The following is a 144,179-nucleotide window of genomic DNA, read 5'->3' on the forward strand; positions in this document are numbered from 1 at the left end:
TGTTACGTCTTATTTTCGGGGGGTGCCTTATATTTCTCAAATAAGACAAATTCACAGGCAGAAAAGCTGACACCCTCAAAGAAAGTGTACCGTACGGTACACTGATTATGGTATGGTACCTGTCAGTATGGCACCCACACACACAAACGATGGCACTTATATGGTACAACAGAATACTCCCGCTATTGCAGCTTCCAGCCACCAGAGGAACTACAGTCTACGCACTGTAGTGGAGACTGTAATGGCGGTGAGACAGCAGCAGACTGTCTGCTGTACTGGACGGTACAAAGCGATGGAAGGGGCCAGCAGGGGACGCCACATTATTACAGTGCCGCTATGAACAGCTTTGAATGGTACCATATGTTTTTCCACCGTACTGTATGTAAACTTGACTAGGCCTTATTTTCGGGGGGTGCCTTATAAGCAAATTCTGCAAAACCTCTGATATGCCTTACTTTCGGGGTACGTCTTATTTTCGAGAAAACAGGGTAGGCACCTTAAGTTATAAAACTAACTTATGTAGTTTGAACTTCAATATATCATATATATGACTATCCTTACGGTTAAATGCATATAAAAATACAGTGTTTACATATAAGCTTGGTACAAGGGTTTTAATTGATACTCAGCAATATATTATCTGTGATATAGTTCTGTTAGTCCTTAACCATTTTCTTGATAAAGAATAAAAATTTGACAACTTTGTTTTGAAGTAAATTGTTTTTTCAGTTAAAATTATCACAACTACTATCAGTAAACTGAAGTTGGTTGTGATTTGCAAATCTAATAAATAAATAAATAAATAAATAAATAAAAATTATTTCAACTCTTGGTCAGATCCAACAATAGATAAAGACAATCAAGTTACAGCTTTAAAAGACAATAGTTATATCAAAGGTAATTTATACCAGTGAAACAAGGCCAATAAGAGCATGCATAGCACAAAAGCTCTATGTATTCCATCAACACTACCTAGAGAGAACTCTGGATGTCATTTGGCACAAAAGTGGAAATTGGGTGGAACACGCAAAATGGGCAACAGATGTTAAAAGCTAACTTGCAGACAATAGATATCAAATTGGAACATGCCCAAGATGCTGCCGTGTTTAGGATTCATTGGGTATACGTTTGCTGCCCTGTGTGCTTTGGGCAAAAGTAACCAATGATGATGATCTTCTTATACCCCGGGTGTCAAACTCGCAGTATCACATGACCATTATGTGACGTTTCACGGTGCTTCTCCCCTTCAGGGAGCTGGGGTGGGTACGGCCTGCACATGATGTATTCAGCCTGTGGGCCACCAGTTTGACACCCGTCTTATACATATAAGTTGCATTACAAGTCACATTGTCTCATATTCAAGATGCAACCCTGTGTTGTATGCAGTACTCAAAATATGCATCTTATACTCTGAAAAATATAGTATGTACTATTATGGATTACATCCTTCAAAATAAAGAATGTACAGTTATTTTCTCCTGAAAAGGTGCTGCCTACATTGTGACATTATTTTCTGCCATAAAAACAAAGCAAAACAAAAATATGTTTTCAAAAACAAGAAATGTGACAAAATTTAATTTTAATGTAAACATTACCTGGAGTATAGGCCAGACTTGATCCCACACCAACAATGATTCCATGAGTGAAAAACAGCATTGATAAATTTTTACTATATGCGGACCACACTAGACCACCCATGGTCACTAGATTTCCAATGATCACCACTTTTATAGATCCATACTTCACCAGAAGTTTTCCAGAAGCAGGACCAAAATAAAAATAATGAAGCAATGGGTGGAGACTAATCAAAGAGAGAAGCAACTTGGAACCAAGAAGAAAGTTCTTTACAGTTAGAACAATTAATCAGTGGAATAGCTTGCCTCCAGAAATTGTGAATGTTCCAACACTGGAAGTTTTTACTTCCAGAACCGTGTTCTGCCGCACGAATCTCGGCGGCCGATTAAGTCCCACAGAGGACCTTCTCCGGGTCCTGTCGAATAAGCAATGTCGTCTGGCGGGACCCAGGGGAAGAGCCTTCTCTGTGGCGGCCCCAGTCCTCTGGAACCAACCCCCCCCCCGAAATCAGAACTGCCCCCACTGTCCTCGCCTTTCGCAAGTTGTTGAAATAATAATAATAATAATAATAATAATAATAATAATAATAATAATAATATTTTATTAGATTTGTATGCCGCTCCTCTCCGCAAACTCACCTTTGCCACCAGGCGTGGGGAAATTGACATTTCCCCTAACTGCTTTGGTTTATGTATGGTCTGATTGGGTTGTGTGATTATTTTGTTATAAGGATTTTTAAATTGTTTTAAATACTGTATTGGATTTGTACATTGTTTATTATTGTTGTGAGCTGCCCCGGGTTTTTGGAGGGGGGCGGCATGCAAATCTAAAAAATTATTATTATTTTTAAGAAGTTGGATAACCATTTGTTTGAAGTGGTATAGTTTCTTTCATAAGCAGGGGGTTGGACTAGAAGACCCCCAAGGTCCCTTATAACTCTATTTATTATTATTATTATTATTATTATTATTATTATTATTATTATTATTATCACAAAAAAACTAATACACAGCAAATGAGATTGACATGCTGGATCTTGTATCACAAGTTGAACAAGCATCTAGAACTGTGATGTATTTTTGTATGATGTGCGCAGATCCAAGTACGTGGCCTTTTGCAACTGACAGGTTGTGATTTTGTCAATATTGTTTTCAAATTATTATTATCATGATGATGATGATGATGACATTGCTTCTCATTCAAGAAGCTTTTTCAGCTCATTTCTTGGATGTGAAGCAAAACGTCTTCAAAGAAAAGGAGAGGGGGGACCCAGAAAGTCCAGTTGACTCTTGTGGGGGGGGGAATCTCCTTTGAGACAACCCTGACTCGGATGAATGAACATCTCCATACAGCGATCGCTTTTTCGCTTCCACGTCCACGTCAGCGTTGAGTCCTCACAAAAATTGGCGGCGTCGGTTCCGCCCCTATTGTGGCCGCAAACCCGGGATAAGCCCCTCCCCTCCCTTCACAGTTTCCCGCTCTTTTCCTGTTGCCTGTGCTATGGAACTCCGGCGAGGCTTAAGAGTTCGACGCTCTCCAGCGCCCCCCCCCCCAACTCCTCAAGCGAGCGTTCTAACGGGAGGGCTCGACGTCAATACGTCACAAAGCTTTCGCTTTCCTTTGGCAAACTGGAGCCGTCCCCTTTTTTCCTGAGTCAGCGTCTTTCGCTGGAGAATTTGAAGGCTGCGGGCGGGGGCGAAACCCGAACTTCGCAGGGAAGGCGCTGGAGGGCTGCTTGCATCCCATAATAACGGGGCGACCCCCGTTGTCTAGGCTAACTGGTGGGACAAAGAGGGATATGGAATAGCTCAATAGAAGGAGAATAGCGGTGGCATTATCGTAAGGTATAAGGAAAAGGTATTAAGATAGGCATACAATACTATTATAGGTATATGGGTATAATATGGTATATTATAGGTATATGGAAACAGGAACGGGATGCGAACTGATTTGGACTTTGTGGGACACTGGATTTATTCCGCTGAAGCACATTCATTGAGAAACTCAACTTTGAACTGATTGGCCACAGAGCTTTTGGCATCATTTATACGTGTTTATTTTAAAACCCCTGTTGTTAACGTTTAATGGCTTTGGTTTGGAGATTCTCAGCCCTCCAGGTCATGGTTGGCCCCTTTTTCAAAAGGCAACTGCATTTTGTTTTGCTTTGAAGATCTTTCCTACTCAGAACTGATGAAGGAAGAACTGAAGAATCCTCTTGGATGAGATAGGGGGAAAACAAAGTCCAGTTGCCTTTTGTAAAAGTCCCTTTTTGATTATTAACAACTGTTAAAGATTATTGGATATTCCTATTCTATTAAATAGAATTCTATTCTATTCTAAAATTATTACAGAATATTATATAAATATAGAATATTATATTATATAATAGAATATATTATATAATTATTATAGAATATTATATTTTATAATTACTATAGAATATTATATATTATTATAGAATTCTATTAAATTCTATTTGGTTAGAAAGGAATAGACGTTGGTTGATTATTTACATGATACTTTTAAACTGTTGACACATTCAGAAAATTGGAACAAGATGCTTTTGAGCACCTACATAATGCATTCATTTGGTAAATTAAGTTCTGCCTTGAGGTTGGGCTAGATCTAGAAGGTCTTCAAGGTCCTTTCCAATCCTATTCTATGTTCTAAATCAGAGAATGTGACTATGATTTTATTGTTGGACTATAGACTAGAGTCAGGTAAGTGCCTTGATACAGGGTGCGTTCCAAAAGTAATGCAATTATTTTTTTAAAAAAGTAATTTATTGAACAGATTTGCACAAAAACTAAAAATTCTTCAAAGTACTGTCCTTGGGCCTCTACACATTTTTCCCAGCGACTCTGCCATGACTGGTACGCACCCTGGAAGGCATCTTCGGGAACCTCTGGCAAGGTCTTCGTCATGGCTGATTGGATCTCTTCTATGGACGAAAAATGGGTTCCTTTCAGGGCTGGGAACAAAAAGAAGCTTGCTGGGGTGACAGCAGGATTATAGGGGGGGGGGCAGCATTGGCACCTGGTGTTTGGCCAGGAACTTGCGGACCAGTAGCGCATTGTGGCAAGGCGCGTTTTTCGTCCATAGAAGAGATTCAATCAGCCGTGACGAAGACTTTGCGAGTGGTCCCCGAAGACGCCTTCCAAGCCGGTACGGTCATGGCAGAATCGTTGGAAAAATGTGTCGAGGCCCAAAGACAGTACTTTGAAGAATTTTAAGTGTTTGTGAAAATCTGTTCAATAAATTACTTTAAAAAAATAATTGCATTACTTTTGGAACGCACCCTGTATGCTAACACAATAACTCCATTTTTTTATCTTGAGTATGTGTATACAAAATATTTAGAAGTATATTGGTCCATAGATTTCAGGAGGAAAATATCAGATTTCATAAGGGACAGTTTTCTCAGAATTATATTCTCTACTTTTATCAAAAAACAATTTACAGTTTTAAAGTACAATGGTACCCCTACTTAAGAATGCCTCTACTTAATAAATGTTCTAGATAAGAACCGGGTGTTCAAGATTTTTTTGCTTCTTCTTAAGAACCATTTTCTATTTAAGAACCCGAGCCCGGAAAAGTTTCCTACGAAATTTGAGAGAGCACAAAAGCCCGGCCAGTTTCTGCTATTTCTCTCTTTGGTGCACTGTATGGGAGGCAGCCTCGCACCGGGTGTATGGGAGGCGTGTATTCCTACTTGCCGCCTCAGAATCCCTTTTTTTTTTAAAGCTTTAAAGTTTTGGATTTTTTTTATTCCCCTCACCTTACCTTCTTTTTTCTGCACAACTGTCCTCCTCTTCTTCCTCCCACCCAAATTCCAAGCTTTTATTTCTTTTTCTAATGGGTTTGCATGCCTTATTTGCTTTTACATTGATTCCTATGGGAAAAATTGCTTCTACTTAAGAACTTTTCTACTTAAGAACCTGGTCATGGAACGAATTAAGTTCTTAAGTAGAGGTACCTCTGTATTTAAAGTTAGCAAATTGAAGTAGAAGATATTTTAGTTACATACTATGTATGCTTTAAGAACATTTGTCTGGTATTAGAAATAATTGTATATAACCAGGCTAAGCCTGAGGAAATGGTCAAATGTATCATAAGTCATGAGTCCCTGTAGGCCAGGGGTGAAATTCAATTTCCCCCCCTGCCGGCTCTGTGGGTGTGGCTTGGTGGGCATGGCTTGGTGATCATGTGATTGGGTGGGCATGGACTTTTAAAAATCTTTTTAAAATCTTAGGTTGCTTTTTGAAAAATTATTCTATATGGATTAAAATATTTTTATATATTAAAAGCTGACAATCTTTAATACATTTTCTTATACCCTTGAACAGAAAAATGAGCACTACTGATTTAAGCGGGACCTACTTTCAATAGTAAATACAATTCAACTTGTCACTTGAAAGCAAAAAATAAACTGATCAGTTTCATGAAAAATGGCAATCACAACTTACTTGAGATCCCAATTGCTCACAACTCCTAATTATCTTATTTTTGAATTATCCTAGTTAGAACTGTTGGTTGGATGATTTATTCACTTGTGCTGACAAATGTACCAACTCATTGATTACTTATTTAAAACAAATGGATAGCTTTCCAAAGCTTATCACAAATTATCCCTGTGACTAAATCGAGTTATAATATTAATTTTGCCACTAAAGTTTAAGACTGGAATACTATATTTTTTAAAAGTCCACACCCCAATACTTACCCCCAAACCCCAAGTATCTGCCACAGTTCATCTTTCTTTCCCATTTCCTGTGTCTGAGGCCCAGATTATCAGTAAAGGAAAAGAGTACAGGGCCTATTTCACTGCTAAAAGGACTCCAAGCTGCTTTGGAGCAGAGTAAGATACCACTTTCCCCTGCGTAGAACATCTTTTGTAATTACAGAGAGTTTTCTTGCCCAGTTAAGGAAATATGTATTACCTTTCTGAATCAAGACACGTGTCAAGGGTGAATGCCACATGCTCTGATTCAGTTCCCATGAAGCACCCTGAATTACACTCTCACAAGTATTTTTTTTCCAGAAACACAGGTCTCACAATTGTTATCCGTGACAAGGGCAGAAGCTGCAAACCTTTTACCATCTCCTACCTAGCAAAGTTACTTACAGTAACGTTAGTGAAATGATCCCGAATGAAGTTCCCCAAAGGACTATCAGAAGAAGGACCGACCCGGTGTGCGTGGCAAGAGAGGGAACCGCTCAAATGCATGACTTGAAGTAGCCACAGCTGACCTAACCTTCTCCGCCCATCTCGGCTCTCGTCCCCAGCCCCGCCAGACCTACCTTGCTGGTAAGATCTCTGGCTTTCCACTGAGCAACTTGCTGTCCTTGCTCCAATGCCAGCTTTTGGGATGCCACCATGAGGCCTAGATAAAGCCACCACTGTCCTACCATGAGCTCTCGGATGAACATGAAGGCCAGAACTGGTGAGCCCCTTCATCAGAGTAAATTCTTTCTGTTGCCATCTTGGCAGTGCCAGCATGCATAGTATAAACCCCGCTCACTCACGCAAAAATTATTTTCAAAGAGCCAGCAGGGCTTCTCTTTAGAGTACACATCCAAACAGGTGGTTTAGTCATTGAGCCTTTCGCCCACCAATCAGGGAGAAAAGCCATCAATAACCTTTTTCTGTATTGCTATGTTGGCCGTGTTAGAATCAATATGTATGAGCCACGCCTCTTTCAAATATTTTATTTCTGCTTTTTTTTCAGGCTGGAAGGAGATAGCAAGGTGGCCACATAAACACACCTCCCACAGCCAAATCACGCTGGGTCCCAACCCTGGCAACAAGCAGCCAGAAGAGGTGAGCAATGACAGGGTGACTGGGCGGGTGAGGACATGGCCAACCACAGGGACAATTTCTACTGGCTCAGCAAACCAATTGAAATTGTCCCTACCCCCTCACCGGGCAGAGGTGGTTGAATTTTATCCCTGCTGATATAAGATATAAGTCTAGCACACCTTGAATGCTTCTATTCATTTCCCTTGACTGTTAGTGGGTCAGATTTTTGTAGAGAGCTTAAGTTTGCAATAAATACTCATTTGAACTTCCTGAGTGGCTTGATTTCCACTTGATAATATTAGCAAAAAGAAGAAAAAACATTGCGAGGAGAGGATGTGGCCAAACACCGCGGCGACACGGAGTTCCCATGGGGGAGGGAAGGAGTAAGAAAATAGGAAGAGGAGATGAAGGTTGAGGGAGGGGAGTTTAGAGACAGACTAAAGAATAGGAGTTGAAGATAGGTGCAAAATAAGATATTGGTTCATGGAAAATTGAAAATGTATATGTATGTCATTGATATATTTTAAGGAATATTGTGTATTATAAAAATGGAGTTTGTAGAGAAAAATAAAAACTTTTGGGGAGAAAATTGTGTTACACCTAGCATTTCTCCGATAGTCAAATGATGAATGCAATATTATTATCATTATTATTATTATTACTACTACTGTTGTTGTTGTTGTTGTTATTATTATTATTATTTAGACTTGTATGCCGCCCCTCTCCGGGGACCTGGGGCGGCTTAATTTTATAGTGTTATAAAATTAATGGTGAAATTATGCTTCTAGGGATTGACATGTGTAACATCTTTTGGATAACTTATGAAAAGTTGTAAATAAATAGAGAAGTCAGCTTTGCCAGCAGGCTGTACCAGCGGGTTACGAAGACAATTGAGCCTGGAATTGCCATTTGCAGTGGTGCATCTTCATGTGACTGTGCTGCTTAGGGATGGCAATCCTAGTTGCCATCGTTAAGAGACCATGGTGTGCAGATCATTAAACACATACCTTACATGACAGTGACTTCCAACTTCCTGCTCGCTTCTCCATTTACTTTCCTACTGAAAAGTCAGCAGGAAACTTTGGAAATTGCACTATAGCTTGATAGCAGCTATAGCAAACCAATAGCCAAGAACTCAGATCTCAATTGTGTAACCGCAGAGATGCTGCGATGGCCGGAATTCTGCAGACCAATCATAAGTGCCCCTAGTTGAGCACTATCATGAGTTTGAACTATCGCTGACAACATGGTCATAAGGTAAAGACCACTTGTATGGGTATGCTGTTTTCGTAAGAAAATTGATTATTGATAGGTGTACTGAATATTTTCTATTTAAGAGATTAATGATACTTTTTTTGTTTCTACAATTCTTTGTTCCCAGTCATGCCTACCTTGAAAGAAATCCGTGCTATGGTTACTAAGCGGAAATTAAGAAGAACATGTACTTTGGCTGAGATCAAGGCAGATGTCTCTTTTTTATACCCCCCTCCTAATGGGGGTTGGGGCTGGGTTGTAGTCTTTGCTGCTGCTACTCACTGCTTGCTTGTCAGTGGATTTCATAGCGCCTTTGGTGTATACATGTTGCCCCTTCTTGAGACTTTTAAATCAAGTAACTCGCAGATAGGTAGGTCATTGTTACATTATGATTTCCAGCATAGCTTTAATATATTTTACTGTGGTTCTGTTTATAATTATACCTTGCTTAACAGTATGTAAGCAAATAGTTTAAATGTCAGTGCTATTGAAAACCACAAGAATTAGAGTCATTTACATCAGTAAAACATACAAGTGATTTGATACTGAAAGAGCCGAGGTGGTGCAATGGGTAGAGTGCAGTACTGCAGGCCACTAAAGCTGACTGCTAGATCTGCAGGTCAGTGGTTCAAATCTCATCACCGGCTCAAGGTTAACACAGCCTTCCATCCTCCCGAGGTGGGTAAAATAAGGACCCGGATTGTGGGGGCTATATGCTGGCTCTGTTTAAAAAAAGAGCTATTGTTAAATGTTGTATGCCACCCTGAGTCTAAGGAGAAGGGTGGCATAAAAAAAATTTAAAAACATAAATAAATAAATAAGTAAATAAATATTGTTTTTAATATGTTTAATTAAGTACATTTATCTTTTAAAGCTTGGATTGGATCTATCAGCTATGCTTTCATTATGATTTTTGGTCCTGTTTCTGGAAAACTTCTGGTGAAGTATGGAGCTATAAAAGTGGCGATCATTGGAAATCTAGTGACCATGGGTGGTCTAGTGTGGTCCTCGTATAGTAAAAATTTATCAATGCTGTTTTTCACTCATGGAATCATTGTTGGTGTGGGATCAAGTCTGGCCTACACTCCAGGTAATGTTTACGTTAAAATGAAATGGTATATAAGTCAAATGCTATTGCTAAATGCGAAATGCTATTTATAGTTATTGACTTACCTCCTTGTATCCAGTTTCAGCAGTCTGATTAACACAAAATAAAATTCTACCTCTGCCTCCCAGCAATTTGCCTCTTTGCAGCTTTAGTTTTACTTTCAGTTTTGGCACGTGGCCTGCCTGCAGCCTTAGTCAGCTGTGGGTTGGGAAGCTGATGATGAGTTGCTTGGCAATAACAGGCTCTGTTCTGTTTGCTGCAAGGGGGTAAATTGCTGGGAGGCAGAGGCCAAAGGTGGGGGGGGGGCTGGATGGGGCTACATTTGGTGTATAAGGAGCATCCAAGCTTTCACCCTCTTTTGGGGTGGGGATAAAAAGTGCATCTTTTTTTTTTTGGTATCTTATACTCTGAAAAATATGGTATATAGAACAAGGTATCTAGGGGTGGGTTCCACTTACCTTCCCTAGTGGTTTGCATCGCAATGGAAGTGCGCGTTTTTCTACGTCACTTCACGGAAATTATCCTCTGTGCACAAGCAGAAGCCTTTGCACATGAGCAGAGGGATTTTTTGCAAGCTGCGGTGACTGGAGGAGCGGTTCGGGAGCATGGAGTGCTGGTCATTGCTCCCGGTTCTGCAAGCAGCAACACATTTTTGTTACCTATTCTAAAGAACCAGTCCGAGCCAGCAGGAATCCACCACTGAAGGTGTCATACATGTCTCATCTAGTATCTAGCCTGAGCTAGTTTGGTTCTTAGTTTGAGGAATGCTGAGCAGACATAATCTAAACTAGGCTTTAGGAAATTCTACTCCTGGGTTATTTTCTAGAAACATAGAGACATAGAAGATTGACGGCAGAAAAAGACCTCATGGTCTATCTAGTCTGCCCTTATACTATTTCCTGTATTTTATTTTAGGATGGATATATGTTTATCCCAGGCATGTTTAAATTCAGTTACTGTGGATTTACTAATCACGTCTGCTGGAGGTTTGTTCCAAAAATCTATTACCGGTACTCTTTTAGTAAAAGTTTTCTATGAATCCAGAATGTATTGTTAGAGAAGGCTGCAAAAGGCTTTAATTTAATTTGATTTTTTTAAAAAGTTGAAATAAATGTAGCAAGTCTGTTAAGTCTGATAAGTTTAACATGCTTGTTTTAGCCCTTTCCATTCCATTGGTATTTGCCACCTTGCTGTAGTTGCTTAAATTACAGTGGAGTGGGTGGTAAGTGGGGGCTAATGGAGAAACTATCCAGGCTTCTGGAATGATTTCTAAGTGGATTTAAAGGCTAGAAAAATAGTCCACCAAACCTTGCATGCTTATAAAGTGTCATCCTGCCCACCACTAAGGGAGTAAATCCCAGTTATTTCATTCATCAGATTTAAAATTAGTTTGGCTTGCAAATGACCCCAGCATGCATTATCTAACTGAGAGCAAGCCTTACTAACTATAAATAGTAGCATGGTATTGAATTGGGTCCAATGAAAAGCAATGACCGTGTGTGTAAGCTTTCTCCTTTCCCAGATAACTTTCTTGTGTTAAATAAAACTGAGTGAGATGTGACTGGATTTCAATATAAAATAACTATTTTAAATTACTATTATTTCTTGATAGGCCTGATAATGGTTAGCCTTTACTTTACTACAAGGCGTTCATTTGCCACTGGATTAGTGATGGCTGGAGGGGCTGCAGGAACTTTCGTACAGAATAAACTTCAGTATTATCTAATTCAGAAACTTGGATGGAGAAAGAGTTTGCGTGTGTATAGTGTAATTCTATCCATATGTATTTTTGCTGGATTTGCATACAAGCCTCTTCAAAAACGTATGTAATTGTTTTGGACATTTTTAATTAAATACATCCATTTGTGTGGAGAGGAAGGGAATCTGTACTGGGTAAAATGATAATACAAAATAAAACAAATAGTTCTTTTCATGCTTTCAAATTCCCCTACACTTGTGATGGCTAACCTATGGCAGCTCCAGTGTGCATATGAGTGCGGGCCAGTTGATTTTCGGCCTTGGGAAAGGCTGTTTTGTCCTCCAGATGCTTCAGGGAAGCTTCCTTGAAGCCCCGGGGACAAAAAAATATCCCCCAACAGATAAACCGGAAGTTCAGGAAAACATACTTCCAGTTTACCGTTGTGCTGTTTGTTGCACTCCGGAGGATTCCGGGAAGCTTCCTGAAGCCTTGAAGTGCAAAAAAACAACACAATGGGCAAACCGGAATGCTTTTTCCAAACTTCCTGTTTGCCCATTGTGCTGCTTCTTGCAGTCTGGAGCTTCAGGAAGCTTCCCTGAACCCTCCGGAGTGCAAAAAACAGCACAAAAGGAAACCGGAAGTGTGTTTTCCCAAACTTCCGGTTTGCCCGTTTGGGCATTTTTTTCAGCTACTAGGCTTCAGAAAAGCCTGTGTGTATGTACGGGGGGCAGTGGGTGTGTGTGTGAGCATGCATGGGGGGGGAGGGAGGGAAGGGTGGGTATGTGCACACCTGCTCACGCCCTTTTGAACCAAAAAAGGTTCACCATCACTGCCCTACACAATGTCTCAGACAAAACACAACTATACATCCCCACCCCACCCCAATAAATAAGAAACAAAATGGGAATAAAAAATAAGCTAATCCAATGTTTAGGACAAACTGTTGCAACCATATTTGTAATTTGATCTCAAATTACTGATAATGTTTTAAATTATATTAGGATTTTTATGGTTTTTAATTGTATTAATTGTATTAGATGTATTATTATGTCTTTTATATATGTTGTGAGCCGCCCCGAGTCCTCAGAGAGGGGCGGCATACAAATTCAATAAATAATAATAATAACAATAATCTGGGATGCAAGTTGTAAACTGAATGCCCCAATGGATAGCGTCATGTAGCAAATGGAAATTATGTACAAGAAATTGTCCATTGCTTAAATGAAAATGTGAATTCTGAATCTTCAGTTTCTCTATATTCCTTTAAGTTTGCAGATGTTCTATTTTCTCCCCCCCATCTTTTTTTGTGATATGCTTTTTATTTTATGAAGGTTGCATGTAGCTATTGTATTTATTGCTGTCAGATGAAATCCACCAGTATTCTAAGACATTTGTAAATAGCAGCAATAATTTCTCTTGTTTTTACTTTGTATTTTAAAGATAGAGCTCATCCAAGTGTTGTTGAAAAATTTAAAACATCGCCATTAAGAGGTTTTATAGTTGATTTAGGTTTATGGAAAGATCGTATTTTTGAAGTATGGGTCAGTTCTCTTGGATTAGCAAAATTTGGATTCTACATACCTTTTGTGCATATGGTAAGTTGTCATTAACTTTTTTGTTTGTTTTTTCTGTTATAGCTTGAAACAAGTCCCCCGCAACCTGTGAGCCATAGCCCACTAGTGGGTTGTGAGGGGTTTGCAATCAAGCTGGGGTAATGGCCAGAGAGCGTGTGTGCGCTTGTCGAGTGCATGCGTGCACTCCATTTAAGTGAGTGGAGGGTGTGTGTTCACAAATGGAGCTGCCGGCCACTTGTGTGGAATCATCTCCCCTCCCACTGGTCTTTGCAGACCAGTTCCCCGCTGGTCTGCAAAGCCAGAAACATTGGAGAACTCTTGCTTAGAATGCTTATTTTTGTAGCATATGTAATAATAATAATAATAATAATAATAATAATAATAATAATAATAATAATAATAATAGTTTCAAGTTTCAAGTTTAATCAGATTTGTATGCCGCCCCTCTCCGCAGACTCGGGGCGGCTCACAGCAATAGCAATACAATGTACGACAAATCCAATATTTAAATTACTTTAAAAAACACCACAAATTAAAACCAATCATACACACTAGCGTACCATGCATAAATTTTATAAGCCTAGGGGGAAGGAACATGTCAATTCCCCCATGCCTGACGACAGAGGTGGGTTTTAAGGAGCTTACGAAAGGCTAGGAGGGTGGGGGCAACTCTGATATCTTGGGGGAGTTGGTTCCAAAGGGTCGGGGCTGCCACAGAGAAGGCTCTTCCCCTGGGTCCCGCCAAACGACATTGTTTAGTTGACGGGACCCGGAGAAGGCCAACTCTGTGGGACCTAACTGGTCGCTGGGATTCGTGCGGCAGAAGGCGGTCTCGGAATAATAATAATAATTATTATTATTAATTAAATTTGTATGCTGCCCCTCTCCGAAGACTCGGGGCGGCTCACAACAATAATAAAAACAATATTATAGTAGAACAAATCTAATATTAAAAAACATATAAAACCCTATCATTATTTAAAAAACCAAACAACACATTCATACCAAACAATAAAACAAAGTATAAAAGAGCCTGGGGGAAAGATGTCTCAACTCCCCCATGCCTGGCGGTATAAGTGAGTCTTGAGTAGTTTACGAAAGACAGGGAGGGTGGGGGCAATTCTAATCTCTGGGGGGAGTTGATTCCAGAGGGCCGGGGCCGCCACAGAGAAGGCTCTTCCCCTGGGGCCCGCCAAACCTGTATATTCTAAATATTTTAAGACATGTGGGTAAACATTTAATCTTTTCCAGTCTTTTAATCCTTAACTCCGTTTTGGAGATGGGTTACATCAATCTGGGCCAAGTTGATTATTTTTTGGTAGCTGTAAGATGTCTCTTTGTGCATAATAGATAAGTGGTTACTATGAACAAGGGAATATTTATTTCAATAGTGTCAAATACACCAACTGCAGTAACTTTCAAAACTTTAATAATGTGTGGTCAATTACTTTTGAGGAATATTTTTTGAAGAAAACGTGGCGTCTTTGCCTCAGGATCCAAATTTGGTGCCCTCTTTATACATTGGATCAAATCCCATAATCTCCTCTCAATTTGATTTTTGGCAATGCATTATGGAGGCACCAAATTGAAGAAGACTATGTATCCAATGAAGCTAGAAGCATCGAGAGAAGTATGAAAGGTTTGAATTGTCAGTTACTCACATCTAGTTTTTTGCTGACTATTTGCATAAATCTTTGAACAAGTGTCACTGAATTTGCTAGAATAGCTTAATTATGGCTAGTGTTCACAGAGTACTTTTTAGCTGACATGTTAAAAATCGCTGTTGCTTTTTTTTTTTTTTTTTGCAGATGAAACTTGCAGCTGATTTGAATATTCCTTTGGAAAAAGCATCCTACATTATGGTAGGACTTGGAGTAAGCAGCATGTTTAGTTGTCTTATGTTTGGAAAAATTTGTGATCTTGAAAATATTGACCGACTTTATGTTAATCAGGCATCCATATTATCTGTTGGTAAGTTTCACAGTAAGATCTGAATGTGTTTTGTCTGAAAAATTATGTTTTTAGACCTGGGAACATCTAGAGCCATGATGGCAAACTTATGGCTCACGTGCTACAAGTACTGTGTGGAGCCATATTGGTGGGCATGTGAGCTGAGGTCCGGCGCAATGGGGACGGCCGTTTTTGCCCTCCCCAGGCTCCTAGAAAGGCTCTGGAGCCTGGGGAGATTAAAAAACAGGCATGCAATTGTGTGTCGGGATGGGTGGGTATCGTGCACATGTGCGGGGGCAGCGCATGAAATTATGGGTACGGGCATGTACGCACACACACACACTGTGGCCCCCTTTTGGCACGCGAACCAAAAAAAAAGGTTTGCCATCACTGATCTAGAGTATCACTTGGCAGATTTGAGTTATATCAGCACAACTGCAAGTTAACGCTGTGCCTTCAGTTTACTGATGCCAAATCTTTCTGAGGCCATTCTTGTGATGGCTTGGACTTTAGTCCCCAGTCACTGGTGAACATGATGACTAGGAATTAGGGAAATGGAAGTTGACACATGAGGTGGGTTCTAGATTGGGAGAACTTAATTTCCTTATGGTACTCTAACCGAAGACACTGGGCACTTGGAACCAATGCATAGGTTCCTCAACATATAGCATGGAAGATCGCGCACTATTACCATACTTGAGAAGAAAACAATTTGGTAACCAGAGGTAAACTATTGGAAATTGTTCTGCCTGACAGGGCTCAGGTGATAATTAACAGTCCAGGAAAGAAGGTCAGACACACACGTGCATTGCTAATCAGCAAACTTGTATTAAACAGAGAAGAAAAGGCTAAAGAAAAGTGTCCTTATTTTCAGGAGTAAAACACAGTTCGAGGCGAAAATTCAGCTAGATACAAAGTTCATGAAAAAGCAAACAAATACAAAATTCATGTAGCAGAAACGTTCCAAGAGTTCTCTGAATTCTCGAGGCACGAGAGCAGCAGCTAGTCCCAGAGTTTTCAACTCCCACTTGCCTGACAATGCTGAGTTGAAATCCAAAGGCACAGAGCAGAGGCTTCAAAGCAGGAACCGCAAAGCCACACAAACCACACAGATAAACATCCACAGTTTGCCTCTGCCTCTGTTCCCTTTTGTAACTGTAGCCCTCATTATGGGAACTACACCCAGCCCTCATTCTGTGGACCACACCCAAACACAGGTGACACCATAATCACCGTTGATAATCCCTTAATTGAGCCCTACGTTGCATTGCTCTACGGCTACGCATATTAATTATCTGTTCAGCATCCGAATCCAAAGAAGAGAGGCTATCTGACGGGCTGCCTGCTAAATCCCCTGGGCTGTCTGCCAGGTCCTGTGGGCTGTCTGCCAACTCCTCTGAACCATCTGCCTCATCCTCTGGGCTGTCTGCCACGTTTCCCTGGCTGTCAGCTAGGCTTTCACAATCACTCTGTGACGCATCTCTCACATATGTGGGGGCAACAGCTGGCCCAGGCCCGAACATAACAGAAATTAGAAGTGGCAAAGTCTGATGATTGTTGTTCTATCTCAGTTTATATTATAGGCAGTGAAGGGCTACCAAAATTTGTACTACCACATTGTGGGTGTGGCTTATGCAGGACGCCCTGCATTTTCTTTCGATATCATTCAGTGCAAATTGGGTGCTCTGGGGTGGAGCTCCATTTTCGCTACCCCACTGTGTTGCCCCCCATCTGGGCAGTAGCCCACCCCTGATTATAAGGTAAATATATACATTGTGTTCATATTGAAACATACATCCTTCATGTTTTATTTTTCAGGTGTGGTCTACTTTCTTATTCCTCATTGCACGTCTTTTGGTGCTCTTCTAGGCATTTGCTCCCTTTTGGGATTTTTTGATGCAGGAAACTATGTTCTCCTACCTGTTCTTACATTTGATTTGATGGGAGCAGAGAAAATGCCTATTGCATGGGGATTTATGATGGCTGTCAATGCAATTAGCTGCTTTGGCCCACCCTTTGCAGGTAAACTAGTAGTGTGATTGTGCGATTTGTCTGTAAAGAATATTGTTAGCCTAGAGAAAATGTGCTACTGTATCCAAGAACAAGGCTTGCCTGCTTATTTGCTTATTATATTTGTATGCCTGCAGACGTCACAAGTATAGCATACAGCAGTGATTTAAAAAGAAAAAAAAACAATAAATATCTAAAAACAGTTATGTTGCAAAACAAAAAAATAGCACCAAAGCGGGGAATTATATGAGGCTGCATAGCTAGAGGTATAACAAGCAGGAAGAGGGAGATTGTGATCCCGCTGTATAGAGTGATGGTGAGACCACATTTGGAATACTACTGTGTTCAGTTCTGGAGACCTCACCTACAAAAGGATATTGACAAAATTGAATGGGTCCAAAGACGGGCTACAAGAATGGTGGAAGGTCTTAAGCATAAAACATATCAGGAAAGACTTAATGAACTCAAATCTATATAGTCGGGAGGACAGAAGGAAAAGGGGGGACATGATCGAAACATTTAAATATGTCAAAGGGTTAAATAAGGTTCAGGAGGGAAGTGTTTTTAATAGGAAAGTGAACACAAGAACAAGGGGACACAATCTGAAGTTAGTTGGGGGAAAGATCAAAAGCAACGTGAGAAAATATTATTTTACTGAAAGAGTAGTAGATCCTTGGAACAAACTTCCAGCAGACATGGTTGGTAAATCCACAGTAACTGAATTTAAACATGCCTGGGATAAACATAGATCCATCCTAAGATAATATACAAAAAATAGTATAAGGGCAGACTAGATGGACCATGAGGTCTTTTTCTGCCGTCAATATTCTATGTTTCTATGTAATAAGAATTTCTGTTGCTGGCTGCTCACAAAATCAATGGAGAATCCAGCAGGAAATTAGAAGCTGTGATGAGGTTCTCGCTTACATCTGCACAATTCTCACTTAATGTTGGTAACTGGGGATTGCAAAAACTGTTGCAGCTAAGCAGTATGGTCACTATTTTTCTTTTTTATTTTACGTAAAACTGTTGTTAAATGACAGCGTTTTCAGTTCCAATGAGCAGTTATACAAGGACCACCTGTATAGCTTTTGGGACCAGGAAAGTGTGTGCTGTAATTATTTAAATCTTTTTGATACTGGAATGTATGGTATCATTTGAAATAAAATTCTGTTTTGGAAAAGGAAGCAGAAAAGTAAACATATTTTTGTTTCAGGTGCAATGTATGACATATATGGCAGTTATACCATTGGCTTTATAGTAACCGGGATTTGCAATATTGCAGCAGCTGGCATACTCGCTTTAATACCCTGGCTGCAAAGAGAAGCAGTCCAGTCAACAAAAAACTACATTAATGCTTCTGTATGTATAATAACCAATACCATAGTGCCTTGGCAATCTCCAAGTCCTTCATTAGGGGTAAGGAGTATTTGACGGCATTTCTTTTTCTAAACAAGAAAATTTTAGCCACCTCCTCCTTTATCACCACCACAAGCAATATGTTTGGCTAATTTCTCCAGAGATTTCCCTCAATTCTGTTATTTTCTTTTTTGTCATTCATTTTTATTTGTTCCTAGACAAATGCAAAGAAGTACAGTTTCATTGCCGTTTGCCTTTAATATTCTTGAATTTCCTTTTAATAAATTCCAGTAGTAGGGAGTAATCCACCCTGAAATACCTCATGCCCCTTTTGTCTGGAAAAAGTACAGTCTGTTAAAAAATATCAGATTTTTATATACTTAGTTCTTGTTTAGTAGCCACAGTTGGGACCAGCAACTCGGTCATTAAGCACAGTAGTTGCTAAATGTAGAATCATGTGACTGTTATGGCATATGATTTTACTTCAGCCTTCCTGCCTAGAGTATCAGGCGGATACAACTCCACTTGTATGGTTAGAAAGGGCTCCAAATTTGATTCATGAGGGAGCTGGGTGAAAGATTGGATCTTATAGTCCTTTTCCTTCACTCCAGTGCCATCGGGAATGCTCGTCTTCACACTGCGATAATTAGCAAAGAGGAAATGAATTTTTATATTTACAATCTTTGGAGAGGAAGTGATTACAACAGAGCAAGGCTTGAGTTTTGGTTTGGGATTACAGTTCTTACAAGCTGATTTAGGATCTTGGGAATTTTAATAATCTCTCTATATATACAGTGATACCTTGTTTTACAAACTTAATTGGTTCCAGGACGAGGTTCTTAAGGTGAAAAGTTTGTAAGATGAAACAATGTTTCCCATAGGAATCAATGGAAAAGCAATTAATGCGTGCAAGCCCAAAATTCACCCCTTTTGCCAGCCGAAGTGCTCGTTTTTGCGCTGCTGGGATTCCCCTGAGGCTCCCCTCCATGAGAAACCCCACCTCCGGACTTCTGTGTTTTTGCGATGCTGCAGGGGAATCCCAGCAAGGGAATCCCAGCATCGCAAAAAAGAGCGCTTCGCTGGCAATGGAAGTCCAGAGGCGGGGCATCCTAGCGGCGGCGGTGGGTTTGTAAAGTGAAAATAGTTTGTAAGAAGAGGCAAAAAAATCTTAAACCCCGGGTTTGTATATTGAAAAGTTTGTATGACGAGGCGTTTGTAAGACGAGTATCACTGTATTTTAAAATTGTCCCAAAGCAGAGATTGAAGGTTATGTGGAAGGATGGTTTATAGAGAATGAATCCGGAGATTATTTAAATTATAGATTTCAAAAGGAATTTGAACAATGATCATGATTAATAGATGATAGACTTTTAAAATCAAATGTACACTGTCTTCATCATAATGCAAATTCAGATTACAGAGTGTTTGGTGTAAACTTCCGCCTTACCTATTTTCTCCCATCTACCTATTTTCTATCATCTACTTCAATGTTTGTTTATTTCCTTTGTGGGAAGAAGAGGTGATTATGCCCTGTGTTCAGATAATGAAAGGATGCTGTTGAACAGCCATCATTAATACCGTTTTTCATAATGCATTTATTTGTTTTCTTACAGAGTATTACTTCCTCGTTCACAAAATCTATGGTATCTCCTCAGCAAAGTGTATCAGGCCATTCAAAAGGATTCAGCATGAAGTCCTTTAAGAGCATACTAAAGTCAGATACAACATCTGGTAAGAATGTGACAACAGAACATAGAACTTCTGCGAGTACTGTGGAATATATGAAGGGTCTCCAGGAGCAAGAGGACAGTACAGCTGAGAACTTAATTACTTCAGAATCTCTTCCAAGTCAAGCTTCAGTCTCGATGACCCAGGACCTACGCATACCTTGTAGAAAAGAAGATGGTGTTGTTTTGAGTGAGTATGAGGGAGAAGAAGAAGAAGCTGAGATTATAGCTGGAGTAAGGCCTTCACAAGAGCTAACTGTGCCAGAACGGTTAATGAGAAGGGAAAGGTCAGACTCCAGACAGTCGGATCGTTTTCCTCACAGAGTGGCTTTCTTAGATGAGTATGAGGAAGAGGAAGAGGAAGAAGAAGAAGCTGAAATTACAACTGGGGTAAGGCCTGCACAAGAGCTAACTGTGCCAGAATGGTTGATGAGAAGGGAAAGGTCAGACTCCAGGCAGTCGGATCGTTTTCCTCACAGAAAAGAATATGGAGTGGCTTTCTTAGATGACTTTATTAGTGATGAGGAAGAGCATTTGAGAGATATGCCTTCTGCCTCTCACAAAAAAGAAGATGGGACGATGCTCTTGGAGGATATTGATGACCCTAATGTTTATCAAGAACAGCTTAAGAGCACAGCTACATTGAGTCCAATGGAAGATGTAACCAAATCTGAAATGGCGTCTGAAGAAAATGAAACGCCTACATCGTTGAAAGACTCTGAACACACTTCCCCACAGAAAGAGCAATAATGTGATATTTGCTAAAGATGAAGTTAGCAATTTACCATTGTAAGAGAGGAGATAACAAGAATTCATCAGTAGTATTAATGGCATTTGATTTAGCACATCTGTATGACTTACTAGTAGCAATTTCTTTGTATTATTCTGTATACTTTTTCAATGCTTGTTTACGTAGCTTTTACAAATAATTGTTTCTAAAATAAATGTTTCTTTTTCATTATTTTATAACTTAGGTGTACAAACAATTTCAAAAGAACTGGATTCCCAGTTCTTAAACTCCAGTAAGACGCCCATCTCGCGGCACGCTCGGCCCCTGCCGGGAAAAGAGTGGCAGGAAAAGGAGTGAGCGGGCGATTAGGTGGACATGGGCGGCGGTGTGGGGACAGGACTAGTGAACTACCTGCTGCCCACTGGCTCCTCTTAGCGCCTCCCTTCCACCAATTTTGCCTCTTAGCGCCCTCCTAAGACATCCCACTGCCCCCCGGGGGGCACTACCACCTACTTTGGGAACCATTGATGTAGGGGATGACAAGGGAGGGAACAAATGCGATGTCAGCCATGAGTCCACCCACCAGAGATCTAAGTCCAGTCCACTCCAAATTCCTTTCTATTCTTATCTCCCATGAATTTCTCTTGACCATTAGTAGTTCAGATTCTCGTAGAGAGTTCAATCTTGCAATAAATCTTTACACTCACTTGAACTGCTTGAATCTCCTGATTTTTCCTGTGCTTGATAGACTAGTTCAAAGGTAGGCAAAGTTGGCTCTTCTATGACTTATGGACTTCAACTCCCAGAATTCCTGAGCCAATCATGCTAGCTCAGGAATTCTGGGAATTGAAGTCCACATGTCATAGAAGACCCAACTTTGCCTACCCCTGAACTAGTTCCTGAGAAATGCTTTGGATGTGTAAAAAAGCATTAGAAACTGCCTGGAGGATAATAAAAGGTGAATGAATTGTGCTAAAGAGTACCCCTGGAGTGCATGAGGTTCTACTAATAAGAAGAATGAAGAAGGGCATTTAGTGGAATTATGAAATAGAAGAAGTTGTGGATGAGGGGGAAACAAAATAATATTGGAGACAGGGGGGGGGAGAGGAATTGAGGGAAGGAGATTATAACATGCAGAGAGAAATAAAATTAATTGAAAAGAATTGTATTAAAAGAAGCAAGGAACAGTAACAAAAGAGGAAGAGATTTTAAAAAACAATTTTGATTGAAATACCTCTACTGGAACTACTACTATTACTACTACTAATTTATTAGATTTTGGAAAGGTTAAAAGCAGTGATGAAATACAATTTTTTTACTACTGGTTCTGTGGGCATGGCTTAGTGGCATGGCGTGGCTTGGGGAGTGCGGCTTGGTGAGCATTGCAGGGGAAGGATACTGAAAAATCCCCATTCCCTCCTCACTTCTGAGGGAAGGAAATTGCAAAATCTCTATTCCCACTCCACTCTGTTACCAGCCAGAGGTGGTATTTGCCAGTTCTGTGAACTACTCAAAATTTCCACTACCAGTTCTCCAAACTTCAAAATATTCGCTACTGGTTCTCCAGAAACAACAGAATTTCACCTCTGGATTAAAGGCTAAACCAAAACATATGAGGAAAAGTTGCAGGAACTGGGCATGGATAATCTAGTGAAGAAAGGGCCAGGTGGGATATGATAGCAGTATACAGGTACTTGAGGGGTTGCCACATAGAGGAGGGGATCGTGTTGTTTTCCAGGGTGCCAGAGGGCCAGACCAGAAGCAACGGATTAGAAGCTAACCAAGGAAAGATTCAACCTGGAAATAAGGAAGAACTTTCTGACTGTGAGAACGATCAACCAGTGGAATAGCCTGCCCACAGAGGTTGTGAATGTCCCAACACTGGAAACCTTCAAGAAGAGATTGGACTGCCAAATGTCTGGGAGGGTATAGGGCAGTGATGGTGAACCTATGGCACACGGAGCCATATTTGCTGGCACACAAGCCATTGCCTTAGCTCAGCTCCAACGTGCATGTACATGCCGGCCAGTTGATTTTCAGCTCATATGGAGGCTATGGGATGCCATTTTCAGCTTACAGAGGGCCTCCGGAAGAATGGGGGAGAGCATTTTTGCCCCCTCCAGGCTCCAGGGAAGCCGCTAGAGCCTGGGGAGGGCAAAAAACAGGGCTATAGGGCCCACCAGAATATTATTATTATTATTATTATTATTATTATTATTATTATTATTAATTAGATTTGTATGCCGCTCCTCCAAGGACTCGGGGCAGCTCACAACATAACAATAAATCCAAATCCAATATTAAAAAGTTAAAAAACTAATTTAAAAATACATTGTCATAGCAATCATCGACTACACAGTCATACACATTCATTCCAACTAATGATACAGAGGTCAAACAAAAAGGGGGGGATTAATCCCCCCATGCTTGGCGACAGATGTTTCTTCAACATTTTGCGGAAGGGTGGGGCAGTTCAAATCTCTGGGGGGAGTTGACTCCAGAGGGCCGGGGCCGCCACAGAGAAGGCTCTTCCCCTGGGTCCTGCCAGACGACATTGTTTAGACCCGGAGAAGGCCAACTCTGTGGGATTTGTGCAGCAGAAGGCGTCCCGGAGGTATTCTGGTCCGATGCCATGTAAGATTTTATAGGTCATTACCAGCACTTTGAATTGTGACTGGAAACTGATTGGCAGCCAGTGCAAGCCGTGGAGTGTTGACGAGATATGGGCATATCTGGGAAAGCCCCTGATTGCTCTCGTGGCCGCATTCTGCATGATCTGAAGTTTCCAAACACTTCAAACGTAGCCCCATGTAGAGAGCTTGGACAATGGGTTGGACAGTGGGTCATTTCTGTCCTCCAGAGGGAGGGGAAGGCCATTTTCACAATCCCCAGGCATTGAATTATGGGTGTGGGCACTTGCACATGCAGAACAGTGTGCAAGCACGCACTTTCAGCACCCATGGCAATCACTGGTATAGGGTCTCGTGCACCAGCAGGAGGTTGGACTAGAAGACCCACAAGGTCCCTTTCAACACAAACAATAAATAAAAATAAATAAATGATGAGGCTGCCACATGAGTAAATGAAATCAATAAAGGATGAAAAGATTAAGGATAACGCTGAGATAATGGAACACTGGATTGAGTAGTCAAGGAAACAAATGGTATATCAGAGAGTACAACTGAAATGAATAATATCCAAGGGGGGCGGAGGGCGAGAGATGAAAAGTCATAAATCCTGTAAAAATGTTGAAACATGTTAAGGCTGCAGATTCAGACAGTGTAGTTGGGAAAATGTTAATTATGAATGAGATTTGTTTATGGAGTGAGGGCAACTTTTTAATGTGTTGTGTGATTGTGTAGTGTTGATTGTTTTTAGTAATAATGGGTTTTAACTTGTTCTTTTTAATATTAGATTTGTATTATATTGTTGTGAGCCACTCCGAGTCTTCGGAGAGGGGCGGCATACAAATCTAATAAATTATTGTTGTTGTTGTTGTTGTTGTTATTATTATTATTATTATTATTATTAATGCATAGAGAGCATTCCTGATGATTGGGAGAATGTATTTATCCTATTGAATAAGGGACTCAAGACATATTGGGGGAGGAAGTTCTGAATGAAAGGGTCTAAAAGGTGACAATAACATTGGGAAGTGCATTTGGCTTTATGTTAGTTAGAGATTACACATACTAGAGCTGTGATGGGGAACAAGTGGTGGGCTCACCGGTCAGGTACGCAGTAACAGTAGCAAAATTTTGGTCAGGTACACCGTATCGGTAGCAAAATTTTGATTCCGCACTCCCTTTTTCCCCCTTCTGGGCTCTGGGTATGTTGTTTCCTATCGCAGTAAATGAGGTTGAATGTGTATAATTTTAGACCTGTGGGTGCGTGTGTGTACATACACTTTATATAGTAGATCATCAGGGGTGGACTACTGCCCGGATGGGGGGGAACGCAGTGGGGTAGTGAAAATGCAGCTCCACCCCAGAACATCGTTGTACACTGCCCTGAGTTGCCTTGAGAAGGGCGGCATAGAAATCAAACAAACAATTAATTAAACAATTAAACAATTAAACAATTAAACAATTAAACAATTAAACAATTAAACAATTAAACAATTAAACAATTAAACAATTAAACAATTAAACAATTAAACAATTAAACAATTAAACAATTAAACAATTAAACAATTAAACAATTAAACAATTAAACAATTAAACAAACAATTAAAAACAATTAAAAACAATTAAACAAACAATTAAAAACAATTAAACAAACAATTAAACAAACAGTTAAACAGTTAAATAAATAAATAAATGATTGAATAATCGAATAATTAATTAATTAATTAATTAAACAAACAAATAAACAAACAAACAAATAAATAAATAAATAAATAAATAAATTTGCGCTGAAAGATGTTGAAGCAAAATGCATAAGCCACGCCCACAGTGTGGTAGTAAAATTTTTGGTAGCCCATCACTGTGGGGAGCCTATGGCATGTGTGCCACAGGTGGCATGCAAAGCCCTTTCTACAGGCACAAGAGGCATTACCCAGGTCAGCTCCACCATGCATGCGTGTGTGCCTTCCGCCAGCCAGCTGATTTTTGGGTCTCTGCTGCTGGGTACGAGTGCATACGAGAGAGGCATGCGCATGAGGGGGGGTCGTATGCATGCACCGGGGCGGTGGGAGCACAGGGGAGAACGGCACCTGCCAGACCCAAAAATGGGATATGGAGGGTACAGCACTCCTACTGCATGGGAGCCGGGGATCACATATACATGGCATGGGGAGACGGGGGCATCAATCACGCATGCATGGAGGTTGGGGCACACAGGAGGCATTACATTATGGGTGTAGGCCCACACGTGCATGACTCCCTGTGTTACCTCCACTTTCACCTTAGAGCTGGGATGGCGCAGTGGTTAGAGTGCAGCAATGCAGGCTACTTCAGCTAACTTCTAGCTGTAGTTCAGCAGTTCAAATTTCATCACCGGCTAAAGGTTGACTCAGCATTCCATATTTCCGAGGTGGGTAAAATGAGGACCCGGATTGTTGGAGGCAATATGATGATTCTGTAAACCGCTTAGACAGGGCTGTAAAAGCACTATGAAGTGGTATATAGGGATTTAAAAAACCTTTTACTGGTCATTGAAAAAATTAATCTTTCTCAATTTACAAAAAAACACATAAATGTTAATGGGTCTGAATTATGGATCGTTTTGGATAAATTATAAAATTAAATTGTCGGTTATTATTACTTTAACAGTGAATGATGGAAGGAATAAATGGAATATATTTTGAAGAGAATATCCTTTGATTTAATATTCTGCATTTATGGATATATATGCATCAATGATGCTTTTGAGAATGCTATATTTGTGGACAACAATGCACATCTTGTGTATCCAGTGAATGTTAGCTTAGATCAGTGATGGTGAACCTATGACATGCGTGTCAGCACTGACACGCGTAGCCATTTTCGGTGACACGCGGCCGCCGGAGAAACAGGGAGCTTTAGGGAGTGCAATTGTAACCGCAATTATTATTATTATTTTTCCTCTCCCCTTAATTAAGAGGCCGGGCGATTTTCGCCCGGCCGATATTTGCGATGGCTGGGAGGGGCGAGAACACCACCTCCCAGCTGGGCACACCTGCGCAAAGCGCAGGCTCACCCACACGCTGCCTTTGGCAGCACAAGCATGCCTGTCCGGCCGGGGGAAGAATCGCCCCGGCCGGACGTCAGTTTCAGCTGGGGGGGGCGCGGGGCACCGCCTCCCAGCTGATTGGCGCGGCGCCAAGCGTCGGAGCCCACCACGAATGGTGGTTGGCTCACAGGGGGCCGCTGGGAGCGAGGGGAGGGATTGCAGGCCTATTTCAGGGTCTGCACCCCTCGCCCCTCTGCTCCCTGCTCGCCTTCCAGAACGGTGTTATAAAGGGAGAGAGGGAAAAGAGAGGGAGGGGAAAAGGGGAAGGAAGGAAAAGAGAGAGAGAAAGAGAAAAAAGTGGAAGGAAGAGAAAGAAAGGAAGGGAGAGAGAGAGAAAGAGAAAAAAGTGGAAGGAAGAGAGAAGGAAAGAAAGGAAGGGAGAGAGAGAGAAAGTGTGAGAGAGAAGATAGGAAGAGAGAGAGAGAGAGAGAAATGATAGAATAAAGGGGAGAAAAAAAGAGAAATGAGAAAATGATTGAGGCAGAGAATGAGAGGAAAGAGAGAGAAAGAGAGAGAGAAGTGACTCTTGATTTAAAGCATATGGTAAAAGCACTTAAATAATAACAGAGAAAAAAAACCCCAACCCTCACCTGTTTTTTTTAATAGTTATGTTTTTGAATTTGCTGGTTGTTTTAGTTTTAATAGTAATAGAGTTTGGTTTTGTTTTATTATTAATTTCTTTTAATAAAAAAGAAGGGATTTATTATTTATTTATATTTATATTTATTTATTTGTTTGTTTATTTACCTATCTACAAAATACCAACCTTCAATTGAAGATTTAGCCAATGAAATTCAGCAACAAAAAAGTCACTAAATCAGTGATGGCGAACCTTTGGCAGTCCAGCTGGACTGCCACAGATTCGCCATCACTGGAAGAATTCCCCCTCCCCCTCACTTATCTTAGTTCATGGCACCCCACACAAGTTAAATTACAGCAAGACCAACAAAAGAAACCAACTGACAGATTAACAAAGAAGTCACTAGGTAGGTAAGTTAAATAATTATGCATATTTGTTATTTAAACTATAAATATCACAAAATTATGTTTTTTTCTCAAGGTGACACACCACCCGAGTTATGCTCAGTTTTTTGGCGAATTTTGACACACCAAGCTCAAAAGGTTGCCCATCACTGGCTTAGATGATACAACTGATTGGATTTGAAATATTAGCCTATCAAAACCAACCAATCAGAATAGAGCTGGAAGAGACCTTAAAGGTCATCTAGTCCACCCCCACCCCCACTCAAGCAAGAGAACCTACTCCCTCTCCTCTATGTGGTAGCCTCTCAAATACTGGGATACTGCTATCATGTCCCCCCAGTCCTTTTTTCTCTAGATTGGCCAAATCCAAATTTCATAACTGTTCTTCATATTTTTATCTCCAGGCCTTTAATCATCTTAGTTGTTCTTCTTTGCACTTTAATCATCTTAGTTCCTCGGCACTTTTCCCAAAATCTAACATCTTTCTTTTTGTCATGCGGTGACCAAGTTCACAGGATTAGAGACGGGGGAGATAGTGAAAGAAGTAACGAAATCTCCACAATTCAACTGTCTATGGAGATTCTCAGTCACGCAGAGTTGCATTAACAGAGGGATACAATCTAGAACTAGGGAGGTACTAATACCAGCTTAGTTAAGGCTTAGTGAGACCACCAGTTCAAGACGTTTCGCTTCAACTACGAAGAAGCTTCTTGGATGAGAAGCGAAACGTCTTGAAAGGAAAGTCGCCTGCAGAATTCAACAAGTCTTTCCATCTATATACTGTATACACATTTCAACGCAATAGGTCGAAATCCCTCACCAGCAAACAGGGCAGCTTTCCAAATTCCCGGGAAAGCGAGCCGGTCCCTCAACGTTTCGGCTGAAGCCAAAGCCACGTGGGACCAGGGACACGCTAGATCGGTTACAGTTGGCGAGGATCGGGGCTTGAAAAGCTGATCTGGTGTCCCGCTCTTGCACGCCGCCGTTCACAGCCTTTTCTGTTTACGGTTGCTGTAGCTACAGAAAAGCCTCTGGGCGTTTTAACTTCCTTCTTTTTAGCCATTTCACTCAAGCTCAGGACAATTTGCTTCCCTCACTTGCAAATCCTAAAGAAGCCTCGGAGAAGGACGGCACGGGAATGCACGGGTGTGTATGATATTTGCGAGCTGCTGCTTTTCCTTCTCCTTCTTCTTCTTCCTCCTCTTCTTTTTCCTCTTCCTTCCTCTTCCTCCTTCTCCTTCTCCTCCTCCTTCCTCTTCCTCCTCCTCCTTCCTCTTCCTCCTCCTTCCTCTTCCTCCTCCTCCTTCCTCTTCCTCCTCCTCCTCCTCCTTCCTCCTTCTCTCCTCCTCCTCCTCCTCCTTCTCCTCCTCCTCCTCCTCCTCCATCTTCCTCTTCCTTCTCTTTCTTCCTCTCCTTCTCCTCCTGCGCCATGCTCCCCTCCTATTTATTTATTTATTTATTTATTTACTTACTTACTTACTTACTTACTTACTTACTTACTTACTTATTTATTTAGTCCAATACACAATGAGGGTTTTAGTGGGTATATACCAGGGTGATTCGACACAAAATGTAACCCTTCCCTGGTATAGAGCTGAAGGGATTGGATACTGTAGCCTAGAGGATAATTCTCTGCCTTACAAGGCAAAGGTTGCAGGTTCAAGTCCCAGTGGGTATGGCTAGCTGATGAGGCCAAAATAAGGCCGAAATAGATCTATCCTAGTCTCCCTTAATTTTCAAATTCAGCTTAAACATGTGAGATATATATATATATATATATATATATATATATATATATATATATATATATTCAAATTCAGCAAAAAAACATGTGACATATATATTTATATATACACACATAGTAAAATACATGATGAAGATTATAGAGGAGATACTCATAGTAAAATATATCTAAGAAAGAATAGAAAAGAAGATATAGTAATAGAACATATCAATGAAAGAATAGAAGAAGAGATATAGGAATAGAAGGAATAGTGTTGTTGTGGTTGAAGCTGAAGTAGTCGCCAACAGGCAGGATGTTGCAGCATATGATCTTGTGGGTAATACTTAGATATTGTTTAAGGCGTCTTAGTTCTAGGCTTTCTAGGCCCAGGATTGAAAGTCTAGTCTCGTAGGGGATTCTATTTCGAGTGGAGGAGTGAAGGGGTCTTCTGGTGAAGTATCTTTGGACATTTTCAAGGGTGTTGATGTCTGAGATGCGATATGGGTTCCAAACGGATGAGCTGTATTCGAGGATGGGTCTGGAAAAAGTTTTGTAAGCCCTGGTAAGTAGTGTAAAAAAGAGCTCATTAATATATCTCTTTCTTTTACTCTAGTCACGCAGGGGTCCTCAAACTTGGCAACTTTTAAGACTTCAAGTCCCAGAATTGGAGTTGGGAATTAAAGTCTACAAGTCTTAAAGTTGCCAAGTTTGAAGACTTATGCGAGTCTACTGGAACCCAAAGGATGAGCACAGGACAATTGAACTGGGGGCAGAATGAGCTCAGTGGCTACGATAACCACCGGGCCACCTAGTGTTTCTGAGCGTTCCGGGTTAATTGGGTTTGTACTGCGTTCATATTCCAAACGATAAAGTCTTGTTCAAACTAAACGCTAAAAATACAAACAAAGGATACTGCAGCTGTCTGGGTCGATGGCTCACGCTTTTCAGAGATGGCTTTTGAAATCTGGATACCACGCACCGATTTCAGCTGAGCTTGAATTGGACTGGACTCTTTTAAATTGCAGTGCATGCTTTAGACCAGGGCTGCAAATAAAAGCTGTCTTTGATGGGCAAGCAAGGAAGAACATGGACTGCAGTGACTTATAATCTATGAACACAATGCCCTCTAAGAGCAATTCTTTGCTCAGCATGTACACCCATAGTTGTCTGCTTTGTACAAACACCTATTAGATAGTAACTTAGAAGGAACTTAGAACTAAGGAGAAATTTCCTGACAGTTAGAACAATTAATCAGTGGAACAGCTTGCCTCCAGAAGTTGTGAATGCTCCAACACTGGAAGTTTTAAAGAAGATGTTGGATAACCATCTGTCTGAAGTAGTATAAGATTTCCTGCCTAAGCAGGGGGTTGGACTAGAAGACCTCCAAGGTCCCTTCCAAGTCTGTTATTCTATTCTATTCTGTTCTGTTCTACTCTACTCTATTCTGAACTTTTATTATTATAATAGATAGCAGCCAGAGGGAATGACCCCCATGTCTGCATATTTCAGAGACCTCTTCTGTGGCTCTGAGATGCTTATGAATAAAACAGAAGGGGGAAAAGTTTCGGGGCGGCTTCTTTGCTTCAGCGTTCTGTCAACATTTGTCTTTAATTTTTTATGTTTTATTGATTTGTATCATAATTTCTTTCTTTATCGAGGACTGCTTAGAATTGTTGAGAGTCTGGCAGTTTACAAGATTAATAATTTGCCATTATATTTAGTTGCACAGACAGCCAGATGTTTAGACTGGCTTTGGCTCATTTATCCACTTATCAAGTCCTTCCCAAGGACCTGGAATTGGCAGAAGTTGTTGATTGATGGTGTTAAAGGTATTGTTGTAGAGCAGAGAGAGACCTTCAAACTTCACAACTTTAAGATTTCTGGACTTAAGAAAGATACTTAAGGATGATTCAAACCCTGGCCACCATTGGGCAGAAGATACCAAAGTATAGCCAACCAGACAAACAGGTTTCTACCCCAGACTTCTAAACACAATCACCATCACTCTAAGTACATATGGAAATGTATGACTAGCAATACAGCCCCCCTCCATTTACTTGTATAAGGATTATTTTCTATACTGTTCATCAGTGTTCCCTCTAAATTTTTTGGGGGGTGGGCGGAAAAGTATAGTGTCTGAGCGGCAGTCCCTTCAGGACTGGGCTGCACAGAATAAATAAATAAACAAACAAACAAACAAACAAACAAACAAACAAAAAAACAAAAATAACCCCACCCTGTTTTGCCTTAGAGAATTTCAAAATAAAATACTGTTCTGTGTGTCTATAACAGTGAGCTCATAATAGGGCAACTCTATCAATATCAAAATGCCATTTAAATAGTTGAGCTAGTTTCAAACTAGATTTTGATTTTCTTTCTCTCTTCCTTACTCCCATTCTTTTTCTTTCTCTTTTCCTTCCTCTCTTTTTTCTATCTGTTTCTCTCTCTTCCTCTCTCTCTCTCTCCTTCCTTCTCACTCTTTCCCTCTCGGCTTCTGGGCAGGTTTGGAAAACTCTTGAGTTGATGATGATTTTTAAGTGAGTGATTGCTCACTGCTCAGCTTAGAGGGAACTATGCTGTTCATGTTGTTTTGTATTTATTTGTTGTAGACTGCAGGAGAACCAATTTTGTTCTACATATGATGTACAATGAGAACAAGAACTATAGGGGTTGTCACAAAAAAGAGGGAGTCACACTATTCTCCAAAGCACCTGAGAGTAGGACAAGAAGCAATAGGTGGAAACTAGTCAAGGAGAGAAGCAACTTAGAACTAAGGAAAAATTTCCTGACAGTTAATCCGTGGAACACCTTGCTTCCAGAAGTTTTGAATGCTCCAACACTAGACGTTTTAAAGAAAATATTGGATAACCATTTGTCTGTAGTGGTGTAGGTTTCCTGCCTAAGCAGGGGGGTGGACTATAAGACCTCCCAAGGTCCCTTCCAACTCTGTTATTCTATTCTATTCCTAACATGAATTTATCAGCTCATACTCTATTCTTTCAGAGCTATTATAATACAGCCTTCTTGTTGTCTTAATTTCATAAATATACAATATAAAACTTTATTTCATTCATTAATTCATGCTCATTACAGTACTACTTATTCCTCTTAGGTCCCAAGGTACAGTGTTGATCAGATTAATTGATGTATTGTTGTTTATTATGGCTTTAGTCAATTGTAGCTTTGACATATTTTTAGTAATAAAGATGTGCATTACATTACAGTCTTAATTGTACCCATATTGGCTGTTCTGCTCCCTGCAATAATAAGGATAAACCTGTTAATTTGGCACAATTTGGCCATGATGCCACTTCTATCTCCATTTCCTATCTCTTCTTTGGTAACAGGTTGAACAGTGATGGCATACTTTGGGTTGTTTCTCATAAAATAAACAATAAACGTATTCCTTTAATTTAGGTTCAAAGTGATTTGTGAACTTCTCATTATGGTTTAGTATTAGGCATAACCAGGCTATTGTGGATTGTTGAAGTAACAGGGATTAAAAAATCCTGACAAATTTTTATATGTAAACCACATCTGCCCATTTTTTGGTGTTGATGTTCTGTTATTTGAGACATAGGTAAGGAAATGCTGTTTGACAAATGTAGCCGGTTGAAAGATAACAGTAATAAGGAGTTCTTTATGCTGGTGTTACAGTATTTGGTCATGTGGGCAAATTTTAGGAAAATTGGGAAAATACATCTAGGTAATAAAGGTATTGGATGATATCCTACCAAGTATCAAGTTGATATATACCTTGAGTAGGGCCTGACTATAGTGTAAAATAAAACCCCAAGATCTGAGCCAATCATATGGTTAAACCTAGTTTTCCCCAGGTATAACTTCTGTAAATTGGAATGGTCCAAAAAAACGTTCAGAATATTAACACAGCTACAGTATTTCTGATTATTTTGTTTTTAGTATCAATATTTTATATACATGTAGAAACAAGCATGGACTCAATTCCCCAGAGTTATGAGAGCAACATAGAAAATGCTTCTAGACATACGCTTGAAGAACAGAAAAATGGTCCAACCGAAGGTAAGCACAGGCATATTTTATGCAATGTGTGTTTGTGGACGTGGCTTTCTTGAGAGTTGCTGTTTCTGTTCACTTTTTATAGAGAATCCAATAAGGCCATTTCCAAATTACTGATTTCCAGCATTTTCTGTTCTGTGGTTTCTTTCAACCCCATCTCCAATTTTCCTTTTATTAATAAGAGTTTAAATGCTACTGCAGCACCTTGTCGGCCAAAATGGGGTGTATAGGGTGTGTACACCACCACCCCGTGCCTTGTTTCCATCCTTGATGGACTCCTGCAGCACTCTGCCAGCCAAAACCTGGGCCAGATTTAAACAACCCGTGCCCCATTTTGGCTATTAGAGATACTGCGGACTGATCCTTTGCTATTTCCAGGCTAGCCCCATGGGCCCGATTTAAGCACCCCACGGCCTGGGTTTGGCCTGCAGGCCTTGAGTTTGATGCTCCTAGTCTAAGGCAGTGTTTCCCAACCTTGGTCATTTGAAGATATCTGGACTTCAACTCCCAGAATTCCCCAGCCAGCATTCGCTGGCTGGGGAATTCTGGGAGTTGAAGTCCAAATATCTTCAAGTGGCCAAGGTTGGGAAACACTGGTCTAAGGCCTTTAACTGGGGCAGAGCAAACATAGAATCTATGTGACACAATTGCCATTTTGGGCTTTCCAATGTCACAAAGGGAGAGACAGTCTCTCGGCCTGTTTCTTTTCTGGATGCTAACTTTGTCATTCATCTCTAACTGCTCCCACTAGGATAGGTGCTGATGCTAAAACTTCCTGCTTAATTAAATCTTTGCAATTACTAAAGGAAAGGAAGTTGAAATATACAATGTGGAAAATGAATAAGAAAGGATTTTATTTGGCCTTCCTCCACTTTTAAAGTTATGCAACTTACAATTTCCACCACCACCCCTGTATAAAAACCAACTTACCGGTATGTCTTGCTCTTTTTGCTGCTTTATTGAAGAATTTTGGCCTGAATGCTTGCCAAGTATTACAGAAGAAAGGGAAGAACGATCAATAGAGGAGAAAATTCCTTTGTCTCCCTCAGGATTAGGGACAAATGTGAAGACTCAAATTGTAGATGACAGGTGAGAGCTTATGCACAAATCTTTTTATGCACAGGTGGAAAAACGGAGCTATGATTTAAATTGTGTTAATGCATGGTCTTTTCAAAGAAAAAAAAATGAAGATGTTGTCCACTAAGAGTTAGGAGACCATCCTATTATCTTTATATCTGTTGTAAGGAGAGTTGGCAGAATTGCATCTAAAGCATGCAAATCATTAATTTTATGTTAAAACTTTTTAAATGTATAATACCATACGTTATTCAAGTGCAGACCTAAAATGGCACTCTTGCCCTGTTATTGCTTTAGGTGGTTGTATTCCACCTAAAATCATTTTGTGGGAGATGGGTGGACATATAAAATATACTAAACTAATTAATTAATTAACGGAGGACAGGGGAATAAAATAAGCTTATTTTCTGAAACTTACTATAAAGCATGGGTGGGGAATGTCTTGTCTCTATGCATAATTTGATCTACTAGATGAGCTCTTCTGTAGTATTCCTTGCGTAGGACTAAGGTCACGTTGTTGGGCAAGCCCAAATGTGTTCCTAACCACATACAGATGCTTTGTCATCTTATGCTGTTAGCATAAGTTAGCATGAGTTTTGAACTCTAGGCTTTGCAACCATGGAGTTCTGGCCTGGGAAAAATTCTGGCCTGGGGAAATTCTAGCTTGTAGCAAAATGTAACAGGAGTGCATTTGCTGACACCTCAAAGTTTACTGTCAAAACTTCCCTAGATTTGCCCTTGCATTTTGTAACATCATTTTTTAACATGCTTATTGTTCTGTGTGTATGATGTAAACTGTGCATGCACATAGCAAAAGTTGCATAGAGATAACGTTCCTATAAGAAAGCTGGCTGGAAAGAAGGATTGGATTGGATTGGATTGTATCGAAGGATTGCTTGGAGTGTTTTGATGCATTCGCTCTTGGAATAAAGTTGGCTTCTTCCTCTTCTGCAATGGTCTCTGCTTATCTTTGAAACCCTACCCCGATGCAGAGTACTGGGCAGCCAAAATTTTTACTGCCATATTGTGGGTGTAGCTTATTTCGTGAATGTGGCTTGATGGTCATGTGACTGGGTAGGAGTGGCTTGAATGATCATCATCGTTCAAGTGAACTGTTAAGTCCTCAGTGTCGCTCGCTGGGGTGACAATTTGTTTCGCGTTTCCCACGTTCTCCTTCTTGGGTTGTCCCCTGCCTCAGGATGGGTAGCTAGGCGAACAGGTGCCGATCAGCTGTTGAGGGGGGAGGAAAAGCCTGTGTGCTGGTCTCCCTGCCGCTTTCCAAGGAGGAGAAAGAGGACGGAAGGGGGAGATTTAAAATATCGGAAAGCCGAGGGAGAGTTACATGGTTATTGTTGCCGCACAACGCCTTTTCATCTCAGCTGCAGGTGGAGTGAGGGCTACACAAGGGGAAAAAGACCGCAGCCCAGACTGCTTTGGGGCATCGTGTCTCTCCTTTCCCCCTCCCCTTATTGCTGCTGTGTGCTTCTCGCTTTTTTCCTCTTTCCTCGGGAGGTGGCTGCATGAGGCTGAAGTGGAGCCAGGCAGGAGAGAGGGAAGCTCATCTGAGGCCAGGAAGGAGGAAAGAGGAAAAAAGTGAGGAACACAGATGTAGCAGTAACAGCAGGGGGGGAAATGAGAGCTAAGCTGAGACCAGTAATCCAGGAAGTGACTGCCACTGGTCAGCTGGAGCTGCGCACCCAGCTTCATTTCTGCCGGTGGAACTGCGTTCCACCCCGTCCTGCCTGCTGCCCACCCCTGCCGATGCAACATTCTTCTCTTCCCTGATTCCTTTTTGGACTTCCTTTCTAGAGGGTGTTGGGGAGAAGATGGCAGAGAAAAGCATAACCATTGCTGGGTTTCTACCAGTTTGCCCCAGTTCAGGTAAATGGGTAGCAAAAGTGGAGGGAGGCTCTGCCCACCCACCCACACATCATTGTAGACATTCTATGCATGCATGCTCCTATTCCCGGACTGGTAGCAAAGGTAAGTGAAAGCCCCAACGGAGTATAACATGCCTGCAGTTAATTGGGAATCAACAAATTTCCCATTCCTTTTCTTCAAATATGCTTTGTTATTCCTGTCTTAGATCAACTAGACCTGAAGTGGGAAAAAGACAGAAAAGCATGGAAAAATCCTTTGAAGATTTGAAAATAGATTCTTCAAGAATTGAGATGCAATACCAGGTACCATGAAAAACAATGCTGTGGAGAATTTAATAGTAGAAAATGAAATGTGTTTTCTTAATTGTGGTAGAAAAATACTGTTTGCTTTACCCAAACCTCTTACATCTCGCTGCTGAACAAATAATAATTTGCCTGCTTATTGACCATCTGTACTACTATGAAACATTTTATTTATTTATGTATTATTTGCCACGCATCTCATTATCCAAAGTAACTTGCATTTTCTATTATGCAAGAGGGATTTAATGGATCCCTCCAAAACAAAGTCGATTGGCGGGACCCAGGGGAAAAGCCTTCTCTGTGGCAGCCCCGGCCCTCTGGAACCAGCTCCCCCCAGAGATCAGAATTGCCCCCACCCTCCTCGCCTTTCGTAAGCTCCTTAAAACCCACCTCTGTCATCAGGCATGGGGGAACTGAGATATTCCTTTCCCCCCAGGCCTATACAATTTATACATGGTCTGTTTGTGTGTGTGCTTGTTTGGTTTTTAATAAGGGTTTTTAAAAGTTATTTTAAATATTAGATTTGTTATATGCTGTTTTTATTATTGTTGTTAGCCGCCCCGAGTCTACGGAGAGGGGCGGCATACAAATCTAACAAATAGATAGATAGATAGATAGATAGATAGATAGATAGATAGATACAGTGTTCCCTCCATTTTCGCGGGTTCGAACTTCGCGAATAGCTTATACCACGGTTTTTAAAAAAAATTAATTAAAAAATACTTCGCGGTTTTTTTCCTATACCACAGTTTTTCCCACCCAATTACGCCATATGTCATCGCCAAACTAATAATTTTTGCAAATAAATAACAAAAAAAAAATTATTGTTAATAAATAATTATGTTTATCAATATCAGGATCACTAAGTGTCTTATTCAATGGTGAGTACCAGTAATAATGGTGAGTAAATGGTTGTTAAGGGAATGGGAAATGGTAATTTAGGGATTTAAAGTGTTACGGGAAGGCTTGTGATACTGTCCATAGCCAAAAATGGTGTATTTACTTCCGCTTCTCTACTTCGTGGAAATTTGACTTTCACGGGCGGTCTCGGAACGCATCCCCCGCGGAAATCGAGGGAACACTGTAAATAAATAAATGTCTTTGGGTGACAAGGAAGGAAATAATCTCTCTATAGAATGTCAAGCAGATTGATCAAGATAGGTAGAAGAAAGACACAGTGGGACTTCAACTGAAAATTACTAGCGATGGGAACAGATGTAGAAGAAATGCAAAATTATTTTGTTGATATTAAACAGCAAATATGGAAATGGATGAAAAGAACTAAACAAGGAGCTGTTGGCTGAATGAATGGGATCAAAAATAAAAGCACTGAATTCCAGAAGGATTATATGTATGGGGGTAGCAGTGTTATGTAGAAAGATTATACAATGGAAACAAATGCTAGTGTCAAAGAAAAAAGGATGGAAAGGAGACAGTAAATGCTGTGAGAATGGGGAAAATTTGTGAGATTTTGGATAGAGATGGTATAATGTTTAAATACACATGTGGTTTAATTATGGAATGACTCTGTGAAGGTTATATACACATGTACAGCAGTAAAGAGAACAAGAATAAATGCAAAAACACAGAGGGATAAGACTAATAAGGATGTCTGGGAAAGGCAAACCTTAAAGGTTTAAATGGAGGCAATTAGCAAAATCTGGGAAATGCAGTAACACTTTATTCCATGTGGGAAATGTACTTATGCTTCTGCCAGATGCTTATGCTTCAAAATCACTCTGAGAGATTTATGAATGTAAGAAAAATAGTAGAGTGCGTAGGCTTGAAGTTGCAGGCAAATGCAGTTGACAACAAGTGTGGATCTGAAAATCATCAGTATGTAAGATCAAAATTTGACCCTTTATGGAATGTCTGCTAACAACGGGAAACATAAATGCTGGTAGCAAGATGGTACATGGTTTACTGTAAGGAATGATTCCCGAGAGAGCTGAAAGTAGTAGCCTAGAAGAGACTGCTTTTGCTCAGTTTGGTATATGGAAATGAATATTGAGTATGACAGGAGAAATATTTTAAAATCAAGCTGATGCATTCTAAATGGGTACTTGAGATATATGTGATAAAACAAGAAGAGGCTCAAGAATGAATGGCTGCTAAAACAAAATAGATTGGGTTCAAGTGTTTGAACCCTGAGCATGCTTCTTTTAGTATAAAAGAAGCATGCTCAGTTAATTTAATCATATAGTCAGAATGAATATGAATCAAATTAGAGAAGGAAAAATGAATGAGACTTGAGAAAGGGGGAAAAAACCAGGGGTGAAATCCAGCAGGTTCTGACAGGCTCTGGAGAACCAGTAGCGGAAATATTGAGTAGTTTGGAGAACCAGAAAATACCATCTCTGGCTGGCCCCATAGTGGGATGGGAATGGGGATTTTGCAATATCCTTCCCATGGAGTGAGTAAGAATGGAGATTTTGCAGTATCCTTCCCCTGGAGCGAGATGAGAGGCCTTCATGGCACCGGACCAGATTATCTCAGGGACCGCTTTCTGCTGCACGAATCCCAGCGACAAGTTAGGTCCCACAGAGTGGGTCTTCTCCGGGTCCCGTCAACTAAACAATGTTGCTTGGCGGGACCGAGGGGAAGAACCTTCTCTGTGGCGGCCCCAGCCCTCTGGAACCAACTCCCCCCAGAGATTAGAATTGCCCCCACCCTCCTTGCCTTTCGTAAGCTGCTTAAAACCCACCTATGCCACCAGGCATGGGGGAATTGAGATAATCTTTCCCCCTAGGCCTTTACAATTTTTTGCATGGTATGTCTGTACATATGTTTGGTTTTATAATAAGGGTTTTTAACTGTTTTAGTATTGGATTATTATTCTATGCTGTTTTATTGCTGTTGTTAGCCGCCCCGAGACTGCGGAGAGAGGCGGCATACAAATCCAATAAATAAATGAATGAATGAATGAATGAATGAATGAATGAATGAATAAAATAAATAAATAAATAAATAAATCAAACAAACAAACAAGCAAACAAACAAATAAATTTTGAATGGAGTCTTCAGAGAGGGGCGGCATACAAATCTAATAAATTAATTTATTATTATTATTATTATTATTATTATTATTATTATTATTATTATTATTATATCCTCCCCCCAGGAGTGGGGAAGGAATGGGGATTTTGCAGTATCCTTCCCCTGCCATGCCCACCAAGTCATACCACATTACACCACACCCACCAAGCCATGCCCACAAAACCAGGAGTAAAAAATTGAAAAAAATCATAGTTTGATGGCACTTTAAGACCACCCCTCCCCCCCAAAAAAAGAGACATGAGAAGTTCAAAGGACAGAATCAGTGGATGGGTATGATGGAAGCAATAATGGTTTGCTGAGATGGAAAAGTATGGAGAGACAATGTGAATTATTTTAGTTAGCTCAGATTTAGCTACATTTCTGTTTCCTTTCTACTCTCATATCTTTAATTTCTTTGATTTAATGTTTGTTACTCCATTTTCTGTCATTTGCATAATTCTAGTTACTCAGAGACTACATGATGTGTACATATTTGTAATTTGCTTTCAGAGAAGAAAATAAGAAAGGGAAATGAATTTGGACATTGAATAGCAACCTATATCTAGATTTATTTATTTTATTTATTTATTGGATTTGTATGCCGCCCCTCTCCATAGACTCGGGGGCGGCTCACAACAGCAATAGAACAATTCATAACAAATCTAATGTAATTTAAAAACATTTTAAAAAACCCATTATTAATCAGACATATGTACAAACATACCATACATAAATTGTATAGGCCCGGGGGAGATATCTCAATTTCCCCATGCCTGGCGGCAAAGGTGGATTTTAAGGAGTTTATGGAAGGCAAGGAGGGTGGGGGCAGTTCTAATCTCTGGGGGGAGCTGGTTCCAGAGAGTTGGGGCTGCCACAGAGAAGGCTCTTCCCCTGGGACCCGCCAAACGACATTGTTTAGTCGACTGGACCTGGAGAAGGCCAACTCTGTGGGACCTAATCGGTCCCTGGGATTCGTGCGGCAGAAGGCGGTCCCGGAGATATTCGTAAAATATTCGATGTAAAGTTTTGGATGCAAAACAAAAAATAAATAAATAAAAAGGAGATGAACTATTTATTCTGGAATCAGATTTTCTCTTTTTAAGAGTGCATGCTTTAATAATGATTAGTACTAGCTAAAATGTTGGCTTACATCACATTATTTATATTGCCATATTATTTGCAGGATTCAAGTGAGGCAGAGATGACGGATCCAAACTCATTTCTGGAATACCTAGAAAGCATTGAGAAGTGTGAAAGAAATAGAGAATGTCTTGCCAAGAGCCCTACCAAACCACTTGCAAGAATCAGCTTTGATCAGCATAATCTCTTATCTCCTGATAGGTGGAAAATAGGGAAACAGTTGGGAAGATGCTTGCAATTAAAAAGGAAGGTTATGTTCCCGGATGATAAAAGTACAAATGGTTTTATTTCTAACAGTGTTGCAAAATGTCAGCATAATAAATATGAACCAAGGTCAGAAAGAAGAAAAGAAAATAACTCTGATTATGATGCTGAAGAGGGGGTAAGTGAAAAGGAATGTGAACTACCATTTAATCGGTCCAAAAGTTCACAACAGTGTCATGAACAACTAAGTGAAGTTAAGGCAGAAGTGGATGAAAAAAGTGACTCTTCTTCTTCTTCTTCTGGTTCCAAAGAACATTCTGGTATATTTTTAAGTGGATCCACCATTTCTAAGATTCCAATATGGCTTATGGAAGGTTTAGATGATGATGTATCACAGGTAACAGGAATGTCAAAGAATCCTTCACTAGATGCTTCTGACTCTCAGAACATAGAATGGAAACAACAACCTCATCCAGAGGACCATAGTTCTACATTGAAGATTGGTCAATATACACAAAGGATTGGGCAGTGCAAAAATAAATGCAATGTTGAAGCAGATGAATATTCAGGTGCCAAATTAGGAAAGAACCCTGGGTTTAAGAAAATCAATGATCAAATCATAAATGTTACAATTAAATCAGAGCAAAATAAGGAGATGACACCTACTAAATCACAAATGAAGTGCCACAGCAATGTAAACAGTGGGAAGCGATGGAGCGAGATATCCCCTTTAAGTGATTCATTCTGCTTACCCACTGACAACAATTTGCCATGTCCTCCCTATCTTACAAGTGGTGGGCTCCATAGAGCACCCAGCAGAAGCAAGGATGGGGAACTCTCTGATGCCGATTATGCCACAGATGAGCCCAGCGAAGCTGAAGATTATGCCTTAAAAAGCTGTGGAAAATCATTTCCCAAGAAACTCAGCACTCGGGAACTCAGGAGCCCAAAGAAAACCCCACAGACCACAAGCAGCAGCAGTAGCAGTGAATCCAGTCTCAGAGATGGCTGCTTGAAATACGAAAAGCCTTTCTCTTCCCGTATGGCATCTCCTTTTCATCCCCAGAAAGCCACAAGAGATCAACGAGAGCCTGAAATACTGATCAAGAGTATTGCAAGCAATTATCGTGGAGAACTAAATTGGCAGGCTCCTTCTTTGAGAAATGATCTTGTGGCTCGCCTCTTCCCTGTTTTCAAGAGCAAAGCAAATCCAGAACATAGGAATGGCACTCAAGGTAATTTGAAAAATATATGCTCTACAATGCAGTCATCCTATAGGAGGCTGGCTGGGGAATTCTGGGAGCGGAAGTCCACACAGAACAAAGTTGTTGAAATTGAGACTTACTTGACTATCTGAATACACAGTAATGTAATCACAAGAATTTCTTTCCAGAGCAAGCTCCAAAGAGGCGGATGGCCAAGTCAGAAGAACACAAATGGGATGATCCTGTCAGCCACGGAGAAACCTCTCTGTTAGCTCAAATGAAAGACGAGCAAGCAAAAGCAATGGATTTTCTCAGGTAGGAAAATGAGCAAGATTTATTTAGGATAAATGCATAAATCCTTTGTATTTATCTCTCTCTGTCTCGGTATATTTGTATGTATGTATACATATGCATGTGTATGCAAACCAGTAGTGGGTTTCACTTACCTACACTACCGGGCCAGAACCGTGAATGTGTGTGCAGGCTTGCCTCGCTCATGCATGTGCTTGCTTTGCTCCATGCACAGTGCTTCTTTGCATGCGCAGATCGTCCATCATGACATCCGGGCAGGTGGGCAGAGCCTTCCACCACCACTGCTACCGGTTAACCTGATTTCGAGTGAAATGATAGTAACCCACCACTGATGCATACATGTGTGTATGTGTATGTATGTATGTATGTATGTATGTATGTATGTATGTATGTATGTATGTAGCTGAAGGGATTGGATACTGTAGCCTAGAGGATAATTCTCTGCCTTACAAGGCAAAGGTTGCAGGTTCAAGTCCCAGTGGGTATGGCTAGCTGATGAGGCCAAAATAAGGCCGAAATAGATCTATCCTAGTCTCCCTTAATTTTCAAATTCAGCAAAAAAACATGTGAGATATATATGTGTGTGTATGTGTGTGTGTGTCACATGTTTTTTTTTTTTTGCTGAATTTGAAAATTAAGGGAGACTAGGATAGATCTATTTCGGCCTTATTTTGGCCTCATCAGCTAGCCATATATATATACATACATACATACATACATACATACATACATACATACATACATACATACATATATAGAGAGAGATAAAAAAATAAAGGGAAAACTTAAACAACAGAAATCCAAGTAAATCAAACTTCTGTGAAATCAAACTCCACTTAGGAAGCAACATTGACAGTCAATTTCACATGCTGTTGTGCACATTCAACTTTGTACAGAACAAAGTATTCAATGAGAATATTTCATTCATTCAGATCTAGGATGTGTTAATTGAGTGTTCCCTTTATTTTTTTTTAGCAGCGTATATATATATCCATATGTATTTTCAATTTTATATTTATAATTTTATAAAATGGAGTTGAACTAGAGCCCTCCATAGTCCCTTCCAACTCTGTTATTCTGTTCTAGCAAGGAAAAAAAACCACATATTGGTGAAATAATGAAGAATAAGAGCAAAGGTTAAAAAGTATAATAGGTTCCATCTTTGCACTCATCAGACCTATTCCTAACTCTGAAATTAGTATTTGAAATATGTATCTGTTTGCATGTTTGTTGCTAGGCAAATGGATCAGATGGCAAAAGCTGAAAACGGTAAAGTATATGCTGGGAATAATAGAAGAGTCTAATGTGCGATTTAGTATGTGAAATCTGAATACACATCTTTATGATTTACTTCTCAGAGTAGAGAGAGATAAAAGCAGATACAGTCAACGTTAAACAAAAATAAGGAGAAATTGCTAGGTTGTATTCCTCCTCTTGGGTCCTGGGTGTGGTCTGAATTTGGTTGTTTTTATTAGGTAACATTTAAGTAATAAACTAAGTAATATTATCAGTGCCAAAAGGGAGTGAGGCAAGTCCTCATTTTATATACTAATAGCTTGCTCCGTCAATGTGGGTGGGAGTGATCTTGGTGGTTCCTTGATTAGGCTGTTGTTTATTGTTAGCTTGTTTGTCTGACTTGGCAGTTTCTTAATTGGAGTATATGGATTACTTCTTGATTGTTGGTATAGTGCTAATCTAGTGTTATTTTCTGCTTACTAGTGCTAGTGAGGACGTGTTTGGGTTCTTTTTGTTTCCTTTTTGGCTTTTAGTGGTATCTTTTGTAGATGTATTTTATAAATGATTGTTTGTAGATGTTGTTATGGTCGATGTGTGATTATATGTGAACGTTGATGGTTGATTTGTCTGAGCTTTGTCTGTCTCTCTTTGTATGACTGTTTACAGTGTCAGTGGATGGTGGTTCGACATTTAAACATTCTTGAAACTTTATTTTGTTAAAAGCAAAGGGTATCTGATAGCTTTCTGCCATTTGCCCTTATATCTTTTCCTTTTGTGTGTTTTTAAAAATTTACTTACTTACTGTTGTGGTTAGCTCTGGCCCAGCTCCTGCCCCAAGGACTGTGGATGTGGGGGAGACATCCACATGCTGCAGGCCTGTTTTGCCCCCGGTGGAATCTGCTGATGAAGGCTCCTCTGACCAAGAAGACATGAGTGACAGGGAGGAGGAGAGTGTGGCAGACAGCTCAGAAGGAGATCAATTATCTAGCTCCTCCTTGGATTCAGAACAAGAGTAAATGATACAGCCACGCATGTGGAGAGCGATGCATAGGCAACAACAACTGAGAGATTATTATCAAAGAAAATGAGGCCACTTGTGGTTGGGTGGGGCTGTGGTAATTAGTGAGGCTGCTATAAATAGCAGCCTGTGGGTTTGGCCATTGTGGAGGATTATCTGATCGTTGTGTTTCATGACTACTTTACTGACTTTGACCTTTTGTGTGCTGATTTCCCCCCGCTTTGAAACTAAACCAGCGCAAAGTGTGTTTCACTTTGTGAAAGAAGAAGGACTGTGAATTGCCTCACAGCTGCAAGCTAAGTATCACAGAACTGATGAGGGACTTGTACAAATTACCAGTTTGTTTGGAGACCAGTGCTCTTTGCTATACCAAAAGAGGGCTTGGTTTAAGTGAATTTTCATTATAAAGAACATTGTTTTGAATTTTCAAACGTGTGTGTGTCTGAAATTTGTACCTGTGAATTTTTGGGAGGATTCTACCAGAGAGCCCGACAGAACACTTACTTACTTACTTACTTACTTACTTACTTACTTACTTACTTACTTACTTACTTACTTACTTACTTACTTATTTCATTTGTCAAACATGTGTAGGATAGTAGTTTATATAAACATAAGTAAAATGTAATGATAAAAGAGGACAATAGGACAGTAGGACAGGGACAGTAGGCACAGTGGTGCGCTTATGCAAGCCCCTTACAGACCTCTTAGAAAAGGGGAGAGGTCGACTGTAGACAGTCTAAGGTTAAAGTTTTTGGGGTTTGGGGAAGAAACAGAGTCAGGTAGTGCAATCTAGGCAATGATCACTCTATTGCTGAAGTCACATTTTCTGAGTTTAGAGCAGTTTACATTTAGTTTGGATCTATTATGTGCTCCTGTATTGTTGCGGTTGAAGGTGAAGTAGTCATTAACAGGGAGAACATTTTGGTGTATGATTTTATGAACTAGAGTTAAATCAGATTGGAGGCAATGTAGTTGTAAATTGTCTAATTGTAGTATTTCATGGATGATAAAATATTGTTCCAATTCCAGCCATTCACAATTAAATTGGGGTAGGTGGGTGGCCTGGCACTAGTGAATGGTTGCCTTTCTGAACATACAAAGTTAGGGTGTGGTGTTTTTTCCCCCAGCAGAAGACAAATCAACCAGTATGATGCTGTCCAGGCTCAGTCATCACATCTCCTGGATGAATGTAAGAGCCAAGTAACTTTGAAACTTGACAGAGAAAAACCAGAATGTCAGACGCTGGTGCCAGCTGTTAAAAAAGAGGAAGAGTCTGAACAAATAAGAGTAGGTGGTATCTTTTTAGTTGTAACTATACTGGAATCCTCAGTTCACTTTTTCAAATGAGAATGTAGAATAGATAATTGGGGATTTTCTTGATGTGATGGCAGTTTGGTATAAGGAAGAAAAGCAAAATGATTTGTGTAGAAAATATGATTCCCCAAAGCTAGTGGATTTGTTTATTTTTTTAAAAATAAAACTATTATGCAAAATTCTGGATGCTATTACCACTAGAAAACTCTGTGTGTATGGGGAATATACTGTCTGATAGGAGATCTTTACAAGTGCCAAAAATAATGATTGAAATCACTCTCATATTGTCTGAGATTTTGGAAAATGTTCCTTCCAGATTTCATGAAACCATTTCTTCCAAAATCTTGTGAATCTCAAGATTTATATCCAAAATCTGTTACAATTTTGTGCAATGTGTGATGCTATATACAAGTACTGCTCCTTAGAAGTTAGCTGGAATTTATATGTACAGTATATGTACAGTGCAGTGACCAGATAGAGAAAATAATGAGGAGCCGCCAACTAACCTTCAAAAAGATCAATTTTCCCCACATGTTTTTTGGGGAAAGATAGTAATCACATTGCATTTTCAAAATAATTTCATTGCCAAATTTTAATGTTAATGTTTAATTGATTCCAGCCTTTCATCATTCCAGTTAGCAACATCTTTAATATGTGTCCTTGATGATTAGGTAAAATGATAGAATTTATAGTTCAATTCATCTGTTAGATGAAATTGGAATTCATTTGCCTTATTGTAATAATTATCACTGGAAGACTTGAAGGTCTAGGTTTAGGAACAGGTGCATCTTGGAGAAGTCTTACCTTTATGGTTTCCAATAGTTGACACTGAATTTTAGCACAGAATCAGTCACAATAATTACAAATCAGCAAGCTCTCAAATTCCCATTTCTCTCTCTTTGTGTTATTAATCAGCTCTTTTTGCCTCTATTGACTTGGTGGACGGGGTGGTAGTCCAGGAATATCCTGCCTAAGCTCTCCCAGCTTGACATCTTCCTCCATAATTTTCCATCTGATATGGATAAAGACTAAGATCTAATGCAAATACTTAGTCTTCCATCAGAAGCGGATCGGTGTCTTTTTTTTTCCTCCTTGAAAATAATCTCTGCTTTCTAATAACAGATGTTGAAGAAGCAAATTGCAGGCCTACAGGAGGAGCTCAGGAGAAGCAAGATCCACTGGCAAACTGCCCACAGCAGGCTAAGGACTCAAGTAGAAACACTGACCAAACAGAACCTGGAACTGCAGGATGAGCTTGCAATGTCTGAGCATCATAAGATGGAAACCCAGAGAAAACATGGAGCAGTGGATATTATTAACAGAAGATCAGAAACACCGGTACACTAAGCAATAGTTTTATCTGAGTTTAATGGCTTGGCTTCCTTTCCCATGCTTGCTTCAGAGTAAAGACCAGGGGTCTTGCAAAATATTCCATTGGTAACGGTCAGGGGTGGGTTCCTTTTACCTTTTCCTGCCAGTGTGCATTGCTACACACGCGTGTCCCCTAGCGTGATTTCACTTTCGTGCATGCTCAGAGGAACGATTTTACTTCTGTGCATGCTCAGAGAGCTGAATCACTGAAAATTACCAAAAAAAATAAATAAATATGGTGGCAGCACGGACCAGTACAAATAGCACTGGAGCTGTCACGCCAAAATTGCGTCATTGGTGGGCATGCACCAGACCGCATTGGTAGGAATCCACACCTGGTAACAGATTATTCTGTAGTATAGTACTGTTTAGGTCAGCTTCCCCTAATGAACTCCCCCTAATGAAATCTTGCAATTTATCTAACCAGCATATCAATTCATAGAGAGGTATTAGTGGTATTGGAGCAGGTAACAAGCTAGGGGTTGTTTTCTTTTCATTAGTGTGCAAGGACAAGAAATCTCCTGGAAGTTGGTCTTTTATTTTCTTACCAAGGAATTGACTGCCCCATGGGTGTCCTTAATTTTGTTTGATTTTTTTTTTCAAATTCAGGTGTACTGAGAATCACTATTGGCTGTGTTTCACTCACTTAAGCTGTGTTTTATTATTAATGTAGCATTTCCTTCCCAGCTTTCTGCTGCTATCTTGAGAGGGACATCCTCCCAAGAGACCGTAGAAGAGAGACTGTTGCAAGATAACCACACAAGTCTCATTGATGCCCATGTGAGAAGGAAAATATCATTTAATGATTTCTCTCATAATGATAGGAATACCCAGGTAAGTCATGTTTAATAATAATAATAATAGTGGAAGGGACCTTGGAGGTCTTCTAGTCCAACCCCCTGCTTAGGCAGAAAACCTTACACTATTTCAGATAAATGGTTGTCCAACATCTTCTTAAAAACTTCCAGTGTTGGAGCATTCACAACTTCTGGAGGCAAGCTGTTCCACTGATTAATTGTTCTAACTGTCAGGAAATTTCTCCTTAGTTCTAAGTTACTTCTTTCCTTGTTTAGTTTCCATCCGTTGCTTCTTGTTCTACAGGAAGGTTCATGATGATGGACCAAAAAGAAAAAAAACCCAAAGAAAGAAAAAAATGATTTCAGTATATAAAGAACAAGCACAATTTGCATCATTCTGTAGCTGCACTATGGAGGCTGAGGCTCAAATTCCCATATGACATGAAAGTTGATGTGGTCCAAGAGTTAATATATTAAGCTAGATGTAACAAGATTCTAATTTGAATTGGGTTGCTTCTATGACCTCAGTAGGTATCCTTGGCTATATGTTTCCCTCTTAGCTTTGGTCCAAACAACTTTAATATGGTTGGGGCTGTAATTCACAAAGGCCACTCTGGCTGTAGTTTGGGAAATTGTAGTACCAAGATATTTGGATGGCATGGGGTAGAATGTTTACTTTATCACTTTATAATGCCTTGGTAAGGCCACACTTGGAATATTGCATTCAGTTTTGGTTGCTACACGCAAAAAGGATCTAGAAAGAGTACAGAGAAGAGCAACAAAGATAATTAGGGGACTGGAGGTTAAAACATATGAAGAATGGTTGAAAGGAACTGGGTATATCTAGTTTAATGAAAAGAAGGACCAGGACATGATAGCAGTGTTCCAATATCTCAGGGGTTGCCACAAAGAAGAAGGAATCAACTTATTCTCCAAAGCACCTGAGGGTAGAACAAGAAGCAATGGGTGGAAACAAATCAAAGAGAGATGCAACTTAGAACCAAGGAGAAATTTCCTGACAGTTACAACAATTAACTAGTGGAACAGCTTGCCTCCAGAAGTTGTGAATGCTCCAACATCTTTTAAGAAGATGTTGGATGACCATTTTTTCTGAAGTAGTTTAGGGTTTCCTGCCTAAGCAGGGGGCTGGACTAGAAGACTTTCAAGGTCCCTTCCAACTCTGTTGTTGTTGTTGTTGTTTTTATTGTTGCTGTTGTTATTTACCAATTGTAAAGCTTACAGTGTATGATTAAGGGCATTGAACTCTAATATACTGTAAATAGACAGTCATCACTGTCATCATGGATTTCTATTACATATCTCAGCTGTTCTGTTATTTCTGGTTATTGAAATGGATGCCCAAATGCCGCCTCTACATTGTTTGAGGCAGGCAGGATTTCCTTGGGTACCATTTATTTGGGGTCAAGGGAAAGGGAGGGTTTTGCCTTCTCTTTCTGCTCAAAATCCCCATGGACATTTGGTGGGCCACTGTGTGACACAGAATGCTGGACTCAATGGGTTTTGGCCCAATTCAGCATGGCTGTTCTTCAGTTCTTATATTCTTAGTTGCATCTTTTTCTAATAGAGACCACAAAGGGTAACTTCTTGTAAAAACGTCTAATGTCGTTTAGGCAACCAGAAGATCATTGCTGAGGTCTGAGTCACTGAAAAATGCAAGAGGAGAACAAAGAACAAGGAGCTCATCTAAAATGCTGAATAATAGAAGTTTAACACCTACTGGTCAGAGGACACTCCATCGGACACCATTTCAAATCCAAAAAGTAATGCGGATTCTCTAAATAGACCTTTTTCTTTAGCATTTCTTGCAAATAGTATAGCTCCATGATGGCGAACCTATGGCATACGTGCCACAGGTGGCACATGGAGCCATACCTGAGGGCACTTGAGGCGTTGTCCTATGTCAGCTCCAGCATGCATATATTTGCTGGCCAACTCATCTTTGGTCTTTCGGAAGGTGTGGGGAATCCGTTTTCTCCCTCCTCAGGCTTCAGGAAAGCCTCCAAAGCCTGGGGAGGGCGAAAAATAGACCCAGTGGGTCTACTGGAAGTCCGGAAGCTTCAGTGAGGCCTCTGTGTATGCCCGGGGAGGGTAGCATGGGGGTGGGGTTGTGCATGCATGCATGGCAGGAGAGCATCACATTAGGGTATGGCACCCACACTCTATTCCACACACAGTTTTAGAACAGTATTATCTGACTGTAATGTTAGTTGGGAAACAACTTTAAGAACGGAATATTCTGGCTAGGACTTTGAGAAGATGTCATACTGAAAAAGGCTTCTATAGAGTGAGAACTAGTGTTGTTAATTTTGTGCTAGTCTTACTTTCACTGAAAGTGAGCAACTCTTTATACATCTAGACATTTCAAGTAATGGTGTGTGCAAAAATATTTTTATTCATTTAAAAATTGCCTCTTCGCCGTAGGCTTCACCTCAGTTGACTTCTGACCAGCAACAAAACCATGGAAGAAACACACCCATATCGGAGTCTAACCGTGGCATTGACAGGAATACTGCTCCATTTTTGTATGCAAAAGGTAAAATATGTGTAAAAATAAGGCATCAAGTAATTGAAGAATGGATTCCTTTTGCAACAGACTACATTGATTCAAAAATGGCTTATAAATGTGCTTTACTGGGCAAGTCACTCACCATTTTAACCTATTAATTTTTGAATTTCTTTAAGCATATGCTCTTCCACCTCAGGTGCTTCAGAAGATGCAGCATTTTCAAACAGCCTAAAAACTGACATTTTAAACTCCACACCTTTGGATGATATGGAAATTCAGGTATGTTTATGTGCAAATATTAAATATTGCCTTTAAATACAGATTACGTTTCTATATTTCTGCTTTAAAATAAAAGCCTCCGAAACCATGGGGGAAAGCTTCTTTTCCTCAAAAGTCAAATCGAGGTGGCTTTCACATCACCTCAAGAGATTTCAAATGAATTGCTTAATATCTCTGCAGATGATGGAAGATCTTGGTCATAAAAGGGCTCAGATGTTCAAGAAGGCCTCTAGGCCAAAGAGTGTCCCTGCAAATGGAAGGAAAACACCTGAAGGCAATGTCTCTACATTTGAGAAGGCTGAAAAAAAGGTTTTGCCCCTTTGGATTTATATCTTTTACTTCCTTCTTATGCATTTATTGTCAAATCAGCAACTCCCCCCGGAGATTAGAACGGCCCCCACCCTCCTTGTCTTTCGCAAGTTACTCAAGACCCACCTATATCGCCAGGCATGGGGGAATTAAGACATCTCCCCCAGGCTTTCTTATATTTTATGTTTGGTATGTATGTGTTGTATGGTTTTTAAATTGTTGGGGGTTTTTTAATGTAATTTTATTATTAGATTTGTTCCATTGTTATACTGTTTTTATTGTTGTTGTGAGCCGCCCCGAGTCTTCGGAGAGGGGCGGCATACAAATCTAATAAATTGAATTGAATTGAATTGAATCTTTCTTGAGATGATAAGATATATTTGGAATTTTGTGGGGTCTCTGATGAATGGCTACTTTTGGAGGATTACCTCTGTTCAGTGGCCGACATGGCCACAACATACTTAAATTCCCCCAAATTGCAGAAAATCATGATTGCAGGGGGGAAAAAATCTGTGTTTTCTCCACTAGAAGAAATAGTTTTTCTGTGTTAATCTTACATCAGATTTGCCTATGCTTTCTTGCCTTTATTTCCTCCCCTTCTTTTTAGGGAAATGTCTTGTCCTTTGGTTATTGTCTTTGGTAAAATATGTTATTCTTCCCAAATTCATTCATGGTTAATTGTTGATGATTTTGCCCCCTCAAAGCCAACATTACTCAGAAGACCATCATCCTGTATTGAAGGCAAGATTGGTGGAGAAGTGAAAGAAGAAATTAAGTATCTAGATGGAAAGGTAAGGCAGTTTAGGTATATATATTTCTGTTGGTTATGAGCAAAAACATGTGACACATACACACACATATATTTACATACATACATATGTATACACACACACAATCAACCAATGTTGTACATATCCTACATTAAATAAGAAATATGAACTATGGAAAGCAATGCCTACTTGAACACATGGTTCTCTCTCTCACTCACTCACTCACTCACTCTCTCTCTCTCTCACACTCACACAGGAACATACACATACATGGACCTGCTCAAGACATATACTCATATCCTAAATCATGGTTAATTGGACATAGATCATAAGAAGATGTGGCACCTTTCTTCACTGCTACCATATTTGTGTATGGTTGATAGTGACATCGATTGTTGTTCTGTTTCATCTGTGAAACCAAGAGGACTAGTGAAGTTGATTCGTGTCAGTGTGAATCATAGACAATTGTGAATTATGTGTGTATGGTATTCCTAAAGGTGCTTTCAAAAAAGATAACTGGACTTTCTTGATTTGCACTCCTCAGTTCTAATTAACTAGTGGGAGGTGGAAAGGATCAAGATCAAATCAAGAAAGTTCAGTTGCCTTTTTGAAAGCACCTTTGGGACAACCATGACCTGGATGATTGAGAACCGCCATAGATATGTGTATGGTATATATGTGTGCATGTGTATGATTCATTTTCTGTCCTTATCCTCCCTGTTTCAAATGTCTCCCCTGACTTAGCTCATATATTGCTTTTTGACTTTTAAGGTGGTTCAAAATGTTTCCCAGCCATTTTGTACTGTAATGCTCTCTACATGGGGCTACCTTTGAAAAGTGTTCGGAAACTCCAGATTGTGCAGAATGCAGCTGCGAGAGCAGTCATGGGCTTCCCCAGGTATGCCCATGTTACACCAACACTCCGCAGTCTGCATTGGTTGCCGATCAATTTCTGGTCACAATTCAAAGTGTTGGTTATGACCTTTAAAGCCCTTCATGGCATCGGACCAGAATATCTCCGAGACTGCCTTCTGCCGCACGAATCCCAGTGACCGATTAGGTCCCACAGAGTGGGCCTTCTCCGGGTCCCGTCAACTAAACAATGTCAGTTGGCGGGCCCCAGGCGAAGAGCCTTCTCTGTGGCGGCCCTGACTCTCTGGAACCAGCTCCACCCAGAGATTAGAACTGCCCCTACCCTCCATGCCTTTCATAAACTCCTTAAAACCCACCTTTGTCGTGAGGCATGGGGGAACTGAGACATCTCCCCCGGACCTATTCAATTCAATTTATGTATGGTATGCTTGTACGTATGTTTGCTTAAATAATGGTTTTTAAAAATATTTTAAATTATAAATTATTAGATTTGTCATGAACTGTTTTATCGTGTTGTGAGCCGCCCCGAGTCTACGGAAAGGGGCAGCATACAAATCTAATAAATAATAATAATAATAATAATAATAATAATAATAATAATAATAATAATAATTTTGAGTTGCAAACAAACAAAAAAAAAGCAATGTGGGTACTTGTACATACACTCAAAAAAAAATAAAGGGAACACTTAAACAACAGAATATAACTCCAAGCATTCAATGAAAATATTTCATTCATTCAGATTTGGGATGTGTTATTTGAGTGTTCCCTTTATTTTTTTTGAGCAGTATATGTAATATGGATCAAGGAAGCTGCAGGTGAAGAAAGAGCTGAAGCTGTTTCAAGATAAAAAAGATGTAGGAATTTTCAATCTGGGTAACATGGTTAGCTTCAGAACAATGCAGGTTCAATTTGCTGGATAAAACGGAACTGCCTTTTATACATATCCTCAGTCTGAAGCTGTACCAGGCATGCTGGGCAGTTAGTTTCATTTGACACATGTTTTGAAAAAAAAAAATACTGGAAGTGTGTTCCCCATCTGCTCTCCAAGAGGTCTTGCATAATCTCCTAGGTGCTCCTTCTTTCCATACAGCTGGTTTGGGTGTGATGGGGGTTACGTAATGAGAAAATTAAATTATTACATGCATATGTCTGTGCCATATGGCAATTCATCAACGTGCAAATTGGAGCACCCCATGCAGGACTGACAGTCTCCAAGGAGATGCTGATTATGTTGACTTGTAGAGAAATTGAATTTATAATGCAATTTGTGCCAGACGTGAATCTCATCAAAACAGCATTTGTGACTGGCATTTCTCTTAAAGAAACCTTAAGATTGCCGCTCACACATTTATTGAAGGATATTGAAATTTAGCTTGGCAGAATATTGCATGTTATATCTGTCCCCAAAACAGTTGGAGCAAGGAAGGAAATGCAGCTGTAACACAGGGCAAGCATAAAAAACCCCCAGATCAAATATAACAGGAATAACAGGTCAAATATAGCCAGAGTATTATACAAAGATTTATAATAAAAGTTGTATATAAATAATTATGATTATAGAGCCTAATGGGATTGTGAATCTACATTGGCTTTATAATAACATATATATAACACTGCACCATAAATCGATGGAACATAAAACCCCTAAAAACGAATTCAGAAATACCCAAAATGAATACAAATATAGTATACACAACTAAAGAAAATAAACACACAATTCCACATACTAGACATAAATACCTAATATCAGGTAGAGATAGTCAACAATATGGTTGACAAACTGTATCTTTATTATTGAAACTGAACATTTTATATGCTCTAAGCTGATTTGTCTGTCTATTTTTCCTCATTTCTTTCTTTTTTCTTTGTATGTTTTGTTTGTTTTGACTGTTTTTATATGGAGAAATTTAATAAAGATTAAAAACAAACAAACGAACAAACATATATATAGCCCCTTTGAGTTTATGGGAGTGTAGCCAATGTAGATGCTGAGATATTGCTGTTGTTGTTGTATTTGTTTATATATTTAAGCAATTTACTGCATATAGTTGCACATCTTTCAAGAGCGACCCTAGGGAGAACACAGAGTATTAAAATAGAAAAGCCCTGCAAACTCCCTAACAATATGCATGATAAAGCATCCATAAAAATAACAATCCAAAATAGTAATAACCCCAAAACATCCACCCAAACCATCCATTTTCAATCAATAAAGACCAAAGGAAACAGATCCACCAACAGGGCAGGTTTAGCCTCAGGACTCATCTAAGCCTTTAAGCCCGCTCTCCACCACTCCTTTTCTTGCTTTGTAGAAATACTATATTCATAGGGAAATAATCAATGAGTTTGAGTTGAGGACTGCAAGATTTGAGCAAAGATCCTTGAGCAGGTAAGCCACCTAGCTTCCCTTCTCACAAGAATCTCTGGGAGTTGGGTGGCTTATAAATTACAAAAACATGTAAAATATGTCTAAAAAGAGTTCCGATATTATTTGATATATTTTTTTAAAAGGTAGGGCTAAAAACCCCCCACTATCCCAGTTTGAGCAGAATTCTAGTTGTTTCCTGCTGTCATATTATATAGTGCATTAAAAAACAACAACTTTGAGAATAGATGTAGGTAGCACAACATTAAATTTATTTATTTTATTTATTTATCTTTTTGACTTCTGTGCCACCCAATCTTGAAGGACTCAGGGTGGCTTACAACAGCGGTAAAAGTACAATAAGAATAAATACAAAACAGTAAAAGAAGTCAAACAGTTAACTGAGGTTAAAACATAACAATTAAAAAAACCATAAAAAGTTATTATAAAAAGAAAATGGGCCATTACTGTGTCAGCTTTCAGATGGAGGGTTTCTGTTTTGCCAGTCACAAGACCTAGCACAAGAGTTACATTTTATTTTCCTCCTGGACAATTTTTTTTTAATAGAAAGGAAAATGATAGAGGAATGTTGGAAATGGGCGATACAAATAGAGAAGGATACCTTCTTGGCCTTTCTGTAAAGTTTTGTCAGGGTAATTGCAGCATAGAAATCCTGTAAATGAATGAAAGAGAATTTACAAATGAACTTATGTACATGTGAATAAAGAGATGAACCTATCCTAGATTGCTTTTTCCAGCACTTAGGTAGAACTATTTAACATCCACATTTGTTTTCAAGAGACACAGACACTACTTTCTAGTGGAAACATGATCTTTGAAGAGTGATGTTTGTTACGTTGTGGCTGTCCATACAAGAAAGGATGCATGTATATTCTCAAACATCTGGTCTTTGCTTCAAAGGTGAAACAGCTGTTCATCGATGGACGCAGAATTACTACGTACCCCAATGGTACAAAGATGGAAATAAGTACTGATAAAAAGACAGCTACGGTTACTTTTTACAATGGCGATATCAAAAAGATCTTAGCAGATCAGACAGTGGTGAGTATGTTTGTTTCTATCTTTCCGCTTTAAAGCTATAGTTTTAGAAATAGACTTCTGAATTCTGAATGATTAATCTTGAGGGAAAAAAGGAGGTAAATGGGAGGCCATGTCAGTTTGTTGCAGCAAAATATGCATGTGCACAAGCAAAAAATCACCAAAATCTCTTGCGTGCGTGTGCGTTGCGCAGAAACAAAATCTCGCTGGGATGCACACATCCACATGCCGGCGACCTGAAACTGCGTGTACGTCTCCCATTTTACTACCGGTATGCAGTGTGGCCCACACCAGGTAGAACCCAATAATAGGAAATCCCTGCTGATTTTTTCTTCAACAAATCCAGAGATCTGCTTCTAGCCTTAACTCAACCTCCGGGTCCTCTTTGCTGCACAAACCTTCCGTCTTCCCAGAGTGCCTGAAGATATATTTAAAAATGGAATTGCAGACATCAGCCCTAGTTGCAGACAGTCTGGAGGGCCTGAGGCTGGGAAAATATTCTTGAGGGATGTTATTATATACAAAGAAATAATTTTAGCAGCTGCATTTGGATTAGACTGCTGAGAAATACTGGGGTCAGCTGCTGTATTAATATTGTATGTTATGTTTGAATATGCATGCAAAGTACTTGAATTGAAAAACATAGTGGTTTCTTCTCTTCCTCCTCCCCCACTGCTAAACATACTGATGTATTTATAAAGGAGAATATTTAGAATAGAATAGCTTACTTCTTTTCTTGCAGACATTTCATTACATTTCATTACATTTTATTTAGTATTAGCAGTTCTGTGTTAGCAAAAACTTCAGAAGAAAAGGATTTAGGGGTAGTGATTTCTGACAGTCTCAAAATGGGTGAACAGTGCAGTCAGGCGGTAGGGAAAGCAAGCAGGATGCTTGGCTGCATAGCTAGAGGTATAACAAGCAGGAAGAGGGAGATTGTGATCCCCTTATATAGAGCGCTGGTGAGACCACATTTGGAATACTGTGCTCAGTTCTGGAGACCTCACCTACAAAAAGATATTGACAAAAATTGAACGGGTCCAAAGACGGGCTACAAGAATGGTGGAAGGTCTTAAGCATAAAACGTATCAGGAAAGACTAATACACTTTAGATTAAAGATGAACATACACAGGCAGAACTCAATCTATATAGTCTGGAGGACAGAAGGAAAAGGGGGGACATGATAGAAACATTTAAATATGTTAAAGGGTTAAATAAGGTCCAGGAGGGAAGTGTTTTTAATAGGAAAGTGAACACAAGAACAAGGGGACACAATCTGAAGTTAGTTGGGGGAAAGATCAAAAGCAACATGAGAAAATATTATTTTACTGAAAGAGTAGTAGATCCTTGGAACAAACTTCCAGCAGACGTGGTAGATAAATCCACAGTCACTGAATTTAAACATGCCTGGGATAAACATATATCCATCCTAAGATAAAATACAGAAAATAGTATAAGGGCAGACTAGATGGACCATGAGGTCTTTTTCTGCCGTCAGATTTCTATGTTTCTATGTTTCTATTAATTTCATTGAATCCTAGCACTGATGATGTTACCTAGTTTGGATAATGAAACGTGTGAGATATGGGACCCAATTATTTTAATTCTCACAATTCAAAAGACAAGTCTGGTTCACAATTCAAAGGCTTATGTCAAAGAAAAAGCATTTGCAAAGGCGGCCTCCAGGTCTCTTCCCAAGTGGATTGAGTACAAGGAGAGCAAAGCACATTCTACAATCCATACATTTTATACCCTCCACACAATGCACGCCACGCCAAAGAGGACCTCCCCACACCCCTTTATTCCGCTAAGTTACTTCTTAAGTTATTCTGTACTCTAAAGGGTCAGCATGACAATTTCTCCATAGCAGCAGATACCTTATCTTGCCCACTGGTAGCTTCACCCTGGCTGGATGTTCTTATCTAACTGAATTGTAGCCTGGCCATGGATGTTCCTGTTGCCTGGCCTTGGGTGTGTTCTTGTTTTACAGGAGGATTTGTCACAAGTCATCCCATTTTACTGTTTTACTGAATACGTCCTGGGTTAATTTGTAACAGAAAAGAATGTTATAGCTTATAAAATAATAGTGATGGCAAAACTTTTTTTGCTTGGATGCCAAAATGGTATTATGAGTATGCCCACACCAGTGAAGGGCTACCAAAATTTTTACTACCACACTGTGGGTGTGGCTTATGCAGGACGCCCTGCATTCTCTTTCAACATTTTTCAGTGCAAATTGGGTGCTCTGGGGTGGAGCCCCATTTTTTCTACCCCACTGCATTTCCCCCCATCCAGGCAGTAGGCCCACCCCTGACCCACACCCAGTAATGGGCAGCCAAACTTTTTACTGCTACACTGTGGGTGTGGCTTATTTTGTGGGTATGGCTTGATGGTCACGTGACTGGGTAGGAGTGGCTTGCCGACCATGTGACCAGGTGGGAGTGGCTTGAACGATGACCATAGTTCAAGTGAACTGTTAAATCCTTGACTTACAACCTCACCAGTGTTGCTCTCTGAGGTGACAATTTGGTTTGTGTTTCCCGCGCTCTCCTTCTTGGGTCACCCCCCTGTCTCAGGCTGTGTAGCTAGGCAAATGGGTGCCGATCAACTGTTGAGAAAAGAGGGGGGAGGAAATGGGCCCCCTGCAACTCCTACCAGTGCTGGTCTCCCTGCCGCTTTCCGAGGAAGAGGAGGAGGATGGAAGGGGAGGGGATAGTCAGCTGGAGCTGGGCACACAGCTTTATTTCCACTGGTGGAACTGTGTTCCACCCCATCCTGCCTGCTGCCCTCCCCTGCCCACACCCATAATGCAATGCCCTCCACCATGCATACGCACATGCGAACACACACACTTGCTTCCCCCCTCCCCATATGCATGCAGACCTCAATGAAGTCTCCAGACTTCTGATTGAGTCATTGGGCCATTTTTCACCTTCCCCAGGCTTCAGGAGCTTTCCTGAAGCCTGGGGAGGGTGAAAAACAGCCCAAATGGAAGTTCGTTTTTGAATTTACGGTAGGCCCATTATATCATTTTTCACCATCTACAGGCTTTCCTAAAGCCTGGGGAGGGCGAAAACAGCCTCCCTCGGCCTCCAGAATGCTGAAAATCAGCTGGACAGCATGCACATGTGTGTTTATTTATTTATTTATTAAATTTGTATGCCACCCCACTCCGTAGATTCGGGGCGGCTCACAACAGTAATAGAAAAAACAATGTACAATACAAATCTAATAATTAAAACTAAAAACCCATAATTTAAAAAACATGCACACAACATACCATACAGAAACAATATAGGCCTGGGGAAGTTATCTCAGTTCCCCCATGCCTGATGGCAGAGGTGGGTTTTTGGAACTGACATAGGTCAATGCTTTGAGTGCTTTATATATGGCTCCACATTCCATCTCTGGCCCATGTGCCATAGGTTTGCCATCATAGATATATAAAATATATAAAGCTTATTAGTACATTAAATACTTTTATAAAAGAGTAACTCATTATCATTTATTTCAAACAGTTGCAAAAAAAACAAACAAGCTCAGGGAGTACCAAGGACCCCTCACACTGGAAAGAAACTTGCCATGCAAGTAATGCAGCTAGCTTTTATTACTTTTGTCACAAAGATATTAAATTATTTTTATTTACTAATTACTTTGTATTACTTTTGTCACAAAGATATTAAATAAAAGGAAATGTTGTATTTAGATGATATCTGGGGGAAGAGATGGTAAGCAACCAAGATTTGTTCCCTCTTTTTCAGATTTATTACTATGCAGATGCACAGACAAGCAGGACTATTTATCCAGATGGCTTGGAGGTGCTACAGTTTCCAAATGATCAGATTGGTAAGTAATGTTGGCATATTAAGGTTTAAACCAACTTATTCGGCAATGTTAGGTGGTAGATAATACACTAGTCTTTCCTAATCAGATATGTTGGACTACATCTTACATGATCCTAAACTACTTTGGCCATTGAAAATGTACTTCAATTCAACACATATATAGTTGATAGGAGTAGCAATATAACTTCATATTAAAAGTAACATCCTTTTGTACCACTCTCCTTATGAAATGGCCACCAAAATAGACCCTGAATACATGTGCAGACCATGAAACACATATATTAATAAAGGTAACATATTTTCATATATTAACTTCCTTATTGCCCTTCAGTAGAAATTCCTGTGGTGGTTCACAATAGACAGATCTGTCTGGAGCAGGAGATTTAGGACATTTAAAAAAATTGTATTATCAATCCATAGTGGTATGCTTGCTGTATTAGAATCAGCAGAAATTTTCAAATGATCACTTATTATTTTTAAACAGAAACATCTCATAAAGATAGATATTAAATAAAAGGAAATTTAATATCTAGATATTAAATAGGTAATAGATATCTAATAGATAGATAGATAGATAGATAGATAGATAGATAGATAGATAGATAGATAGAGATTTTCTGCAGGAAAGTAAAACTTATGATATTATGGCAGAAACTGACATTTTTGCGAGGTGGTACATTATTTCTTTTGTTTGAAGTAAATGATTATTTATGCACCTTGTCACAACTGCAAAGCAGACAAGTCTGTATGGAATAAGATTAGAGTTTCCATGATCAATCTTTAGTGATTTGTGTATTAGAATTAGTAGAAATTTACTCTTTGTCTCCAGAAAAAGAAAGCACATTTATAAGTCCTTATATTTTTAATAGAAACATGTCTAACAAATAACAGAGTTGGAAGGGACATTGGCGGTCTTCAATCCAACTCCCTGCTCAAGCAGAAAACTCTATAACATTCAAGACGAATGATTGTCCAATCTCTTATTAAAAGCCTCCAGTGTTAGAGCCCTCATCTAATGTAGGTGTGTGTATATACGCAGGCACACACGCACACACAGATATTTTTTCCATGTTATTTTATAGCGAAGTAAAAAAGGCATTATGCCAGAAACTGACATTTCTGTCAGGCGGCAGATTGCTTCTTTTTGTATGAATATTCATTTATCTGCAAAACTGCAACATGCAGCATTTATGCATATTGTCATAATTGCAAAGTAAGATATACTGTAATATCGTTCTTGAACTTTTCTTGATTTAATTAAGGGAACTTCTTTTGACATCTGACGTTACTAGTTATTAGAGCTTGTGTGGTAGCTTTAGACTTGGAAGGAACAATTTTAAGGAGTGTGATTGTGAAATAATATTGGGTTGTATTTTTTTTACAGTGGAGAATTGCGTTTTACATGCAATACATGCATTATATATAATAGCTTGCTACTACAATACAGCAATGATTTTTTTTGGTACATATTCTACTCATCTGTTTTCTGTTTGGAAAACAATATATGTAAACTACCTTCCCTTAACTAGGGAGCTGAAGCCTCATCAGGGTTAGAATTCAAACAGGCTACCATTCCTGCATAGGGAAACTTTTGTTGCCTGCTATTGTTAGATCAGTACAGTATATATAATGGCTATGTGTATGTATTTTATTCATAATACATTCATACCAGGGGTGGGTTCTAACTTACTTTGCTATCGGTTCGCTTCCTCCCACATGGCATAGCCTCGTGGACATGTCTATGCAGAGTGGAAAAATATAATTTTTTTTAAAAAAAGCTGAAAACAAGATAGCAATTGCATTGCCACAAACTCAGCTTCTGCACATGTGCAGAAGAAAAAAACCCCTCCGGGAATTAAAAAAAACAATTTGGCGCCCAAAAAGCTGAAAACAAGATGGCAACTGCATGCGCAGTGCCAAAAACTTGGCTTTTGCACATGCACAGAAGGAAAAAAAAACAGAAAAAAATTCAAAAGAAAATTCAAAAAAAGAATTCGGGGAAAAAAATTCCGATATACAGTGGTACCTCGGTACTCGACCACAATTCGTTTCAGAAGTGTGGTCGAGAACCGATTTGGTCGAGTACCGAATTTATTTATCCCATAGGAAATAATGGAAATGGATTTAATTGGTTCCCAGCCCCTGTTAACTCGCTGGGAACCAATTAAATCTATTTTCTTTATTTCCAATGGGATAAATAAATTTGCTACTCCAAGCTGCAGGAAAGGTGGGGGCTGCTGGAAGCAATGAGGAAAGGAGCCCCCAGAAGCTGCCATCCCGGCAGCTTCAGGGGGGCTGAGGAGCTCTCTAAGAGCTCCAAGCTGCAGGAAGGGTGGGGGCTGCTGAAATCTTGGCAGCTTCTGGGGGCTCCTTTCCTCATTGCTTCCTTTTATTACCTGTAAGCAGCTTCAAAAACTTTCTCCTTCCCTGTGGCTCCAACACGCGGTGATTTCCCTTCTAGTAGCAAGAGCGCCGGGAAGTCACGTAATGAAGGGAAGCTGCTGGAGCTGCAGCAATTGCTGAGATGGCTCCATTGGCTTCCCTTCACCACGTGACGTTCCCGGCGCTCTTGCTACTGGAAGGGAAATCGCCGCGTGTTGGAGCCACAGGGAAGGAGAAAGTTTTTGAAGCTGCTTACAGGTAATAAGAGGAAGCAATGAGGAAAGGAGCCCCCAGAAGCTGCCAAAATTCCAGCAGCCCCCACCCTTCCTGCAGCTTGGAGCTCTTAGAGAGCTCCTCAGCCCCCCTGAAGCTGCCGGGATTACATTTCGGATAATGAACAAAATTTTCTCTGGCTGTTCGGTATCTGAATTTTTGTTCAGATACCGAAGCAAATTTTTGCCGAAAATTTTGTTCGTTATCCGAAATGTACGAGAAAGGAAGCGTTCGAGTACCGAGGTACCACTGTATATTTTTTTTAAAACCATAGCTGCCTCTATGGACCAGCACCGACCGAACTAGTTCCATGACATCATCATGACATCACTAGCGGGTTGCTACCCATTTGGGTGAATTGGTCCAAACCGGGAGGAACCCACCTCTGTTTCATACTAGGACACTAGGGGCAATTTGACTTACAAGGAATTTTGAATTATGCCCTTCTTAACAGAAAAATATCATCCTGATGGTACTGAAGAGATCATCTTTTCGAACCAGACTGTGAAACGTCGTTATGGTGGAGGTTTTGAGGAGACCATTTTCCCAGACGGCACAGTGGTTAAAGTAGAAAAGTAAGTAATTACAGAGATATAGATTGGACACAGAAGACAATGGTACTGATTTAAGTCAACGTATCCGTTTCTTTGTCAGGAAGAGACCAGATTTGCTGCAAGATTTGCGAATCCTGTCTAGACCAAACTATAGAAAATCCTCAATGTATGACTGTAACTGAGCCCCCCTCAATTGCAGATGTAAATCCTGACTGGTCATAAAGTGGGTCACCGCATAACTGGATCCAATTTTATGACTTTTTTTTGTGGTGGTTGAGAAATTAATGTGGACATTCATTGGTAAGCAAATCCATTGTTATGTGGTTATTTTTTTGCTGGAAATTGAAAGCAAATGGTGCTTTCTGGCAACAACGTTGTAAATCACAGCCATGTGATAATAAGGGCTCTGCAAATGGCTTGTAAATGCAGGCTGATTGCTGAATGCCCAAAATGCAATCACGTGATCTCAGGGAGACGATATCAGAATTTCAAAATGGTGTCGTAAGTAGTTTTGTGAAAGAATTTGATGTAACTTCAAACCGTCACTAAGAGATCAGTCATAAATTGATTTACAATTCATTTATAAGCCATTCTTGATTTTAACTTGTGCTTTGTTTCTGTAACATTTTTTTCTGAGGAACCCTAGTTAATTTTTGTTAAATAAAGTATTTTTGTGTGATAGCCATCTGGCTTATTGGCTGCCTTACTAAACTTATAAAAGATGCTTAAAATTCCTTGTCTTTGGACTGGGAAAGTGCTTTGACTCTTAAGTGCTTTGAAGCCATTTTGTTTTGAAGATATTACTTTGAGGACATATTATTTACTTCTTTACAGAAACGGAGATAAAACGATCCACTTTCGTAATGGGCAAAAGGAGATCCAAACTGCTGGGTCAAAAAGAAGAGAGTACCCTGATGGTACTATAAAGACCATGTACGCTAATGACCAGTGGGAAATGAAGAACATTGGTGAAGAGGTCCAAATGCAGAATGACAAGGAAGTGCTTATGCTAGACGAATGACTCAGTCCCCTAAATGGTGGCCTTCCAAAGGCCAATTGCAGTTTTTCCAAAAGCCTTCTGCCAGTGTTAAAATTCAAACTGCAAGCAATACAGATAGAATGCAGATTGCTGCAAATTAATATAAACGGTGGCATAATTAGCATTTTTTTTTAAAAAAGAAACCACATAAATTCAATATGAATTTATTTTTGAAAAGATTGGTGTAAAAAATGGCTGTTCCCATCCGCCTGAAGTGGAAAGGAATTCTGGAATCATGGCGAAAACCTGCAGATCTTATTAGCTTTTGTTTGAGCTGTGAGGAGTTGTGAGGAAGAATTAAGAACCTCTATAACTCTAAAATCATGCAAGTACAGTGGTACTTCTACTTACGAACTTAATTCGTTCTGTGACAAGGTTCGTAAGTAGAAAAGTTTGTAAGAAGAAGTAATTTTCCCCATAGGAATCAATGTAAAAGCAAATAATGCGTGCAATTGGGGAAATCACAAGGAGGGTGGAGGCCCTGTTTCCTCCCAGGAGATTCCTAGAGAGGCCCCACAGAGGCTTCTCCCTGCCTTTTCCGGCCCTGTTTCCTCCCAGGAGATTCCTAGAAAGGCCTCAAAGAGGCTTCTGCCCACCTTTTCCAGCCCTGTTTCCTCCCAGGAGATTCCTAGAGAGGCCCCACAGAGGCTTTTTCCTGCCTTTTCCAGTTACAGTTTCGAGGCTTGGGTTTGTAAGTGGAAAATAGTTCTTGAGAAGAGGCAAAAGACCTTGAACACCTGGTTCTTATTTAGAAAAGTTCATAATTAGAGGTGTTTGTATGTACCACTGTAATATGGAACATTCTAAATGCAGTGGAATGGTGCCCTAGAGCAGTGTTTCCCAACCGTGGCAACTTGAAGATATTTAGACTTCAACTCCCAGAATTCCCAGCCAGTGAATGCTGGCTGGTGAATTCTGGGAGTTGAAGTCCAGATATCTCCAAGTTGCCAAGGTTGGGAAACACTGCCCTAGAGGTAGAGCTCTCCCTTCACAATCTTGTGGCTGTGAGTTTGATCCTAGGTAGCGATATTTCTTTCTTTGGGCATAATAACTCTGATGTGAACTCTGCAATGATATAAGGAAGGGCATCCAGTTTCAAATGCTCTGCTCCAGTCAGTTGACCCAAGTCCACTCCAATGCAAGGGGTTACATGGTAGTTAAAAGCAAAAAAAAACCCCAGTATATTCTAATTAATCAGTCACAATGACCTCTAGCATGTGGAACATATTGTGGTGATATCAGAAATGTGACACAGATACATTAACATCATCACACATAACTGCATCCAGAGGCCTGATGGAAATACATAAGCTATTTGGGTGAAGGTATTGCAAATCTTTTCTCATTTGCATCATCATTTTTATCATGCAAGTTTGAATGCTTGTACTCATCTGTAGCCTTTTGTATGTGGCAAAATAAAATTACCTTCCCAGGATCTGGGTTTTGAGATTTCTGTGATTAGCTGAGTCATTATTTGATAAGCCAGGGTTTGTTGAATTTGTCATAACTGACTGGATTCTCCCAACATGCCAAGCGATAAACAGTGATTTACAAATCATAATGAGATCAAGCTAAAATTCATACTATATTGTTGTGTGCAACTAGGCTGGAAAATATATCTTTCAGCCAGGGAGCTTGGGCACCTTTTGAAAAGGCAGCAATAGATATTCCTGGAGCTAGAAGGGCTAGTACAGGGGCGGGTTCCTCCTGGTTCAGACCAGATCACCTTAATGGTTAGCGACCCGCGAGTGACATGATAATGATGTCACAGATACGGTTTGGCCAGTGCTGGTCTGTCAGCGCCGCCATCTATTTTTTCCAGAATTTTTAGCAGAATTTTAGGTTTTTGGATGACTTCTCTGCTTTCCCTGCTTCAAATAGAGCCCTCCTGCCCGCCCCCAGAATAATAGTCATTTATTTATTTACCCGAAGCACAGCTGATCAGATCCTCAGCTGTGTTTTGGGCTGAATCCCAACAGAAATGAAATTCCATTGGGAGAACGCAAACATGAAACATTGTGGTGTGAACCAGTGGCGAAGGTAAGTGGAACCCATCCCTGGGCTAGTAGTGGGTGGAATTGACTGCACACACCAATCAAGTAGTTGCTGAATGAAAAGGCTGTTTGTATGCAACAGGAAGGTAAAAGCCATCCTTGACTTACAACCATTTGTATAGCAACCGTTCAAAGATAAATGGCACTAAATAAAGGGAGTTTACAGCCCCTCCTTGCACTTATGACTGTCATAGGATTCCCCACAGCCGCGTGATCAAACTTTGGGTGCTTGTAGCATCCCTGGGTCTTTCAATTGCCATTTGCAATTGCCATTTCCCAACCAGCTTCTGATGACCAAAGTCAATGGGGGAAGTTGAACTCGCCTAATAACGTCATGATTCACTTAACACTCAGCTCTGTGAATAAATTCAGGTACTAAGATGTGTAAATTACAGGAGTTCTGTGTCCCAGTCTCCCTGTCACTCAACTGTCTTTTTATTTCTTTCCCTGGTATTAATTTTTCCCAAGTTGGTGATTTTTAAAAGTGTTAGAATATAATGTGTATTATCTCTGTTTGTGTGGCTAAGAATTGGTGGTTTGTAGTCCAAGTCATATAAAAAGTGCTGAGTTTGGAAAGGCTTACCTGGTGTCACATCTTGTGTTTGTATCTTGTGTGGGTCCTTAGTGACAGGATGACTATGTGGATAGTATGTCTATGTTAGACCACAGGAAAGACTTCTGTATTTTTGACATGTTCATGGGAAACAAGCTATTTGACCTTCTATTTTCACTTTTGTATTTTTGATGCTAAATTTGAATGCAAATTAAAAGTGTCCAAAAGACTTTTTACAATTAAACAATGATACACTAGTACAACCAACACATTATTTGTTTATACTGTTTTACTGATTCAAATGCTGTAATCTGAATAAATTGGTTTATATTTTATCTCTTTTCTTTCCATTATTTGTAGAAATATACTATTTTGAAGGAGATCATTGCAAATTTCCCAACATTTGCACTTATATTGAGAAGAGAATTGTTTTAAAGGAAGAAAAAAGGAAGAAAATTTGGAAGTGTATAGGAGAGAATTCCAAAATTTCCCTCCTGCTAGATAAGTTGGATTCTACTGATTTTATTGTCTGAGAAAGATAGGCCTTGGTCTGGCACCCCTGGTGGGCACCGTTGAGGAAGTCTAATATAGGAATTGTACACATTATAGTTTTGTCATCAGCTTTCAGGTTCTTTCATCAAAAAAGAGTATAGAATTGCTCAAACCATTTGTCTACTGGTTAATTAAAGCTTTGTTTATTTTTTGATATTCTGATTGTGATTCCTTACACATTAATTTATGGATTTCCTGTATTACACTTTTGACATTCATTCCGTTCTTCGACGCTTCAAGTGCTGCCTCATTGAAAGGAAATATAAGAATAAAGTCACCTACACGGGGGAATGGCCGTCTGTCTTTATCGGAGAGAAAATAAGGAGGAATAGTTGTCTTATGGGTGTAGAACTCTAGTGAGTTAAACCAATGTGAGGACTGTACAGATTCACATAGCGAGTGACTAGTTCTTAACATCGGTCTGCTTGTGGACAATGGCTTCAATTGGATAGATGCTTGGGGCTTGTGCATCTTTTCACGTAATTGCGAAGTCAACGTTTTCCGAGGGTATGCACTAACTGTTCTGCCATAGGTGGGTGCTCTTTTATTGATCTGCAAACAAGATGGAGAAGGGGAAGTTGTTGCTGATTTGGTTCCTTTCCCACAAGCCAAGAAATCCACTGGGATCTCTGACTGGCTTGTCAGCATATATTGTGAGCGGCTGAAGCACGAAATCCTCCGATTGGTCCCTCTGCTTTTTCTTAGAGAGTCAACTTCCTTGTAGTTCAGCAAGTCGACAATGTCATGGAGCAGCTTCCTTTTGACGCTGACATCACTGGCACAGTCTAAACGCAGGCCTGGGCTGTGGTTTACTTCTAAAAGCCAGGGTTTCATTTTCTCATCGACCAAAATGTCAAACCCAAAGAGCTCAAAGCAGTTGGAAGTGAATGGTACTGAAGTGGTGATGGCCAACAAAGTTAGAATGACTATATGGTTGATCCTTTTGCACAGGAGCAGGTCATCAAAACCGCAGCTCCGTAAATAGGTCCGGAATCTGCTAAAAGTCCATTTGCATCCAGAGCCAATGACATCTTTGTCCTTTCTGTATGATGGTCCAAACTTGTTGATGCTTGTGTTTGTCAAATGAGCGTAAATGTTGTCAAGGGAGCTAAGGTCAAACTTCTCTGTTGCAAACCTCACCAGTCCTTCTTCGTATATATAAATTGTAAGGGGGTAAAAGCTTGTAACGCAAACATAAATACGGAGGTCCCATTTGTATCCAGAAATAAGCAATGGGTTACTGATATACTTTTGCACAATTACCATGCAGTCATAAACAAAATCCTTAATGTCTTGAAAAATGAGGATGCCTCTCCCGCGAGACCTATCAACTGGTTTGCAGATCCAGTAACTCAGCTTTTTTCCTGGTATTTGCCTCTCCTTGGAGTACTCAGTTATAAATTTTATATAATCATTGGGCATGATGAAAGCCACTGGACTGAACTCATAAAGGGTGGTTCCATAGATTCCCTTCATGCGTTTCAGATGTCTTGCCAAATAATCTTTCCGAGTGATTCTGATGGTTTCTGGATAGTGATTGAGCCTCTGCCATGGTTTGATGCTCTGATGTTCTGTCATCCGGAAATGGCAATTCCTCCAGTACAAGTTCCAGTCCTCATGATCTTGCTCATGCTCATCATATTCAATCCAGCCACGTTCCAATAAAATTTCACGAACTAGTGAAGGTACACTAGCCTGGAGCCGGAACACTAGTGGCTTGCTGGTGCCTCCAGGTTCACCTTGTTTTGCTGTTGAGAAACTCTTATTTCCTAAAAAATTAATAGGGGCAGATAGTAGGGCAGAAAAAAAATCATTCAATTGACGTGAATGATGATATGAAAGAAATGCTATTGCTATCTATTGCTAGCTCATATTTTCTAGGAACTCATTACCTGAGTCTGTGGTTTCGTCACCAAACCCCCAAAACTTTACCCTTAGACTGTTGACCTCCCCCGATTCCTAAGAGGTCAGTAAGGGGCGTACATAAGTGCACCAGCGTGCCTACCGTACCTATCCTCATGTTTCCCTCTTATTAGTACCCATATCATGTATATAAACAGTGTTATATCTATGTGTACTACCAATACATACTTGACAAAAATAAATAAATAAAATAAAATAAATAATTTGAGGACTAAAAGAAAATCCAAACAGTATAAAAATAACCTGTATCTTTAACATTTAAGTGGCAATATAGAAAACAATTTGATAATCTTCTTTGGGAATAAGGGCTGTGAAACCAGAACAAATTCTGAGCAACTTAAGTCTATGTTTTGTTCTTACAGTCTGATCTTTTTTCCAGCCTAACCAGTTTTAATTGGATAATTGAAACAGACATACAGTATTTATAAATTAGGTTACTTCTTCAGATTCCTCTCCTAGCTGTCTGTGCCAAATGCAAGTCTAAATATCTTACTGTTGTTACAATGTAAGAGCTTTATTAATTGAAATGAAAAGAATATCTTGTCCAACATTTTAATATATAGTTAGCATTCAATATAGTCATTGCAATGCAAACCGGTGGCGAAGGAAAGTGGAACTCATCCCTGATTATCATATGCCTATCATGACCAGCAACCATGAAAAATCACAATAACGTTTGATTTAAGAGCCTGAATCATAAGCTTTGATTGTCTTCAGCAAGTTTGTAATTCCATGCTTCACACTGATAAACAGGTAGTCCTCGCTTAGTGATCACAATTTGGACTGACAATTCCATTGCTAAGCAACATGATTCTTCAATGAGACACCGCATGGCTGCAATTTTGATTCTACTGCTGACCAGATCATGAAATCGTGCGTACACCATAGCAGTTGTAAGTGTGCGGGCCTGTGGTATAGTTACCTTTTCAATACTCTTGTAATTTCAGATAGTTGCTAAACGGTTGCTTATTAAATGAGGACTACTTGTACCTATATCATTGTTTAGAGAATGAACACTTTTCTTAACTAAATACTATTGCCATATTTCAAATAATGGTTCCTACAAATGAACTAATGAACTAATGAACTATCCTACTAGTTCCTTAAAAGCAATATTTTTTTTGGCCATAATTTCCCAACCTTTTGTCCTATAAATTTATAAATTTGATTCCATGTCCATAATTCCCAGATGAATTTACTGGCATTTTGGGTCATCTACATTGAGAACTAATTTTTTCCTGGGCATGAATGCTGAACATGTCAATAAGCACATCAATTCCCTTTCGGTAGCACATGCAAAGCCAAATGAAAGTCAGAAAACCAAAATTTAAAACTCCAGAGAATCTGGCTTCTTCTGTTGACAGAAAGCAACAAGCTGGGTAAAGTAGCTTCATCTTGGCTGGCATAAAGATCTGATCTGTCTAATACTTTAAATAGTTTTCTGCTGAGGTCAAATTGAGAATCTGCTAATTATGGAAGATTTATTTCTATCTATAGTGTTCCCTCAATTTTCGTGGGTTCGAACTTCGCGGATAGCCTATACGACGTTTTTTCAAAAAATATTAATTAAAAAATACTTCGTGGATTTTTTCCTATACCACGGTTTTTTCCATCCGATGACATCATAGGTCATTGCCACACTAATAATTTTTGCAAATAAATAACAACAAAAATTATTGTTAATAAATAATTATGTTTATAAATATCAGGATCATTATTCAATGGTGAGTACCAGTAATAATGATGAGTAAATGGTTGTTAAGGGAATGGGAAATGGTAATTTAGGAGTTTAAAGTGTTAAGGGATGGCTTGTGATACGGTCCATAGCCAAAAATGGTGTATTTACTTCCGCATCTCTACTTCGCGGAAATTCGACTTTCGCGGGCGGTCTCGGAACGCATCCCCCGCGGAAATTGAGGGAACACTGTATTGCTATAATCTAACTGTTACATTCAGTGATATTATCCAAAGTGTGATGTTTGCTCTAGAAACATAGAAGACTGACGGCAGAAAAAGACCTCATGATCCATCTAGTCTGCCCTTATACTATTTTTTGTATTTTATCTTAGGATGGATCTATGTTTATCCCAGGCATGTTTAAATTCAGTTACTGTGGATTTACCAACCACATCTGCTGGAAGTTTGTTCCAAGGATCTACTACTCTTTCAGTAAAATAATATTTTCTCATGTTGCTTTTGATCTTTCCCCCAACTAACTTCAGATTGTGTCCCCTTGTTCTTGTGTTCACTTTCCTATTAAAAACACTTCCCTCCTGAACCTTATTTAATCCTTTGACATATTTAAATGTTTCGATCATGTCCCCCCTTTTCCTTCTGTCCTCCAGATTATACAGATTGAGTTCATTAAGTCTTTCCTGATATGTTTTATGCTTAAGACCTCTAAAGATACATCAATAAATATTCTATTATTAAACTATTCTAGTAGTATTCCTGGTTGTTAGAATATGTGCAGCACCTACTGTAGGTGTAGCAAAACAAACATCTCTACCAGCTTTTACATTTGCTCTTGGAATACAATTAGCACAGCACAGGGCACCGCCCCCAGGCTGTGTGCTCTCACCACTTCTTTTCTCTATATATACCAATGACTACATCTCAAATGATACACCAGTTAGGCTACTGAAGTTTGCAGCTGATACAACAGTGATTGGTCTCATTTGAGACAACGATGAAACCACATACAGATGGGAGATTGAACAACTAGCCTTGTTGTGCAACCGGAACAATCTGGAACTGGACATTCTAATGTAGAAATGGTGGAAGACTTTAGGAGAAACCTGCCCATTCTACCACCTTTTACAATACTAGACAACACAGGATCAACAGTAGAGAACTTCAAATTTCTAGGTTCTATCATATCTCATGACCTAAAAGGGTCATCTAACATCAAAAACGTCATCAAAAAAGCCCAACAAAGAATTCTTTCTTCGTCAACTCAAAAAACTCAAAGTGGCCAAGAAGCTGCTGATACAATTCTACAGAGGAATTACTGAGTCTGTCATCTACATCTCTATAATTGTCTGATTTGGTTCTGCAACCCAACAAGACAGAAACAGACTTCAGAGGATAATCAGAACTGCAGAAAAAACCATTACAGTACTGCCAACCTGCCTTCCATTGGGGACCTGTATACTGCACGATTCAAAAAGAGGGCTATGAAAATATTTACTGACCCCTTGCATCTTGGTCATAAATTGTTTCAACTCCTATCCTCAAAACAATCCTATAGAGCACTAGACACAAGAATAGTTTCCCCCCAAACACTATCACTCTGCTAAACAAATAATTCCCTCACCACTGTCAAACTATTCATTAAGACTGCAATACTATTACTATTAGTCTTCTCATCGCTCCTATCACCCATCTCCTCACACTTATGACTTTATGACTGTAACTTGTTGCTTGTATCCTTACAATTTATATTAATATTGATTGTTTCCTGATTGCCTATCTGTACCCTATGACAATCATTAAGTGATTCTTGACAAATGTATCTTTTCTTTTATGTACATACACTGAGAGCATATGCACCAAAGACAAATTCCTTGTGTGTCCAATCACACTTGGCCAATAAAGAATTCTATTCTATTCTATTCCCATGGTTTAAAGTGCTTGCAATTGATCCTTGCATATTTACTCAAATCGCATGTATATTCAACTGAGTTCATATTTGTAAGAATTTCTAAATAAGCCTAGAATTGGAGCTTCAAGGTAATGTGTCAGCAGGCTGACTGGTATCTTTCCATCATATCTGCCACAGCTACGTTAGCGCATGATGACTCTGCTCAGCTAAAATAAGTTAATTTATATGCATGGTATCTAGGCCAGTTTTCTTGCTACTATATAAGTAGTCCTTGCTTGACCACCATTCCTTTAGGTACTGTTTGGAGTTACAACAGTGCTGACTGAGGAGAATTATGGCCAGTCCTTGACATAGCAACAGCACCACAACCAATACAAAATTCGCAATGTCCTGCAGTCATGCAAACACCATTTGTGACTTTTCGCTTCCAACACCAAAATCAATGAAGACAGCAAGAACTTGCCAATGACATTTTGTCTAACCCAGGGGTGTCAAACTCACATTGACTAGACCAGATTATCTCCGAGACCGCCTTCTGCCACACGAATCCCAGCGACCGGTGAGGTCCCACAGAGTTGGTCTCCTTAGGGTCCTGTCAACCAAACAATGTTGGCTGGCGGGACCTAGGAGAAGAGCCTTCTCTGTGGGGGCCCCAGCCCTCTGGAATCAACTCCCCCCAGAGATTCACACTGCCCTCACCCTCCTTGCCTTCCGAAAGAGTTTAAAAACTCATCTCTGTCACCAGGTGTGGGGTTATTAGATCTTCCCCCTGGCCAATGAATGTTTCCTAGTGTGACTGTTGTATGAATTGTTAATTGAAGTTTTAAAATTAGAATTTTTTAACAATTGTTTACGTTACTAATTGGATTGTTTTTCTACTGTTTTATTATGTGGCGTGAGCCGCTCCGAGTCCCCAGAGAAGGGCGGCATACAAATTCATTTAAACTTAAACATTGTAACGGCGGCGATATGTGACGTATCGGGAGTTTTCTCCTGTTCGCTAAACCAATTGTAGGTGTGGCCAGCACGTGACTGGATGGGAGTTTGACAGCCCTGGTCTAGCCGCTCATGAGATTCACCTAACAACCCACAACTGAAGCTGCAGTGACATCATACTTCATGACCATGCTGCTTAATGACATTTGCTCATCTCAATTAGTATTGTTAACTGAGGGCTACCTGCCTATCTACATTAGATTCAAAACAGATGCTTTGCCTAAAGGCATAACTCGTTTGTTATGTGTATTTGTGTCAAATTTGTTTGACAGAAATGAAACGTTAAAACTAAAGAAATCAAAAGTACCTTTCCTTGGGCTTCTTGGTTCAGCAGGATTTTCATTACTATAAATATGTAAAAGTAAATGATTATCTGTCAATATCTGATAGGAAAAAAATGTGTAAAATATTCAGATCAGCCTAGTAAATGGGAATGACCTGGCAGCTTATAGGGACTGAAAGAGCTTTATATCTAGTAAAGATATATCTCTATTACTGTATATCTCTGCTTCGAAGGTAGCAAACATCAAATCGTTAAAAAGAAAAACAACTTTATTAACAGCAATAACTAATTGACTGATTATATGCCATAAAAGAGTTTTCAGCTCCTAAGGACATGGATAGATTTTCTCCACAAACAACAATACTACAAAAATCATTATACACTTAATGAAAGTTCATAAATAACCTTGCAATTCAAGAGAGAGTAGAAATTAGTTAGCAATTACTCCACTCTTTGGAATTCACTTAAATCCATTTGAGGTTACTAGATCAACCTGCTTCAATTGCTGAGGACAAGGTGATTTTAAAAAAAAACCTCACTGGGGCCAGTAAGCAGAGTTTGGCATTCATGTTTCTTATATTTTTGTTCTGGATTTCCCACATCGCATTGGTAGTTCTGACAATGTGGTTGCAAAATGCTCTATGCTGATCATTAATGCTTTCACTTGAACTAAGTCTTGTTTTGCTTTGTCCTTTCCTGATCTTCTCCATATAAATTTAGATGGTAAATTCCATGGGGGGAAAATATTGTCTTTTACTTGTCGTGCCATGACCTCGTTTAATGACAGCAGGAGATGAAATGACCATTTCATTACAGGGCTGCTGACTTCTTTATTGATCCTTATTGGAATGTTTTTCTTCATCACTGTGAAACTTTTACCCTTAAACCTTTTTTTCATCTAATAGTTTCTGTAGTGAAATCAATGTCACTGCAGGGGAAGGAAGCAGGTTAAGTTATATTTCTCTGATAAACTCTACCATCACCATCAACAACAAGAACATAGTTTTCTTAGAAAACGGATTAGATAGATAGATAGATAGATAGATAGAGATAGATAGATAGATGACCATAAAGATTGGACACATTTATTCTGTGAGTCACCTCGAGTTTTCGGAGAAGGGCGGCATACAAATCTAATTAATAATAATAATAATAATAATAATAATAATAATAATAATAATCATCATCATCATCATCATCATCTCAGTGACAACCAGATCTTTCTTATCCTTTCTTTCTTTCTTTCTTTCTTTCTTTCTTTCTTTCTTTCTTTCTGTCTGTCTGTCTGTCTTTCTTTCTTTCTTTCTCTATCTATCTATCTATCTATCTATCTATCTTTCTCTCTCTGTCTCTCTGTCTCTGTCTCTGTCTCTGTCTCTGTCTCTGTCTCTGTCTCTGTCTCTCTCTCTCTCTCTCTCTCTCTCTCTCTATCTATCTATCTATCTATCTATCTATCTATCTATCTATCTATCTATCTATCTATTCCATTTTCTAAGAAATTATTCGATGGCTAAGTATCAGCATTTTAGCCAGGAGACAAATATCTATAAGAAAACATTGCAAACCATATTTCCTCCATAGCTGTGCAAATTTTATCTTTTCTGTGGCTGGTGTCCTTTTCCCAGAGTGTCATCTTGACCATCTCATGCCAATTTGAAGCTTCCTTCCTTCCATTCTAATTGCCCACCTTTTGAGGAAAATCCACCTTTTGAATGTATTGTTTACAAGTTCCCAATCACCATAGAAACCTATGATGTGGTTCAGGTTGCCCATTCCAACATTCTGTTTCCTTGTTCTTTTGTTCTCCTCAGCAGAATATTCAGTGATATCGCAATATCACTCACTGGGTGGTGGCCAAATCTCCATTATCTGTTTCTGACACACACTTGTGTACAGGTGGGGGTTGCTGCTCCTGCCATTCCTGGTGCACACTGTGCATATCTCTAGCATGTGTGTGTCCAAGTGAAATTTTGCTCCTGCGTATGCGCAAGAAGCAAAATCTTGTGAGGGGACGTGTGTGTGTAATTTTGCTGATTATTTTTCCTTCCACGCATGCGCAGAAGCAAAAAGTTTGCCAAAATCTTGCACTACCACGCATTCCCTCATGAGATTTTGCTTCCTGCGCAAGCGTGGAAGTTAAATCTGGCTCGGATGTGTGCACACACCTCAGAGACGCGGAACCAGTAATGGGCAACCAAAATTTTTACTGCCACACTGTGGGTGGGGCTTATTTTGTGGGTGTGGCTTAATGGTCATGTGACTGGGTAGGAGTGGCTTGTCGGCCATGTGATCAGGTGGGAGTGGCTTGAACGATCATCATCATTAAAGTGAACTGTTAAGTCCTCGACTTACAACCTTACCAGTGTGGTGACAATTTGCTTCGTGTTTCCCATGCTCTCCTTCCTGGGTCGCCCCCTGCCTCAGGCTGGGTAGCTGGGCGAATGGGCACTTCCAGAAGCATAAATGCTGCCAGTGCCGCTTCCACCCATGCCTTCTGCTTGCACCTCAGGTGGGAGGTGGCCGGGTGAGGCTAGAAGGGGAGCCAGGCAGGAGAGATGGAAGCTCGTCCGAGGCCAGGAAGGAGGAAAGAGGAAAAAAGCAAGGAGCACAGACGCAGCAGCAGCAGGGAAAAAAAGGAGAGCTGAGCTGAGACCAGTAATCCAGGAAGTGAAAGCCGCTGATCAGCTGGAGCGGCACACACACTTTCATTTCCGCTGGTGGAACTGTGCTCTACTCCGTCCTGCCTGCTGCCCACCCCTGTGCGGAGCTGTGTGCACAGCTTAATTTTTGCTACCGGTATGATGGCAACTGTACCGGTAGGAACCTGCTACTGCGTGTGTAGAATGGGCAGCAAACACTATGTCATATTTGATTCCCACAGAGATATGAACAAAAATGGCAACAAATGAAATCAAAATATCTGTTGCACATTTGTTTTCCTTGTGGTTCTCTTTGCATTTAATTAAGCAACTATACTTAAAGAAGAGCTGTGGTGGAGCAGTGGTTAAAATGTAGTATTGCACTCTAACTCTGCTCACATTGCCAAGTGGTCGATTCCCTCAATCCTGACCAGCTGAAGGATGACTCAGCCTTCCATCCTTCCAAGATCAGTAAAATGAGGACCCCAGTTGTTGGGGGCAATATGCTGACTCTGTAATTTTAATTTAATTTATTAGATTTATATGCCAACCCTCTCTGTGGACTTGGAGCTGCTTAGAGAGGGCTTAGAGAACTGCTTAGAAGGGCTGTAAAGCACTGTGAAGTGGTATGTAAGTCTTAAGTGCTATTACTATACCAGTGATGGCGAACCTATGGCATGGGTGCCACAATTGGCAGGCGGAGCCATATCTGCTGACATGTGAGCCATTGCCCTAGTTCAGCTTCGACATGCATGTGTGTACCAGCCAGCTCATTTTTGGCTTGCACAAAGGCTCTGGGAGGGTGTTTTTGGCTTCCAGAGAGCCTCCGGTGTGATGGGGGAAGGCGATTTTACCCTCTCTGGGTCCAGGGAAGCCTTTGGAGCCTGAGAAGGGCAAAACATGAGCCTACTGGTCCCACCAGAAGTTGGAAAACAGGCCATTTCCAGCCTACAGAGGGCCTCCGGGGGGGGAGCTGTTTTCACCCTCCTTAGGCATTGAATTATGGGTGTGGACATTCACGCATGTGCGACAGCGCGCACTCATGCTCTTTCAGCACCCAAGGAAAAAAAGGTTCACCATCACTGTACTATACTGTAATGCAGAATTGTTAATGTTGTGGTAACTAGCATTTGAAACAGTTGTTTATTAGCTGTAAACTTTAAGATAAGCTGCAGTTTTAATTCCTTTGTTGTTGTAGAAAGGCAGCACCCCACCCTCTGGAGAATGAAATATTTTAGGAAATATTAAAAAGGCAGAATATTATATTTCCCTAATGGAGAAACATGTTTTTGTTTTAGAGGCAGGAAGCAGCTCCAGTCTGCCCCCCAAGCAGAATTTTTTTAAAATGCAGATTTGGTAATCCATTCAAGACAGGAAGTTTTGAAACTCCCTGCAGCAAAATCTAAACAAATGCAGAATGCTAGGATTAGAACCAGCCCCCTCACTCAAGATCCAAAACAGGACAAAGCCATTAAGCCACAATAGGAATTGCCCAACACCTTTTCGGAACACAAGACCCTTCATGGCACCATCCCAGAACAGTCCAAACGTCACCTGGGAGCTCAGATAAACAATACGCCAGAGGCTGACCAGATAAACTCAAACATCTAGGATTTGCATTTCCTCTTTTGCCTGTAGATCCAGTTATAACCCCTATATCACCCTGTGGGAATCTGACAAAAGCCAATAGGACATTATGTTCTTGCACAGGAAAAAGGAAGCTCAAGTGCAAAGCTTAAAAGCGGCATACAAATCTAATAAATAATAATAATAATAATAATAACAACAACAATAACAATAACAACAACAATAATAATAATTTTAAAAAACCAAAAAAACCCACCTCACTCTCTTACCCATTTAATTCCTGCTGCTCCCAACTCAGTTTTTCTTCTGGAAGTGAGCTAAGATCAGTGATAGGCTCCTATAGGTACGGTCAGGTATGCAGAACTGGTAGAAAAATTTTGAATTTCTTTCCTTCTTTCTTTTCCTTCTGGGCTCTGGGTATGTTTTTCCTATCACAGTAAATGAGGTTGAATGTGTATAATTTTAGAAGAGCTGTGTGTGTTTGTGTGTGTATATATATATAGTGTGTATATAGTAGATAATGTATATTTTTGTGTGGTTGTGTATAATATGTATGTATACATATGGTATATATACATAGAATTAAATAGTATATTTTGGATGTTCAGTAATAGTAAGGGAAACTATCTCTGAGGCGAGGAGAGGCCAGGCACCCTAACCCTAACCCAAACCCTTGATGTGAGTGACGTCAAGTTGGCCACCTTTAAGCCAGTCACATGACCTTTAAGCTACCCCCTGATGGCATGATCGTCAAACCACTCCCACCTGGTCACGTGGCTGGCAAACCACACCCACAAAATAAGCCACACCCACAGTGTGGTAGTAAAATTTTTTGCAGCCCTTCACTGGCTAAGATCTGTACTTATTTGGGAATTGAAACTTCACATACCTTTCCTCTTGGGTGAGTTTGGATGACAGTGCCGGTGCTCTTGGGGTATAGCAATTATCCTCATGGTCTTCAGCACAACCCATTGGTTCAGGAAAAAGGCATCATTTAAATTTGCATCTCTACTTTGGCTGACTTTTTAAGGTTCAGGTGAAAATTCAGAAGCTATCGAAATAAGCATTAGTAGCTGCTTCTCTTACCTGGATCTTTCATGGAGCAAATAAGTCACAAAGATTTGAACAGTTGCCTAGCAATGTGAAACAGATCCTATGAACACAAGTACTGCCCTCATCACAAAAACCTTCAGCTACCCTTTCTTTTCTTTAGTGCATTTACTTCCCTGTCTCTAACAGGATCAGAGAGATCTTAGATGACCAATGTCTTTGTCAGCTGTTGTTCTTGCTGGACCCATGCAAAGTTCATCAGTTAAGTTTTCTTAACAAGAGTGGAAACAAGAGTAGCTTGGAGCAGAGATATTTTTCAGCCATTAAATACCTAGAAGCATTTTCTCCTTTTCTTCCTGCCTCAAAAAAACACGTTTCTCCATTTGACACCCAGGGAAATATAATATTCTGCTTTTTAAAATATTTCCTAGAATATTTCATTCTTCAAGGAGAGGGGTGGGTGCTAACGTTCTGCACCAGATAGATTCAAAACCTGCATCCTTTGTTAATTTTTGAAATATGTTTACATTGTAGAAAGGATAAGCTGGAACAATACGGCAGTCCTCGACTTACAATCATTTGCTTAGTGACTATTCAAACTTATAAAAACACTAGGGGAAAAAAGAGACTTACAGGCCAGTCCTTGCAAATATGAACCATTGTAGTATCTCTATGGCCACGTGATCAAAATTTGGGTCTAGGCAAAAGGCATGTATTTATGACAGTTGCCGTTTCTTTCGATCCTATGATGCCCAGCCACCTTTCGGCAAGCAAAATCAATGAAGGAAGCCAGATTTGCTTAGCAACTGCCCAATTCACTTAACAACTGCAATGATTCATAAGCATAGCATGACCGGTTGTAAAAGTGGGCAAAACCTGCTTAACAATGTGGAAATTCTGCTCACAATTGAAGTTATAAGTTGAAGGCTATCTGGATAGTTGTCTTTCCCCCCCCCCCCCACTTTTCCTTCTTTTATACATACTCTATTTTTGGAGCATAAGATGAACCTTCGTCCCTGTCCCCCCCAATGATGGGCATTAGCTGATTCTGTAAACCGCTTAGAGGTGGCTGTAAAAGCACTATGAAGCAGTATATAAGTCTAAATGCTATTGCTAGTTGTATAAATGGGGAACTACCCAGAATTCCTAACTCTAAAAAAATGTTCGCTCCTAATTTCAACAAGATCCAGTTGCAATCGTCAATTTATATCCGCTATGTCAATTTAAACAGTATAGTGCACAAAGAGATGTTTTGCTTATTGATTGTGCATTGTTTATGTTGTGGTTAGCTCTGGCCCAGCTCCTGCCCCAAGGACTGTGGATGTGGGGGAGACATCCACATGCTGCAGGCCTGTTTTGCCCCCGGTGGAATCTGATGATGAAGGCCCCTTTGACCAAGAAGACATGAGTGACAGGGAGGAGGAGAGTGTGGCAGACAGCTTAGAAGGAGATCAATTATCTAGCTCCTCCTTGGATTCAGAACAAGAGTTAATGATACAGCCATGCATGCGGAGAGCGATGCATAGGCAACAACAACTGAGAGATTATTATCAAAGAAAATGAGGCCACCTGTGGTTGGGTGGGGCTGTGGTAATTAGTGAGGCTGCTATAAATAGCAGCCTGTGGGTTTGGCCATTGTGGAGGATTATCTGATCCTTGTGTTTCGTGACTGCTTTACTGACTTTGACTTTTTGTATGCTGATTTCCCCCCGCTTTGAAACTAAACCAGAGCAAAGTGTGTTTCACTTTGTGAAAGAAGGAGGACTGTGAATTGCCTCACAGCTGCAAGCTAAGTATCACAGAACTGATAAGGGACTTGTACAAATTACCAGTTTGTTTGGAGACGAGTGCTCTTTGCTATACCAAAAGAGGGCTTGGTTTAAGTGAATTTTTATTATAAAGAACATTGTTTTGAATTTTCAAACGTGTGTGTGTCTGAAATTTGTACCTGTGAATTTTTGGGAGGAGTCTACCAGAGAGCCCGACAGAACAGTTTATTGATTTTTTGTTTGTGTGTTAAAAAATAGATAAAATGAAAACCAGTGTTACATTTGTCCACTGTTTATCTTTGCTCCAGGAATTCAGGTGGCCTACACAGGACTCCATCCTCTGATTTGTTCCCCATAACAAGCATCCTGCAAATTAGGTTGGGCTCAGTCTATACAAGGAAAGTTCATAATCCGTGTCTGCGGAGAGGGGCGGCGTACAAATCTAATAAATTATTATTATAATGCTGCAGTGTCTTATCACAAAACAAGAATAATAAAAAAATCCTTGTGCGCAATTGTTGTATCAGTGCCTTGAGCCTTTCCATGGCCATCATCCAGGCCCTTCTGTTGCCCAGTAAATATCCTTATGCAAGCTTTGTTTTAGAACACTTTCCTTAGTTAGAGATTGGTTGACTGAGCATTTTGCTGTGATGTGGTTGGCTCCTGGTTAGCGGTGTGAGTTTCAGTAGACACCTTGGATTCCAGGTATTCAACTGCTCCATATAAGACCATCGCCACAATCAGTACAGTTAACAGAATGTACAGCTTGATAGCTACGCTTAAGAAGGTGCTGTAGCCAAAGGCTATGACAAAGCCCAATGACTCCCATAAGCGGTAATTTGCAAAGGCTGCCTCTTTGTGCTTCTCAAATAAAATCCCATAGAGAGCTATAAAAAGAGAGAAAGAGAGAGAGAGAGAATGATATCAGACAACCTTTATGTCAGCTCAGATTTATGTCTTTTTGAACAACAGTTGTCACCTATTTCAAACAAAGATGATTCTGCATTAAAATCTTTTATTACATCCTCTCCTTTTGTATCAAGTATTTGCAGGTCCCTCTGTTAGAGACTGGGATACCTTTTATAGCTGCAGAGAGGGAGTGTTCTGATTGCATCAAATTCTTGAGTTTCCCATATCTCTGCTCTGAATGGTAAGAATTTTACCGAGTCTTTTCTGTTTTTATACAGAAAAGTGGGTTTGCCCTCATTGACTGCTTAAGATATTTTTTTAGCTTTGCAAATCTAAATGCAACGAAAAGGAACAAGATGGGGGAATTTAGAGAAATAAAAGAAGCAGTGATAGAAAGCGCTCAAGTGGTAATAGTCCTAGGTTGGAAGGATGCGACAAAATGGACAATTCAAAATTGGTATCGGTACATGGTGCATCACATTCAGTTTGAGATCATGGATAAGAGGATGAATTCGGCTAATGAAACCAATCTGCGGGAATTGATGGGATGATGGGACAAGGTAAGAGTATATCTGGTCAGTAGAATTTGAGACCAAACTATAAGGAATAAATTAGAATCACTTTACAATATGTAAATAGATATATTGCTCTTGAGTTAAAATGATATATACAAAATATGCCCCCGTTTTGGTGGAGGGATGTGAATGTTGTCTGGTGGTGGGCACTTAAATACTGAGCACATTGTTATATGTTGTGTGTATGTTCCATTGTTATTGATATTATAAAAAATAATAATATTTATATATAAAAAAAGCAAATCTAAATGCAACGCACACATATAAGTGCTCAGTGTGCCTTCCGTCCCCTGTCCAATTGTCTCTCCTTATCTCATTTATCTTTTCTTCCTTTCAAATATGTTCACCTATACTTTTATATCTTTTCTTCTATTCTTTTCTTCATTTATATTATTACATATCTATTCTCTTCAATGTGTATTATGTATTGGACAAAATAAATAAATAAAATAAAATAAATAAAATGTATCGGGAATGAATGAAACTGAACCCTGCATTTCTTTAGGGATGCTTTAGGGGGAGCTCTTGATTAGTAGTAGCTCCCAACTCTAAAAGATAAACTTTGTGAGCACTGAATTTTTGGCTATTCTCCTTAAAATGTTATGATCCTTTGGTGAGAGAAATGGACCAAGGCTCAGCTATGTTACTGGCTTTTAAATTGAGCTGTTCTCATACGGTATATATAGGGCGTACATAAGTGCCCTAGTGTGCTCGTCCCCTGTCCAATTGTCTCTCCTTTATCTCATATATCATATATATTTTCTTCCTTTCATATATCTTCTCCTCTATTTTTTATATATTTTATTCTATCCTTTTCTTTATATATATTACTACATGTCTATTCTCTTCTATATGTATTGTGTATTGGACAAAATAAATAAATAAAATAAAATAAATAAATATAACTTGGAGTAGTACATAGAGCGTCCTATCTTACTGACTACTCATTCAACAATTGTTTGAAGTGCTGGCAACACTGAAACAGGAGACTTATGACTGGTCCTCAAAGCTGTGGCTGTTATAGAACCCTGTGTGATCACGTGGTTGCGATTTAGGCACTTTGTACGGTAATTGGTGTGAATTTAGGGTGCTCGCAACATCCTGTGAACATGCAATTGCCACTCCTGACATTCCACATCTGACTTCAGACACGCAGAGCCAATGAGGAAACTTCCAAGAAGACCCCAGTTATATGTGATGTTGCACTTAATAACCTGTGGTGGTTTGCTTAATGACCACAACTGGAACAGTGTAAGTCAGCTGTGTCACTCTTTGACTTAAAAAAACCCTGCATTACCTAGCAACAGAATTGCTTGTCCCGATTGCAATTGGTATGTGAATTGGTATTTCTGTAATCCTAAAGCATGGCTCTACTACACTGCTCAAAAAAATAAATAAAGGGAACACTCAAAGAACACATCCTAGATCTGAATGAATGAAATATTCTCATTGAATACTTTGTTTCTGTACAAAGTTGAATGTGCATAACGGTATGTGAAATTGATTGTCAATCAGTGTTGCTTCCTAAATGGACAGTTTGATTTCACAGAAGTTTGATTTACTTGGAGTTATATTCTGTTGTTTAAGTGTTCCCTTTATTTTTTTTTTGAGCACTGTATTTAACTACTCTGTGAAAGAAAAAGAAAGAGCTTCTGAGCATGCAAGAAGGGCATACAGGGTCTTTTATAGAGACTACAGGAACAGACATTACATTCTTCAGGGAGCATGCAGCTTTTATAACACCAGAGTCCAATGAACATTACTTAGCAAGAACTCATGGAACCATTAGATAATTTACATGAGGGTTTCTCAACCGTGTCTAGTTGAAGTCCACCTACTGTGGCTGCAACCACTGCTTGTGAAGTAGCAGAGGGATTAAGTGGCATAAAATGAGTGGCCCATCATATTAACCATTATATTGAGCTATGGTGGCACAGTGGTTACAATCAGGGGTGGGCTACTGCCTGGACGGAGGGCGGGGGGGGGACACAGTGAAGTAGCGAAAATGGAACTCCACCCCAGAGCACCCAATTTGCACTGAAAGATGTTGAAAATATATGATGTCCTGCATAAGCCATTGTTACAGTGCAGTAGTACAGGCTACTGCTGCTGTCTAACTACGATTTGGCAGTTCAAATATCATCAGGCTCCAGTTTGACTCAGCCTTCCATCATCCTGAGGTTGGTAAAATGAGCATCCAGATTGTTGGGGGTTGTGAAGCACTGTGAAGGCAGCATATAAATCTAAGTGCTATTGTTATACCCTACAGAGCCTGATGTACGATCTAGGAAATTTTATTCGTAGGTTAGTATTGTGATATCTCCCAGAAATTAGAAATTAAAAAATATAACAATATATATTTAAAAAACATAGCCCAGACACTGCTAAGCAAAATAATCCCACAAAGAGAAGTTCAAAATGTTATGTATGGATGTATTAGGGATTATTTGCATAGCCGTTGCTGATTGGCTAATTTAGTGGCAGGAGAAATATACCCCTGTCAGTGACTAGCAAGCTTCAGGGAAGCCCTTAAAAGCAGTTTCCCTGCAGCCTGCCAGCAGTCCGTATTAGTTTTATCTTATAGCTAATAAAGGTGCTGAACTGTTCCTATGACTCGCCTCTTCATTTACACACAAATCTAACACATTAATAAACATATAATCTCTCTTACTCTCTCCATCCTCTACAGCAGAGGTCTCCAACCTTGGCAACTTTATGGCTTGTGGACTTCCAATATCCAGAGTTGAAGCATACCGTATTTTTCGCTCTATAAGACGCACCTGCTGATAAGACGCACCTAGATTTTAGAGGAGGAAAATAGAAAAAAAATATTTTGAGCCAAAAAGGGGAGAGGAAGAGAGGAAGGAGTGAAAGAAGGGAGGGAGGGAGGGAGGAAAGAAGGGAGGAAGGAAAAGGAAAGCAAGAAATGGAGGGAGGAAAGGAAGGAAGGAAAGAAAGAAAGAAAGAAAGAAAGAAAGAGGGAAGGAACAGGAACAGAGGAAGGAAGCAAGGAAACTTATGAAAGGGGAGAGTAAGAGAGGAAGGACTGAAGGGAGGGAGGGAGGGAAGAAGGTAGGAAGGAGAAAGAAAAGAAGAAATAGAGGAAGGGAAGGTAAAAGAGAGAAAGAAAAAGAGCAAGAAAGAAAGAAAGAAAGAGAGAAAGAAAATGAAAGAGAAATAAAAATAGAGAGGGGGAATGAAAGAAATGGAAGGAGGGAAGGAAGGAGAGAAAGCAAGAGAAAGAAAGAAAGCAAGAGAAAGAAAAAAGAATGAAAGAGCAAGAGAGCAAGAGAGAAAAAGAAAGAAAGAAAGAAAGGCAACTTCAAAGAAAGGCTCACTGAGCATCTCTCACTCTCTCTCTTTCTATCCCTCTTTCTTTCTTTCTCTTCCTTTCTCTCTCTCCTCTTCCTTTATCTCCTCTCTCTCCCTCCCTCTTTCTCTCCCCCCTCTCTCCCCCTTTCCCTCTCTCTTTCTCTCTCTCCCTCTCTTGCTATCTCTCCCCCTCTCCCTCTCTCTTTCTCTCCCCCCTTTCCCTCTCTCTTTCTCTCTCTCCCTCTCTTGCTAGCTCTCCCCCCTCTCCCACTCTTTCTCCCTCTCCCTCTCTCTCCCCCTCTCTCTTTCTCTCTCTCCCCCCCTTTCTCTCCCTCTCTCTTTCTCACTATCTTGCTGTCTGTTGCTCTCACTCACTCTCGTTCTCCGTTCTTCTTAGCGGTGACGCGCGCACGCCCTGCCCGCCTCACCTTTGCCGAGAGCTCTCAGCAAGGGGGTTGTAGGAGAGGCGGGGCCGGCGGCAAAGGTGATATTCAATGTCGGGGGCGCACGGGCGGTTGCAGGCGTTCCCTATCTCCCTGCTAGCCCACTCGGAATATTCAAAATAAGAAAAACCTTCGCCGGCAAAGGCTTTTCTTATTTTGAATATTCCGAGTGGGCTAGCAGGGAGATAGGGAACGCGCCAACCGCCCGTGCGCCCCCGACATTGAATATCGCCTTCGCCGGCCTCCGCTGACAAAAGCCTTTGCCGGCATTTCCTCTCGGCGCAGCGGCGGGCGGAGAGAAGGGGGGGCAGCGGCGTCCCTCCTGGCCTTGGCGGGGCCGCCCGACCCTCCCCACCTCCTGCAAACGCGGCGGGCGGCGGGGGGAGAGCGAGGAGCCGGTTCCGGCGGGCGCGGGGCTTGGCTGGCTGGCTGGCGTGGGGAGCGCCGCTGGTGGTGAGGAGGGAGACCCTCCTCCGGGAGGGAGGGGGCCAGGCAGCAGCTAGCCAGCCAGCCGGCGGGATGGCGCTTCGGAGTTCGCAGCCTCCCCCCCCCCACCCTGCCTGCATCTTCGCTCCATAAGACGAGGCTGATTTTTCTTCCTACTTTGGGAGGAAAAAAACTGCGTCTTATGGAGCGAAAAATACGGTAAATATACCAGAGTGCCTTCCACCCCCTGTCCTAATGTTTCCTAATGTTACTAGTATCATGTATATAAATATTATATTTTTGTATACCACCAATACGTATTTGACAAAACAAGCAAACAAACAAACAAATAAATAAAATTCTTCACCCAGCACCAGCTGAAGAATTCTGGGAGTTGAAGTCCACAAGTTGCAAAGTTGCCAAGGTTGGACACCCCTCTTCTATGGTAAATTCTTTAAGATGTTTTCTAGTCCACAGTTTATTTTATTAACTCTTAATTCTCCATATGTAACATTTATTTAATTATGTTCTCAGACATGTGACTGGGGTGTGTGTGGGTGGATGTCACTTAGTAATTTTAAATTTCTTCTGGTTTTAAGTTCCCCTTTAAAATAATTTGTTTAGAAGGTACAATTTAAACAAACACAAGGATGCTTTCAAGTCATCTAGGTGATGATATGGAGCAATGATATATAATTTGCTATTATCTTCTTTAGAGCTTCATCTTACTTTAAAAAAAGAAATCTGTCCAACCTACAATTCTGCGAATCCAAGACAATTCCCTTCTAATTATTAATCAAGGTTATTTTTGCTTAGCTTCTGAGATCAGCTAAAAGGTCTGTTGGATACTATTTGTCAATGTGAATGATAAAAATAAATCTTCACCTGTAACTTTCAAGTGGATTGTAAAAAAAATTACAGATATAAAATAGGCTGCTGTGTTACATTATGATAGTTGACCAATGATCTTTCCTAACTGTCCTGTTCTTTCTCTCTCCTTTTGAAGTGCTAGTTTAGTAACTTGAGCTTACCATTTCTCGGAATTGAAAAGGCAAGCAGAAACACACAAAGATCCTTGAATGAAACCTAAACAAGTCTGGTTGCGAGGTGTTGCAGAACTTCAAGGTGGCAAACAGTAAATAAAACACCTCCTTCAAAGGGTCTTACCAAGGTTGACTGATGCCAGGCTGCTTCCTGGCAGTGAAATTCTAGACGGAGTATACAGATTATGTTGCCTCTAAGATAAATGTACTAAGTGTTGCTGAGTTTTAACCATCTTAAGGGATCAAATAATTGTATGGGTTTGGAACGAAGTTTACACAGTTAATTATTTTAATGAGAATTGACATACCCAAACTACAATCCTTTAGGCTTTTCCCTTTTCAAATTTTACTATGTATTTCCTTCCTACTGAAATTGAGAAGGAGGTGGTGGTGGTGAGCATGTTTTGTAAAAAGCATTGCATTAAAAGGCACCTACATAATAACAGCGATAAGGATAAATATTGCACAATATTGGAAGCAGGAAACAACACCATCCGAAAGAAGTCTGATTAAAAAGATTCTTGATTGTGCAGAATCAAATAAGATGACAATGGAGCTTAAAGACCAAGAAGATTCAAGGTATTATGAAATATGGAAAGAATTTTATGAATGGCTTGAGAAAAGTAAGAAAAAAGTAAGCGGGCCCCATGGGAAGGGCCTTCTCTGTGGCGGCCCCGGCCCTCTGGAACCAACTCCCCCTGGAGATTAGAACTGCCCCCACCATCCCTGTCTTTCATAAACTACTCAAGACTCACTTATGCCGCCAGGCATGGGGGAATTGAGATATTCCTTTCCCCTAGGCCATTACAAGTTATGCATGGTATGGTTTGTGTGTATGTTTGGTTTTATAATAAGGGTTTTTAGTTGTCTTATTATTGGATTGTTATATGCTGTTTTTTATCATTGTTGTTAGCCGCCCCGAGTCTACGGAGAGGGGTGGCATACAAATCCAATAAACAAACAAACAAACAAACAAATAAATAAATAAATAAATAAGCTGTATAAAAGACTTATGAATAAGTTTAAAAGGTTTTAAAAATATTATTCTTAACCTCACAACAATTGACTATACATGCGAGTCGATAGGGGAAGAGGATCAAAGAATAAAAGTTATTTGAAAATTGGTTATACTTATGTCCGAATAGTATCTGCTGGTAATATTCACCATATGATAAACTGAAAACTAAGCTGTCAATGAGACAGCAGGGGTGGTGGGGTGGGCTTTATGTACAGCCTGTTTTTGTTATTTTTGTGGTTTTCTCTTTCACTTCTCTTTCTGCTTGCTTTGATGGTGAATATAAAGATGTAATGATTGAGAAAATGTCCTTTTAAATGTATATATTTGAAATAAAAATGATTAAAAATAAAAGGCACCTATTAAGGGAAAATGAAATTATGTATGTTCAAGAAATTGTATACATTATTACTGACACGGAAATGTAAGTGGATCTTCTTGCAGATTAAAAACCCCCATCAATTTTGCACAGAAATAGAGCGGGATCATTATGCACAAAAGGGCAGGCCAAATGGCCATCTACGAACATCACATAGATCAATCCAACAGTTTATGCCGAGGAGGCCTTTTCCAGTAAGGCTAATACAGTTGCTGATATTATCTCCTTTGCGTAAAACCTACAATCCTATTTCATCTTTCTGCTGGCCTTCTCTGACTACAAATGCTTACCGTTGGTTAGTGTTTGCAAGATAGCATCTGCTACACCCCAGATGGCAGGTATTATAAAAAATAGGGCAAGTTGGTTGGAGTGAGGTTTCCAGAGCAATAGCGCTACTATGCAGCTGAGATGGAGGATGGCACCTGTTTGACGAGGCAAAAATCATGAGAGAACAGTAAAGCACATTCCAATTGACACTTCATGAATTTAAGAACTGCTTGGCTTCATAAGACCCAAAATGCACCTTACCTATAACTTTCCTTTCTAGCACTTAGTAAATTCTGGAAAAAAGAAGCAGGATTGATCCAGATAAGGAAACAATGAAGGGTAGCATTTTTCAATCTTAGAAATTATAGTTTCTATTGCCACAAAGGACAGGACTAGAACTAGTTGGTTAAAATGAAGGAAGGTTTAGACCAGTGATGGCAAATCTATGACACGGTGGCACGCAGAGCCATATCGGCTGGCACGCGAGCTGTTGCCTTAGCTCAACTCCAACGTACATGTGTGTGCTGGCCAGCTGATTTTTTGCTTCCACAGAGGCTCTGGGACGGCGTTTTTGGCTTCCAGAGAGCCTCCAGGGGATGAGGGAGGGCGTTTTTACCCTCCCCCGGTTCCAGGGAAGCCTTTGGAGCCCGAGGAGGGTGAAACATGAGTCTAGTAGGCCCAGCAGAAGTTGGGAAACAGGCCATTCCCAGCCTCCAGAGGGCCTCCGGAGGGTAGGGGAAGCTGTTTTCACCTTTCCCAGGCATTGAATTATGGATGTGGGCACTCACGCATGCATGATAGCGCGCACGCACACTTTTTTGGCACCCAAGGGAAAAAAGGTTCGCCATCACTGGTTTAGACTAGACCAGTGCTGGTGAACCTTTTTTTCATTGGGTGCTGAAAGAGCATGTATGTGTGTGCTATCGCACATGCACAAGTGCCCACACCCATAATTCCATGCCTGTGGAGGGCAAAAACAGATTCCCCCACCCTCTGGAGGCCAGAAACGGCCTGTTTCCCAACTTCTGGTGGGCCCAGTAGGCTTGTGTTTTGCCCTCCCCAGGCTCCAAAGGCTTCCCTGGAGCCAGGAGAGGGTAAAAATGCCCTCTGCCATCCCCCTGGAGGCTCTCTGGAAGCCAAAAACGCTCTCCCAGAGCCTCTGTGCAAGCCAAAAATCAGCTGACCAGCACACACATGCATGTTGGAGCTGACTTAGGGCAACAGCTCACGTGCCAGCAGATATGGCTCCGCATGCGACCTTTGGCACCCATGCCATAGGTTCGCCATCAGTGGACTAGACATTTGGAAGAAACTCTTGATCATATGGGAATCATGGGGAAAGATCAAAAGCAACATAAGAAAATATTATTTTACTGAAAGAGTAGTAGATGCTTGGAACAAACTTCCAGCAGACGTGGTAGATAAATCCACAGTAACTGAATTTAAACATGCCTGGGATAAACATATATCCATCCTAAGATAAAATACAGAAAATAGTATAAGGGCAGACTAGATGGACCATGAGGTCTTTTTCTGCCGTCAGACTTCTATGTTTCTATGTTTCTATATGAAGTGTTAGGCAGTGGAAAAGGCTGTCACATTATGTGGCTAGTTCTAATTTGCTAAAGGTTTTCCACAGAACGTGGGTGATAACCTGCTGGATATACTGTAGAGCAGGAGTGTCAAACTCATGGCTGGCGGGCCAGATGCATCACATGCTGACCACCCCAATTTAGTGAAGGGGGAAAAAAGTCACAATGTGTCATGTGGCAACAATGTGACACCATGAATTCGAAAATGTAGGGAATTTTGTATTGAGCCAGATGCTGGTCTGCATAACTTCTAAGTTCTAAGTTAATATGTGTTCTGTCTGGGTGCCCCCAGACTTCAACACCAACTGAAAAAAGCAGCCAGACACGCTGGTAAAAAGCAAAGTCACTTTATATCTTTGAAAACAAACACAGAGAACAAAAACTGTTCTTACAAACTGGAATGCTATGAGGCTTCACAGAAGAGTCACGACAGCCAGACAATACAACAGGCTTCTTGCTGGCACACACACCACTGTAGATAATAAAACCCACGCCTCCCCCAAGTTTTCAGCCTTCGAGGCCACAAACCAGAATCAGGGACGCCAAGGATCGAAGCAAGGTCACAGAACTCCCAAAAGATAACTCTCCACAAAACAGGAAGGGCGGGCCTGCCTTTTCAACCTTTCTGAGGAGAACCACACCCAAACCCAGCTGTTGCCTATTAGGGATGGAAATACCTGGCTAATTGTCCCCTTCTTTGTGCTGCCCTTCTCTGCCTCATATCTATGATGGCTTGTGCGTTCTCATCTAAGGATTCCAGGCTACTCGCTGGGGAGAGCTCCCCCCCGGGGGTCTCAGGCTGTTCTCCCTCCTCTTCGTCCTGGCATTCCTCTTCCCCATCTGCCTGGTCCTCCTCCTCCTCCTCCTATTCCTCGTCCTTCCCCTCTGAGCATGGAGCCGGCAAATTTCCAGCCGTTCCCTGAGGAGCCTCAGACTGAATCACAACAATATGGAACAAGTATTCCATATATCACCTGACCTCTCTTATTCAGGCAGTGTTTTCTCAAGCCGCCACTGCTGTAATATGCCTTTAAAGCAGCAGCTTCCTTTTCCCAAAGGCTATTCCAATGAATAGCAAAATAATTACATTTTTATAAGATCTAAAGCCTTCCCAAACATTTTCAAAGTATGTACAGCCCTAAGACCTTGTTTTTTTTTGCAAAAAAAATATTACTTGTATGAATACTTTATAAAAAGAGTACCAGAATTGATTATATGAGATGAGATACTGAAATGAATGAGCTGGATCATGAAATTTCATATGAAGCCCATAGATCAGATGATTTCCAGAACACCTTCTCCAAGTTGGAAAGTTGGAAACCTTCAGATACCTACAGATAACTTTCTGAGAACTCTTGGAATTACAGTCAATTATAATTCTGCTACCCTTGGAGAATTTTTCAATGAAGTTACTTATTTAGCTAATACGAGAGTCGTCCAGAAAGTAATCCACCACATATTTTCCTCACCCTACAGTAATGGTACAAATGCAAAACTTTAGATATACACATTATTTGAATTGTCAGGAGTGTGTGTACAAATTTTGCATTTATTCAGACAGGTAGCGTAGCTGCAGCAGTGTTTCAAAATGGCGTCTGTAAGTGATATATGTTACAAGCAGCATATTGTCATTGAATTTCTCACTGCAGAGAAAGAAACTGTTGGAAACATTCACAAACGTTTGTGTACAGTTTATGGCGCATCTGCAGTCAACAGAAGTATGGTTAGTCACTGGGCACCGAGGGTGAGGCCATTACAAAGACGAAGAGGTGATTTGCACAGTGCAGAAATGGTTTTGTGACCAGAACAAGGAGTGGTACCAACAGGGCATACACGCCCTTGTGTCTCACTCGCGGAAGGCAATAAAACGGGATGGAAATTACGTGGAAAAATAGCAAGTGTAGAAGAAACATCATTCTTTCTTGTGTGTACATTTCTTGTGTTCAGTAAATAATTATCAAAGAAAAAAAATGTGGTGCATTACTTTCTGTGCGACCCTCATATACAGTAGTACCTCTAGATATGAGTTTAATTCGTTCCGGAACAGAGCTCGTATGTTGGATCAACTTGGATCTTGAACGAATGCCTTTAGACTTTGTTTCCCCCCCGCCGAGATAACCAGAAGCAAGGATTCTTGCGCCACCTAGTGGAAGCTCGGCTCATATCCCGAATTTGAGCTCGGGTGTCGAACAGAAACTTTGCTCCTGTCGTGGCTCATAACTTGGAATACTCGCATGTGGAGCAGCTCGTATCTAGAGGTACTACTGTATTTATATAACTGTTGGGACTGTTGCTTTGTCATCTTGCTAGTGATGGAAAGTTGTAGTTGACTATGTTCTTGAGCAATTGCCTAACTTGTATTCTATTCTTCAAAGCTCAAGTCAAATCCACCCAGGCCATTACAGTAGATAAGCACCCAGGTAGCCTTTACCTACCCAATATGAAGAGAACCTTTCTACCGGTGAACTGGTAAATCTTGCCAAACAGCAAGGAGGCGAGTGAGTTTGTAGCTGAAAAGCAGATCATCACATATCCAACGAAGTTTATCCCAAGAGCACAGGTCACATAAGACTAGAAAGAAAGTGAGGGGAAAAAAGAGGTGCCCACAGTTATTTTGTTATACAGAGCAGCAGCTTCAATTTTCTTGTTTGCAGTTAAAGACTTGATGAGTGCTTCAGAGTGCAGGTGTTGAATATTCATGCAACACTTATATAATCAATAAAGCTCTATTCTCTGTCTAGCAATAGAGCCTCTATATGCAGTGTGCAGCTGCTGTGTAATATGGGTAGAAAGCTAGGACTTTGATCAGTTAGTGCAGCTGTTATTCAGCACAAAACCAAATGAAAACTGGACCTGGAGGTGAAAAGACATAACCTACTCATTCTCAAAGTAGTATCCTCCAGGTCAGGGCTGAAATGCTCCCTGTAATGCTCGTACCTGCCAGATGTCAGAGAGCTGGTTGCGAAGGGGGCGTGAAACTCCGCTCAGCTGCCCAGAAGCCGCCATTTGAGTTCTTTTATCCTGTGTGCATGCACAAAGCATTCTGTGCATGTGCAAAGGGTAAAAGAACCCAAAATGGCATCCGGGAAGGTGGGTGGAGCCTCGCACTCCCTTTGTGATTGGCTCTCCGACAACTGACAGGCACAAATGAACCAGGAGCATTTCACCCCTTCCCCAGATGTGTTGTAAATCCTTGATAGCCTGTCTCTTTGATTTCGGCCTCTTCCAGCAATCTAACAGAGGTAACGTGTTCAGGGTCTCCTTGATGAAACAATGTAATATGGAAGGTTCTGGGAAGTGTACCTTCTCTCTCATGGTACCTGCCTTATGGAGTAGTGTCCCCCTGGAACGACCCACCCCTTTCGGCCTTCTTGAAGGTTGTAAACATGGCTTTCCCCCAGCATTGGAACTGGACACTAATGGAATTCTGGCAATTGTATGTGTAACATGTTGATGGTGAGTTCTTTTTTATATTTATAGGTACCTGAAGTTGTTTTCATATTTGTTCAGAACTCAGAATTCCACTGGTGGCCATATAAATGTTATAAAAAAACCACCAGTCATTTGAATTCTAATTCCACATTGGAATTCTTAGCAAAGATGGAGTTCTTTGGACATGCTGATGAGGAATTCTGAAAGTTTTAATTCTGATGCAATTGGAATATAAAAACCTGGCTTGGAGCACTAATGTGCCAAGGATTCTGCCTCCTTGCTATATTGTTAATGGGACAGATGTCTCATTTTTACATATGTACTCAAATGTTTTCATATCTTTTATTGTTTTAACATTTTTATTGTTTTTATTGTTTTGAATTGTGAGCTTGTCTGGAGTCATTTGCTGAGATGGGCAGCTATAGAAATCAAAGGAAGGAAGGAAGGAAGGAAGGAAGGAAGGAAGGAAGGAAGGAAGGAAGGAATCTGCCTGCCTGCCTGCCTCTCTATCTCTATCTATCTATCTATCTATCTATCTATCTATCTATCTATCTATCTATCTATCTATCTATCTATCTATCTATAGAATTCTATTTTATTCTATTGATGAAGTGGTTTATACAGAGTCTCGGTGGCGCAGTGGTTAAAGTGCAGTACTGCAAACTACTTCTGCTGATCACCAGCTGCCAGCAGTTTGGCAGATCGAATCTCAGTAGGCTCAAGGTTGACTCAGCCTTCCATCCTTCCAAGGTCGGTAAAATGAGGACCCAGATTGTTGGGGGCAATATGCCTACTTGTTGTAAAAAGCTTAGAGAGGGCTGTAAAGCACTATGAAGTGGTATATAAATCTAAATGCTATTATAAATTAACAGCTTATACTGTGTACAGAAACAAAAACTATGCCTAGAAATTAGGCTGCCTAGAAGGCCTTGCTACACTTATACGTCTTTAATCCCAATACAATTCCCAACTGATTGTATTATTTCTTTTTAAAATATTTCCAAGAATTAGAGCCAAAGGAAATGTCTGGTGGCACATTATTTAGATGAGTTTTCTAGTCCCTTGTGACTACACTGGGTACTCCTAGGTACAATTCTATGGCGAACTTCTGCTCCTTCTGCATTTTTTCACATAGCACATGAAATAGATGAGATAAACCGATATTTTATAACCCACCTTATTATAATCACTAGCCAGGAATCCTTGCTCAAGTCCACTATAAATCGTCAAAGGTATCAAGAGACACTGGCGTTTATCTTTGAGACGTTGAAATGTTTCCAGAAAAGTGGATCTAAAGGATGACACGGACTTTTCTTCAGTCTCTGCTGGGTTGGTTGAAATTTGATCCAGAAATATAGTCACTAGCAACACAGCTAGAATCTCACTAGCTGAGAAATGAAAGGAAGTATTTGAACAAACAAAATTAACCGGGTATGTTATTGTGTTTGGAAAAATTGGTGTTTAATTATTAGTCATTATTTTTTTACTTATTAAGTGCTACTAATTAGCAATATAAAAAATGTCTTACTTTAACCCAAAGCAAAATACTTTAGGGACATCCATTTTTCACAATTCTGTTTGCTCAGCTGTGACGTTTGTGTTATGACAGCTAGCAAGAAAAACAACAACCCCACAATCTGCTGTTGCATAAAACATTTGTTACATTCCAGGTCAAATCAAAGGCTTTACTGAGATTAGCATGAATACCGTATCACACATCTGTCAATATTGCTTCTACTCAAGATGAGCATATTTTTTGAGCCATTTCCTTGCAATGATAGTATTTTTTGAATTATACGTTAAGGGACATTATACTGAAAGCAGAAATGTTAACTTATATTATATTGATGGAAGTTGAAGTAAATTCAATCCAATCAACTGGAGTGCGTATAAGAATTGAATTGAAATGATCTACAAAATATACAGAATTTGGTGAGATTTACCGTTTCTCTGTTCATATTTTGAATGGAACATGTTATGTTTAGAGTCAAAACATGTCATCGTCCTGTAGTGCTTCTGCCAGCAAAAATGGGTTCCTGAGCAGGGGTGGATTCTAACTTGTTGCCAGTTCGCTTCCTCCTGCATCACATGGCCATGGCTTGTGGGTGCTTACGCAAAGCATGTGCGCATATGCAGTGACAAAAAAAAATCCAATATTGATATTGATATTGATATTGATATTGATATTGATAATCCCAAAACAGGATGGCAATGCATGAGCAGTGCCAGAAACTTGGCTTCTGCGCATGCTCAGAAGAATTTTGTTTTTAAAAAAGTCAATTCAAAAACAGTTTTATAAAAAAGATGGTGGTGCCTACAGACCGGCACTGACTGAACTGGTTTTCTGACATCATAGTGACGTCACCAGTGGGTTGTTACCAGTTTGCGCCAACCGGTCTGAACCCTTGTGAGTAGTGTTGGGCGAACCCAACAAAGTTCAGGTTCAGCGAACTCACCCGAACTTTGCTGTGAAGTTCGGGTGAGTTCGCTGAACCGGAACCTGAACCCGAACCCGAACCCAAACTTTTGCTTGCAGCAAGCCACTGCGGCTTCCTTTTCTGTAAAAATAAACAAGGAGGTGGGGAATTCCCCACCTCCTTTTGCTTCCTTTTATTTTTACAGAAAAGGATGCTGCAGCGATGCTGCAAGCAAAAGGAGGTGGGAAATCCCACAAAGGAATTTCAGGGGTGGGGCTTTGATGTCACGGAGACTCCTTCCTCCCCATTTCGGCCGGTCAGGAAGTAGTCTCCGTGACGTCAAAGCCCTGTCCCTGGAATCCCTTTGTGGGATTTCCCAGCTCCTTTTGCTTGCAGCGCGGCAAGCAAAAGGAGGTGGGAAATCCCATGATGGGATTCCCCACTCTCCTCCCGGGCGGTGGCATTTCGCGGTGTTCGGCCGAACATAAACTTTACCCAAACTTTTTTAAAAGTTTAGGTTCGGGTTCGGCATGCTGAACACTGCAAAGTTCAGCACGAACCTGAACTTTGCAAGTTCGGTTCATCCAACACTACTCGTGAGCACTCGCAAACTCTGTTTTCACTGGCAGAACCTTGCAGGAGGCTGTCACAGCAAAAAAATGGATCTCGAGAGCCCGTTTTCACCAGCAGAGCACTCAGGCCACCAGAGGCACTCCCGACACGAGGGATGTCAAGCTGGCCATGCCCACTTCTTCCCCCCAAGGTCAAACATAAGCAGTGAAGGGCTACAAAAATGTTTACTACCACACTGTGGCTGTGGCTTTTGCAGGATGCTCTGCATTTTCTTTCAACATCTTTCAGTGCAAATTGGATGCTCTGGGGTGGAGCTCCATTTTTGCTACGCCACTGTGTTCTCCCCTGTCCGGGCAGTAGCCCACCCCTGAACATAACCCTGATGTGGCCCCCAATGAAATCAAGTTTGACACCCCTGCTCTAGATATTCTCCCATCAAAGCACTACCTTAACCAAGAGCCTAGCTTTAGTAATGTGCTCTGATATATTATACGTGCAAATTATGCACACTTTCCTTCATTAGATGCCAAATATGCCTGAGAGGGCTTACCTGTATAGATTCCCATCAAAGTATAGATCAAAGTATTAGATGGGCCTTCTGATGTCACAGTCCTATTTGTGGTATTTACCATACAGCTGCCTACACCACAGCACACCAGATCTGCTTCTGTGACATTTGCTAATACATTAAAAACATAAAAACGAAATAGGGTTTTATTAATGGTAAAAAAATACAGACAAAAATGAAGGCTGTATATGCAAATGAAGGCCAAACATACAATCCACTTGTGATTCCCTGTTTCAAAGAAATTTAAACTGTCTTGGTGTTCTTATTTCTAATTCAGGAAATATCCATAGGATATTCTCTGAGTTCATTCATTCACTCACTCACTCACTCACTCACTCACTCACTCGTTCATTTGATTTCTATAGACACCCATCTCAGTCAATGACTCTGGATAGCTTACAATTCAAAACAGTATATTACAATTAAAAATACTAAAAGCATTTTAAAACGCCTAGATTAAATATACATAGGAGAAAGATATTTGCTAATATAGTCTGAAAATGGGGCCACTGGTACCCTGAGCACCCTAAGGAATGAGAACATAGCCAGGTTTTTAGGTTCTTATGAAAAGCTAACAAAGTTGGATGCCATTCTAATCCCCTGCACACTGCTGTAAAAAAAATAAATTCCTAAGTGGTCTCTCTTGTGCATTCTTGTTGCAAAGTTCTTCTCTCTAAATTACTTTGCGTGATTCAGAAGTTCAAGCAATTATATCAAGAATTTGCTAATGGGTTGATGCACATGATAAAATAGAACAATTTTTTGTGATCCCCCCCCTTCCAAACCAATAACTATGCCTTTGAGATGAGTATGATATTTTGTAACATTTCAAGAGTACTACTAACAGTTTCTGATTTGTTCCTAATAATAATGTTTGGTCAAGCAGGGAATTTTATCCATTGTGAATACAACTTTGTAAAATTGCCCCATTGGCAGTGATTTTAATTGGTAACATTCACTCCCAAACAATTTCTTAAAAGAACTGACTACTGTTCTAGCCTCTATTATTCTTACATTAAAGGATTACATCAAATTTAAAATAAAAGCAATTAAAACATAGAATATAAATCCTTTGACTGATTCTTTAGTGTAAATGCTAGAAACATTATTTGTTAGTCACCTTGGTACTTTGTCAGACGATTAGTAAAACTAGTGCAAAATTGCATGGGATTATCTAATATTTATTTATTTATTAGATTTGTATGCCGCCCCTCTCCGGAGACTCGGAGCGGCTTACAACAACGAAACAATACAAATCCAATAGTTAAAAACAATTTAAAACCCTTAATATAAAAACAATCATACATCTCATACAGACCATACATAAAGTGGAGACGACCCAGGGGAATCAATTCCCCCATGCCTGACGGCAGAGGTGGGTTTTAAGGAGTTTGTGAAAGGCAAGGAGGGTGGGGACAGTCCTAATCTCCTGAGGGAGTTGGTTCCAGAGGGTCAGAGAAGGCTCTTCCCCTGGGTCCCGCCAGGTGACATTGTTTCATCGACGGGATCCGCAGAAGGCCAACTCTGTGGGACCTAACTGGTCCCTGGGATTCGTGCGGCAGAAGGTGGTCTCGGAGATATTCTAGTCCGAGCCATGAAGGGCTTTTTAGGTCATAACCAACACTTTGAATTGTGACCGGAAACTGATCGGCAACCAATGCAGACTGCGGAGTGCTGGTGTGACATGGGCATACCTGGGGAAGCCCATGATTGCTCTCGCAGCTGCATTTTGCACGATCTGAAGTTTTCCAAACACTTCCAAACACTCTACATGGGGCTCCATGTAGAGAGCGTTACAGTAGTTGAGCCTCGAGGTGATGAGGGCATGAGTGACTGTGAGCAGTGACTCCTGGTCCAGGCAGGGCCGCAACTGGTGCACCAGGTGAACCTGGGCAAACGCCCCCCTCGCCACAGCTAAAAGATGGTGTCTAATGTAAGCTGTGTAATATGCTAAACCAAAATCAAGCAAATTATGTTCCAATTTAGGGCAATATATGAACTATATCTGGAATCAGTTATTTGCAAATCCAAGAGGCAGCGTAAGAGAACAAAGGTCGACTGTAATACTGAACAAGAATTTTAAAAGCCTTAAAATATTTTCTCACTCATTACATTACTTGCTCCGAGTCTTCAGAGAGGGGTCGCATACAAATCTAATAAATTATTATTATTAATTATTATTATTATTTACAACTAACATAGACTTTGTGTGTCTTCTTTACTGCATGTCTACTTAAACATAATTACCTTTACTAGGAGTCTGGTCAAAGACCAGAGATGCTATTAGATTCCCCCAAACTCCAGAGGATCGATATATTAAAAAGAAGATTCCAAAATACTGGGTAACTATATGTTTTCCAATTTTGCCCACTTTCTGAGCGTGTAAATTTCCGGCCACTGTAAGATAAGTACACTTGGCTGACCAGAGAGGAGCTGCTCCAAGCCCTAAGATCATAGATGTGGGGATGAGTGTGAACCTGCCAAAAAGACATAATTTGGTTATTTTTATGAAACAAAACATAATCCCCAAATACTTATCATTCCATTGAATTTGAGAGAATGTTATTATTTGTACCCCGTCTGCTAGATCAAAAACAGAATGCAAAGGAGGCAAATAATGAGTCATATGTTTCTGTCATCTTCACTCTAATGCCAAATTGTTACACATTTGCTTGGCACAAGTACAGAATTAAAAGCACCACCAACAGAAGTTCAAACTGCATCTTTGCAGGGTTGGCACCAGAAAAGTGTCCACCCACTATTTGCCTAGTTACAGGATTGGCTGTTTCTGGATGGGGTTTTCTGCAGTGAACTAGGCATTAATAAAACCAAAAGTAAGTCTGTTGTAAAGAATTTGATGTGCAATGTGAGTGGCTCAGAAGCTGCAGCTGTGTAGAATGAAACCATCAGTTTGTTCAGATGGACTCCTGACCATTCCTATTTGAAATTTATTTCCTAAATTTGTAAGGTCAGTTTGACGTACTGATGAAGGCATCAGGAGCAAAACTAGGAGATGGTGCATAGTTCTGCTTTAGGCACAAAGTCAGCTGGGTGCTCTTTGTCCAGTCACTTTCTCTTAGCCTTAGAAAAGGAGGCAATGGCAAACCACTTCCCAAAAATGTTTGCCAAGAAATCTGCAGTTGTTAGCAGTCAAAAACTGATTTGAAGGCACCCAGACACACAAGTTTGTACCACATCCCTCATTTCTGATAGTTCAAGGCAGTTTATAAAATAGGTCTCTCTTCTTCTTTTTACCCCCATGGCAAAATTCCTTTGAAATAGGATCGGCTGATAGAAAATTGTGATCTATAATTCTGGAATGTCTACATCGCATCTACTTGAGTCTGAGTGTTTAATATAATCAAACACACAGTAATGGGATGGTGCCTCCCCCCCCCCCGAGGGAGGGATGCAGTGGGAGTAGTAAGTTTATGCACTACTTATTGAACACTTAATAGGTTTTTTATTGTCCTTCCTTCTCGAGTTCCTTAATATGATCCTTAATTACTTTTAAAATAGGAAATAATTAAATAGTTTTCACCCATAAATAGTGATGGGCGAACCCAACGGTGTTGGGGTTCGGTGAGTTCGGACGAACTTCACGCAAAGTTCGGCCGAATCTGAACTCGAACTCTGAACACTCCGTGACATCAAAGCTCTGCCCCCGGAATCCCATCGTTTTTTATTTTTACAGATTTTTAATTTTTATTTATTTTTATTTTTACATGAAAGGATGCCACAGCAGCGTCGCAAGCAAAGGGATGTCCTTTCATATAATTTTTTTTAATGTGAAAGGACATCCCTTTGCTTGTGGCGCCGCTGCGGCGTCCTTTCACGTAAAAATATATTTTTTAATTTTTTCACGTAATTATTTTTACGTGAAAGGACGCCACAGTGGTGCCACAAGTAAAGGAAAGTCACGGTATACGTGATGTCAAAGCTCCACCCACAGAATCCCTTCGTGGGATTCCACAGCTCCTTTTGTGCCTCCCTCCCAGCCTCCTGACAGGCCAACAGCTCCCCTTCATCCACTGCCAATGACGCCCGGCTCCTCCTCCTCTTCTCAGCAGATTACAGCCGGGCGGTGGCGCGAACGCTGAACCGGAGCACGAATTTTTTAAAAAATTCAGGTTCAGGTTCGGCATGCCGAACACCACAAAATTCGGTACCAACCCGAATTGTGCAAGTTCAGTTTGCCCAACACTACCCATAAACACTTTGATTATTTTAATAATTATCTAGAACTGAACTTTTATAGCAATTAAAGAAAATTGAGCAACTTGCTTTATCTGTTGTCATTTATCTATCTATCTATCTATCTATCTATCTATCTATCTATCTATCTATCTATCTATCTATCTATCATCTATCTATTTATTAGATTTGTATGCTGCCCCTCTCCGTAGACTCGGGGCAGCTAACAACAATAATGAAACAACATGTAACAAATCTAATATTTAAAATATGTAGCTACTCAGCATCCTGGGTCTGTCTGGTAGGTCACGTTGTTCTTAGGAACGTCTTCTTCCACCTATTTTGTTCTTTCGGCCAGTGCAATACAGTACGTTCGGCTCGCACTCGCTCATACACTCATTCACTCGCCCACCTCAGCCCGCCTTGATTTTCGTCTCGGCTATGCTATGCTGGCTGGAGAATTCTGGGAGTTGAAGTCCACAAGTCTTAAAGTTGTCACGTTTGAAAACCTCTGCCCTATCCTATCCTTTCCTTTTGAAATGTAATTATAACTCCAGTCGCTAGAGGGTGTCTTTACTGGCTTCTGCTTGGCTTCAGTTGGCTCAGGCTTTGTTTACTAAAGGAGATGTAAGTGGTTGCCTCAGCTACAAAAGCACTTGCTGCACATTCTCCAGGCAGCATATCTCTTTATTTATTCTGCTTTTTTGTTCATGTTCTAATAGCTCATGAATAAGGTTGCAAATGAGTGGCTGTTTTGTTTTGATGAGAAACCCTTCACTAACATATCAGAGGTGCACTGTTGTTGTTTTTTTAAAGACAAAGACAAAAACAAAACCACAAACCAGAAATCAGTAAAACCATCTTAACCATCTATAGCAGTGGTTCTTAACCTGGGGGTGGGGATCCCTTTGGGGGCCGAATGACCGTTTCAGAGGGGTCACCAAAGACCATAAGAAAAGACAAATTTTCAACAATGTTAGGAACTAAAGCTTCTATTCTGGCACCTTGGAACATATAGTGGTACCTCTACTTAAGAACTTAATTCATTCGTGACCAGGTTCTTAAGTAGAAAGGTTTGTAAGTAGAAGCAATTTTTCCCATAGGAATCAATGTAAAAGAAAATAATGAGTGCAAATCCATTAGGAAAGAAATAAAAGCTCGGAATTTGGTGGGAGGAGGAGGAGGAAGAAGAGGAGGAGGACAGTTGCTGCCAAAGGAAGAAGGTGAGGTGAGGGAAATTAAAAAAATCCAAAACTTTAAGGCTTAAAAAAAAAAAGAGGGACTCTGAGGAGGTGAGGAGGAGCACGTGCCTCCCATACACCCGGCGCGAGGCTGCCTCCCATACACTGCACCAGAGAGAGAAACCAAGGGGGAATGGCAGGAAGCTGGCCGGGCCTTTGTGCCACTCTCAAATTTCCTGGGAAATTTGTAGAAAAATGGTAGAAAATGGTTCTTAAGAAGAGGCAAAAAAATCTTGAACACCCGGTTCTTATCTAGAAAAGTTCTAAAGTAGAGGCATTCTTAAGTAGAGGTACCACTGTACTTTTATAATTTGACCAATCAGGCGTTCACAGTGGGGCATAGTTCCCTCTAAGTTGAGCAGTGAGCAATCGCTCACTTAAAAATCATCATCAACTCAGAGTTTTCCAAACCTGCCCAGAAGCCGAGAGGGAAAGAGTGAGAGGGAAGGAGAGAGAGAGGAAGAGAGAGAAACAGATAGAAAAAAGAGAGGAAGGAAAAGAGAAAGAAAAAGAATGGGAGTAAGGAAAAGAGAAAGAAAATCAAAATCTAGTTTGAAACTAGCTCAACTATTTAAGTGGCATTTTGATATTGATAGAGTTGCCCTATTATGAGCTCACTGTTATAGACACATAGTACAGTATTTTATTTTGAAATTCTCTGAGGCAAAACAGGATGGGTTTTTTATTTGTTTGTTTGTTTATTTATTATTTCTGTGCCGCCCAGTCCCGAAGGGACTGCCGCTCAGACACTATACTTTTCTGCCCACCCCCCCCCAGGAAATTTGAGAGTGGCACAAAGGCCTGGCCAGCTTCCTGCCATTCCCCCTTGGTTTCTCTCTCTAGTGCAGTGTATGGGAGGCAGCCTCGCGCCGGGTGTATGGGAGGCACTGCAGGGAACACTGCAGTGGAGGTGTCTCTCTGACTTCCTGCCAATCATTTTAAAGCTCTGTTGGGAGAATTGGCCCTAGATTAAAGTGACCAGATTTTAAGATTGGGAAAGAAGGACACCCTTGAGCGGGGTGGGAGGTGGGGTGTTGGGCTAAAAAAAATTTAGTCAATTTTTTTCTTTCTCTCTCTCTCTTACTTCCTCTCCCTTTTTCTCTCTCTCCTGCTATCTCTCTCCTGCTCCCTCTCTCTCTCTTTGTCTCTGTCTCTTTGTCTCTCTCTCTCTCTCTTTCTCTCTCTCTTGCTATCTCTTTCATTCTCTCTCTCTCTTTCTCTCTCTCCCCCTCTTTCTCTCTCTATTTTTCACTCTCTTTCTCACTCTTTCTCTCTCCCCCTCTCTCTTTCTCTCTCTCGCTCTCTGTCTCTTGCTCTCTATCTCTTTCTTTCTCTTCCTTTCTTCTCTCTCTCTCGCTCTGTTAGTGGCGGGTTTCTGTGCTGCCTCTCTCACCTGCTTCTGAGGTGACACCGACCCAGAGGCAGAAGCAGAACATGCTCAGTCGCTGAATTGCTGGCGCCAGGGCGAATGCTGGGCTGGGCCAGAGCCATCTATCTTCGCCGGGCCAGCTGCTGCTGGAAAGGAACAGATAGGTTTTTCCACCTAGTGCAAATGCTGCTCCACCCACCTGCCTCCAAGCACAGCGGACGGGCTGTTGGAGGAGGAGGTGGCGAATGCCTTGGCCGCGCTTCCCTTTCCTTCTCCCACCTTTGCTGTCGTGGCCAGCAAGCCCTCCTGCCTGGGCGGCTCAGCCCCACAGTGGTGGCCATGGGAAGATGTCTAGCCGGGGACAAGGAGCGAGCAAGAGTGGAAGAGGAAGAGGGGGGAAGCAAGCAAATAAAAAGAAAGAAAAATAAAAGTGGGGGAGAAAGGCAGGAAGGGGCGCCGGATGTATTAATCGATGGCTGCGGGAGGCTGAGGGGGTGAAGAGCAAAAAGTTGCGAGACCGGAAGCTGAGCTTCCTTCTTCGTGGGTTCCTGTTGGCTTGTTTAAAAAAAAAAAGGGACTTTTTAAAAATGACCCAGAACGCAGGAAAATTGCTAGAAAGCGTGACTGTCCCGCGGAAACAGGACATCTGTTCACCTTAAGCTAGACTTATGGTTGGGGGTCACCACCACATGAGGAACTGTATTAAGTGGTCACAGCATTAGAAAGGTTGAGAACCACTGATCTATAGAATGGTCTAGAGCAGGGGTAGGCAAAGTTGGTTCTTCTATGACATGTGGATTTCAACTCCCAGAATTCCTGAGCTAGTATGATTGGCTCAGGAATTCTGGGAATTGAAGTCCACAAGTCATAGAAGAGCCAACTTTGCCTACCTCTGGTCTAGAGCAACAGCTGCAGTTTTACAATTAGAAATTGTGTCATAAATCCTACCCATATGGGCTATCCATCAAACCCATAATTAGTAAGACTATTTGAGATCTGTTATTCCCAGTGAATTATTTTAAGTACATCTGCAAACGATCTTGGTGTGGATGAAGAAATGCTCAAAGTTAAGTGAGGGAGAAGAAATATCCCAAAGGTATTCACCACAAAACAGATATTTTCTTTCTTTTGTCCTGTTTTTCCAAGGGCAGGGAACTGTTGCTGTGCTTTCATTCCCTATTTCTATCGCCAATAAGAGCTCTATCCAGGTTTAAACTAGTATCATTTTGAGGCCTGGCCTGATCACAAATATTTAAAATCTTTTCATCTTAGGGAGCTGAAGGCCCCAACTTCATTCTTTTAAAAACTCACATATAAAGTTGGGCTTTGGCTTTGTTCATTTGCAGATCTTGGCATTATAAAATACTCAGTTTCCACCTTCAAGTCAATAAAAGAAACACACCTCTTCTATAGATTCTGTTCCCCTTCCCAGCTGTTGTCTGTCGATTCCTCAAGTATCAGTAATGTTTTTTGCCTCAAATCATTCAGTTTAGTGCTGACTTGTCCCTAATCAAATCCTAAAGTGGCTTTCAGTCTTATGTTTTGTGAAGCCCAAACCATCTAATGAACAACAGTGACGGTAGGCACCAGCGCACCAGCGTGCCTACTGTCCCTGTCTTAATGTTCCCTCTTATCAGTTCCCATCTTATGTATATAAACAATGTTATTTCCTATACATTTTCCCATTTAGTTAGATTAATGATGGTAGATCAGTCAGCCAGAAATTATATCTGTTCTCCCAAATGTATAGGAACAGAGCAGGCAGGTGGAGGGAGTGGAGTTAAGTGTGTCATAAGTTTGGAATCCTTGCATTCCCACAAGCATTCCAAGTTCAACTCCTCCTGAATTCTGTTGAGCCTCATCTTGTACCAATTTATTGTTGAACTTTAGTTGACCAAATACTTTATTCAGGGATGAAATCTTATGAACTCTGCTATCAGTTTGCTTTGCGCACACATGTGTGCGTGTGCATGTGTGCTGCAGGCACTATCGTGCAGTGTTGAAAAAGGAGCATTTTGAAGCCATCAGAGTCTGCAAAGGTAAGTAGAACAGTGAGGGGGAATCAGCTGTGCTGTGCGATTTAGATAAGTAGAAAGCAGTAAATCCTGCTTTCTACCTAATCTAGATTGTGCAGCACAGCTGATCGTCGCACAGCTGATCGTTGGATATACAGTGATACCTTGTCTTACAAACTTAATTGGTTCTGGGACGAGATTTTTAAGGTGAAAAGTTTGTAAGATGAAACAATGTTTCCCATAGGAATCAATGGAAAAGCGATTAATGCGTGCAAACCCAAAATTCACCCCTTTTGCCAGCCAAAGCACCCATTTTTGTGCTGCTGGGATTCCCCTGAGGCTCCCCTCCATGGGAAACCCCACCTCCAGATTTCTGTGTTTTTGTGATGCTGCAGGGAAATCCCAGCAGGGGAATCCCAGCATCGCAAAAACGAGAGCTTCACTGTCAACAGAAGTCCGGAGGTGGGGTTTCCCAGTGAAGGGAGTATCAGTGAAATCGCAGCATCACAAAAACACCGAAGTCCTCGAAACCCCACTTCCAGACCTCTGTGTTTTTGTGATGCTGTGATTTCACTGAGGCTCCCCTCCCTGGGAAACCCCACCTCCGGACTTCCGTTGCCAGCGAAGCACCCATTTTTGCACTGCTGGGATTCCCCTGCTGGGATTCCCCTGCAGCATCACAAAAACACGGAAGTCCGGAGGTGGGGTTTCCCATGGAGGGGAGCCTCAGGGCAATCCCAGCAGCACAAAAATGGGTGCTTGCTGGCAACAGAAGTCCAGAGGCGGTGCATCCCAGTGGCAGTGGTGGGTTTGTAAGGTGAAAATAGTTTGTAAGAAGAGGCAAAAAATCTTAAACCCCGGGTTTGTATCTCAAAAAGTTTGTATGACAAGGCGTTTGTAAGACGAGGTATCACTGTACTAATTCACCCGAACTGGTAGCATTTTTACTACTGGTTCCAGATTGCACAGCACAGCTGATCTAGATTGCACAGCACAGCTAATCATTGCACAGCTGATCGTCGGATATACCAATTCACCCAGACTGATAGCATTTCACCTCTGACTTTATTGGGTTGAATAAGTATTTTATGATGCAACCTTACGAATGGTCCTGATTTTTTGTATCTGACAAAATGCATTGCAAATGTCAGGAATTAGGAAATATGTATTACCAGCTGGCATAGAAGTTCCCCAAAGAGAATGTAATGTAGCAGCACATAGAGCCTACAATGGTCCATTTGCATCCAAATTTCTTAATGATGACTGATGGGAGAAACATGGAGGACAGGATGAGAGTAGCATAGATCACACTCAGGGAGGCAACTCCCAGGCCTTCTTCAGAGTGGAGGCTGCTCTGTACAGACAAAATGCAACAGAGGCACATATTTATAGCAAGCACAATAATATATGTGGGACAATGATTAAAAGAAAAAAGAGGAAGAGACAGTTTGGCAATGAAACTATGATATCAAACACATATGACAAATGCGTTGTCATTACAAAATGCTGCCTGTGCTTTCTGTGTCCTGACCTCTGAAGAAATCATTGGGGTGATCATATCATCACACACATTTCATCAAGCCTCCCTAACTTCAGGGGTGACCATAAATTAAGCTCCTCTCTTGGGGTACTCAGACTCACCAGTCTTTATTGCAGGGGTCCCCAAACTTGGCATCTTTATGACTTGTGGACTTCAACTCCCAAAATTCTCCAGCCAGCATAGCTGGCTGGAGAATTCTGGGAGTTGAAGTCCACAAGTCTCAAAGTTGCCAAGTTTGAAGACCTCTGCTTTATTGCATAGAGCCATGATGGTGGACCTATGGCACGCGTGCCACAAATGGTGCATGAAGCCATATTTGCCAGCACATGAGCCATTGCCTTAGCTGAGCTCCAGCATGCATGTGCATGCCAGATAGCTGATTTTCGGCTTGCGTGGAGGCTCTGGAAGGGTGTTTTTATCCCCCCACCCAGGGAGGGATATTTTCACTGTCCCCAGGCTCCAAGAAAGTCTCTGGAGCCTGGGGAGGATGAAAAACAGGCCCACTGGATCCACCAGAAGTTGGAAAATGGTGGATCGGAGGAGCAGGGGGTTGTGTATGCATGTGCAGGGATAGGGCAGCATTTGGGGGGTTGCAATTGCAGGCATAGGGAGTGAGAAACATGGGGGGCATTGAATTATGGGTGTGGGCACTCGTGCAAATGCAATAGCTTTCAGCACCTGAGAAAAAGATTCACCATCACTGGCATAGAGCAATAAAAATATAGTGTGTCACTTGCTTTTAGAAAGAAACCAAATAGACCAAGTCATCAATTGCCACCAATGACCAATTGAAGGGCTAATCATTATCCAAAACTACTTCAACCTGAAAAAGTTAGGTGGTACATTTTGCAGAGGGAACGAACAGTTAAGAGGGTGCATGGCCCACAGCTGAATAATGAACAGAGAAAGTGACTTTGTTGAAGCTTCTTTCAGACTCTGCAAAGGAAATGGCAGGAGTTTTGTACTTTCAGAATTGCAATGATATGAATCTTTGAAAGTAATCTTACACTAAGGAAGTATTAGCACATCTGATCGTGCTTCCTGTCTGGTCTACCTGGGATGATTGACAGATCATGTAGTCATGGAAGGATAGCAGGCTGTTCAGAATGAATATTGTTGAAAGGAGAGAGATGGGAGAGGATTTTCTACCCTCATTTTTTGTATTTCTACAAAAAATATTGGGTCACACCACCAGGATCACTTCCGTTATATCGAGGCACTTATGATTTATTTCAATTTGGGGCTTAAAACTTTCCTCCACTATGCAATCTCACCTCATCTGTTTGAAACAATGACATTTTGCCTTTGATTTTCCTAAAGCAGCATAAATAACATTAGAATTAGAGAATAGTTTTAATAGCAATTAAAAAACACAATAGAAATAAATAAAGCATCCACCATAGTGCAGTAAAGGCAATACAATATTTGTATTTAATATAATAGGTGTTCTATGAATATACACCACACATACACAATCAGGAAAGAATGAAAGCAGACAAATGTGAAAAGCAAAAGAGGGAGAGAGAGAGAGAGTACAATTCATTATCTGCATATACTGGAATGAATAGTGCACAACAGAATCTCATAGATCCAAATAAAGTTCACCTACCTGAAGGTTTTGGAGTCCCCCATAGGCAGTGAAAAGAAATGTGAATCCAAATGAAATCACAATAATGTTTTTCAGATATGAGTCCATAGCTGAGTTACAGAAGTTCCCAGTGGAGAAACCTGGCTTTCCTTCACCTTTAACATAAAGGAACCCTGTTAGCTACATGAATACCTGCCCACGGATGTTGCCTTCTTCAGCTTTGAAAATGCTACAGGTCTGGCTGCAATGGTAAGAAATGGCGCCAATTAACTTGATTTGAAGTATTGATTGGGTTCCACCAAAGACGTACAGCATTTGTACGGTGTCTTCCCTTACACCCAATTTTATAAATCATTTCTAGCCACAAGGCAACTTCCCAGACTGCCTTTTTGAAACATATCTCCATTCCTTGCCCACTCACAATAAACGAGAAATATATTTTTAGAAATGGGTGGGTGAGATACAGTTTTAGCTTACCATTCCATTGGAAAGGTCACTTGGAAATCTGTAGCCCCTTACTAGTCTCCAAAAGCACAGTCACTCAAACTACTTTTTTCCAGATATGTTAGAGTTCACACCCAGCCAAGATAGGGGTAACTGGACTCCAAGATATTAGATATCTCTGTGACACTCATCAGCTGTACACACTTTTTAAAAAAGAGAATTTATGTGCAACAAGTGAAATTAAACCGATCTGCATAGAACGAGAAGCTCAGAGTCCAACAGTTGTCCTGCAGAATAGAAACAAAGAAACCAAGGAGCAGAGTACAGATAGAAAGCAGCACCAAGAACACAAAAATTTAACAACTAATAAATAAATAAGCAAACAATAAAATCATACCAAATCACGAGAAAAGTCTAGGCCAGTGATGGCAAACTTTTTTCCCCTCAGGTGTAGAAAGAGTGTGGGTGAGTGCTATCGTACATGCATGAGTGCCCACACCCATACTTCAGTGCCTGGGGAGAGTGAAAACAGAAACGGAAATGACCTGTTTCCCAACTTCTGGTGGGGTCAGTAGGCTTGTGTTTCACCCTCCTCAGGCTCCAAAGACTTCCCCGGAGCAGGAGGAGGATAAAACCACCCTCCCCCATCCTCCAGAGACTCCCTAGAAGCCAAAAACACCCTCCCACAGCATCTGTGTGAGTCAAAAATCAGCTGGCCAGCCAGTGAAGGGCTACCAAAATGTTTACTACCAGACTGTGGGCGTGGCTTATGCAGGACGCCCTGCATTTTCTTTCAACATCTTTCAGTGCAAATTGGGTGCTCTGGGGTGGAGCTCCATTTTCGCTACCCCACTATGTTCCACCCCTGTGGCCAGCACACACTTGCACATTGGAGCTGAACTAGAGCAATGGCTCACGGGCCAGCAGATATGGCTCTGCGTGCCACCTGTGGCACCCATGCCATAGGTTCGCCATCACTGGTCTAGACAAATAGGAAAAACTCAACAAGCCTTTCTGACTCCAGGAATAATTTCTGTATAGCCATAAGCTATGACTGACTACAAGAAGATAGTTTATAAATCATGGTTTGCAAACAATTATGTATATTATTTATTTATTTATTTATTTATTTATTTATTTATTTATTTATTTATTTATTTATTTTGTCCAATACACAATGAGGGTTTTAGGGTATATATCAATATACACATAGTAAAATACATGATGAAGGTTATAGAGGAGATACTCATAGTAAAATATATTTAAGAAATAATAGAAAAGAACATATAGTAATAGAACATATCAATGAAAGAATAGAAGAAGAGATATAGGAATAGAAGGAAAGTATAGGAGATATAGGAGAGCAATAGGACAGGGGACGGAAGGCACTCTAGTGCACTTGTACTCGCCCCTTACTGACCTCTTAGGAATCTGGATAGGTCAACTGTAGATAATCTAAGGGTAAAGTGTTGGGGGTTTGGGGATGACACTATGGAGTCCGGTAATGAGTTCCACGCTTCGACAACTCGGTTACTGAAGTCATATTTTTTACAGTCAAGTTTGGAGCGGTTAATATTAAGTTTAAATCTGTTGTGTGCTCTTGTGTTGTTGTGGTTGAAGCTGAAGTAGTCGCCGACAGGCAGAACGTTGCAGCATATGATCTTGTGGGCAATACTTAGATCTTGTTTAAGGCGTCTTAGTTCTAAACTTTCTAGGCCCAGGATTGAAAGTCTAGTCTCGTAGGGTATTCTATTTCGAGTGGAGGAGTGAAGGGGTCTTCTGGTGAAGTATCTTTGGACATTTTCAAGGGTGTTAATGTCTGAGATGCAATATGGGTTCCAAACGGATGAGCTGTATTCGAGGATGGGTCTGGCAAAAGTTTTATAAGCTCTGGTAAGTAGTGTGAGATTGCCAGAGCAGAAGCTACGTAGGATTAGGTTTACAACTCTTGAAGCCTTCTTGGCTATATTGTTGCAGTGGGCTTTGGCACTTAAATCTTTTGTTATTAGTATACTAAGGTCTTTAACTGAGTGGGGATTATCTGTGATAATTTGATTATTCAGTTCGTATTTGGAGTTCAGATTCTTCTTCCCAAATTTTGTTAGAATCATTTTTTTATTTTGCCTCAGAATGCCTCTGGGGTATCAGTGGATCCAGGACTCAATTAGACTATTCATTTTCCTTTACAGGGGCTGAATTTTCCAACTTCTTGCGAGTGAATCTTTCCAAAGGAATGTTCTGCCTCTTTACTGTAACAATTTGACAAGGTTGAAAAGTTTTAAAAAAAATTGTACCAAGCTCTGAGCGTACCTCAAAGGCCTGTGGTATGTCAACCTTGACACCCTTTTAGTTTTTTCTGTCAGGCACCTAAGATTAAACCGACTCCAAAAGAGCCCAGACAGTCTTTGCATTTCTGTCTCAGCTCTTATATACGCAGGGAATTTCAAGAATGCCCCCTTGAATACCTTCCTCACTACAGCAGTGCAGGCCTGCCAATAATTTGCTATAGAATGGACTTCTAGGCAAACCAAGGAACACCTTTCTGTAGCTTGAAAAAGAAAGAGAAAGAGCTCCCTTTTTCTTTGAAGTTCAATTTTCCTTTTTCCTAAACTTATTTCTGTTTGTTTACTAATGAGCTTCTTTGCATTTCGGTTTAGATCAGTGGTTCTCAACCAGTGAAGGGCTACCAAAATTTGTACTACCACACTGTGGGCGTGGCTTATGCAGGACACCTTTTATTTTCTTTCAATATCTTTCAATATAAATTGGGTGCTCTGGGTTGGAGCTCCATTTTTGCTACCCCACTGCATTCCCCCCATCCAGGCAGTAGCCCACCTCTGTTCACAACCTTTTTAATGCCGCAACCCCTTAATAGAGTTCCTCATGTTGTGATGACCCCCAACCATAAGTCTAGCGCCAATTCTCCCAATAGAGCTTTAAGCTGATTGACAGGAAAGTCAGAAAAACACCCCCACTGTAAACGCCTGATTGGTCGGATTGTAAAAATATGTTCCAAGGCCCCAGAATAGAAGCTTTAGTTCCTAACACCATGGGAAATTTGTTTTTTCCCATAGTCTTAGGCAACCCCTGTGAAACATCCACTAGACCCCCCAAAGGGGTCCCGACCTCCAGGTTGAAAACCACTGGTTTATATAGTCAGGAGTGGGTTCCTCCTGGTGTGGACTGGTTTGCCTGAACTGGTAGCGATCCGCTAGTGATGTCATGATAATGTCAATGAACCAGTTCTGTTGGTTCTGTTGTTTTAGACATTTTTTGGGGGGTGGGGGTCCCGGGTTTTTCTTCTTTTGCACATGTGCAGAAGCTGAGTTTTGGGCACGGTACAGGCACCACCAAATATTTTTCGTCTTTTTTGAAGGGGGGATTTTTTGCAAACTTTTGTCACTGCAAAAGTTCTGCAAACAAGGTTGTGAGGTTGCAGGCTTGACTGCTCCTTCCCTCTCGGAATTTTTCCAGCTCGTCTGGAGAGGCATTTTTTAAAAAAACTCTAAAAAAGCTGCAAGATCTGGAATGGCCAGTGACTTATAATATGCACCTCTTGTGCAGTGGGGGAAAATTTGGGGTGGCAGGTAGGGCAGGACATGGGGTGGGAGGGCTACGAGACATGCATCTTACTGGAGATTGCCAGTTAGCCAATCATCTGACGGTATGGTGGGTTGAAAGAGGGAAAAAAATGAAGAAAGAAGCTTCAGGTGTGAAGATAAACATTGCCTTAAATCTTTTGAGCTGGAAAAAGCACCCCATTCCCACTCCATCCCTTTATTCATTGGAGTTGTTCTCTTGCTTTCCCCAGTTGCTTCCTGGATTCCGGCAATACAAAAAAAACCATTGAAAAATCAGAACATGTAATATAGTATTGCAGCTCAATTGTTCCTTCTCTTTCTGTTTCCTTTTATGTTTTCTATGTTTATATGTATGTATGCTTTTGTCTTCCTTTTAAAAAAAATGTATACAATATACCTAAGAATGCCTCTACTTAAACATTTTCTAGATAAGAACCAGGTGTTCAAGATTTTTTTGCCTCTTCTTAAGAACCATTTTCTACTTAAGAATCCAAGCCTGGAAAAAATTCCCAGGAAATTTGAGAGTGGCACGAAGGCCCGGCCAATTTCCTGCCATTCCCTCTTTAATCCCAGCCACCTTGAGCTTTTCTGGGCTGTCAGAGGAGCCTTTTGGTGGTGCTTAAGGAGGCTTTGGCAGTCCAGAGCGAACAAAGCATTTCCCTTTCTCTGGGCACTTGGAGAGGGAATAAACCTCTGCCAGCGCCCAGAGAAAAGAAACGCTCCCTTCACTCTGGGCAGCCTGAGCAAATGCAGCGTTTCCCTTTCTCTCGGTGCTTCGAGAGGGAATAAACCACTTTGCTGTGGTGACACCCTCGCACTGCCTCCCATACATCTGGTGCGAGGTTTCCTCCCAGAGCATCTGGGTGCGGAAAGGCAAAAGGGCACCCCCTTTTGCCTTTCCGCACCCAGATGCTCTGGGAGGAAACCTCACACCAGATGTATGGGAGGCAGTGCGAGGGTGTCACCACAGCAAAGTGGTTCACCCTGGCCTGATCAACTCGGCTTCAGCCAAACCGAGGAGTCACCACAGTGAAAGAAAGGCGCCGGCTACAAAGAGAGTGAGGGAGAGGAGAGGGGAGCCCTCCAGCATGGGAAAAAAGAGGAAGCAGGTAGCAGCAGCTTCTAGGTCAAAGGAGTGGGAGGTTCCCCCCTCTCGCCCGCCTGGTTTATGGGAGACAGCCTTGCACCAGGTGTACGGGAGGTGCATGCTCTTCCTCGCCACCTCAGAGCCCTTTTTTTAAATCTTCAAAGTTTTGGATTTTTTTGATTCCCCTCATCCACCTTCTTCCTTCAACAGCGACTGTCCTCCTCTCTCTTCTTCCTCCTCCTTCTCCCACCCAAATTTCAAGCTTTTATTTTTTTTCCTAATGGGTTTGCATGCTTTATTTACTTTTACATTGATTCCTATGGGAAAAATTGCTTATACTTACAAACGTTTCTACTTAAGAACCTGGTCACGGGAACAAATTAAGTTTGTAAGTAAAGGTACCATTGTATATTTAATAAAGATTCCCCTCACCTGCCCTCCACTCATGAAAATGAATCGCCACCTGCCTTGAACATTTCGCCGCTCCTGCACTAATGCCCAGCTTCGCTCAACCGCGCTTGAAATTGAAACTGGGATCAAAACCATCTTATTTGTCTCACCTCCAATGTTAAATTTGTTGCTTCAATAGCTAATCTGCTGCAATCTCTCTCTCTCTCTTCCCCCCTCCTTTCTTTCCCCAATCCCCCATCTCCACTTTCATCCTATCAATCAACTAACTACAAACCAATGTTTAATATGGAACATTTTATCCAATATGGAACATTTTATCCAGAGCTGGCCCACAATGATTTATGCTAGCTCTATTTAGATAATTGCATGCCTTGCCAAAGCGAAAGGATTTGAGGAAAGCGGGAAGACTGCATTTCAGATGATTCGAGAGGTCAAAAAGAGATCAAAGCCTTGACTCATGCAACCTGTCCTTTACATGTCTTATTCACACAACCTTCTGCTGATTTGTCACCATATAGCATTTGTACCATGCAAAAAGAGAGAACTATGATATCATTCAATAGCTAGTGTCAGCGTATGGTCTGCGATGGACAGCCAATTTTATTTTCCATTTTTGCAAATTCAGGTCTCTGTTCTCTGTCAGCTCAGTTCTCTAGTTGTCTAGTTTCTAGTTGAAACTGAAAGTTGCCACCTACCCAGTCATATTTTGATTTATCTGGCCCACGAATAGCTCATCTGTTAAAAAAAAAAGCATCTTTCTCAATCACTGCTAGGTATGTTTGACTGAATGTAGAGACACCTTCCTGGAAAAGCAGGTCTTCTATTACTGTAGTAATCTATGGTATTAATAGATTACTATTTTAATTCATAATTAATTAATAATCTAATTAATATCCCGTTAATAATTTCTCACATGGGTGACTGATAACACCTTTTTTACACTGCACGTACTTGTGGATACGCAGAGAATTTTAGGTACTAAAATATATCTCCTAAATTGAGTTTGGTTTATCTGCAAATAGGCTTATTTGTGAGTATGCTTAGTAGATTTTTTGCTCAGCTTTTTAAAAGTACTTGTATATCCTGAATATAGTTGTGAATAAGCCCATCCACAGATAAACAGTTCTTGAATTTATTTCATAAATACCATGGGAAATGTGCCACCTGTGGATATGCCAGTTGTGAACATTTAAACATATGATATTTCAAAGGTCAGCTTATTTGTAGATGGCACATTTTTCCTGGTATTTTGGATATAAATTTGAGCGTCAGCTTATCCGCCAATGGGCTTACATGTGATTGTACACTGTACAACAATGCAACCCAAAAAAGCTGAATGCTCTAATTATTTTCTTTAAATAGTCACAATTATCTTGTATCTGCATCAAAAAGTAATTGAAATGATTGCACTCTTAACATTTTTCTTAATATTATTGAACTTTTGTCTACAGTATTAAATGTACGTTCTGAACTAATATCTTTCATAGTTACCCATTTTTCAAAAGTGTGTTTGAGTAGGTATTTAACAAATGGACACCTACAAGTTTGGCCAGGGCCTCTAGCCAATTTTTGTTATCTCAGACTTGTTGATAAGACCATCATGATACTGTGAAATTGACCAGAAGCAGCCTTAAAATGTCAGCCTATGCAAACAGCTCTGGAGATAAGGCTTAAAACAAACCTGATCCAGAAAATCAGTTATCTGGTCATGCTCTTATAGTACCTTGTCATTCTCCAGTTTAGTTTCATAATATCCAAAAAACACTGTCTCCCCACAACTTTATTCTCCACTTGAGATGTTGATTTTTCAGTCCTAGCAGTTTTCCTGAAGCATTTTAGTTTGATGGTACCTTATCTGCAGAAAAAACAATTTCTGCCAACCTGCCTTCCATTGAAGACCTGTACACTGCATGAGTCAAAAAGAGGACCATAAAAATATTTACTCACCTCTCGTATCCTGGACATCCTACCCTCAAAATGATGCTATAGAAAACTGCACACCAAGACAACTAGACACAAGAACAGCCCCCCCCCCGAATGCCAAACAAATTTGCTAAACAAATAATTCCCTTACCACAGTCAAACTATTCACTAAGGCTACATTACTATAACTATTAGTTTTCTCATTGTTCCTATCACTCAACTCCTCCCACTTATGACTGTATGACTGTAACTTGTTGCTCGTATCTTTACAATTTATATTAATATTGTTTCCTGATTACTTATCTGTACCCTATGACCACAATTAAGTGTTGTACCTCATGATTCTTGACACATGTATCTTTTCTTTTATCTACACTGAGAGCATAAGCGCCAAAGACAAATTCCTTGTGTATCCAATCACACTTGACCAATGAAGAATTCTACCCTATCCTATCCTATCCTATTCTCAGGGTGGGGGCAAGATCCATGGAAGTACAGATATATCAAATTGTATTAGTAGATAGCTAGGTAGACTGTGTCTATGTGTCTGTCTGTGACAAAATATGTAAATGGAAATATCTTTCATAGGGCAATGATACATCACATGTTTACATATAACAATGCCAGCATATGATATAACAATTGCCATTATCACCAATTAAGAGCACTTTTCTCTCCCCTTCTGCTCTCTACTTATGGTCTCTCATTATAATAACAATAGATTTTTATACATAATGTATTTTTCCTGCCCAGATTAAAAATGCTCAGACGGTGACAGGTTCTGAATGCTGAATAATATACAAACATTGCAAAAGAAATACATTTTGCAGCAAATCTATATTATTAATAATAAGGATGATTTATTAGCCACTAACTTCAATGGACTTCAAACTATTTTGGTAGGGCGTGGTGAAAGAGTTTTAAGTGCTTCTTGATGAGTTTTTATTTTAATAGCAATTTGCATTTAGACTTATATGCCGCTTCACATTACAGGCCTCTCTAAGCAGTTTACGGAGTCAGCATATTGCCTCCAGCAATCTGCGTCCTCATTTTACCCACCTTGGAAGGATGGAAGGCTGAGTCAACCTTAATCCCATCAGGATCAAACTGATGGCAGTGAGTGGAATTAGCCTCTGGGATACTGCATTCTAACCACTGGAGCACCATTTTAAAGTGCTCCTACTGTAACTGTGGATTTTAATAGGAGGCTTCCATTCCCTGCTTTTTCTGTCTTTTTTTATTTCCAAGGAAATATATTAAGGAAAAAAACATTGAAGGCAAGTGCAAGATGATTTTGATGGCAGTAGTAAATACCCACAGGCATTCCTAGAGCTCTAATCACATTAAAGGGAAGTCACTGGAAACATAAGCTTCTAAAACTATTTCTATTGTTGAATCCTCCTGCCCTTGCACCTAGGTAGTCTTATCGTCTAACTTATTCAGTCAGGTTACCTTTGAAATCATGTCTCCTTTCCACCCACTGCAGGGCTGATGGCAATTGTCCAAGAGTGATGTTGGATACCTGAGCTGCTACTTCAAAGCAACCTCTTCTGAAGCTGGTAGTCCTATGTTATTTAAGTTTTTCTCCTTATTCTACTTGAACACCAGTTTCCCAATCGAAACAGACAACTTTTATTACGTGTTGGTCTCTCTTTTCTGTCTCACTCTTTCAGAAACACGCTTTTAAGCAAGAATAAAAAAGTGTGTTGCAATGCCACAATCCTTCTTTCATCATCTTCACGTTAATTTCATATAATGATTTGTGAATCCAAGCATACCGAAGTGATCACCCAAATTACCTGGTTCCAGGAAGAGGGAAATGCATTAGCAAAGTTACTTGCTTCTCCTCCCGAACTGACTCAGCAGGTTTGAGTGAAAAAAATGTCAATTACCCCCAAAATGACCGTAGAGGTTTTGCCTCCCTCTCCCCATCCTTGCTCTGATTTTGCACTTATCTTATTTTTGTGAGTCTTACAACTTTGGTTTCTTAACCATTATTTAGGGCAGTGAAGGCGAACCTATGGCATGGGTTCCATAGGTGGCACGCAGAGCCATATCTACTGCCATGCAAGCCGTTGTTCTAGCTCAGCTCCAACATGCATGTGTGTGCCAGCCAGCTGATTTTTGGCTCACACAGAGGTGATGGCTCCAGTGGGATGGGGGAGGGTGTTTTTATCTTCCCCCAGCTCTAGGGAAGCCTTTGGAGTCTGGGGAGGGTGAAACACAAGCCTACAGGGTCCACCAGAAGTTGGGAAACAAGGCCATTTCCAGCCTCCAAAGGGCCTCTAGGGGGCAGGGAAAGCTGTTTATGCTTCCCCAGGCATTGAATGGGCTGTTACACTTGCGTGATAGCATGTGCGCACACTCTTTCGGCACCCGAGGAAAAATGGTTTACCATCACTGATTTAGTCACATGGCATTCCTATGATTGATTTGGGGCTAGTGTGTTGAGTGCACGCAGACACAAGGAATATAAAATATTTTTTGTTTAACATAATATAGGAGCTCATCAATTATAGTTTATAGTTATAGTTATAGTTTATTAGATTTGTATGCCGCCCCTCTCCGAAGACTCGGGGCGGCTCACAGCATAACAGTAATACAATATATTACAAATCCAATAATAAAACTTAAATCAATTTAAGGAAGCATTACTAACATAATAAAATCCCTAACTTTGCATTCATACACATTCAACCTAATCTATCATACAGTAAGGCCAAAAACATAATGAAAAAGAGGGGGAGGTGGTAATTATCCCCACGCCTGGCGACAAAAGTGGGTCTTCAGCATTTTACAGAAGGTGAGGAGGGTGGGGGCTGTTCAAATCTCTGGAGGGAGTTGATTCCAGGGGCCACCACAGAGAAGGCTCTTCCCCTGGGTCCTGCCAGCCGACCATTGTTTGGTCGATGGGACCCGGAGAAGGCCAACTCTGTGGAACCTAATCGGTCGCTGGGATTTGTGCGGCAGGAAGCGGTCTCGGAGATATTCTGGTCCGATGCCATGTAGGGCTTTATAGGTCATAACCAACACTTTGAATTGTGACCGGAAACTGATCAATTGCAGCTCATGGGTAAGAAGCCATGATTTGTACAATGGGTAAACCTAACCAAATGATTTACCCAAGAAGCTAAGATTAAACCAACCCAGGATTTATCACTGTGTATGCATACTCTCAGTGAAACAGGAGCCCTCTTCTTGTATACATATTCTGGTATATCTGGAAAAGGACTCCAACCTAGAGCTCTAATCTTGATTCATTTAGCATTTCATTACGGGAGGAGGAGGAAGTGCACCCAAGTTTTATCCAATTTTAAGACTTTGCATATTTGCAGAATTTTTCTTCAGTGTATGCTGCTAGCATGAAGTGAGCAGAAACTGAGAAGCTAGGCCAACGATGTGCCAAAATGGTGTGCGTACATGTGCTAGCACATACGCACACACCCACACCCATTCCCTGCTCCCCACACATATTCATACCTCCTCACGCTGCCCCTGTGCGTGTACACTATAACCCCCATCCTTCCACATGTGCACAGGTCTCACTAAAGCCTGGGATGGTGAAAAAATGGGCAAACGGGCAGTTTGGAGAAACGGGCTTCCAGTTTGCTCACTGTCTGTTTTCTGCACTCTGGAGCCTTCAGGAAAGCTTCCTGAAGGCCTGGGGTGCAAAAAACATCACAACAGGAAAACCGGAAGTCCATTTTCAAACAGGTTTGCCCATTGGGCATTTTTTTGCATTCTGGGGCTTCAGGATGGTTACTTGAAGCCTTTGGCGGACGAAATGGCCTTTCCCAGGGCCAAAAATCTGCTTGTTAGCACATGCATGCATGCATGCTGAAGCTGACATAAGGCAATGCCTCGCATGGCCTCCGATATGGCTCTACGTGCCACCTGTGGCACACCTGGGCTGTGCCTAGATAGGAAGGTTAGAAAGGGCAGAGTTCAAGGGCTGTCCCACAAAGGAAGAAGGAGAGTAGTGATAACTCTCCCGACCAGCACTTTTTCTGAAATTTTCACTCTTGGTTCACAATATTGTTCATTTGCACAAGTTGTTAGCGTAGCAATGCTAAAAGGTTTTGCTGCCTTAAAAAGAGGTACTATTACTGCCTAGCTTGTCCTAGATAATAAAGATGTTAATAATAGAAATGGCTTTTCCTAAACAATCCACTCTCCCGCCCCCAACGTACTAGGGTTGGGGGGGGAAACAATTCAGAAATTATACTTTAAAGGTGCAGTTAATTATGCCATATCTTAAAATGGATGCCCTTACGAGCAATTTTTTAAAAATGGAACATTTTTTCTTAAGCAGAATGCATGCAGCCACATTAATGCCTAGAAGCATTAAATCCAGAAGGGCATTAATGACTCTTAAAAAACCAAACAAACCCTCATCAACTTGTGCTGGAGTGTGTGTGTGGACAAGAAAGAACAGAAATTTAACTCAAAGCAGTGCATCTATCAGAGCCTTCTATAAACAGAGGCCTTTTGAACTTAATTAGCAAACAACCTCTGATAAAATACAATCTTTTTAAAAATGCAGTTTCCCCCCACTCAGAGATAGTATTCACTTGCAGCAGAGTCTTTACAGTCGTCATGAACGAAATATTTTTTTTAAAATTCTCTCAATCCCTGAACAGAACTAAGGTAATTTTCAACTTATAACAATTTGTTGAGTGATATTTAAAGTTCCAACATCACCGAAAAAGTTATTTATGAGCAGTTTTCAGACTTAAAGACTATTGCAGTATTTTAACAATCACACGATCAAAATTCAGGTGCTTGGCTACTGACTTGTACTTATGACAGTTGCACTGTCCTGGGATCATGTGATTTCCAGTCTCAGTAGGCTGGTTAGACAAGCCAAGTCAATGGGGGAAGCCAGATTCATTTAATTATCGCATGATTCACTGTAGCAATTCACTTAATAACTGAGGCAAGAAAAGTAATAAAATACCCAAAACTCACTTAACAAGTGCCTTGCTTAGTAACACAATTTTTGGGCTCAATTATCTGTTTTAAAACAAGAATCTGTAAGCATTCTTCTGTTCTGATGGGAGAGATGGAAATAGTATGGAAACTGGAGAGAACTGGAAAATAGATGGAAACTATTGCTGCACCGACCAGCAAATCCAGTGATGTCTGACAATTGAAGAGACATCCATCTTTTCCTTTCAACAGACATGAAGTATCTCATACTCAATGTGTTTAACATCTCATTATTAACCTGAAACTGATACAAAGTTATAGGGGGCTCCGTAATAAATACATAAACTGGACAACCAGATCAATACGTCCCTTAAAAGTCCACCCAAGAAAGATCAAATTACAAGAGAAGAATTCTGGAAAATGAAAAGCAGTGGTCCCATTCTCCCACATTTCTATGGATAGCCAGAAATATACGACTCCAACATACCCCTTTGTTCAATTGTACTATTCTGAGAGACACTAATTTGCAATATAATCAAAGAACATAGAAACATAGAAGACTGATGGCAGAAAAAGACCTCATGACCCATCTAGTCTGCCCTTATACTATTTCCTGTATTTTTATCTTAGGATGGATATATGTTTATCCCAGGCATGTTTAAATTCAGTTACTGTGGATTTATCTACCATGTCTGCTGGAAGTTTGTTCCAAGGATCTACTACTCTTTCAGTAAAATAATATTTTCTCATGTTGCTTTTGATCTTTCCGCCAACTAACTTCAGATTGTGTCTCCTTGTTCTTGTGTTCACTTTCCTATTAAAAATACTTCCCTCCTGGACCTTATTTAACCCTTTAACATATTTAAATGTTTCGATCATGTCCCCCCTTTTCCTTCTGTCCTCCAGACTATACGGATTGAGTTCATTAAGTCTTTCCTGATATGTTTTATGCTTAAGACCTTCCACCATTCTTGTAGCCCATCTTTGGACCCATTCAATTTTGTCAATATCTTTTTGTAGGTGAGGTCTCCAGAACTGAACACAGTATTCCAAATGTGGCCTCACCAGCACTCTATATAGTGGGATCACAATCTCCCTCTTCCTGCTTGTTATACTTCTAGCTATGCAGCCAAGCATCCTACTTGCTTTCCCTACCGCCTGACTGCACTGTTCACCCATTTTGAGACTGTCAGAAATCACTACCCCTAAATCCTTTTCTTCTGAAGTTTTTGCTAACACAGAACTGCCAATACAATACTCAGATTGAGGATTCCTTTTCCCTCCCCACCCCTCTCTCTTTCACACACACACCTTGGACAACTCTTAAAGGAGAATAAATGTTTAATCAACATCCCATCACAGTGATTCCAGAAAATCAAAACCCTAAAAGTAGAGGAAAATGAAATCATAGTTTCATCTGATGTCACAGCACCCTTCATGTCTATAGATTGTGAGTTAGCAAAATAATTCATTGCATCATGTTCTGTCTGGGTTTTCCCAGACCTCCACACCCACTGAAAAAACAGCCAGACACTCTGGTAAAATCCAAAAGTATTTTATAGCAGGAAAAAATAAGCACAAAGGAAAACCTGTCTTCACAGCAGACAGGTTACAATACGTTACAACAGGGTCCTGATGTCCAGTCAATTTCACAAGCTTCTTGCTGGCACCCCCCCCCAAGGTTTCAATAGTCCAAGGCACAAACCAGGATTGTAGCCACCAAAGTTCACAGACAGGTCTCACGAATCTCCAAGATAAAACTCCACAAGCCAGGAAGGGTGGGGCCGCCTTTTATCCTTTCCCAAGCACCACACCCAAACCCAGCTGTGACCTCTAATGCTGGAAATACCTAGCCAATTGAGTTCGTCTCTGATTAGCTCTCCTGTGTCGCATATCTATGATGTCATGAGCATCTTCCCCCAGGGAATCCAGGCTGCTTGCTGGGGAGAGCTCCCCCTGGTGGAACTCTGGCTGTCCTTCTTCTTCAGCCTGGGATTCCGCTTCCTCGTCAGTCTGCACCTCCTGGTCCTCAGCCTCTCCCTCTGAGCTGGAAGCCGACAGCAAATCAGCCATTCCCGGAGGGGTCCCAGGCTGAACCACAACACATCAGTACTACATAGCATGCCTGACTTAGATTAATATGCTAGCATTGAAATACCCAGAATCATAAACCACATCAACCTCTGCCAAGTTTGATGGACAAATATATGAGTAAATCAGAGCACACCCATGGGAATGTCACTCTCGGGATTCATAGCAGACATCCTGATGCAGTGTTTAGAAACTATAGTACTCCCACACATGAAACCAAGCATATGAATATGGTATTAAATGACACTTTTGTCTTAATAAAAAAGGAACAACACAAGACAATCAACCAACAGTATCTTCAAAGGAATAAAATTGACAAGGTAGGAGGAAAACAGCAACTACTCTTCCTGGATATCCTTATCAATAGAGGAAACAGTGGCAAATAAGAGACATAAGTCTATTGGGAAAAACAGCCCATACTAACCAGTGCTCCCTTACCAAGGTAACAATCCAACCTCCCACAAGAGGAACTCTGTAGAAACAATATTCAGACAAGCACAGATGCACTGCTGCAATATGGAATACCAGAAAAAGGAAACAGATCACTTATTCCAACAAAATAGACACCCATGCAACTTAATCAAAAAGTGCTTGATCATTTAATTGATTAATTTAACCAACACAAGCAATGAAAAGGATAACAGTGCCATAATCCAAAACACCGCAGAAAAACAACCACAGATTATTACAACCACACAGCATCACGTAGCACCCAAACCAATTTAAGCCCTCCAAAACATCTCAACAGGCCAACAGATCCAGTAGTCCAAGAAGAAAAATCAAGAATCATTTGCTGTACAACATACAATTTAAGGACTGTTTCAGCCACAAGCAGAAGGTGAGCAGAGCACGTCCATGAACGCCAACGAGAAGACTTGATGAAATAATCTCTCTTGATGAAATAATCTTATGTCCTCTTCATTAGTCAACACCCAGATAAACAATGATTAACATCAAACAAACAACCAGAAAAGAATACCCTAATAAGGAACCACGCAGGAAAAAGCCACACCTCTACTGAAATTGGTAGGGCAAGCTATTATGTATAAACTCTGAATGGCTTTAAAGCATAGAATTTGTGGTTCCTGGGGTAGCAGGCAGCCATGAATATTTGAAACCATTGAATGGAGCAAAGAAAATGTGATGGATTGCAACATGGATATGTTGGGCTCACAGTACAGGAATGCTGGACATGGCAGAAGACAGTCTACAGTGATCCCCCGAGTTTCGCGATCTCGATCTTTGCAAAACACTATATCGCGATTTTTCCATCCGATGACGTCACTCCCTTCCTTTCTCATCTTTCTTTCTCTCTCTCTTTCTCTATCTTGCTTCTTCCTCTCTCACACTCTCTTCCTCCCTCTCTCATCTCTTTCTTTCCTTCTCTCTCTTTCTCTATCTCTCCCCCTCTTGCTCTCGAGCGGCAAGCGAGCAGCCGGGCGGACGGGCGAACGGGCAAGCGGAGCGGCCGGGCGGGCGGGCGAACGGGCAAGTGGAGCGGCCGGGCGGGCGGGTGAATGGGCAAGCGAGCAGCCGGGCGGGCGGGTGAACGGGCAAGCGGCAAGCGATCTTGGGGTTTCCCGTTTGCCTGGGCGGCGGGAAGACCCAGGGAAGGTTCCTTCGGCCGCCCAACAGCTGATCTGCTACGCAGCACGGCAGCAGCGAGGAGCCGAAGATGGGGTTTCCCCGTTGCCTGGGCAACGGGGAAACCCCATCTTCGGCTCCTCGCTGCTGCCGCACTGCGGAGCAGATCAGCTGTTGGGCGGCCGAAGGAACCTTCCCTGGGTCTTCCCCACCGCCCACACGCAAACTCCACCATCTGCGCATGTGCGGCCATGAAAAAAGGGCGCGCATGCGCAGATGATGTTTTTACTTCCGCACCGCTATATCGCGAAAAATCGAGTTTCGCGAGGGGTCTTGGAACGGAACCCTCGCGAAACCCGAGGGATCACTGTATTCTTAAACCTTTTTATGGAACCATTGGGTCCATAACTATTACTATATCATACCACAATTGTATAACCTCCTGTTGTTTAGTCCTTTGCAAACTGTTAGAATAAGCATCATCTATGCAACATTTTGAACAGTAACAACATTGCAGTAATGGGTGGTGCAGTGGTTGAAATGCAGTATTGCAGGCTAATTCTGTTGACTGTCAGCAGTTAAATCCTGATGGGATCAGGTTGACTCAGCCTCCCGAGTTCAGTAAAATGAGGACCCAGATTGTTGGGGGGCAATATGCTGATTCTATAAACTGCTTAGAGAGGGCTGTAAAGCATTGTGAAGTGGTATCCAAATCTACTGTAAGTGCTATTGCTATTTCTAAACACAACTAATCAAAATAATTTCCCCAGATTTTAACATGATTTATGTGTCAGTAATAATTCTAAGAGTTTGTTCCACCTATTCTCTAAGTCAAGAACCTGTGAGCTTTTGTACAAGTGCAGGCAAAGGACGACCTGGGTATATAGATGAGTTGGTTTTGCTGCTCCCTTATTTTGGAAAACAACTTGATATACTCCTTTTCCAACGGATTTCCATTTTCTTTGTACAATTTATGTCATAATACTACCACAATATGATATAGCCAGAACTGAAATATGAGCAATTTAAGTTCATTGTGAAAAATGTCCATGGTAGCAAGATACCACATCAGCAATCTAATCAAATAAAGCCTATCCAGTATTGATCCTGATGTTAGACATAGAATTTAGTCCAGAAATTCTGAATCAATGGTTCATCCAAGCAGATGTAATGGTTTTAAAGACACTGGAATTTAACACGGAGTCTCTGTTGCTTAGATTGAACAAAAAGATGAGCCTATCATCATGGCAAAATGAAGAGCTGATGAATAGGGCAAGGCGATGACTTGAGTTCACCCACAAGTACTGTACTTCAGATAGCTGCTCCTTATTAGATTTTGGACTGGGATGGATTGGTTTAGAGCTCTGGGAAATATCTGCCAAGAGCTATCTTGCTAAAACTGTGGTTGATGCCTTTTGAACGACATAAAGTTCACATATTTGTTTGTGTGTATGTAGTGAGTAGCCAAAGGGTTTGATTTTAGAAAGCTACAAATGGATTAAGGGTCCAAATAAATCTGAAATAAGATTTTGAAATTAATTATAAAGAATCCTTCCTTTGGAAATGCTTTTGTTTTGAAACATAAGATTTTATTTTATTTTATTTTTAAAGCTTTTATTGAAAATTCATAAAAACAAACAGAGGTACATATAAAAAGTAGAGAGATATCTTAATCTCTCTTCCCTTGCTTATTTTATTTTATATACAATTTTACATATTATGCAATTTTTCATATGGATATTTTTCTTGCTCTTTTGACATAACTCTATGTTTGTATATAGACAAATAAATAAAAAAACCCTCCAAGACTTAAATACATGATTTATATTAAGAAAAGGAAGGAAGAAAGAGAAAATAAAAAGAAAACATAACCAACAATTTAATACCTTCCTAATCAGTTTGAAAAAGTTTACCAGATCTTTAAAAAGTCTGGAATTTATCTGATTACAAATTATGTATATTTTTGCAAGTCTGACATCAGTAAATAAAAGTAAAGCTCTCCAAATAGGTTTTTAACATATTTCCTCTTTGTGGCGTAAGTAAATTAATTGTTCCCTTTTCTTGTTCTTTTTTGTAACCAATTATACCATTTATCCCAGGTTTTATAGAAGACAAAGTCTTCTTTTCCTTTAATGTGCATCGTTAATCTATTCATTTCTGCCAATTCCATTATTTTGTTTTTGATGTGTATGTTGGTAGGTGTGGAGTCTTTTTTCGTTTTGTGCATAACAAATTATAGCGGCCGTAATCAATTGTATAATAAAGTATTTGTCATCCTTTTTAATGTTTATATCGACCAATAATAATAATTTTGGTTCAAATTTAATCTCAATTAGTAATATTTCTTTTATCCACTTCCAAATTTTTCTCCAATAGTTTCTGGCCTCTACACATGTCCAACACATGTGGAAATAAGTACCTGGGTCCCTTTTAAATTTCCAGCAGCTTGGAGAGAAACCTGGATAGATTTTTGCTAGTCTTACAGGAGTTGGGTACCAGCAATAGAAAATGTTATAAAGGTTTTCTTTATAGGCAGCAGAGATAGTTAATTTCAAATTATAACTCCAGAGATTTTCCCATTTGTCCAAATCGATTGTATGACCTATATTTTGGGCCCATTTGATCATTACTTCTTTAACTCTCTCTCTTCCTCCATTTTGTTTCTAAGTAAGTATTTGTAAGTTTGTGAGATTGTTTTCCCTTCCAGGCCCACTAAGACCTTATTGATTTCTTGATCATTCAAGTGAAAACCAAATTTTTCCAGATCTGTTTTAAATTTATTTTGTAGTTGAAAATATGGCCATCAGTCAATATTTATCACCCCTTCTGCTAGCTTTACCCTAGATTTAAGTTGGTTTTGTTCAGTTAATAGTTTTTTATATGTAATTGTATTGTTTGCACCAAATAAATTAGGCTGCATTATCGCTTCTAGAGGGGAAAGCCATTTGGGAATCTGAGTATAACAAATTTTCCTAATTTCTAACCAGCCTTGAATAAAGATACCTCTGATATAATGTTCTCTAAAATATCTATGTACTTTGCCATTTTCATTCCGTAAATATTTATGCCAGCCATACTGGAGATCATGTCCATCAATAGTTAAGATTCTTTTGTTTGTTAGAGATACTCACTCTTTTTATAAATTTTTAGATGTGTTTTTTATCCTTTACTTATTATATTATAATTAATACTTTGATACACCTTATAGATGACATTAAACAATGATAAGACTTTTTTTCTTTTTTCTTTTTAATGTAAAGATGACTTCTTTCATGAGCAGAGCGACTGTAACTCCACTGTGTGTTTTGTGTTATGTGTGTCATGTTTGTTTATGCAAATTAATAAAAAATATTTTTTAAAAAAAGAGATACTCACTCTTTTAACCATGTAGCTATGGCCGGTTGATAGTACAATCTCCAATCTGGTAAGCCTAGGCCTCCTTGACTTTTCACGTCTTGCAAAAGTTTATATTTGATTCTAGTTTTTTCCCCTTCCAAATAAATTTTCTAACTAATTTGTCTAATTCCTTATAAAATTTTTGTTCATTCCTAATCAGGGCTGTTTGGAACAGGTAGAGAACCTTGGGGAGTACATTCATTTTTACAGCTGAAATTCTACCTATTAATGAGATTTGTAATTTAGACCATTTTATAAGGTCATTTTGGATATCTTTTAGTAATTTTTGATAGTTATCCCCTTTTATTGAGGCACATTTAGCTTAAAGCCAAATTCCCAAATATTTGACTTTTTAAGCCGATTTTATTTCCATAATGTTTTCTGGCTCTTCTATTTGTTTTTGGGGCAGATTATTAACTAACATTTTTGTTTTATTTTTGTTGATCTTAAGTCCCGCTATCTTCCCAAAATTTTCTATCTCTTTCAATAAGTTAGGACCTGAGTAGAGTGGATGTTCGATAATGTAGACCAGCAGTCCTGTGCTCCTGGCCACTGTTCCCTCTAGCGTGTCCGGTCAAACTCCGCACGGTAGAGCCGCTGCCATTTCTCCCGCCTGACAGTTGATCTAATGTTGGCCAGGAGAAACCCCCGTGGGCTCTGAGCCCCACCTGGCTTCTCTGGCTGTGTCCAAGGACCACACCAATCTTCCCTGTAAGGCATGCGGCCGCGCACACAAAAACAACCCCCCGTGGAGTTTTTTCCAAGGCCGCACTGGGGAGCTGGGCGTCGGAGTTGGGGTGGGGAGCATCAAGGAAAGTGCAGGGAAGTTGTGCACAGCGATGGTTCATGCAAGCCTGCACGTGCGCGCTCCCCATTCTACTGCCAGCCGGCCATGCGCCTGGGGGGTTGGGGAGGCTGAGCACTCTGCTGCAAACTTCAAAGAGGCTCGGCACCAGCCCATCCACAGCAGGCGGTGCCAGGGGCGGCAGCAGCTTTCTCTCCTTCCCCACCGCCTGTGTCTACCGCCTCCTCCTCCTCTTTGAGTTGCCAGCTCCCATTTTCTGAATGGGGATTGAATGGGAGTCTGGGGTCGAGGGTGGAGGCTTGTTGGGCGAGAAGTGGAGAGAAAGAAAGAAAAGGGAAAGAGAAGGGGAAAAGAGGGAGGGAAAGAGAAGTGGAGAGGAAGGAAGGAGGGAAGGAAGGAATGGGGAGAAAGAGAGGGAGAGAGAAAGGGAGGGAGGGAGGAAGAGAGATAGCAAGAGAGAGAGTGCGAAAGAGAGAGAGAGAGAGAAAGAGAGAGAAAGAAAGCAAGAGAGAGAGAGAGAAAGTTTATATTATAGGCAGTGAAGGGCTACCAAAATTTTTAGTACCACACCGTAGGCGTGGCTTATGCAGGACACCCTACATTTTCTTTCAACATCTTTCAGTGCAAATCGGGTGCTCTGGGGTGGAAATCCATTCTCACTGCATCCCCCCCTCCGGGCAGTAGCCCACCCCTGCTTATAAAGATGAATTTGAGAACGCACTTCTTTACAATATGACTTTTTCCTTTACTATATTTTTATTATTTTTCTTTATTTTTTATTTTTCTTTCTATTCTCCTTTTTTCCTTTCTATTTTGCATTTCTTTCTTTCTTTTTATTATCCTTTTTTGCAATTTGTATTAGTTTTTACTGTTGCAATTATAGTAATTAATACAATAACTTAAAAAAAAAATTCTGAAAGGCTAGCCACCAGGTGTCATTGAAGCATAAGTTTGCAACGCAGTGGTCAGCCCAGCCACCCTTCTGCTCTTTGGCAGTTTCGTTTTTTAAAAAACAAACAAACAAAACACAAACAAATTACATGAATGGAGACCAACAAGAGGTCTGCCTTTTCAACAGCACACCAAACTGTGCAGCTGTGTTTTCAGGCTGCTGGCCAAGTGTATGTTCTTTTTGCTGTTTTTCCCTCCAGCTGCTACAAAGGGCTGACCCACGACAAGCCAAAAGGGAATAAGTGTATGTTTGTTTGTGGGTGGGTGTGGGTCATCCACACACAGCCAGCTAACAGCACATAGGGCTAAAACCACAAAAATGCAAATGCTTGAAAGCGTGATGCAGAGATACCATTGTTTGCATTGAATCTCTCACAATCCTCAGTCCTCTTGGCTGGTTTCCTTACACTAAGGCTATGCGAGATCTGGCTGCTACGAAGGAGGAGAGGAGATATCCAGCCTAATCTGCTTCAGCGCTTACTCAGCTCTTTCATGTGTTTCCTGCAGAGTCACTGTGTGTGGGGAGGCGGGTGGATGGGGATGGCAGATACTTTCTGACACTTTTGAAATCTTTGTGTGTGCAAGAGAGACAGTGTCTCTCTTGCACACATTTCTCCCTTAGACTATCCACGATTGACCTCTCCAGGTTCCTAAGAGGTCAGTAAGGGGCGTACATAAGTGCACTAGCCTGCCCTTCATCCCCTGTCCAATTGTCTCTCCTTATCTCATATATCATATATCTTTTCTTCCTTACATATATCTTCTCCTCTACTTTTATATCCTTTCTTTATATATAAAACCTCATGTCTATCCTCTTCAATATGTATTGTGTATTGGACAAAATAAATAAATAAATAAATAAACAAATAAATAAATGAATGAATAAATAAATAAATAAATAAATAAATGTTTTTCTGATTGTCCCATGTCTTTCTTCCAAGCTTCCTGTACTGAACAGGTATAGACTTCAGCTGCTATTTTTGCTCAGCCAACGGGTGGATCTGTAACAGAGATGAACATTGTCTCTCGAGCATTGTTTCTCCAAGCTGCGTGGACTTCAACATCATGCATGGGAAATTTTGGGAGTTAATGTCCACACAGCTTAATGTTGCTGAGGTTGGGAAACACTGGTCTAGAATTTGCCTTACAGTCCAGCTGAGAATGGCCTTGGTGTCAGCTCCAGAAAATAAAGGTATAAGTTAGTTAAAGTGGATTATTAGCTGAGAAACCAGGGTTAGAATAGATTAAAAAGTTACCATCTGTTATCTGAGCGTTTTAATGCAAAGATTATTCTGGTGCCCTGAAGGTAAGAATAAGGACATGCAATACATGGTCAGTCACTATATTTACTCCTTCTCCCTCTCTATATTGATCTTGTTTTGTTACAAGATGCGTAGCAAATAAATTCAGTCAGTCAGTCAGTCAGTCAGTCAGTCAGTCAGTCAGTCAGTCAGTCAGTCAGTCAGTCAGTCAGTCAGTAAGTAAGTAAATAAGTAAGTATAATCACAGGATAATCAGAACTGCAGAAAAAACAATTGCTGCCAACCTGCCTTCCATTGAGGACCTGTATACTGCACGAGTCAAAAAGAGGGCGATGAAAATATTTACTGACCTCTCACATCCCCAACAATTACACAAATTGTTTCAACTCCTCCCCTCAAAACGTCACTGCAGAGCACTGCACACCAAGACAACTAGACACAACAACAGTTTTTTCTTGAACGCCATTACTCTACAAATAATTCCCTCAACACCGTCAAACTTTTTTTTACTAAGTTTGCACTTCTATTTCTACTATTTTTTTTCTCATCATTCCTATTACCCTTTTCCTCCCACTTAGGATTGTAACTTGTTGCTTGTATCCTAAGATTTTTATTGATATTGATTGTTTCCTCATTGCTTATTTGACCCCCATGACAATCATTAAGTGTTGTACCACATGACTCTTGACAAATGTATCCTTTTCTTTTATGTATACTGATAGCATATGCACCAAGACAAATTCCTTGTGTGTCCAATCACACTTGACTAATAAAGAACTCTATTCTATTCTATTCTAGACAAACTGACAGATAACAAATAAATAAATGTTAGTTTATAGTTTAGTTGTTCATGGTATGCTAGCATTGCCCTAAAGTATTTTTTTCTTTTCAAGTTTTGTGATCTGCATACTTGGAAAAAAACCCCATCAAAAATATATGGCGCTATCACCAGCAGGTTGTCTCTTTTAAAGTATATGTAACTGTAAACATCCGATATGGGTACGGCACCTTCCTAACATCTGAGGGCCAAATTAAAAAATGGCCCACTGAGTCTATGAACAGGATTTCTTCCATTTAAAAGAGAAAAATAAAAAAACTTCTTTTCTTTTTTTCCTATTTGCATAATTTGAGTTGAGTAGAGTCTCCCTTGAGGATCCTCCCCATTGCTGACTTAGCTACCCTTCTTTGAATTCATCCAAAATGTTGCCAGCATGGCATCTGTTACTCCCATTCCAATCCCTACTTTGCTTCTATTATGCTTCTTCCAAATCACTCCCAAATAATGCAGTCCTGCTTACTCATGTCCAATGTGAGATAAGCATAATGAATTGTTCTTTTGTTCTTCCTCGCCAACCAGTGGGAAAGCTCACCAATCCTGGCACTAGGGCAGGAACGACTGGCTGTGATTGAAGATTTCTATCCATCATTCAGAAGTTGCTTTCTGTACTTTTTTTTTTACACTCTTATCTTCATGGGTTGCAAATACACTTTTTCCCCCCTGGAGAATATTTTCCCATGCAGAATAAGCATCAATGTTCCGGGATGAATTTTAATTGAGAAAACCCCTTCAAAATTGAAGAGAGACTTTAGAATGGGTTTGTTTTATTTCACAGTCAGAAATGAATTTGGGCTCTCTTGAAGCTGCTATTCATTTTGACAAAATCCTCCTGACCTTGGCTGTTTCTATCACATTATCTAAAAAGAGGAATGCTTTGAGACAGGAACATCTTGGTAGATACAAATGAATCCCCCCCCCAGTAATGCTTGAATTCCATAAAACAAATCTTATAACATTAGCCCTCACCTAGGAAGGTACCAGATAACCTAACTTCCTTTGCTTTGCAAAATGATAGTAGACGATATGTTCTATGAGCCATCATTAATTGAAGAATTTGTAAGATGTGAAGGAATATTTATGCTTTAGTGAGTGCTACTACTACTTCCTATGCTTCTGAATAAAGGCACGATGCTTTTTGCCTCAAAATTATATTCTCCCATTACAATTTTGGGCCAGTGCATCCAAGAACATGCACTCCAGCTGGGCTAAGAATATATTCATATTATCAGAAGAAGGGAAGCAGTACTAATGGGAATAGGTTTAGCATTTTTCTAGAGAAGGACTAAACCTGTGCCCCCACAAAGCACCAAACCTGTGACTAAAAAATTAACTTGGTTAACAGGCTGAACATTTTGGAATGTAAGCTGAAGCATGAGAACTCACCAGGAAGTAAAAACCAAGTCTCAGGAGAAGGGTGGCCGAGAAATCGAACAAATAAAATAACTCTGCTGGATAGTGACCAAAGATTGGAAGAGAAGAATACCAATGAACACATCTTAACCCCTGACCATGTCATAGTAACCACATTGTTCCTGTAATAGCTCTGTGTTGGAAAAAGAAGCAAACTTGAAGTGTGGAATGGCTAAATGCAACTTTAAGCATTCTCTGAGATGGGCAAGGGATCAGATAAAGATGATTTAATGAGGAGATGCTCTCCAACAGGGGTGGGTTATTCCCAATTTTACCAGATCTCCTGAACCATTAGCAACCCACTGGTGATGTAACAATGGCGTCATAGATCTGGTTCTATCTGTGGTGGTCTGTGGGAAATGCAAATGTTTCCATCTTCAGATGGATTTTCTTCTTCTTCTACTTGAAAAAAGCTCTCCCACCTGCCCACAGGTTACTCCTGAGCTAGGTGTTTCAACTCCTGGTGACTAGTGATGGGTGAACCCAACAGTGTTCGGGTTCGGCAAGTTCGGACAAACTTTACGCAAAATTCAGCCGAACCTGAACCGAACCCGAACTCAAACCCGAATGGGGAATCCCTACCACGAAGAGATTCCGGAGGCGGAGCTTTGATGTCACCGGCAGGTTGCTAAGGATGCCAAGGTGATCACTTCCTGGAATCCAGGAAGTGATCACCTTGGCGTCCTTAGCAACCTGCCGGTGATGTCAAAGCTCCAAACACCGAACACGACCCCGAACTTTGGCCGAAGTTTGAAAAAAATTTGTGTTCGTGTTCGGCATACCGAACACCGCAAAATTCAGTATGGACCCGAATTGTGTGGGTTCGGTTCGCCCATCATTATAGGTGACGAGTTCCTCAGCTGAGTTTTAGGCTCTATTGGGCTGGTGAGCATTTGTGGAAGCGGAAATGCATGACAGGATACGAATGCGAACCGGTGGCGAAGGTAAGTGGAACCCCCCACCCCCATCCTCCAAAGATGGTAGGAAGGCATCTTTGTACAAAAAATAGTGGGGCATAAGGATTAAAGCTCTAAATGGCTCAATACTGGGACCGTCTCCTGCCTCATACTTTGCTGCAACCAGTAAGGACCCACAGGATCAGCTTTCTCTGGGTCCCATCCACCAAACAATGTCGGCTGGCGGGGCCTCAGCAAGAGTCTTCTCTGTGGCGGCTTTGGCTCTTTGGAATCAATTGCCTTCAGAGATCCATACCATCTCCACCCTACCGGTCTTCTGGAAAGCCATTAAGACTTGGCTTTTCCGGCAGGCCTGGAATTAGGAATGACTGGATTTTTAGGTTTTTATGTATTTTAAAGTATTGTTGTTTTATTGTTATACTTCTTATTGCTTTTAGTATTTGTGATTACTGTTAGTCACCTTGAGTCCTGCTGAAATGTGCTGCATATAAATATAAATAATAAAATAAAATAAAAATAAACATTCACAAGAAATTGCTACACTGAGATATCTTTAAGCACACTGGATCGTCTGTCCTCAATCTGTTTAAATTTGTGAATAAACACTCCCTACAGAGAAAATTTTAAAGTACAATAGCTTACAGGAATGTGTTTTGTGGTTTGATTGTGATGTCTAAATTAACAATGGTGTCATAGTCACACTCATTATTACATATGTACATCTATCATAGGCAATGCTAAACATGCTTATCAAGACAAGGAAAACGAAACATCAACTACATTTGCTTTATTGTTTTTACAGATCACTAGGAATCAGGTTACTAACTAACTGACTAATAGATTGACTGTCTGACTTCCCTTGAATGTTTTGGGAAGCCCTATTAAATGTGAATAGTTATAATTCCAGCCTTCCGTTTTATTGTGACCCCTGTTCAGAATCAGACAACTTATAGTATGACAGCGTTATAAATGTTACAGATTAATTGAAGACATTCCACCCATCTCAGCAGTCTACACGTCTGTGTCGCTTGTCAAAGCAGATCTCACACATAGGCTGTGATAAGAAACTGGAGCCTACATTGGTTTGTTTACACTGAAAGATCTAAAAGTCAGTGACAGATAGCTTTGAATAGAATGTATAGCTCATTAGATTAAAGTTTTAGTCAGGAAGATAAGTGGTCGATCAATCAATCAGAATAGAGCAGCCAGTCCATAATTCTTTTCTGGCTCATAGTAAATATTAGTTTACATACTTTAGTTTACATTAACTACATAGTAAATATTAATTGATTAGTATTAATTTGTTTACTGTTGTTTTAATGAAAATTATAAACACACATACATAACCATATCCATTTTAAATAAATAAGTATTTTTATTTTTACTTTTCACTCTCCTAAAACCAAATCAATAGAGTAGAGTAGAGTAGAATAGAATTCTTTATTGGCCAAGTGTGATTCGACACACAAGGAATTTGTCTTTGGTTCATATGCTCTCAGTGTACGTAAAGGAAAAGAAACATTTGTCAAGAATCATGAGGTACAACAGTTAATGATTGTCATAGGGTACAAATAAACAATAGGTGATTATACAGTAACTGTGTACAATCTTTGTAGAGTAAATACATTGTAAGGTAATAGAACAAGAAATGCAAGCATGTTTATTTTACCCAGTAAGAACAATACGTATGCAGAAAACTGTCCATTTCCAGATACCGGTATAGATAGAAATTTATGTTTATTTTGTTTGTTTATCAAATTCAGATACCACCAATCTCACTCTCAGAGTGACTCAAAGTAATACCTTGCCAATGTTTTCTTTGATATTGTTCGCTACAAACTTACCATTGTGCCTGATCCTATTCTCCCTGTCCTGGTCTCAAGGTGAGGAATAGTGTTTGCAGAAGTGAAGGCTGCTACAAAGGGAGGAGAGTTGTTGCTTGCATTGGGCACTCTGGACAGCTACTGGTGGGGCACCAGACTAGCATTATCTCCTAGCTCTTGGCCTCTCGACATGGTGACTACAGGGGTGGGTTCCTCCTGGTTTGGACTGGATTGTCCGAACTGGTAGCGACCCGCTGGTGATATCATGAAACTGGATTGGCTGGTCCTGATCCATGCACACCGCCATCTTTTTTTTGTTCAGCTACTTGAAAGAGCGCCCTCCCACCTGTCCATGAGTTAATACTGACCTTTATTTCTTTGCCCGAAGCACATCTGATCAGCTCCTCAGCTGTGTTTCAGGCTGATTCCAGCCCCTGAGCATGCGCAGAAGCCTAATTGCACAAGGGGACGAGTGTGCATGCATGAACAGAGCGAGCACGGGTATGCAAAATGTTGCAATGCAAGCCAGTGGGGAAGGTAAGTGGAACCCACCCTTGGGTGGGTAGTCATGAAGGACTGGATCATGATCCAAATAATAGCAATAGAAGCAGTACCATATTTTTCAGAGTATAAGATGCACCTTAGGTTTGGAGGAGAAAAATAGGGAAAAACATCTGCTTACCAGGTATTCATCTGGCTGGCATCCTTAGTCTGGTCAGCTTCAGCACATTCTTTTATCTCCTGGTTAGGGCTTAAAAAAAACTCTTATCCAGAGAGAGTAACAATGAAACATCTAAGAGCTGGGAACACCATCACTGGAAAGAAACATTCGGAGCAAGCAGAGCAATTTAAAAAATGCAAAGACTTAGGGCTTGGAAAACACTTCCCAGAGAGTAACAATGAAAGATCTTGCAAGCTGGGAAGAGCTGGGAACATCATTAGCATCTCATTAGGGCTGGAAAAAACAAACATTCAGAGTATAAGACGCACTCAAATGTTCAGCCTCTTTTAGGGAGGAAAAAAGTGCATCTTATATTCAGACCAATACAATAGGTGCTTATCATCTTTCTAGACACACATTTTTTAAAAACAGATTTTCCACAGAGGAGGAAATGGAGAGGCTTGGCGAAAACCCAAGGTGATGAGAATAAGGTCCCTATGCCAACTGGCACAAACATTGACCAACTCATCTCTTGGTCTGGAGGAACAGGTTTTTTATTGGCTATCACTTCTGTGACTGCCCTACAGTCTAATTAAGAAGAAACTTCTGTAGCATCTAGTATTCTAAAAGAGCTGTAATTCCCCAATCAAGCTGTATTTTTTTGTCACTGTCAAGCAAGTCCTCGGAGAGGGTTGGCATATAAATCCAACAAACAAACAAGCAAGCATGCAAACAAACAAACAAACAAAATCTTCACTACAGTCATAGATCAGCATAAGGCAAATAAAATACAATCCGTAATTTTAACAGCTAAAAAAGTATATATTCGCATACACACACACATGTACAAAAATCCTTTAAAAATTAATAAAATAAATATATATCTAGGTTAGTATATAGCTAACTAATGTATCACAATACAAACATTCTCAAGTTAAACATTAATTAAGGCTGATTTGAGGTGGGGGTCATCATCTGACAGATGTTAATCACTGCTGATGTTGGCAACATGATTGGTTATATTGGGATTAGTGTCTGCAAACAAGGAAGTATAAAATTGTCCTGTGCACACTGGCTATTTAGGCAGATGAATGTTTCTGTAAGCACTGGGGAAGCGCATGCTCTGTTGTTTCTGTATGCCCAGAATCATTGGGACTTCTCTAAGTAAGGAATCCTCCTTGTACATGTGAAATAAATATATATACAGTGGTACCTCTACTTAAGAACTTAATTTGTTCCGTGACCAGGTTCTTAAGTAGAAAAGTTTGTAAGTAGAAGCAATTTTTCCCATAGGAATCAATGTAAAAACAAATAATGCCTGCAAATCCATTACGAAAGAAATAAAAGCTCAGAAGTTGGGTGGGAGGAGGAGGAGGAAGAGGGGGAGGAGGACAGTCGCTGTCGAAGGAAGAAGGTGGCAGAGGTTTATTCCCTTTCAAAGGGCCCAGAGAAAGGAAAATGCTTTGTTCACTCTGGACTGCCAAAGCCTTCTTAAGTGCCACTGAAAGGCTCCTCTGGCAGCCCAAAAACCCCGAGATGACCGGGATTAAAGGGGGAATGGCAAGAAATTGGACGGGCCTTCATGCCGCTCCCAAATTTTCTGGGAAATTTTTCTAGGCTTGGGTTCATAAGTAGAAAATGGTTCTTAAGAAGAGGCAAAAAAATCTTGAACACCCAGTTCTTATCTAGAAAAGTTCTTAAGTAGAAGTGTTCTTAAGTAGTGGTACCACTGTATATATATTGTGCAGTGGAGAATGCTCTGCACCAGCGAACCTTACAGAAACTCTATGGAGATAAATCAGCCCATCTGTCAACGCCCAAAATAGCATCTGAGAAATAAATCAGATTCTACTCCAGTTCTCTCACATAAGGTTTGATTTATTAGCAGAGACATGTTGGTTACGTTTCGGCCATTCCGATACTAACTTCTCTCCAGTATTCCACCCAGGTTAAGGTTCATCTCACATCCCCACCCCGAAAAGTACATCACGAGGACCAGTCTGTGTGCAGGGATTCACCGACTTCCTCTTTTCTTCAGTTGATGCAGAACAAAAGATGACCTCGGACTCTGAGAAAGGAATTTGTTGTGGCTATTAACTTTTCTCTCTTTTAACTACCCCTCCTAATTTTCCTTATGTTGTGTTACTGTGGCAGGCCAAAGCTTCTAACCCCACATGATGGCTTTCGGCCTGACCCCAACTCTTACTCTCCTTTGTCCATGTTTATAGGAAAAGAAAAGAAAGAGCCAGGGGGTGGAGTTAAACAAGTCATCAACTTAGAATTGTTACATTGCCACAATGGTCTAAGTTCAAATCCTCTTGAATTTCATCTACCTTTATCTGGTGCCAATTTAGTACTGAACTTTGGTTGACTAGATTTTTGGGTATAGGCTTGAGCAATAAGAATTGCAATAAGCAATTCTTTTTGAATTGCAACTTAATCTTGATCCTTTGTGCCTAACAATACTATCCATATATCTTCTGAATCATCTCCAATATATTTTCCACTTCTCAGAACAGTAAACAGCTCCTAGTCCAGTGATGGCAAAAAATGTTTCCCAAAAGTGACCACACCCATAATTTCATGCCTGGGGAGGGTGAAAACAACTTCCTCCCCCACCCCCCGGAGGCCCTCTGGAGACTGGAAACAGTCTGTTTCCCAACTTCTGGCGGGCCCAGTAGGCTTGTGTTTCACCCTCCCTAGGCTCCAAAGGCTTCCCAGGAGCTGGGGGAGGGTAAAAACACCCTTCCCCATTCCCATGGAGGCCTCCTAGAAGTCAAAAACACCCTCCCAGAGCCCCTGTATGAGCCAAAAATCAGCTGGCCAGCACACACATGCACATTGGAACTGAGCTAGGGCAATGGCTCGTGTTCCAGCAGATATGGCTCCGTGTGCCGCCTGTGGCACCCGTGCCATAGGTTCGCCATTATTGTCCTAGTCTAAAGGAGCACCTTTTCTTTTCCCCTGATCAGTATGCCTGGAAAGAAGACTGATAAGTGAATCAACATAGGAGTCAATTCCCTCTCTGCTGGAGCTCATGTGTAATTCAGTTTCATGCTTACAAACTTGATTTTATTTTCCTTGCAGTTGTAGAGGTATGTTCTGCCAGCTTTTGGAGAGAGCAGGGATCAAAAAAATCTTCCGGCTAGGAAAACAGTCAGGGAAAGAAGTGGATGGGGAAAGAACAAAGCTATTTTAATTCAAATTTAATGTTGGATGAAATGAATCAAACACATTTATGATTACACTACTATCAGTGGTTCTTAAACTTCTTAATGCTATGACCCTTCAATACAGTTCCTCAAGTTGTGGTGACCCCCAACCATAAAATAATAAAATTATTTAAAAATGCATGGGTGTGTACTAACTTACCTCGCTGTGGTTCATTTCCTCCTGTGCTGCGTGGCTGTGCCGATTTTTTTTAAAAAAAATGCAAAAAAAAGGAAGCCAAAACTAAAATGGTATATGTATGTGCAGTGCCAAAAATCCAACTTCTGCGCATGCTCAGAAGTTCCCATGGGACAGATTTTTTTTTTTTGCAGTTGTCTCTTTGCATGTGGGTGGACCCACCTGGAGACAGATGGAGGAGTTGTGTCTCAGTTCCGAAGACCATCGGAAATATGTATTTTCCGACGGTCTTAGGTGACCCTTGTGAAAGGGCTGTTCGATTCCCAAAGGGGTTGTGACCCATAGGTTGAGGACCGCTACACTAATTGTACAGAACAATTTTTCTCTCCACACATGGAAAATGCAATTCTGTTGTCACTTCTGAAAGAGCTATGGGGAGTGTTTTGGGGGGGAAAACAGATTGTCCCTGCTTTAATAAATGGATGTAAGAAAATAGAGTGCTGTTTATAATACAAACTATAATTTTCAGCCTCTTTTTGCTGGGGGTGGCAGCAGCGATGATAATGTTTTATTTCATTTCCCATATAGTAAACTGATGCGAAAATTCATAACGTAATTGTACTGGGAGAAAAGACATGAATAATTTGACTGGGAGATGGCTGAATTAAATCAGACAAATGTTTTCATTACCAAGACTCAGGTGTAAATACTGCAAATATCTAGTTTGGATCTAATTTTCTAATTAATGTGTGATTCTGGGCCACTGTTTAGTTCAAAATAATACCAGAATGAACAGGCATCACTAATTGATTACACACTGAGAGCTAACTAACATGGTTGCAAAAAAGAAAAAAGAAAAATTAGGCAGAACAATGGCCCTTTGTTTTTGCAACAAAAATGCTGATCTAATAAATATGAAAAGGAATGTCTGGGATTTCCAGTGAAGTCGGGGAAAGAGGAAATCTTTGGGGGAAGATTTGGTTTCCCTGAATAGTTATGGGAGAATCATGGATATAGATGCTTTGCATACATTCCCAGCACATACCAGGAAGTTATTTATTGACAATTACACCTTCATACACAGACTTCATTTCAAACTAGATTTCATCAGCCAAGACTCCAGAATTTTGCTTCTATCAATATGAATTATTTTTTAAAAACTATTGCATTTTTCTCATTTGAAACTCTTCAGGAATTCTTATTTTCAAGCCATAATGATGGAAATCTGAAAAACGTTATCTCACATGACCTAAGACTACGATGTTAATAGATATTATCAAGAGAAAATGAATACATAAGATGGTTGAAGCTATTGTATGACAATAAGGGGGAAAATATACTGCTCAAAAAAATAAAGGGAACACTCAAATAACACATCCTAGATTTGAATGAATGAATTACTCTGATTGAATACATTGTTCCGTACAAAGTTGAATGTGCACAATAGCATGTGAAATTGATTGTCAATCAGTGTTGCTTCCTAAGTGGAGAGTTGATTTCACAGAAGTTTGATTTACTTGGAGTTATATTGTGATGTTTATAAGTGTTCCCTTTATTTTTTTTTGAGCAATGTATTTCTCCACCTGAAACAGCACTTTGTCCTATTCTAGAGTTTCTGAAGGGCATATAAGAGAAATGGCCCTTTTAATTTGTGACATGACAGTGACATTTTAAAACAATGACAATTAGTTTTAAGTTTCAAGAAAAATTGAGTCAAAACATGGTAGTCATCCCTGCAATCTTCAAAAATGCAGTTATTTTAAATTTCTCACGTCTTATGGTAAATTTTTTCATGATCCCAATTGCAATCATGTGATTGTTACCTAAATTAAAAATGAGAAATCCCTAGATTTAATTTAATTAATTGAATTTGTATGCCACCCACTCCCTGAGGACTCAAATATAGTTCAAATACAATATTTCATTCATCCAAATCACAAATGTCTTCTCAAATATTTTAACACCACAGCCTCTGCCTTTGTGCAGACCAATCCTCTTCACCAATCAGCAACTAATGACATAATCTTTTGCTTCAGGCTTTATTTATTTGCTACCTTCAAGTCAATCTTTTTCTCCCTCTAGTTTACTTATAAATTTTCTCTTTACATATAATAAGTGCTTAGTGAACAGCCTACTTCCTGAGTCAGTTTGCTTACATAGTAATACTTTTTAGAATCCTAATTTCTACCTCTGTTATCCAACCATTGATAAAACAAGTCCAAAGTTCGAAAATACTCTGTCTTCTTTTTCTTTTATCTTCAATGTTAATCTGTCCATTTCTGAACAGTCTAATATTTTTTTAAAATCAGATTTGCAAGCCGTTAATTTATCGTCAACTTCAAATATCTTCTTCTCTGGGTGTTTCCTTCAAGTCAGTCTCGAGTCCTATGAA

General features: G+C 40.4%; 4 protein-coding genes across 19 annotated transcripts; 2 read left to right on the top strand and 2 right to left on the bottom strand.

Annotated features, from left to right (window-relative positions):
• The first annotated feature begins 3,234 nt into the window (after positions 1–3,234).
• Positions 3,235–21,020, top strand: LOC139157265 (monocarboxylate transporter 10-like). 2 transcript variants are annotated; one of them, XM_070733851.1, is made up of 11 exons: positions 3,235–3,432; positions 6,617–6,883; positions 7,305–7,396; positions 8,757–8,999; positions 9,504–9,719; positions 11,350–11,559; positions 12,877–13,031; positions 14,819–14,981; positions 16,779–16,982; positions 18,187–18,389; positions 19,943–21,020. In XM_070733851.1, the coding sequence occupies exons 4-11, from the start codon at positions 8,759–8,761 to the stop codon at positions 20,804–20,806; spliced, it is 2,256 nt and encodes a 751-aa protein (XP_070589952.1). In that variant the 5' UTR covers positions 3,235–3,432; positions 6,617–6,883; positions 7,305–7,396; positions 8,757–8,758; the 3' UTR covers positions 20,807–21,020. The 2 variants fall into 2 exon arrangements, with proteins under 2 accessions (XP_070589952.1, XP_070589953.1); XM_070733852.1 differs by lacking the exons at positions 3,235–3,432; positions 6,617–6,883 and having other exon boundaries at positions 7,322–7,396; positions 16,830–16,982; positions 19,943–20,883.
• A 7,514-nt stretch (positions 21,021–28,534) lies between these two features.
• LOC139157263 (centromere protein J-like) lies at positions 28,535–65,867 on the top strand. 3 transcript variants are annotated; one of them, XM_070733842.1, is made up of 18 exons: positions 28,535–28,628; positions 33,151–33,246; positions 34,209–34,332; positions 36,407–36,503; positions 40,723–42,118; positions 42,277–42,403; positions 45,785–45,944; positions 47,094–47,309; positions 48,030–48,176; positions 49,771–49,920; positions 50,582–50,693; positions 50,863–50,945; positions 51,126–51,254; positions 51,959–52,045; positions 56,187–56,327; positions 60,087–60,171; positions 63,280–63,400; positions 64,214–65,867. In XM_070733842.1, exons 2-18 carry the CDS (start codon positions 33,159–33,161, stop codon positions 64,398–64,400), a joined length of 3,450 nt encoding a protein of 1,149 aa, XP_070589943.1. In that variant the 5' UTR covers positions 28,535–28,628; positions 33,151–33,158; the 3' UTR covers positions 64,401–65,867. The 3 variants fall into 3 exon arrangements, with proteins under 3 accessions (XP_070589943.1, XP_070589944.1, XP_070589945.1); XM_070733843.1 differs by having other exon boundaries at positions 45,788–45,944; XM_070733844.1 differs by lacking the exons at positions 28,535–28,628; positions 34,209–34,332 and having other exon boundaries at positions 33,228–33,246.
• Positions 55,529–79,788, bottom strand: TTLL2 (tubulin tyrosine ligase like 2). Of its 10 annotated transcripts, none has more exons than XR_011557452.1 (4): positions 79,499–79,586; positions 78,879–79,037; positions 74,408–74,445; positions 55,529–55,938 (listed from the first exon to the last, which is right to left on the bottom strand). XR_011557452.1 is itself a non-coding variant. In XM_070733850.1 (4 exons), exon 4 carries the CDS (start codon positions 69,153–69,155, stop codon positions 67,698–67,700), a length of 1,458 nt encoding a protein of 485 aa, XP_070589951.1. In that variant the 5' UTR covers positions 69,156–69,346; positions 74,408–74,445; positions 78,879–79,037; positions 79,499–79,787; the 3' UTR covers positions 67,300–67,697. The 10 variants fall into 10 exon arrangements, 5 of the variants coding, with proteins under 5 accessions (XP_070589951.1, XP_070589949.1, XP_070589946.1 ...); XR_011557453.1 differs by having other exon boundaries at positions 78,866–79,037; XM_070733850.1 differs by lacking the exon at positions 55,529–55,938 and adding an exon at positions 67,300–69,346 and having other exon boundaries at positions 79,499–79,787.
• Positions 79,789–81,533: 1,745 nt separating this feature from the next.
• Positions 81,534–110,477, bottom strand: UNC93A (unc-93 homolog A). Of its 4 annotated transcripts, XM_070740256.1 has the most exons (9): positions 110,348–110,477; positions 108,371–108,552; positions 100,627–100,856; positions 98,362–98,490; positions 95,998–96,209; positions 93,825–93,960; positions 89,821–89,952; positions 85,584–85,709; positions 81,534–82,315 (listed from the first exon to the last, which is right to left on the bottom strand). In XM_070740256.1, exons 1-9 carry the CDS (start codon positions 110,432–110,434, stop codon positions 82,047–82,049), a joined length of 1,503 nt encoding a protein of 500 aa, XP_070596357.1. In that variant the 5' UTR covers positions 110,435–110,477; the 3' UTR covers positions 81,534–82,046. The 4 variants fall into 4 exon arrangements, with proteins under 4 accessions (XP_070596357.1, XP_070596366.1, XP_070596386.1 ...); XM_070740265.1 differs by lacking the exon at positions 85,584–85,709; XM_070740285.1 differs by lacking the exons at positions 108,371–108,552; positions 110,348–110,477 and adding an exon at positions 102,986–103,090.
• Positions 110,478–144,179: the final 33,702 nt, after the last annotated feature.

This window comes from Erythrolamprus reginae, chromosome 1 (genome assembly GCF_031021105.1).
Source record: "Erythrolamprus reginae isolate rEryReg1 chromosome 1, rEryReg1.hap1, whole genome shotgun sequence".
In the NCBI taxonomy this organism is placed as follows: Eukaryota; Metazoa; Chordata; class Lepidosauria; order Squamata; family Dipsadidae; genus Erythrolamprus; species Erythrolamprus reginae.

What these genes read in the sequence shown, in the direction of transcription:
- LOC139157265 (XM_070733851.1), top strand. Translation starts at nt 8,759, where the DNA reads ATGCCTACCTTGAAAGAAATCCGTGCTATGGTTACTAAGCGGAAATTA. An exon ending in AAGTCTGGCCTACACTCCAG is followed by an intron (nt 9,720 to 11,349) that starts GTAATGTTTACG and finishes ATTTCTTGATAG; the next exon opens with GCCTGATAATGGTTAGCCTT. An exon ending in CTTTGGCCCACCCTTTGCAG is followed by an intron (nt 16,983 to 18,186) that starts GTAAACTAGTAG and finishes TTTTTGTTTCAG; the next exon opens with GTGCAATGTATGACATATAT.
- LOC139157263 (XM_070733842.1), top strand. Translation starts at nt 33,159, where the DNA reads ATGGACTCAATTCCCCAGAGTTATGAGAGCAACATAGAAAATGCTTCT. An exon ending in GAATTGAGATGCAATACCAG is followed by an intron (nt 36,504 to 40,722) that starts GTACCATGAAAA and finishes TATTATTTGCAG; the next exon opens with GATTCAAGTGAGGCAGAGAT. An exon ending in TTAAGTATCTAGATGGAAAG is followed by an intron (nt 52,046 to 56,186) that starts GTAAGGCAGTTT and finishes TTTGCTTCAAAG; the next exon opens with GTGAAACAGCTGTTCATCGA.
- TTLL2 (XM_070733845.1), bottom strand. Translation starts at nt 79,581, where the DNA reads ATGGGTTGTGCTGAAGACCATGAGGATAATTGCTATACCCCAAGAGCA. An exon ending in AAACTCACCCAAGAGGAAAG is followed by an intron (nt 74,446 to 79,498) that starts GTATGTGAAGTT and finishes ACATATTTATAG; the next exon opens with TAATGAAAATCCTGCTGAAC. An exon ending in ACCAAGAAGCCCAAGGAAAG is followed by an intron (nt 69,347 to 74,407) that starts GTACTTTTGATT and finishes TTAATTTTTTAG; the next exon opens with GAAATAAGAGTTTCTCAACA.
- UNC93A (XM_070740256.1), bottom strand. Translation starts at nt 110,434, where the DNA reads ATGGACTCATATCTGAAAAACATTATTGTGATTTCATTTGGATTCACA. An exon ending in GGGAACTTCTATGCCAGCTG is followed by an intron (nt 100,857 to 108,370) that starts GTAATACATATT and finishes TCTTTTTGGCAG; the next exon opens with GTTCACACTCATCCCCACAT. An exon ending in TGGCTAGTGATTATAATAAG is followed by an intron (nt 93,961 to 95,997) that starts GTGGGTTATAAA and finishes CTTTCTTTCTAG; the next exon opens with TCTTATGTGACCTGTGCTCT.